This window comes from Helicoverpa zea, chromosome 31, assembly GCF_022581195.2.
Source record: "Helicoverpa zea isolate HzStark_Cry1AcR chromosome 31, ilHelZeax1.1, whole genome shotgun sequence".
NCBI lineage: Eukaryota > Metazoa > Arthropoda > Insecta > Lepidoptera > Noctuidae > Helicoverpa > Helicoverpa zea.
This window is the reverse complement of record NC_061482.1, coordinates 15,685,467-15,817,620: the sequence shown is the minus strand read 5'-3', so window position 1 is coordinate 15,817,620 and position 132,154 is coordinate 15,685,467. Positions and strand designations below refer to the sequence as shown.

At 37.6% G+C, this 132,154-nt stretch overlaps 8 protein-coding genes across 14 annotated transcripts; 5 read left to right on the top strand and 3 right to left on the bottom strand.

Moving 5' to 3' along the window:
* The first annotated feature begins 11,572 nt into the window (after window positions 1-11,572).
* On the top strand, window positions 11,573-13,957 carry LOC124645197 (KIF-binding protein-like). Its single transcript, XM_047184969.1, has one exon. The coding sequence runs from the start codon at window positions 11,742-11,744 to the stop codon at window positions 13,401-13,403; it is 1,662 nt and encodes a 553-aa protein (XP_047040925.1). The 5' UTR covers window positions 11,573-11,741; the 3' UTR covers window positions 13,404-13,957.
* A 2,156-nt stretch (window positions 13,958-16,113) lies between these two features.
* On the bottom strand, window positions 16,114-51,446 carry LOC124644927 (solute carrier family 35 member C2). The gene is made up of 6 exons (XM_047184614.1): window positions 51,079-51,446; window positions 46,940-47,227; window positions 26,263-26,515; window positions 22,086-22,252; window positions 20,729-21,050; window positions 16,114-19,059 (listed from the first exon to the last, which is right to left on the bottom strand). The coding sequence occupies exons 1-6, from the start codon at window positions 51,262-51,264 to the stop codon at window positions 18,977-18,979; spliced, it is 1,299 nt and encodes a 432-aa protein (XP_047040570.1). The 5' UTR covers window positions 51,265-51,446; the 3' UTR covers window positions 16,114-18,976.
* Window positions 51,447-52,335: 889 nt separating this feature from the next.
* On the top strand, window positions 52,336-54,396 carry LOC124645068. Its single transcript, XM_047184808.1, has one exon. It carries the CDS (start codon window positions 52,541-52,543, stop codon window positions 53,303-53,305), a length of 765 nt encoding a protein of 254 aa, XP_047040764.1. The 5' UTR covers window positions 52,336-52,540; the 3' UTR covers window positions 53,306-54,396.
* A 2,341-nt stretch (window positions 54,397-56,737) lies between these two features.
* LOC124645227 (pyruvate dehydrogenase phosphatase regulatory subunit, mitochondrial) lies at window positions 56,738-74,151 on the bottom strand. Of its 3 annotated transcripts, XM_047185016.1 has the most exons (17): window positions 73,778-74,151; window positions 73,090-73,302; window positions 72,658-72,821; window positions 72,120-72,253; window positions 69,038-69,140; window positions 68,438-68,539; window positions 67,731-67,903; window positions 65,004-65,196; window positions 64,504-64,653; window positions 63,937-64,097; window positions 63,207-63,355; window positions 61,481-61,778; window positions 60,849-61,028; window positions 59,894-60,094; window positions 58,665-58,771; window positions 58,199-58,333; window positions 56,738-57,273 (listed from the first exon to the last, which is right to left on the bottom strand). In XM_047185016.1, the coding sequence occupies exons 1-16, from the start codon at window positions 74,023-74,025 to the stop codon at window positions 58,201-58,203; spliced, it is 2,709 nt and encodes a 902-aa protein (XP_047040972.1). In that variant the 5' UTR covers window positions 74,026-74,151; the 3' UTR covers window positions 56,738-57,273; window positions 58,199-58,200. The 3 variants fall into 3 exon arrangements, with proteins under 3 accessions (XP_047040972.1, XP_047040971.1, XP_047040973.1); XM_047185015.1 differs by lacking the exon at window positions 56,738-57,273 and having other exon boundaries at window positions 57,562-58,333; XM_047185017.1 differs by lacking the exons at window positions 56,738-57,273; window positions 73,778-74,151 and adding an exon at window positions 73,609-73,668 and having other exon boundaries at window positions 57,562-58,333.
* A 171-nt stretch (window positions 74,152-74,322) lies between these two features.
* LOC124645066 (enkurin) lies at window positions 74,323-76,710 on the top strand. Its single transcript, XM_047184805.1, has 4 exons — window positions 74,323-74,877; window positions 75,049-75,339; window positions 75,486-75,702; window positions 75,860-76,710. The coding sequence occupies exons 1-4, from the start codon at window positions 74,792-74,794 to the stop codon at window positions 76,028-76,030; spliced, it is 765 nt and encodes a 254-aa protein (XP_047040761.1). The 5' UTR covers window positions 74,323-74,791; the 3' UTR covers window positions 76,031-76,710.
* Window positions 76,711-77,722: 1,012 nt separating this feature from the next.
* Window positions 77,723-93,080, bottom strand: LOC124645146. Of its 4 annotated transcripts, none has more exons than XM_047184901.1 (11): window positions 92,672-93,080; window positions 90,969-91,141; window positions 90,186-90,403; window positions 89,789-89,997; window positions 89,070-89,175; window positions 87,485-87,696; window positions 86,869-87,061; window positions 84,994-85,077; window positions 80,726-80,839; window positions 80,257-80,445; window positions 77,723-80,050 (listed from the first exon to the last, which is right to left on the bottom strand). In XM_047184901.1, the coding sequence occupies exons 2-11, from the start codon at window positions 90,999-91,001 to the stop codon at window positions 80,041-80,043; spliced, it is 1,368 nt and encodes a 455-aa protein (XP_047040857.1). In that variant the 5' UTR covers window positions 91,002-91,141; window positions 92,672-93,080; the 3' UTR covers window positions 77,723-80,040. The 4 variants fall into 4 exon arrangements, with proteins under 4 accessions (XP_047040857.1, XP_047040860.1, XP_047040859.1 ...); XM_047184904.1 differs by having other exon boundaries at window positions 90,969-91,094; XM_047184903.1 differs by lacking the exon at window positions 84,994-85,077 and having other exon boundaries at window positions 77,724-80,050.
* Window positions 93,081-93,783: 703 nt separating this feature from the next.
* Window positions 93,784-99,099, top strand: LOC124645406 (translation initiation factor IF-2-like). Its single transcript, XM_047185212.1, has 6 exons — window positions 93,784-94,153; window positions 95,751-96,957; window positions 97,054-97,238; window positions 97,337-97,511; window positions 97,757-97,868; window positions 97,944-99,099. Exons 2-4 carry the CDS (start codon window positions 95,772-95,774, stop codon window positions 97,502-97,504), a joined length of 1,539 nt encoding a protein of 512 aa, XP_047041168.1. The 5' UTR covers window positions 93,784-94,153; window positions 95,751-95,771; the 3' UTR covers window positions 97,505-97,511; window positions 97,757-97,868; window positions 97,944-99,099.
* Window positions 99,100-100,489: 1,390 nt separating this feature from the next.
* On the top strand, window positions 100,490-124,559 carry LOC124644933 (deformed epidermal autoregulatory factor 1-like). 2 transcript variants are annotated; one of them, XM_047184623.1, is made up of 5 exons: window positions 100,490-101,338; window positions 106,023-106,271; window positions 117,053-117,285; window positions 120,679-120,875; window positions 121,107-121,236. In XM_047184623.1, exons 1-4 carry the CDS (start codon window positions 100,633-100,635, stop codon window positions 120,868-120,870), a joined length of 1,380 nt encoding a protein of 459 aa, XP_047040579.1. In that variant the 5' UTR covers window positions 100,490-100,632; the 3' UTR covers window positions 120,871-120,875; window positions 121,107-121,236. The 2 variants fall into 2 exon arrangements, with proteins under 2 accessions (XP_047040579.1, XP_047040581.1); XM_047184625.1 differs by lacking the exon at window positions 120,679-120,875 and having other exon boundaries at window positions 121,107-124,559.
* The last annotated feature ends 7,595 nt before the right edge of the window (window positions 124,560-132,154 follow it).

The window sequence follows — 132,154 nt, the reverse complement described above, 5'->3', positions numbered from 1 at the left end:
ATAGTTTAGCACAGAACCGGGGATTGTCCTTGGGTACATTTTTATAGTGTATACAGGGATAATCGTCGGTTTTGTGTCACCATTTCATTAAAGTTGTCTCAAAAGGGTTTCAGCGTGTTGGCTTCGGCCCCACGTTCGCCTTCCAAAAGTCCAGGGGCCCGATTCTCCTAAGTTAATAATGTCAAAATCGAATAGAAATCGAATCGCAATATGATCGCAATAGCAGTTTTAACCATATCGGGCATTCTGCTACTAATAAAAGACCAATCGTATTCGATTGACATTTGATTGGTGTGCGATTGGTCTACTATTTCGGTGATTTTGGTCTATCTACAGTAGTTTGCTGTACAATCATTTTGCAATCGTAAATCATTTGCAGACAAAATTATTCATGATTGAATGACAGAATAGGATAAAAACGTTGATTTCAAAGAAAAAATAGCGGAATGCCACATACGCTTCAATCGTAATCGAGTCGGGATTGGATCTCAGTCGAATCAAGTCGAACGTGAATCGTATGTCGCTTAAGTAAAATTAGGAGAATCGGGCCCCGGGACTCTATAGTCCCGAGGGCATGGCAGAGACATACATAATAAATAAAGGGCATCTGAGGTGGATGACGGGGAGTAGCGACCCCGCGGGGCTATATATCCGAGTGCTCCGGGGAGAGTATACTGTCCCCCACCTCCGGCCGCCGGCCGGAGTCGGAGTGAAGCATGACGGGGAATAGGTCTCCCGCCTCTTGGCTTGCCTTCATTGGCCAACCAGAGTGGAGTCGCTAGAGCAGGGTTAGCAGCTCTGCTCGGAGGGTAGGTGCGTCGTGGTGAGTAGCAAGTGGCGAGTGGCAAGTTAAATAAAGTAACAATTCTTAAATTTTGGCAATAAAAGAAGAATAGGATCAGTACGGCGTTTAGTGGGCACCAAATCGACATGTAATGTCTTTTGTTCAGAAACACTTTCGTAGGGCAATACTAAAATTGTTATACTGCAAGTCAGTCATTCCCTTAGGCAGAGAATTATAAATCAATGATGCCATAAAAGCACAGTTTTTCCTAAAAAGTTCCAGCTAAGGTCCGTGCATTTTTAATGGAAGGCGATTAATTTTGCGTTTAAATGTGTTATCGTTAGTTACAAAGAGATAACTTCATAGATATATATGCAAGGTACGATTAATAGACTGTGTGCCTTGAAGATTGGTTTGCATGATTCTGACCAGCTCATATAGTATAGTAGCTCGTATAGTGTTCGAATTCACAGGGTTCAAGGTACCGGTGGTTAGGGTCAAAGGGACAAAAAACTCCTCATAATACGCGCCGTATCAAGGAGTACTGCCTTCTGAATCAATCCCTTGACCAGCCGCCTAACAAAAGCCTAATGAGGTGTTGGTCGAGGCTATTAGACAATTGGCCGTAACAATCAGCACAATAACAGCCGCTCGAATAAACTTCTGACAGCGATGCGGATGAGTATTTTGACGCATAGATTTTAATTTTCCTTTCTTTTATTATTTTTGTAACGATTATAATATAGACTAGATAATACATTTTAGACTAAACAATATTATTATTGATCGGATATATTAAAATGAAACAAAACGTTGAATGACAGTTGTTATCATCTGTGTCATGTCAGTGATAAAATGTCAATGGAATGGAACCACCTAAGTTAGTTTTAGCAAATTCATTAATTATAGTGTATGTATTTTGTTGCAGGCTCGATATCCTCCACCGGAAAAGTTGGAATGATTTTCTTACATTAATTTCTATATATTTTTCTGTTTCATATTTTCCCATGTGTCGTCACTAGCTACGCGAGTCTGGCAGAAATTGCCGTCAAATACGGCAGATTGCCATAAAAAAAAAAAAAAAAAAAAAAAAAAAAAAAAAAAAAAAAAAAAATAACCACATTATTTCGAAATTTCGAATTGTTTTGTGAAAATACAATTATAAGAGTGTACATTTTAATTCTGGCAAAAATAATATAATTAGCACAAAAGCAAATGCCATGCATAGGCAGTCTATGTTGGACGATACTGTCATTGTGTTGTTGTTTTGAGTTGCGTGCTGGATATCTATCTTAAGGCCCCAGTACACGTTGGCCTGTGTTGGGCCAAGCTGTGCAATGCACAAATGTAGGCCACGATCAAATGGTGTTTACACATTGGCGCATGGCTCATTCTTGCCTGGTAAACCACGTGCGATGGACGTCGAAGTAATTAAGGCTTCGGCTATTTATTTGTACACTACTATATATATTTATATTAAACTACACTACTATATATATTTATATTTTACTACACTACTATATTTACTACTATATTTATTTTTACACGCAACACAAAAGTGTACTTTATCCTCAGCGGTCGGTGACGAACTAAACATTGGCCGAATGTGTAAACACCACACGCCAAGCTGGGCCAAGATTCCTTTGATGTGTGCCCAAAAAACCGACAACTCGCCGAATGCGCGCCAACCTTGACAAATGTCCGCCAACCTGCACCAATACCCCGTGTACACATTGGTGATGGCGTGTATTGGCCGCACTTGGGCCAACGTGTACTGGGGCCTTTAGTCATACTCCTCGGGTCAAACAGTGCAATAGTCCTATAGTTACTTTAGTGATTAGTCATCCATCATGGCATTTCGAAAGTGTTGTGATGGTGATTGAGCAGCTACAAGTAACTCCCTTAAACTGTTTAACATGCATTGAGTTATAATGTTCGTACGTAGTACATTATAACTAGTTTCTCAGTTTGTATGTACTTTTTAAGTATATCTTAGACACAAATGACTGTGTTTCGGATGGCACGTTAAACTGTAGGTCTCGCTGTCATTAAAACATCCTTGGCAGTCGTTACGGGTTGTCAGAAGCCAGTAAGTCTGACACCAGTCTAACCAAGGGGTATTAGGTTGCCCGGGTAACTGGGTTGAGGAGGTCAGATAGGGCAGTCGCTCCTTGTAAAGCACTGGTACTCAGCTACATCCGGTTAGAGTGGAAGCTGACCCCAACATAGTTCTAAGTTCTAAGTTCTCAAAGGCTCAGAGGATGGTCTTAATAGGTCCGCCATAATAGGTCTATCGGGTGTGTCATATCTAATCGCATTAAATCCTATCACATACTTTATAATATTCTATGGCGAAATGTAAAAAAAATTACCTAATCCATTCAGTGGTTTAGCCACAGGAGTCATTTTTCATTTTCATAATTTACAACATAGTCCCCAGGCCGGCGAACAATTTTTTTTTTGATACATATACATTTAAGACTTTGTGAGTGCCTTCCTTACGATGAGTCCGACAAACTTATCGAATGCGCAAATTTTGGTGTCGCTGCGTTTTTTAATGCTTGACTCCTGAAATTGTCGATATGACGTCACTATGACTCTTCGTACATACCTGTTTCATTTTTTGAGATTCGTTTAATAAAGTTAACTAGAAAATGGTGGTCAACTTGTCCGATAAAGATTGTGCTGCATTTGGAGTGTCCACCATCCTGAATATGTCGATATGACGTCACTATGACTCTTCGTACATACCTGTTTCATTTTTTGAGATTTGTTTAATAAAGTTAACTAGAAAATTGTGGTCAACTTGTCCGATAAAGATCATGCTGCGTTTAGAGTGTCCACCATCCGAAAAATGTCGATATGACGTCACTGTGTCTCCCCATACATACATGTCGGACAAGAATAACAATGATAGATAACATTATTCTAAATGCAAATATGGACTTGTCCGACAAATACATTGAGTTAAATACTGACTATTTAACTCAATGTATTCGTCAAGAAAATGAGAAAAGAATATTACAATTGGAAGAAGTTTATTCTTTTTGTCAATTTCTGACTTAAATATTCACGTGCATTATTTAAGTATATTAAATTGGCATACTACTTACCAATTTTAATTACTATTTTAGAAAAAGTAGCCTGACTAAGATGTATTGTTGATAGTTTATATTATGTTAAGGAATAATATCCCACATCTTTTAATGGACTATATATCAATCAAAAGGGATTTTTAAGCGCAACATTTTGTCTCAACATACCACTTATCAATTCTTAGTATTTTAGAAGATATAGCCCAAATAAGGCGTATTATCGATAGGTTTTACTATGTTAGGGAATAATGTCCCACCTCTAGGTATGAACCATATGTCAATCGAAAGATCTTTTTAAGCGCTATATTCCGTCTTAACATACCACTTACCGATTCTTAGTATTTTGGAAGACATAACTGACCTAAGGCATATTATTGATACTTTACATTGTGTTAAGGAATAACATCTCACTTGAAGTTATGAGCCATATTTCAATCAAAAGATATTTTTAAGCGCAAGGTTGTATTAGCATAACTCCGACAAATTGTTAGTACTTTAAAAGCTTGAGCTTTTCTAAGATTATATTATCGGTAGGTTCTGTCAAGCTAATCCATTACTTCTTTAGTAACAAATTATATATTATTTGAAAAACCTTTCCAAATGAAACATTTCGTGTTAACATACTTCGGACAAATTGTTAGTAGTTTAGAAGCTAGAGCTTATTTAAATTATAATTATTGATAGATGTTTTCAATTAAATAAATCCCATCTCTAGTAATGAGTTATACATAATTCAAAAGACGTTTTTAAATGCAACATTTCATATTAAAAAAACTTCGGCGAATTGTTAGTATTTCAGAAGCTAGAGATTATATAAGATTATTTTATCGATAGGTGTTAATAAATCCCTCCTGTAGTAATGATACTATATCACTCGAAACGACTTTCTAAATGCAACATTTACTATTAACATACTTCACACCAATTGTCAGTACTTTATACCAAATCTTAAAATATATCTATATTTTCCGGACGGTGGACACTCCATATGCAGCATGATCTTTGTCGGACAAGCTTACCACAGTTTTCTAGTTAACTTTATTAGACAAATCTCAAAAAATGAAACAGGTATGTACGAAGAGTCATAGTGACGTCATATCGACATTTTCAGGATGGTGGACACTCCAAACGCAGCACGATCTTTATCGGACAAGTTGACCACCATTTTCTAGTTAACTTTATTAAACGAATCTCAAAAAATGAAACAGGTATGTACGAAGAGTCATAGTGACGTCATATCGACAATTCCAGGAGTCAAGCATTAAAAAACGCAGCGGCACCAAAATTTGCGCATTCGAAAAGTTTGTCGGACTCATCGTAAGGAAGGCACTCACAAAGTCTTAAATGTATATGTATCAAAAAAAAAATTTGTTCGCCGGCCTGGGGACTAACATCATTGTGTAAAGCAGAGATAAAGTTAGGAGTATTTATAGTTCGGCCATTCAGAGAATGCGTTCCTGACACGTCGCGATTGAACTGACGACGTAACTTTGCAATGGCGTTGCAGTTACGATAAAAATATTTTTGCTGGTTGTTTACCGTTTTAACAATTGAGGAGCATTAAAACAACATTATTATATCAATAATCAATGAATGTTATTACGTCGTCAGTTCAATCGCGACGTGTCAGGAACGCATTCTCTGAATGGCCGAACTATAATGTTTTGACCACTTTACAGCTGTCAGTTTTCAAGGGAGAATTTCAGTTGTTTGTAATGACTCTTATATGGTGTTCTAATTCTTGCACATTTATATTCTATTTAAGTACTTTGTTTGAAATTTTTTTATATTTTTCTGTGTGCTAATCAACATATGTATATTAACCAGTGTATTAACGTATTTAATTTAACGTGATTAGGTACAACACACCCTTTAAATAAGTATACTGACATAGACATTTAAACTTTTATGTTCTACGAGTTGTCTCTTGTTCGTCACTATAGTTCGGCCATTCAGAGAATGCGTTCCTGACACGTCGCGATTGAACTGACGACGTAACTTTGCAATGGCGTTGCAGTTACGATAAAAATATTTTTGCTGGTTGTTTACCGTTTTAACAATTGAGGAGCATTAAAACAACATTATTATATCAATAATCAATGAATGTAGTTACGTCGTCAGTTCAATCGCGACGTGTCAGGAACGCATTCTCTGAATGGCCGAACTATAATACTATATAAAAAAAATGTTTTGTCCTTTTTCTCAGCTCTACAAACACTGATAAGGTAAACGTACCAATACTCGTCGGATTTCGGAAATCACCGACTTTGAAGCGTTACTGTGTGTTAAATATTCAATATAAAATGAAAATTTTTGCATGACGTGATAGAGTATTTATTCGTTATTCTAAGTAATTAATGTTTTTTTAATCATTTTCATGGGTTTATGTACTTATTAAGGCAAAAGTAAAAAAAGGGCGATTTGTACCAATAGTCGTCTGATTTGTACGGATACTCGTCAAATATTCCCAGTACTCGTCAACTTTTAATGCTAATGTGAACTCTCTGCTCTTGAACATAAAGTTCAAGTTATGTACATTTTTGTTGTGCTTGATTTGTTAAGCATACTTGTGCCTTTGAAACATTAGGTAGATAGATAGAAAACCAAATCCCTAATTAGAATAGCAGGTCATAATCTGTTACAAGAGCAAGTATTCAATAAAATAGATTATATTATATTACATTTTAATTTATATTCCTATCTATCAAACGCTGGGAATCACAAAATAAGTCTATAAAATATATGTTATATTTCGTAATCAATCATATAACCATGCAGTCATGTGCATATGTAGCACGAGTAAAATTATTACTATTAAAATATTTAAATTGGAAAACCAATATTGTGTTTTCCCAAAATTTATATACAACCTTCGCTCCTCTCCCTTATGGAAGCAGCCACATCTTTTAGACAGAATTGACCAAATTATCCGTACTATCCTTCATCTCTTTTTAATTTGGCCTTGGACGACCGAGCGTGGCTTCAAGCCACCCTTTTTTTTTTTAACGACGTCAAAAATCATAAAATGACCCCTCCCGCTGTGGGTTAGCAGCGGTGAGGGAGTGTCAGACTCTTACTGACTAAAAACCGTCGTGTTCCGTCATAGGCATTTTATGTACCAGGGCCGCGGTATCTCTTTCGAACAACCCGCAGCCCTGGCAGGCCTTGGCCCTGCTGGGCCCCGCTGGGGTTGCTGACATCTCTTTGAGGAGCGCGTGGAACAACGCGCGCCGTCGACACGGGCGCGAAGCCACCCTTCCGATCAGATTCGGTGGCCTCGGCGTCCGCAAAATTTCCAGTTTAAGTCTACCGGCGTTCCTATCCTCGGTCTGCGGCACTAAGGAGTTGACCAGCAAAATTTTAGCCCCTTCACTGGTCGATTCTGAGGTGCATGGTATGAACGCCTGGAAAGTGGCTTACCCAAATACAGCCTTCCCTGACAACCCGGCTTCCCAGAGACAGTGGGACGAGCCGCTCTGCAGATTGACGAGACTAATTGAAACATCTGTCAATACTGCTGAGCGTGCTACTGGCTGTGGGAGAGTGGGAGTCAGGCTATGGCTTCACGCACTGCCGTCACCCAGCGTTGGGACCATGCTGAGTGACACAACATTCCGGCTCGCTACATGCCTACGCCTCGGCGCTCCCACTGGGGCTCCGCATCGCTGTCAGTGTGGCGAATCTGTGGACTGCCTTGGGCACCATGGTCTTTCCTGTGGCAAAAGTGCTGGTCACATGGCACGACACGCCAGCATAAATGACATGAAAATGTGGAGTCCACTCGTGACCAAAAGGCTGGCCTATACTTCGGCCAAAGGATATGCATTGCCATCCAGCGTGGCAATGCAGCCAGCCTTTTGGGCACGATCCCCGCTGACAGCGATGCGGATGAATTTTTTGATACTTAGTTTTAATATTTCCCCCTTTATTATTTTTGTAAATATGAAAGTCTGTGAGACCACCACGCTGGTCAATTTTGAGGTGCCATGTCTGACCGAGGCTTTAAATGCTTGGAAAGTCGTGCAGCCGCAGTGCCGGCCGCATACCACGACATGCTAACATCAACGACGTGATCCGTCACGCTCTTGTTGCCGTCGGCGTACCAGCCGTACTCGAACCAAATGGCTTGGTACGCGACAATGGCAAGAGACCAGACGGCATGTCGCTATTTCCGTGGAAGTTGGGTAGGACTTTAGTGTGGGACGCGACATGCATCGACACTCTTGCGCCATCTCCCGGAACTCTCCCATCCCGGAACTGCATGTTGTGCTGGCTCCGCCGCTGCACAAGCAGAGAACTTCAAGCGGCGCAAATATAGTAACCTTCATTCAAGTACATGTTCAAGCCGTTTGGGGTTGAAACTCTTGGGCCGTGGGGTCCAAGAGCCCGCCTTCTTGCCAAGGATATTTCCCAGCGCCTGGTTGACACTTCACGGGACCCAAAGGCTGGCTTTTATTTCGCACAGAGGTTGAGCATTGCCATCCAACGTGGCAATTCTGCCAGCCTTTTGGGTACATTACCCAGTGACAGCGATGAGGAACAATTTTTTGATGCACTGTATTAGTTTTCAGACAGACAGAGCTCAAGATTCGTGCCGATAACTATAAGATTACTCTTTACCCATTAATATCGAATACGACAAGCAAAGCAGTGACAGCGATGGAAGCTATGTCATCTTAGGTTTAAAACTGATTTTAATATTTTTTGCGTCAAAACTAGTTGAATGACATAATTTTTATACAGACGCTATTAAAGCAAGTTAGGGAGACGCGGTACAATACGCGTGACGACATGCAGCTATTTCAAACAAAAAGCATAGTGTAAGAACAGTCAATTTTTGCTTGCCACAAATTGTAATCCAAGCGTAGTAGAAACAAAGGCTAGTGGTAGTTGTACCCAAAGCGGTAGATATGTATCGTGTGTCCTTAATCGAATGGCGGAGGCCTACAGCGGCCAATATATACCTAAAAAAAACACTCGTAGAAAATGCATACTTATAGGAAACAGGGGATTTAACCATTAAGAAACATATTAATTGAATCGAATAACAGGACTGTGTACGTGCATCTAGAACCAGGAGAGTAAAATGTACCCCTAAGAAAAAGCTTTAAAGAAACGCAGTTTTATCAACAAATGTAGTCTAAACCTTAAATATGTTTGTTCTAGAGAGATAACAATTTTGTAAAAATCCCGATATTAGCTATTTATTCGCATTTTGTACTGTAAAACACAAAATATCCTCATTATGACGAGTTTAGGTGCAACTTTTGAGCACGTCCCAGTAGTCGTCATAATAATTCTAAAATTGACGGGTTTTGGGTCAAATAGGAGTTTTAAAGTACCAATAGATGTCACATTAAAAAAATACATCTTCTATGTTAAAAGTATTGAAAATTGCATATTACATCGTTAGCAAATAAACTTAACTATCTAATTAAACAAAGAAACATACCACAGACCCCACTGGAGTTATGTAAATCAAAGCACAAAACCACGTGCTGAGTTTCACTTTTGACAGCTGAACTTCATGAAAAAACTATTTTCTTAGGGCACACACTTTTCGAATAACATATCTCAGACGCCATGAATGTTAAAACCCCGTATTGTAATTTCAATTGTGCAATATATTATCAACAATATGTTGACATATAAACCGGGCCATTTTAAGTTCAGTAGAAATAATAAATAAAAGTTTTTAGATTAATTGACGACTATTGGGGCATGACGACTTCACCCGCGTTTACCTTAGTGGTCATGGGATATATTATTATTCATAAAAAAATAGAAATAATAAGTACCTAGCATTCTCTAAACAATAATGTTTAATAAAACATGTGTAATCAATGTATGTAATACATTATGCATAAGGTAGACTTTTTTCTCAATTGTTTTAAATAATTTTGAAATTACATATCTTTATTAATTGTAATAGTGGGATAAGGGCAGGAGGATGATGAGTACAAGTGCCATTTGGAAACTTCTCCATGTAACCATTACTGTCTCGAATGAAGCATATTATTGGAACGAAGAAGGAATAACTTTAATTCACATTCATATACTGTATAGTATACTGATCTAGTCTTACCCCCGCACTCAGGTACATTTAATGATTACGTAAATCACTTCTTAATGACAGGGCCCCGATTCTCCTAATTTTACTTAAGCGTCATACGATTCACGTTCGACTCGATTCGACTGAGATCCGATCCCGACTCGATTACGATTGAAGCGTATGTGGCATTCCGCTATTTTTTCTTTGAAATAAACATTTTAATCCTTTTCTGTCATTCAATAATGAATCATTTTGTCTGCAAATGATTTACGATTGCAAAATGATTGTACAGCAAACTACCGTATGGACCAAAATCACCAAAATAGCAGACCAATCGCACACCAATCAAATGTCAATCGAATACGATTGGTCTTTTATTAGTAGCAGAATGACCGATATGGTTAAAACTGCTATTGCGATCATATTGCGATTCGATTTCTACTCGATTTTGACATTATTAACTTAGGAGAATCGGGCCCCAGATTCTCATAGAAATTCTGCACTAAGGAACAGCTTAAGTAACCATTAAATATCTCTGAATTTATCCATAAGTCTTTAGTCAGTCACTATAGCTATTAAAATTTTGACATTCATAAGTGCTTGTAAAGGCCTAATTGAAATAAATGATTTGACTTTGACTTTAAATAATTACTACTTATGGTAGTTTATGGTTCTCGGAGAGCAATGCTCCACAGTCAAGTAACTAGACTCTAGTTAGTTATTTTACTTAGAATTAACTAGTCACTTGTATCTGTTCGTAGAAACATGAATAAACGATTATCAAATACTAAGCTCGTATTTCCACTGCTTTTGTGAGCCATGAAGTGATTCAACTTACTCCTCCGACAAAATTAAAATAACCTGGAGAATAATAAATAACTAGCTGTTCCTGGTATCTGCAATAGCGTTTGGAGATTGGAATACTTCTACTTCTTTCGTGCCGATGACATGTCTTATAGTGAGACTACACTTTGTCAGCCCAATATGCCGCCACAGCGAGAGCACGGCCGGATGCGCTCATTAGGTCCTGCCACGAGCAAGTTTCAGGGCACAGTGGACATGCGATGAGGTGGGAAATGGTCTGCATAGCAGCCCCGCACTCGCACCCAAGGTCCGCCCCGCCCGTGTGGACCGATTGAGAATTCAGAGAATTGGAATACTTAAGTAAGTAAGTTATGCTGTACATGGTGAGCAGTTGTATATTGGTACTAGCCGGTTTCACTCGCGTCCCATGGGAACTACCTATCTGATGAATCTTATTACGTCCTATAGCCTGCCTCGATAAATGGGTTATTTCACACTGAGATAAATTTTCTAATCGGGTCAGTAGGTCCTGAGTTTAGCGCGTTCAAGCAAACAAACAAACTCTTCAGCTTTATAACATTAGTATAGTTAAGTATACATACTTAGTTGCTTAATACTGCCCTCACGAGAGGTTTTAAGAACAATTTTTCTAGAAATCTAAATTTAATTTCTCGGGTCTCGGCTCGAACGGCTAGGCTAGGTGCCATCTGGCACTGTTTTTGGGAACTTTTGTTTATCATATTCAAAAAGAAGACTGATAGGGTTTTCAGTTTCAACAGGTATTTTTATACTTACAAAAAAAGATATCATTAGTCAATATTAAACTCTTTCTCTTTGCTTAAATTATTATCCGTACTGGCTGAAAAAGTTGGCGTTTGTTCGCTAAAATTCTGCAACAAAACAGAATGCAATCAAATCTGACAGTGCCAAGAATCCATGCAAAAATTTTACTCGTTCGATGTCATTTCGTATAAATGAAAAATTATAAGTGTTATAATAAAACAAGATGGAAACATTAAATCGGATCACGACCACATTCGAAAGCGTAAGATCCAGCATAAAGAGTAAAAACTCTTCAGAGCGCCTGCAAAACTTAAAGAAGGATATACAGACCCTCTCCAATGAGTTGGTAGTCTTAGGTAAGGAGAATCACGATCAGTATATAAGGTCCCTAGCGATGGAGGGCTACCTGGCCCTCCTGTCCGCCAAAACGATGCCCTTATCCCTTATCGAGAAGAGGAACATGCTGCAAGTGTCATTTGACAAATTGAAGGAGTTTGCACTGAGGGACGAGTGTCTCTTTATCTTGTTAAGAATACAGAATCTCCTATGTTACTACCTCATCCAACTCGATCAGATATCTGTAGCCCGCGAAATTCTGGAAAGTATGGAGGATCTATATGATCAGATCAGCAAGTCTCAGCCCGATAAGTTCCTTGATGCAGAAGACTTGTTCACAGCAGAGCCGGTGAACAATATCAAACGTGTTAATCCAGAAAAAATTGACAAAGTCATTACGAACAATGTGCAAATGCAGGCATTCTTGTACAATAAAATGAATCTACCTCACAAATACACTTTGTATAACCATACGGCGCTTCGAAGGCAACTAGAAATGAAGGAAGGCACACCGCAAGACTGGGCTCTGAGGACGGCGCGACTGGGCAACTATTTCACATATCTGAACCAAATCGGTAATGCTCGCCATCACCTGTGCGCTGCCTACCACGTGTTGAGGACCTGCCACGACAATTGCAAGCTCATGCCTGAAGAATTCGTGTTGCAGAAGGCTGATTTTGAAATTCATTTCCTGGAGTTGAGCCATCACTGGGTCAAATACGGTTTGACGCTCTTTAAAATGTCGAAGAAAAAAATTTTGAATAAATATTTTACGCAACCATCGACGGGAGCAGACCTATGGAAGACTGTGGACTTGCTCGAAGATAGGCTGGAGAGCACGGAGAAAGTAGAAGAGGAAAATATGAAAGATATGGGTGCAGAAAAGTCCGGAAAGGGAGATTGCACTCCAGAGAAGCTTTTCACCTTTCCGTCTCTGGATTTGAAAGAGATGGAGAGCAAGGTACCTTTAGATAGCGTTTGCAGTGTTGAGGAAGCACGGAAGCTCTTCGCATTCACATATAAATGGCTGATGCGCGCGAAGCACTACTACGACTTCGAGCATCATTCAGCCCAGTACATATCCTGCTCTTTGCAGCTGGCAGAGCTATACGAGCACTTGGCCTTCTTCGAGCGAAATATTGATAACCAGTACAGTATCCAGAAGAGACGAGCCAACGTTCTGGAGACGCTCAACTCTTTACTGAAGACGTGTGACAACGTGATGTCTGTGCAAATCGACGTGATCAGGGAGCTGTCGCAGGTTCAGCTGGAGTTGATGGCGCTCAACTTGCAGAAGCTGTGGCGCGAGGAGTCGCATACCAATATCTTTAATATGGACACGGATGCAGACTCGATAATCAATTCTCTGGACTCCGAATCCAATAAGACCTTGACGGAGAAAACTCTGAACACGTCCAGCAAGAATATGTTTTTGAGGAAAATGGAAGCAGCTACTTCGATCAACGGCAAGTTGTTCCGACTGAGTGGACAGCTGGTGGCTAGAACACCTTCCCAGCTCAGCTTCAGTACAGGAATCCTCAAGAACTAAGTTGAAAAGATCCTTCCATCAATCCCGTATAAATGCTACTGCAAATATTTGTCACGAGAAGTGTTTATATGGTGGTGTAATTTCGACCTTTACAAAATAACTTTTTTCAAATTATTTCTATCGTCGGATAATAAAATGCAATTGTTTTGTACGTGGTTGGTTTTATCCCACTGATTTGAGGTCTATGTCTGACATGTGTTCGATTCCTTTTGGGCAGAAAATTCAGGGCAGCTTTGATATTGTAATCAAACTACACCCTAAATTATTTCCACTACTGAAGAGACGGCCATTATCGCTGTGCTTTTGCGATCAAGAATTTGCGTCACATGTGATGAACAATAACTATACACGAGAGACATAAAGTAGTAAGAAGAAAGGGGAGATTAGATTAGAAGCGATTGGACATTTGTGATCGAAAAAAAAGGGAAAAAATAACTGACCAAAAAATACGGTTGCGTAAATGGTGCCAACTGCGTGCAAATGATTCGAGTCTAAATTAACAGTCACTTAAATATGTATTATTTATAATAAATAAAATATCTTCCATCAATGATTTTTTTTGTTCTACAGTCGCATTATTCTCCCAAACTCTGTTTTAAAATTTTGCCTTATGCTTATGCTTCAATCGCAATTGAGTCGTGATTGATTTTCAGTTGGATATCAATCGTATGTGGCTTTACTAAAATTAACAGAATCAAGCCTCAGGGTACCAAAAATTTTAGACATAGGTACTCAGTTTGTCAGTCAGCTTTAGCCAATGGCTTTAGCTCGTTGGTAGAAGGTTGCTTATGAAAACAAATTGAGATTTTTTTCTTCTTTATAAGTTCATAATAGGATAGGTGATCCAAGGAAAAAATAAAACAGTGAAAGTACTTAAATAATATATTTCTTACACAATAGATAGTATGACAAAAACAAACGACAGACGTAAACAGGCACAATAGGTACGTGTACCTACATAAAGTTATTCGGTGCAAACCACTATTTAATCACATTATTTAGTAGTTCGAGCCTGCGATGAGCCGATACAAGAAAACGTAGTTATTCAAGCGCCACATTTATAACACTACTTAAAACTCGTATAAAGTATAAAATGCGATGAGTAACATGTATAATATATACTATACAAAATACTTTGCAGTATAAAATCATGGTTTAGTGATTATGCTAATTGATTGGTTCATATTTTTTTATATGGCGATTGATAACTACGCTTGTAAATAAAGTGATATATTTTCATATTAAAAAGCTGTTTTAATGACCGCCAAAACGTTAGAGGCACATTGAGATCTGTGACAAACGTCGTCCTAGTATTACATAGTGAAAGTGAAATCTGCTATCTTAGTGGAAATGTTAATAAACACACATAATCAAGCAGTTTAGATTAATTGCGCAACCAACACACATACAGGATAATTATTACAGAAAAATCGTGTGCTGCCATCTAGCGACATTTATCCTAAAACTAGTGTGCAGTCACGGCGGATTTATAAATTATGCCTAACGTTTCAGCAGTTACCTTAAAAACGATTGCAATAAATTATTTTTAAATAGTAATTCTCACAAACGCCAACACAATTCATGTTTTTCATACTTTCAAGTTTGAGATGGAAAACGATAGACATAATTTCGAACTTGATGAACAACATTTGAGAATTGATGCCTTACTAATGAGCTGTGTTGACAGTAACAATACATACAAGACATTTCATTACTAAATGCTGAAACAGATAATATAGACCTACCTATGATTTTACGTATAAAATGGTCAAACAAATAATGTACTCCATTTATTAATTTCAAGAGTAGAAAGTCAACAACATGATACGTATACACGTATTAATGAATTTTCAGAGAATTCGAATGCTAGCGTATTTTTCGAGATTTTTTCAAAATCCTGATCAAAATAGTTTTCAAATAGCTTCATACAGCTGTTTCATGCATAATGACATACTTATATATTATGCACAACAAACATAGGTTTCATATTTTAAATACATTAGACAGGATCATGCTTTCAAAATTGTAGGATAGGTAAATGCACTTTATGCAAGAATCGTTGGTTTATACCACTATTTATGTAAAATGTACATTGTCGTCAAAATATTACGATATTTTGCATAGAAACAAAAACTTGGAACTTGCTTGTTTTCAAATAAAACGTCACGTAACTTGCGGTTTTTTCTTATTGTCAGTTTTCAATTAGTATTCAGAATATTATATTAAATCGAAAGGCACCTGAGAATCTCTTGTTTTTGTTTATCAGTTATAAAAATAATTGTGTTTCATTTGCTTGTTTTTAAATGCCTGACTTTTAATTGCATAAAGGTACGTTTCGAATTCTTGCTGCCGACTGCAACTACTGACCGCACATACCGCCGACAGCAAGTAGGCACGGCGGCAACGCGAAACCGGTTTAATGATGCGAGCGCTGCTCCAAGCGCGTAAGAATAGTTATAGTTCGGCCATTCAGAGAATGCGTTCCTGACACGTCGCGATTGAACTGACGACGTAACTTTGCAATGGCGTTGCAGTTACGATAAAAATATTTTTGCTGGTTGTTTACCGTTTTAACAATTGAGGAGCATTAAAACAACATTATTATATCAATAATCAATGAATGTAGTTACGTCGTCAGTTCAATCGCGACGTGTCAGGAACGCATTCTCTGAATGGCCGAACTATAGTATCCATATTTTGCTGATTTTAGGGCAGAAAAAAATGAAAAAAAAAAATACTGATGATGCAGATATGTTCTGTTAATGATTCTGGACCATCAGTTATTTTTTGCACTGCTTGAAACTCATTCCTGTATAAATTGGAGAAAATAATTGTAAACGCATGAAAAGTCTTGAGAAGTAAAGTTGATATAACGAACAACATTATTTATCTTTTTCCTTGAATTGTCGACTAATAGTAATAGCAGTTAGGAATATTAATAAGGGAATATTAGGCCATATTTTGAAAATTGAGTAGTGACAGAAAACTATACATAAAAATTATTTTTATAACAATTATCAAGAAATCATCTGACTAGCCTTTTCCCAACTTTGTTGGGGTCGGCTTCCAGTATAACTGGATGCAGCTGAGTACCAGTGTTTTACAAGGAGCGACTGCCTATCTGCCCTCCTCAACCCAGTTAAGCGAGCAACCCGATTCTCCCAGGTAAGACTGGTGTCAGACTTACTGGCTTCTGACTACCCGTAACGACTGCCAAAGATGTTCAAATGACAGCCGAACAAATACACAGACAGGCAGGACAGATGAACAAATATTGATAAAAAAGCCTTAAATAAGATATTTATCGATAGAAATGTTTCAAAACATTTTTAGGAATAAAGACATAATTCACACATAGTTAGGATTACAATTAACATTTAAAGCAATATTTTTAAGTTACACATATTATGAAACACCAAATAATTTCGAAAATACATTGGAATGTAAGTTACAATCACATACAAGTAAGTATATAGGATTACTCAATTTATTTACAAAAGGTCACTAAAATGTATATTATATCTTGTAAAATGTTAACTGATCAGAGTAATACATGTCAGAAGGAGTGAAAAACTGAAAACAGTTCCAGAGAGAGATATCTTCAACTTTTCATAGTACGTTTTGAATGCCAGCTGCCGACTGCAACTGCCGACCGCACATAACGCGACTGCATGAAAACAATACATAATTAAGAGCGACTGCACGTGCTGCTGCCGCTTCGATCCAAAACGGTTTCAAGTAAATACATACAAAGCAGTAGTGCAGCTGCAGCCGATTGACAAATGGCATTCAAAACGTACCTCAACGTTGTTACACAGTAGTCGTTTTTTCTTCTATTTCAATTTGTATAGTACATTACAAACTACGTCAGTTTTGAAGCTGTTATTCTAACCAAGTCAAATTTTAGTACATACAGGCATTTATTTTTAGATTGTAAGTGAATACATACTATCGAAAACGAATAAGCAAGCAGTATTCTTTGCAATAGTTACACAAATTCATTTTGTGATGCACGTTTTTAAGTAGATTAGGAAAGTATAAAATTAGAACCGCAATTTCTAATACCTAATAACTTTTGCTTTATGTAAAATAATTACAATTACAAATTAACGTTTTCGCTCGCCACACTATGGCAAAACAAAAAAAAAACTCAACAATAAAAATAATATGATACATTTTTAAAACTTATAATAGTGTTGCCTTATTCAGTATAAAAATATCGATATATTAAAAATACAATTTTCCATAAAACGTTTTTACGTCGTACGGAGTTCCGATTGTTTGCTTTGGTAAAATGTTTGGTTGGCGATCAGGAATCAGTATCGCAGCACTATGTCTAATCTATACTGAATACTCGATATAATTTGACTATGTTGCAGTCACTTCCCTAATAAAAAAGTGGTTCTATATTAGCATGGCAGTGCTATTTTGTGCATTTAATAATTTCGAATGCGTCGAAGCCCAGTTTTTACCCAAACTTTTACGTGTCTACCTATACCTAGCACTGAATCTATAAAAAAATCTCGAAATATTTTTCCTTTGATTGATTTATCTGGTTGAATAGAACTTAATGAAATTAATCTTCTAGCCTGTCTTAATATCATTTTAATTATTCTTTATCATTAATCTCACTTTAGTATCATTAAAACTATTAATTGTCTGATAATGTCGTCTGCTCGCAACACTATACGGTTGAATACAAAAAAGTATCGTTGATTAAAAAACTGCATTTTCTTATGAATTAAATGAAATAAATAAATTAATAATGTCGAGACTAATTTTCACAAACGGTGGGTAAGCCCCATGGTGAGTTTTTAATTAACTTGTGTTATGGGTGCTAACACAACTGATAAACTTCATATAGCTACACGAATGAGTTCTTTCAAAAGTTATCTTTGGAATTTCAAGCTTTTAACCAAATACTATTTGAACTCTACCAATAGTGTATATGCTAATCAAAAATGTAACAAGGGCTATATGTACACTTAACAATGCTAGCTGGATGTTTTTTAGGCGAAAACAGACAATTTTTATTATATTTTATATTTTTTCATTAAAAAGAGTTTTCTAAAACTTCTAGTTATGTAGAATCTAGATTGCTGTGACTACCTTATCATAGACAAAAATACTGTGCGTTTAATTAGTCTTCTTAGAAAGTAGGTCGGTTATCATTACTTCTTATTAGTTTTTTTCTTTTTCATTTGTTTAAATTGTAATGTTCAACGGTTAACAACAAAGTTTTTGATGATTTTTAATTATTTTCAACACTGTTCATTACATACTTACTTTATATTTTCATTACGTTATAAGGACATTCTACATTCCATTTTCAAAAATTCTTACAAAAAACCTCAAACATTTTTTTTATATTATGGTCTAACCGTTTTTTTTTTGGTGCAGTTGACAGTCCGGCAAATGACAGCTGTCAACAGCACAAAAGATTGGGTACCTCTTATTTACGACTACAGTTCTCACAATATGACAGGCACTTGTTGACACACACATTCACACACGTACTTCTAATTGTTTTAGCCTCAAATACATTGGTTTTCATCACAAAAGTCTATAAAGCTTCAATACATACGGTCGTGGTTTTTTTTCTTCGCGGTCCGTTCATTTCGACTCGCCCAGCGCGACCTCTTAGGATTTGCGGGAACTACAAACCAATAAAACATTTTTTAAGAATAATTTTGAGTGACTACGTGAATAGAACCTTTTTGAAATTGGAAATTTTTGAATTGTATTTAGAAATAAGCTATGCGATAGGTACTTCAAAAAGTTATATTTTATTGAGTTTCTGTGTTTATTTATATTTATGTGTGAAAGCGGGTTGTTTTATTATTTATTTAGACATAGTTAAAATAAAGTAATGCGTTTTTTTATAGGTACGCAATGTGGTTTTTATAACATGACTGTTCTCGTTAAAATTCGTTGACGATTTCATTTAAAAGCTGTTTTCGCCTCAAACAAAATGTCTTGCTATTGAAACACAGTGAGTATCCAACCGTACAGTGTATGAACATGTGACTTTTTAAAAACTACAATCTCGACTAAAATCAATTCCTTATTACAAATGTTAGGTGTACCGGTTTCTAAAAGGCTTGCTATCAGTCTATATTTTACTATGTGCTTGCTTCTTTTCCTAGTTCGCAAAAATTCTATTTAATTTTCAAAAGAGGATAAAACTGGTTACAACGTTTTAATCGTAACCAGTATTTTAACTAATGTCAACAGCTATGAATATTTTTAAATTGCCTATTTTTATTTTTTTAAATTGACTGATCATAAAGTCTAGAGCATTGTGTATTTTACATAAAGATTCATGCTACAGTTGGTACAAATAGATTGATTTGACAAACCCGCTACAATAAGTAGGTATTTTTTCTCTTTACTCAATTATGTCTATGAGTAACTAAAGCTTTATGATTATGTGAAACTACACGTATGACCTTGTTTCAAACGATGCAAGAATGTGTTAAAGTTACCGGCACGGATAATGAGCTTTCGGCCGAAGAGTGAGGATCGCTTTGCGCACTGTACACTTAAGGCAATAAACCAATAAATCGCTTCTGCGCAGGTGAAGGTCAGGGCTCAATATCCGTGCCGATAACTATACCAGATTATTTTGGTAAATACATACCAAAACTAAAGTCAGTTAGTCAAGTTAGTTCTTTAAGGTTTAGCATATTTTATATGTCAAAATTGTAATGATTTATTTAGATACATGAGAGTGAGTATTTTGATCGCATGTTATAATAAATTCGGCATTTGTTCAATTGTTTCATTCTTGAATACACTCTTATTTAAGTAGCCTTGAGAGTTCGTGTATCTCAATCCAATATTACACGAAGATACAAGTAACTGTGTATGATTTCGTACAAAAATATTTTTGGTACTTACTCTGCTATCAACTACCTACGATAATGGTCTTATGCATGTTCAAAAATTAAACAACGGGATGAAATGTTTCCCATTTTCATAGGATTAATAATATTTATATATTTTTGCAAAACTATCTTTGTAAAGATTATATTGATTATATTGATAGAACTAACTGATTGTAAAGATCGGTGCATATCTATTGAAATGTACTGTATACAAACTTGTATGTATATGTAATATGTATACCAATAAGCGGTAAAATTAGTGCCATTGGTTATATAACAATACAACAAAAGCCAACCCGCTGAAAGCGGTTGTCATTACATCTAATAAATGCGTTAAAAATGCTAATGAAAATCGACCTTAGCGTCCTATGAAAACCGTTCAAATTCCTTCGCCATATAGCCAAACCAATCGGAACTCTGTGCTGGTAATCTACCTACCGTCTCGTCGTTGCAGCACCTCAAATAGCACCACATTGCTATCAAAATCGCTTTCCTCACTTGCGGGCCACGTTTGTTCTTCTAGCAGCGGCGTGTCGTGTTCCCCTTTCGACTTCGAAGTCCGCCGCACGGTCTCGAAGTCTTTAATGGCGTCGAAGTCTTGGTCGATGGCGTGGACGGTGCCGGCGACGGACTTGATGAAGAGAACCTTGTGGATGATATGGCCGATGATGCCGAGTAGACAGACGGCGAGGCCTACCACGTTGATCGGCGATAATACGTCGCCGCTTACTTCTACTGCGAGGACTAGGATGCACATTTCCTGGAAAGGTTTTTTTATAAATGAATATTTAAAAAAAAAAAAAACTATTGCAAATGTAACAGTAAGTTTCGGGGCTGCCTCTTGTAAAATATGAAGGTCCGGTTTCACTGGTTACGATAATGACAGTTGGCTATATGATAGTTAAGTTGTCTGCCAGATCTGCAGGCTGCTTATAATTTCTGCCAGATTTTGCTGTCTTAGGCCAGTGAAAACAAAAGTTGTAGTTTATCTGTCAGCTAACTTTCTGATTGGCTATCAGACACTTCATCATCATATTCATAATGATATTATGTTATGCTATAAGAAATAATCAGTCAAAACGGTCACTGCTAGTTGAATAACTGGTTGTCTCATTCTAACTACTTGACCGATCCGAAAACTTTCTTTATAAAGCTACACTATACCTGAGTAATATAGGCTATATTTTATCCTGGTACGGGCAGTAATCCCCCCGGAACACGGGTGAAACCGTGGGAAAAGAGCTAGTATCTAATAAATAAAAAGTATCTTGAAGGAGGACATGAATAAGGGAGTGGATGTGACACAGAATATTATCAACATCATCCTCAGCCTCCGAGCCTCAACCCAGTTACCCGGGCAACCCAATACCCCTTGGTTAGACTGGTGTCAGACTTAATGGCTTCTGACTGCCAAGGATGTTCAATGACAGCCGGGACCTACAGTTTAACGTGCCATCTGAAACACAGTCATTGGTGTCCAAGATTTACTTAGAAAGTACATACAAACTTAGAAAAGTTGCATTGGTACTTGCCTGACCTGGAATCGAACCCACACCCACTCATACTCAAGAGGTTGGTTCTTTACCCACTAGGCCACCACGACTTTACACATGCTAGACTATTCCCCAGTAATATAGGCTATATTTTTCACCGGTACGGGCAGTAATTCCCCCGGAACCGTGGGAAAACAGCTAGTATCTAATACATAAAAAGTAACTTGAAGGAGGATGCGAGAAGGGAGTGGATGTGAAACAGAATATCATAAACAACAAGAACAAATTATAAAGGAACTCACCTTAAATATACCAGAGATGGATAGTGTGAGACTAGAGGTGTATGTGACTACTAAGAACTCGCTGATCTCCATCGCGAAAGCCAACGTGGCGCCGACAGACACCTTAAGTATCGTGGGCAGAAGCTTATCTGCCGTCAGCTTCTGTAAGTGCTCGTAGCAGGCGAACCCTGGAAACCGTCAATAGTATGCTGTTTTAAGTCTTTTTTTTAGGGACACCTATTCTTTACCGATTCTTCTTCCTAGCCACAACACTAGGAAGTGGTGAAAGGGGGTGCTGTCCTTTTGTAAATTTGACGTGAAAAAGTGCTAAAATCTAGCTTAGTTTCAATAAACATTTTTGACTTTAACTTTTCACACACCGTCGGCTAGACCCATGGGTAAGTCATGTCATGAATTAACTTGTGTTATGGGTGCTAGGACAATTGATAGACTACCCATAGCTAGATATACATATATGAATATTATAACACCAAGATCTCGGCCAACAAGAATGTCGAACGAACCGGAATTGGAACCCGTGACCTCAGGTTCGGCAGTACGGCATGGTGACCATTGCGCCATTTGGCAGAGCACTTTATCAAAAACCCTGTTTTAAGTGTGTGTTTGTTTGCTATAAAATATAAATATATGCTTCCACTGTGTAATGAATTTAAAAATTATTTTGTTGACTGTTGAGTCACATACTCAATACCATCGCACCGGGTGGAGCCACCGGCGACTGCACGAGCGACGAGCGCCGGCTGCCCCGCGCGCCCTTCACAGCAGTCAGCTGTTGCACCGCTCCGAGCACGGCTGCGCTTACGCATTTCTTATTTTCCGTCGCGTTTAATATTGTAACAGTCATTTATTTTATTATACCATTTATACAGTCCACCAAGTTTAATTTATCATCCGAATCATCGAATACAATCATCGCACTGAGCTATCGTCGAGTTCATTGACTCTAACCTGCACAGCCAACCACGGAATTAAATTAACACCTTTTATTAAAGCTTTAATTAAGTCTATCTCCCACAGCATCCAGGCTTCCGAACTTCGTTAAGGTAACATGATAACACAGTTTTTAATCTCGCTTTATAAATCCGAGTAACGGTGTCATGAAAGGTTGGAAGTACTTGGAAGCTAGAGCAATCTGCTTAAGGGAAATCTCGACCCCCTTTCTTAGAAACTGCAATGAGCTGCGATGTCAATAAACAGATTGTAAAAGGAAACGTTGAGGGATTCTATGAACTTGTGCCTTAAGTTTTTTCCATAAAACACGTATTTACTTTAAAAATTGAACGTAAACAATTCATAGTAAACAGTTGCTTTAATAAAACTGACTTTTACTGACTAACTAAGTCTTCGCTTGTAAATAAAACCATATAAAACTTCGATGCAACGTCGCATCGCTCAAATATTTGGAACCTCGTGCGACGTAAAGCGAGGTGTAAAATTCGCATAGCGCAAGTCTGCGGTGTTATTTCATACTTGTTGAAAATCTTCGATGTATTTTCCGTATTATCGTCTTTCCAAGAACATTGCTAAACAATTTGAAACTGTGCAAAAAAAAAAAATGTTCTGTACGATCGTTGAAGTAATGGTCACCATATGAAGGAAGGGAGACTCCTGCCACACGAATTGCAGATTTGAGATCAAGACTAGAATATAGCTGCAATGGCATCCAAAGTCGATTTCGGCCACGGCGGCTGTTCACGTATAAGGAGATCAGACAGCAGCGCAGGACATTTTACAGCGCACGAGGTGGACTTCACTCTTATAGCCCGAAGGTAAGTCCGAGTCGACAGGAGAGCGATCAGGCGCAGCGCCGATATTTACGAGATCGCCGATGCACGGGTGATCAGTGACCAACTTTAAGACAACGGGATGCTTTGTGAAAGTTTCTAAAACGCACAGAGCTATTTCGGCATAACCTCAGATTCGAACGGGAGACATCATGCACAGCGGTCGTGCTTGGGACTACTACACCAACGAGGCAGTCATTTATTGCTGTGCTAGCCTATCGAATTTTCGCAGTCCAATGATATATGTTCACACGTCATGTGGGAGGACACCCCTCGCGTAACGTTGGGAATATAACCCGTGCTGATAAATCATAAGAACATGACACGCTCGATAGTTGACGAAGGATTTTGATCAATGATAGAACCGAGTCTACTTTGGTCTAAAAGCGCATTGCTGACTTCATATGGACGAAGGAATACATTTTTTTAAGAGTAAGTATAGGAGGAACTTTAACAAAATGGCGTCTATTACAAGCTTATGGTATGGTAGAACGTCAAAAGAACTTTTGCTGTCCAGGTATCTATAATTTGAAATGGAACCAAAGAAAAACATGTCTAAGAATAGAATCTCACAAATTTAACACGTTTAAAACTAAAAATTCTACAGATGAATAAACAAATCGCTAATCCAATGATTTTTATTTTTTACGATTCGTGCAGGACCTACCGATTAGATTCGAAATAAAACTTTACTAAAAATATATATTTATTTCGCGAAAAATCTGAAAATCTTTATTATTATATTCTAAACAATTTTATTTTATTTATTAGTAGGTAAACTAAACACTGTTTGGTATAAATTATATGAATTATGGAAATTGGTTTGGTATGCCATATGTGATTCGAGTGACAAGACAGGAGCATTCAAGTGAATAAGTGTGTGACGTCACTGTTGTTAGGACGAGTGCCATTCAGTATAACTGTAGGACATATCATATTAATCAATGTAGGAACACCTTCTTCCACACACGGTCGGAAAGCCCCACAGTAAATTATTATAACAATCATGCTCATCACACAATTGTGGAATCGAACCCGGGCTTCAAAAACAGAAACCAAAGCGGCAGAAAATTAGTTTTGATAACTTTTTTATGAGTACGTGAATGAAAGATAATTTAGACAGCAGTGACACAATGCACAATGAAACAATACCTATTATATAAAATTCGGATGTAGATTTGTAATCAATGACTTTTGCCCGACTTCATTCAAATTGAATGAAGACGTCGTCGTAGCGTTTTTTCCATCAGAGATTAAAGGCCAAACGATTTTTTAACAAAAAAAACCAAACTTCTAAATATTTTTCGAAGGATTTTTTGAATATTTACAGAAACTATTGTAAATTACTCCCAAAAATGCTGGATGGATTTTGATGAAACTTGGCAGTGATAGAGCGTTTATATGAAAATAACATAAGGTTTACTTTTTACAAATATGTGCGTTAAGTTCTCTCGGGACGCGGTTGCAACAGCGGACGGAAGCTACTATCCATATAGTGCCAAAACTTAACTCAACTCAAATGTTCCAAAACGAACTTTACGTCAAGCAAAATGAGTGACTTCGAGCAGAAACTTCGTAAGAGTTATAGTTAGTTCAAGGAGAGAAGCTGTAGCCAGTATGAAGAGTAAAGTTGCCAGTTAAGAGGTTTACTCTGCACTCTGCTTGCTTGCATAAAGCTTCGACTTTCATAAGAGCAGGTCTAAGATAAGGAAAACCCGAGCGGAGAGGCCATACGAAACGTAGGTCAGGCGCCTTCTTATTGGTCAAATATGTAAGGAGCGTATGACCAAAACGATCTAGTGAACTAACGAGGTGTAGTGGTTCTTTGAGACATCTGTCAACGATTTTTGGTATTACGAAAAATTGGCGGGTTGCAATGAAGCTGTTTATGGTCGGAGACAGTAATGCTCCTCGTCTCCCGAACACCCACAATTTAGTTTCTTAACTTAGATTTTCCGTTATGACATCTCCGTTAGTAATTTTGTTCTCTATGGCTTGCTTGCATAAAGCTTGGGCTTGTGTAAAGTGCAGGTGCAATTCCGATCGATGTGGGTATTCCCGTAACGTTTATATTGCGGCCCCTTCTATGCTGCCAGTGGAGTGATTGGAGTTGTTTTAAAGGCTTTTTTCGTTCGACCTACTTTTGGGAAACGGAGTACGAAATCCGTTGCACCGTTTTGGATTTTTAGATTCGCATTTTGGTCCGCCTTTGATCGTGAAATTTTACACGTGTCTATCAATAGACGAGAATATAGCCTAGCTCTAACTGGCGATGAAATGTTTTCCTAAAGTCATGTACTCGGATGCAAATACCACAGCAAAGGTGAATTAAAGGTAAAACCATTCAAAGTACAATCATAAAGATAAAATAGTATTATTTATATACAACCAACCTTCAAACATGATGGTGAACGGCAGCAACGAGACAAACATCCAAGGTTGCACATGGAACACCATATCCACTGGGTTATGTAAGCCCAACTTGGACTTCTGCATCAGCAGTTGCGCGAAAGTCCACCTCAGGCCTGCCGCGAAGGATGCGATCAGCAAGAAGTTGAAGCCCAGCAGGTTGAACTGAGTCGCTTTGTACGTGAACATGATGAGGCCAGCCGCGATCATAAGCACGATGCCCACGAGAGACCAAGACTGTGGAAGGAAAAATCTGGAATTAATTTAATTTGTAGAATTTTGTTGGGACGTTGTGTACGGTAGAAGTCTCAAAGGATCGCTGGTAATGTCAACAAATGGAGCGAAACCGATGTAGTCAATATTTTCGAGATGTTAGAAGGTTAATAATGTAAACCTTTTTCGTTATTTTTCGTCAAAGAGTACACTACACCTAGAGTTATAATCATTCTATGCGATTGTCGGCTCATCACCTATCGCGACACTAGCCGTTAGAACACAGATTGTCAGTTTCGTATACACCTTGACATGTATGCTGTATACATAAATGAACACTGGTATATATACTGCTATCAAAAGCTTAATGGGCTTCCATCTGAATACACATATGTTCCTATATATCTAAAAGCAGCATGAATACATTGCGCATGGCTGACGTGAAAGGCAAATGTATATCAAAACAATATGAAGCAGTAACAACTCAGAAAGGAATATTGGCAATCAGAATGAACAAGGACTAAATTAAAGCAGAGGTTAGATATACGTAAAATGGGTGAAAAGCGAGTGAAAGCTTTAGGGATGCTAAGAAAGCAACGGACTCATATTTTCAAACCACATATTTCGGGATAGGTCTAACCGACGCAAATTAAACAACATACGAAAAAAAAAATGTCTTTTTATATATCAACATGAAGTCTCAGAAATAGCAAAAGCTCAAAATATTTTCCAGTTTTCCATTTTACCTACAAAATTACAAATTCAACCGCAAAGTTTCAAAGCAAGGAACAGTTTCAAAGCAAAATGCTGAAACTTCTCCAATCCTGTGCGAAGTATGAATCCTTAAAAATACAAGGTTTATTTCGTAATTACGTCTTCGCAAACATTCCTTATGTTGACACGGATCAATCTCATTAGTATTTCTAAGAACGATAAATAATAAAGTCCTTTATATTTGTTGAAAATCGGATGAAATGTTAGCATTCGCAGAAATAATTGTCGAATAATAAGGTATTGTGTTTCGATACGTTATGATATCATTGTGCTTCTTCTTGTATGGAGAAAATATATGAGGTACTGTTACCATCCATGTTTATTGTCGTCCTAGCCAAGATTGTCCAACTGCGCAGGCCATATCATAGTGCACGAGCAATTGTGCAAGCAGCGGTGCCTCACTATTCCTTCACACCCCGACCCCGACGGGACGGTAATCCGACACGACCGGAGAGAGATCAGGCGCAAGACCGACATTGGAGCAGGACCGGATTGCAGGGTAACAATTTGATCGTTAACGTGTCCGTGCTTTGTCAACCGCCCATGATGGTATAAATGGGATCCATAAAGTATTCAACGAAAAGTAATATGTTGAGAACTTCAGTCTATCTGGTTTCCACGGCAAATAGTGAGCAAATACGAAGCAACTACAGAATTACCACGACATATCTGTCATTGAACGCATGGTTCTTACATCATCAAGAAAAGTAACCGTAGGTAGTTTCAACAATTTTGTAAAACAGCTGAAAATCCATACTGACAGTAGCGTTTACACTTTCTAGTAGCCACCAACAAAGTTAGCTTTTGATAAATTATTCAAAAAGTTAAGTTCGTAGCAAGCTAATGTTTCACCAGCAAGAACACCAGCATATAACTAAAAAGGAAACCGAGGTATAGTGTCACAGACGTCATAGAGTCGTTAGGGGTTGTCAGAAGCCAATAAATCTGCACACCAGTCTTGCCTAGGGGTATTGGGTTGCCCAGGTAACTGGTTTGAGGAGGTCATATAGGCAGTCGCTCTTTGTATAACACTAGTGTAGGTACAAATGCATGCGTTGATCCCGGAAGCCGACCCCAACATAGTTGGGAAAGACGAGGCAGATGGTTAACCCCTTCTAACAAAAGCCCTTAATAAACCAACTTCAGTCCATTTCAAATATGATTGATATAATTTTGATAACAATGATCCAAGCTGAGAAAATAAAAAAAATACGAATATTATATTGTTACCTGGCTTGGACGAAGCGCTATCAATCGAAATTGTCGGTTATTACGTAATTACGTTTAAATAATTTTCAGTGCAGTGAACATAGCATAATTCAGGCCATCATTTTGTAAGTAAATTGTCCGATGAATGCCAACTTCCAACAACGCCAACAACCCTTAATAATACTTTAAAATGTTTCCATTTTATAATGATTTTGTATTGTACTACCTAGGAGTAGCATGTTATGAACACAGAGATGGAATACGTTACCTGAACTTCACAAGAGAGTTTACACTTTTGTGTGATGATAAAACATTATACAAGTTTTAACACAAGACCAAAAATACATGGATAGAAGTAATGACTTTAGTGCTAGAGTTAATTCAAAGTTTTTCGTGGTATTAAAGCCGGTACATAAAAACTCTATAAAATAAAGTGGAAATGATATTCAGAAAACCCAATGCATATAATAATGTAAACAAGAAACAAGTAGATACTGATTTTGTATAGGTTGGTTAGTTGCCTCTAAGTAGAGCTATTATCTTATTTCTTTTAACAAGCTATAACCTTGTGTAGTAACCATTAAGTAATCTGTGACGGAACTTGTTCAATTACATCATTTCATTTGCAATTACTGGTAGAAATTGCAGTAGCATTTTGCTGGGCTAACAGGATGACCAAATTACAAAATACTAGGTTTAGCCAGCGGTTGGGACTGGACGCCATAGATTCCCAGACCCCCTCCACTCAGGCGAGGTCGGAGTGCCGCTGGGCCTTTTTAGTGGGTGGACCGGTAACGTCTTTACCGGGAAGTCCCATATACCCCTCTTCCGTCCCCCGACGGGAAGGGGATGCGTAATAGCATTTTTAGCACAGCGACAACAAAAAAAAGTTTCAGCCAGCGGTTTCAACAGTCTTGTAGAGGAACTACTACCCGCACCTTTGTAACATGTAGCTTATATGTTATTCTGGTATATAATGTAGTTACTACCAAAGCTTCATCAATTCCTTTGCGTAAGTAACAAACAGACACACACACACACTCATACTCATCACACATTCATCGCCATTTCACTCTCAACCTATGTAAATTGTAAAATGATCTTCAATATTGTAAACTAGCACATTTAATATCAACAACAGAGCCACGACGACGTCCCTCTAATTATGTCACTCCATGCATATCATGGAAGGGACTACGGTGGTTAGGTAACACCATGGAGAACAAAATAACAAGCGGAGGCGCCATAACGGAAAATCGCCTAAGAAAGTAGCGCGCCACAATGCGAGGAAGCGCAGGACGAAGAATGTTACCGTTTCCGCCCTAATACGCCTTTGGACCCGACCATTTCTTGTAATACCAAAAATCGTTGACGACATATGCCTCAAAAACGCTAGGGCATGAAGGGCTTAAGAAGGATGGGTTTTTGTCCGTAAGAGCCTGACACTATCTCAAGCTGCTAACCCACATCGGGATGTGTAATTCAATGATTACCCCTAAAAAAAAGATGTCTCAAAGAATGCGAACGCCTCGTTAGTTCACTCGTAAGTGATTGTTTTGGTCATGCCTACCGTACGAATTTGACCTAGAAGGCGCCTGACCTACCTGGCATCATGGCATCTCCATATTTTCTTCCTCCGTGGGTAAGTAACACTATATCGATAACAATAGTTGTCTAGACTTCAGACGGACTGTGATTGGAACCGCCCACGTATGGCGGTATTAGCACCTTCGGGCTATAGAATAGGTTGTTGTTAAGTCTTTGTTTCTAGGTAATATAAACACATTAGTTTTTGTTGTGTTATCTTATCTAGACTAAACATGCCTTTTATATTAATTTAATTTGTCTTTTGTAACAACTGTTTACTAATAAACCTTTATAATAATGTTAATAACATGTAAACGGTCGCAGACATCAATGGTCAAGCAACTATCAAACCATCGCAACTTTGTAGTGTTATACATTGACTAAACGAAGGAAACCTCGATAAACTGTACTAGTAGTCAGAAGCCAGTAAGTCTGTATTACCTACGGATAATGGGTTGCCCAGGTAACTTGGCCTAGGAAGCAGATAGACTGTCGCACCTCATAAACTCAGCTGCATCCGTTTAGACTAGAAGCCGACCCCTACGTAGTTGGGAAAAGGCTGTGCATACGATGATACACTGACTAAACAATGCAATGGTTCCAATATTTGTATTCATCTTCCGAGCATTTTCTTACAATATTTGTATTATACAGCTAAAACAGGAGCAGTATAATCAAAAAATCGTATTGAGTATTTTCGAAACTCTGCTTTGAAATCTTTACAAGTACTTGGTCGTCAGTCGGGCAAATGGCCGAGTTGATTACCCGTGTTACACAAGGAGGTGACGTGCACTATAGAGGTACTACATGCTGAACCACTCAACAGATTAGACTAAGGCAAAGCCAGTTTCGGGGACTGAACTCGAACAAAGGAAATCGGGACTCTTCGCTAGAATATGTCAATTGAGTGTTTTAGATGCGTGGTAGCCCTTTAACGGATAATACATACTTTAATTGAATGGGCTCTTTAGTTTTGACTAAATACAGCTTTGATTAATTAAAACGTGGTAGAAAATTTTTGTGTGGCGAATAGACATGGACATAATAACACCCATGTTTTCAGATTTTATACTCATATTTCATTTGAACAAGCTTTTAATTTAATATTCAACGATGATCAGATAGTACGAACCCGGTTTCAATACGAGCAGATTCTGAAATACATTTACAAATAAACAGTTTCTAGCTCAGTAGCTTCGGAAGTACTTTTTACGACTAAATGATCGAATAGCAACAAAAACAAGTTAAACGTAATACCGATGTAATCGAGATTTCTGAAGCGTGAACTGAAGGCGAGAGATGCCTTGGCTGTTCGCGCTACTGAATCGCAAGGTGAATTGGACTCAAGGTCTTTGGAAGAAGATATAAAATTGCATTGAATGAAGTTCACTGAGATGGACAAAGGTATTGAATAGTGTAAAGACTTTTGATAAATATTAAATGTTGTGCATAGTTGTGAAATCCTTACTAACATTAAAGCATGGAAGTACCTGTCTGCATTTTAAGGTTATCAGCAATTAATTTATATGACAGATAGAAACTGAGAGAAGTAGTATAAAATATTTCAGTTTAGGGAAAAAGCTTCAAGGAAACGCAAAAAAACTGTGAGTGAATTATTAAAGACCCATACCTACATAAGATTCTATTTAGGTATTAATGAAACTATAGTTCGGCCATTCAGAGAATGCGTTCCTGACACGTCGCGATTGAACTGACGACGTAACTTTGCAATGGCGTTGCAGTTACGATAAAAATATTTTTGCTGGTTGTTTACCGTTTTAACAATTGAGGAGCATTAAAACAACATTATTATATCAATAATCAATGAATGTAGTTACGTCGTCAGTTCAATCGCGACGTGTCAGGAACGCATTCTCTGAATGGCCGAACTATAACCGTCAGTTGCACAAAGCTCCATTAAAGTTAAAGCTTCATTAAATCTATTGCTGTCACTTTTTATCTTGTTGACAAAGAAAGAGTCAGCAATAGATGTAAAGAAGTAAATAATAACCATAAAATGGATCTTGCACCTATGTATGTAGAACTGCACTATATAATTTAATGTTAACATTCTAAACAAAAACGCCGACTTTACAAAAGTCCAATGCTTCATCTTCATCATATTTGAGATTGGACATAAGCCCCCTCAAGTTTTGCATGTCAAACATCCTGGCAGCTCTTTCCGGTTAGATGCAGAATTTTGCAAAAGTATGCCAGCCCGATGCATATAGAGGTCACATTAACCTATTTCAGAAGTCTTACGTACCGTTTGATAGTTGGCCGTCAGTTTTGTTCAACGGACAGTTGTCTCAGTTTTGAGAAACCATTGAAAAGAAATGGAACAAGTTTCTCTTTCTCTATCAATATTATTTCAGTTAACAACGATATGTTTTAAAAAGAGCGCCCGAATTTGAAAGAAATAATGACGTATAATTTATTCATTATACAATAGGTATACAGCCGTCAAGCTACCAAGTTTTCGGAAACATAAGATTTTCACCAAAATACTCGAAAATACTGCAGCCAACGCAGAAACTTATGCTTATATAAAACAATAGGTCTGGGACTCAGGGATTTCATACCGTCTACTTATTTACGGAACACTGAAATAAGCTTTCCTTGAATTCTTCAAACAAAAGGAGCATTAGTGGGTACTCGAGTTTCAGTTACTTTTGAAACAAACACAAAGAATGCATTAGGTGCAAGCTTTCACAGTTTTCTATGAATGAAAAGAAGTATTACTTTAGGGTTTCAGTTTACAAGCTTTGTCCTGATGTCTAACAGCTTATAACAATGCCGTCTCGAGTGAAAATAACAACACCTACTACTTAATAAAAGGGCAAAATCATCAAAGGAATACGCGTCTCTGTAAACACCATGTTTTGAGTTATAGTCATATTCGCCATCGGTAAATAATGAAGAACCATTATAAAGGTACATAATTGTTCCGTAGCCAATGCAACGATAGAAACGATCAATGAATCTGTTCTACCTTTCAACAGTGCCGGACTAGGCGGGGCACCATACTTTCTATAAGTGGGGCCCCATGATAGCAAGATTATATCCATCTTTAAGAAGACCCAAAAAGAAAAAAGAAATGAAAAACTGAGTCCCAGACAGTTAAAAAATATGAAACAGCAATGTTGTTTTGTCGACTAGTAAGACTGGTGCACTCAGCCCGGTTCGGGTGACGGGAATTAAGGGAGCCCCCTAGCAATTTCTACTCGTGACATGGTCAATCCAGCCCTGTCTGAAACTACCCTATCGAAGCCCAGTAAATCCGATGCAATACATATTTGATTCTAATAGAGCTGCTGTCCATGTTCCTATCATTCCCTTATTATTATGCTGTCACTGCTGTCTCACAGTTGAATTCTTGAAAATTGCAGTAGCATAACTGATTTGAAAATTATAGCTTGGAAGTGCATTACTAAATCGGGGGTTTATGAAGAGCTCGTGTAATGAACGATTCCAATATTCTAACTATCTGATGGTTTGGTTACTAGAGATAGAATTTTGCATATTATTGGCCTACGGGGAAAGGAAAGATAGAGGTGATGCCATAAGTTAGGTACCTCAGGCTTTTTTTTTTCAGGTCAAGAGGGCGTGATCAGTAACTAGAACATTAGGATCATTTTCGAAGATTGGTTTAATTTGATTGTTTCTTTTTTTGTTTAAGCGAGTTCCATAGAAGGCGTGTACGTCTCTTGTCCTCCGAACACCCGCATTTTGGCGCGCTTCTTTCTTAGGATATTATGATATCTCTGAATTAAATGACTAGCATTTTGTACTTCGTGCATTAGCCTCATTCCTATCTCTAGTAAGCAAGATTATATAAGATAGATAGAATATTGAAAATGGACATAGGCTGAAAAGACGCGACCCACTAGCGCATTTCAGCTCTGTGCTATAATTATGTAGCTTATGGCTCGTTATTGTATTGAATTATAAATTGTAAGTGGTTCAATTGATCGGTGTAATTTACCCGTCGACGGTTGACTGCCCGATCGCAGGTAGGACATTATTAACCGTCTTAGTCGCTGAATGAGGAACGGAAAAATCATGGACCCTTATGCCGACTACTGACTTTCAATTTTGAATGAACAGTTGAATTGTTAGTTAAACTGTAGACATAAGGGAAGCCAGTTTCAACTTAACAATTTGAATGGTTAGTCAAAACTGTCGGTCAGTAGCCGGCATTAGGTAAACAAAGCAATGTATGAAAGAAAACAGTGTAGGTACTAGAACTACTCTTTAATATTTATAAATAAAAGAGAAGTCGTCTGAGGGTGAAAGCCTCGGAATTGCAATTAGTTTATTTTTTAATTGGATTTCTAGAAAATAACCTTCGCAAAGGATACAATTTTTACTCCCGATTGAAAAGTTAATATTTTTACACTCAAGAGGTTTTCATTATGAATCGAAATCCGTCCACGTGCAAGCACTCTTTATATTTATTTTTAAAGTAATTCGATTTGTTTGAAAATGTTCTACAAAGTAGTGGGTTGGTTCTGCTTATCACAAACAGCTAGAGCAAGGAAAATAGATTTCCTTATATTTAATGTAATATGTAAGTATACGTATGTACTAAAGCATTTTTCCTTGTAAATAAAAGAGGTAATAATATTTGTTTCTAATTAGTACGACTTACTGTGTGCACTGTTCAGATATCAGTTCTATTGGAACAAAAAATATAAAAAATCTCAACCAAACTTATTCTCATCGGAAGAAGGTGCGTGTGCTAAATGCAGTTTTAGACAGCTGTTTTCAAATTGTGATTAAACTAATGAGTATAAAAAAAGATTTTTGGAAAAGTTATTTGTAATCATAAGTGAAGACTCACGTGTTCAAGAATCGGTCACTCTTATTACCAGTCATCCTATACATATATGCACTTCAATATGCAGTGGATATGTTCAATAGATGTGATTCATAAGAACTATGATAGGCCTGCAAACATCTTTGGGAATTCCCCGGATGATATAACCTTTCACGCGTTATCATTTAAAATAATAATTTGTACTAGGTGATAACATAGTTCATATTCATTATCTATAATGACATCCAAGGCCGATTTCAGCCACGGCGGATTTTCTCATATAAGGAGATCAGCCAACTGCGCAGGGCATATGAGGCATCGTTCAGACCAAACGTATTGTCGGCCGCTGACTGTGAGCGCGCGTTACGCAGTTTATTGCTTTTTCATATATATTGAAATTGTCGTTCACACCGAACCGACTATACGCTGTTACGTCGTCTGTTGTAGCTGACTCTCAGTGGCCGATTATTTTAAAACGCAACTATGCACGGCGGACGCGGATTGGGTACGCGGACGCAATTGCCGAATAGCGCCGCTCCGCCGCGTACGCACCGCCCCGCGCCTCGGTACAGCACGTCGATAATTTGTGTCCCTTTTATATAAACTTAAACGTATTAAAGATAGTAACTCATCGAATGTTTTACTGTCATTCGAAAATATTTCTTGAACTTATTTGGATAAAGTCTATATTCGAAATATAAAGTATGAAATTGACCAAGAAAACATCTCTTCAAATTTAAGGGATGTACCCACAATCTCTTCTTTTTATTATTTTCGTCTTCCTCTAGATCTTCGCAAATGGCAACTATCTGAATGCGCATGATGTAATTGAAATATAAGTGAAACGTCTGATTTGAAAAAAATAAGTTTTATCGTTTATAAAATACTACGAGCAACTTCAAATACTGAGCCCTTTTATGTGTAGAATAGTCAGCCGCTCAGCGTACGCATCTAGTGTGAACCTACAAGAGCCTATTCTTTTGTTCACACATGTAGCGCATCGTACGCTATAGCCTATTGTCGGCTTGGTGGGTACGCGTACTGCAGATTGAGTCGACGTTCACACTGGGGCAGACAGTGAGTATACTCACAGTCAGCGGCGGACAATACGTTTGGTGTGAACAATCCCTTATAGTGCACAAGCATTTGCGCAAACACAAGTGCACTCACTATTCTCTCACTCTCATAGCCCGATGGGACGATAATCCGATATGAGCGGAGAGAGATACATTCTATAATGTATCTCTGCTAAATATTATCAATCTATGCTTATATTATATATAAACATGATGAGTTTGTTTGATGACGCTAATCTTAAAATCTACTGGTCCGATATAATAGGATAGGGTTTCATGTATGTAGGAAGACTGTAGGCTACTTTTACCCGGGTGTGCGAGTTCCCGGGACACGAAAAACCACTGGCAGAAGGTAATCAATCATAATTGTTAAGTTATTCGAATTGTTTTAATGGCCTTGACAATTAATGGAAACGTGGAATTTCTTATCAAAACGCTTTTGAACTGAGTCAGTTATCTGACGGTTGTTTTATTGTGCGATATTATCTGAATAAGATAATGTCTGCGATAGATATTTATATGAAAATAATTGTTTTAATGTGTTAACCTGAGGGGGTCTTGATCCTACGCGCTCCTCAAAGAGAATCAGCAAACCTTAGTGGGGCCTACCGGGATTGTTCGAAAGAGTTACTGCGGCCCTGGCACCTAAACCTAAGAAGGTTGACCTAACATGATGGGTTTTAGCTAGAAGGAGTCTGACACTCTATCACTCTGCTAACCCACAGCGAGTTAGCGGTATCTCAATGAGACGGCTTCATACCCCACAGGTCCTTACGGGCAGCCAGAACCCGTCTATGATCATCCAGACTAACAAAGGTTGTCATGATGATATGGAACGATTGCTTATTTGATGCTCGCAACCTAGCCACCCGATCAAATAAGCAATCGCTCCATATCTGACACTAGTTAAACACCATACGATTATGAGGCAGACCAAAACAGTTGGGAAAATGCAGACGGTGATATCGTTCGAAACGTGTTTTCTATCTCCATAGGAAATGTTATCAAAACCAGTTCAGAAGTTTATCAGTGAAAACGCTGTAACTCACATGCAGTTAAATTAATTAACCTCTTGTATGCGAGCAGTTACAGACTTACGGCCGTTACCAATATTATATCTATCTGTTGTTTTAGTTTCTTACTAGAGATAGAATAAGTGTAAGTAAAACAGCAAATATATGTATAGGGCATTGGGAATGGTCGTTTTCAGACAAAAGAAAACTCGATTGTGTCTGAGATCTTAAACTTGAATAACAGCATTAAGTATCAGCCGTTTTACTCGATCCGCTTCAAGGCTGCAGCCTCTTCTCATATCGAGAGGGAATGAGCGTAAACCACGCTTGCTCAAATCAGAATTTTCATATCGTGTCTGGAAATTCCATCAACTGCATATTTCTGTTGCATTTTGTTCTACACGAAGATGCGGGAAGATTGTGATATATTCGCAATATCTGAGCTATAAAACACTAACTCCTTTCCCACGGTTTTGCCCGCGTCTTGTGGGAACTACTTCCTGCTATAAAGTAACCTAATCGTTATTTCTATGGGCTACACTACAGCCAAATTTCAAGAAAATCCAAACAGTACTTTTGACGAGAATATAGAGAAAGAAACATACATACATAATGCACATCTAATCATATCTAGGTATCATATCATCTCATTTTATTGAATCTAAACATCTATATACATCCAAACATCAATAAATGCACAAAAAATCCATAAATACATACAAATTACAAACATTCTAAAATACATTCTCACACATCCAAAAATACATTGAAACATCCGTACATACAAACATTCGTTTCCAGAGGTAATATTAGTAGGGTACAATGTTTGGTGTTGAGAGCCAGTTTTTTCGCACAAAGTAAATAAAAGCGAGCAACAAAAGGATCGCTGATGCAGAGACAGTTTCGAGTATCAAATACGCTAGGACGAGTACGCGGCGCGGAAGCGATGTGGCTAGGGCTGGCACTTTATTTTTTCAATCAATCATCAATTTTTATCAAATCAAATCGAGAAATCATAAGGAGAACCAATGCTTGGCGCAGTCGGTCTGTGGATTGGTGACCAGTCATGACTAGTTTCTCCGTATTTCGGATGGCAAGAAGTCAATACAAGTAGTCTTACTAAGGAGGCAACTAGACCCATTGTTTTAAATGGAGTGACTTCCTATCTAACCTCCGGTTGCCCAGGTAAGAATTAAATGGAAGCCTGACCCCAACATAGTTATAGAAAGGCTGGGCAGATAATTTATTTTTAATATTTATGTGAAGCTATTTTTAAACAATATGTACTACTTGATATTCAATTGCACTAACAACACAACGAATGCAAATAAATAATAATCATAAAAAGACCAATTAAATAAATAACGCAAACTAAAGGAAATATACTTACTTCCGAGGATTTCCTCCTTCCGAAGGGTCAGTCCCACCACTAATTATAAAAAATATGATAGCAATGTCCTTCGTAATATTTACAGCATAACGATCATCATCATCTGCCTAGAATGTTCCCAACTATGTTCGGATAGGTTTCCAAGCTAATCGGATGCAGCGGAGTACCAGTGTTTAACAAAGAGCGACTGCCTAACTGAACTCCTCAACCCAGAAATCCAGGCTACCCATCACACCTAGGCAAGGTACAGTATGAAAAATATACAAAAATGCTGTTACACAGGAGACGGATGTAGGCTACCGTTTCATGGGAGTAGTTCCACTAGGATGCGGGTGAAACCGCGAGCGGAAACTATTAGACAACATCATTGACGTTTTATCTCACGAATGTCATTGGTCGTACAAAGACAATGTGCATTTACACACAAGTATGGCTCGCCCTATGAGATAAATAATAAGTGCAAGGCCGATTTCGACTTCGGTGGCTATTCTCATGTAAGAGGATCAGCCAGCTGCGCAGGACATACCAGAGGTATAGTGCACAAATTTTTACGCAGACACAGGTGCTCTCTCTATTCTTTCACTCCGGAAAATACGACACGACCGCAGTGAGAGATCAGGCGCAGGATCAACATTTACAGTGCTCTCCGATGCACGGGTATATCAATCACCGACTGCAGGCTACTTTGTGAAAGTTTCTTAAACCAAAGCGTTTTCGGCCAGACCCGTGCGTAGCAGTTGCAATCCCGACCGCTGGATCAACGAGGCAGTCTATCGTGATATAAAATGATAGGGTGATGGTGGGCGTTTTGGGGGCTGTGTTTTGTAATATTATTTTTTACTTTCGAAAAGTGCTGTTTTGCAGCCAAGTATGGATGATTGATATAAAACATGTCTAACAAATCGGCAGCCCTACCGGTCGTCAGCAAAGCAATTACATAGAGCTCGCCAGCCATATGACCGGCGGATGCAGGCCGGCTCGCGAGCGATGCATCGACAACGATTACTTACATCACAACGGTTCAGACACAATCAAGGTATATTTATATTATAAAACTGAATAAATTGTTTGTTTGAACGCGCTAATTGGACTGGAATAAAAAAATATTTCAGTTTTATGACGATTACATAGCCTATTTATCGAGGTTTAACCTGGTAAAACCGCTGACAGAAGTTTATTTTGTGGCCATACTCAATATTATATCTATCTGTGATTTTGCTTCCTAAAGATAGGATTTTGACATTACTTGTATCTATGGGGCTTATAATAAACTTCTATATCTAGTAAACAAATCAACAAATAAATAGGAAATTACATCAAATTGAAATCAAAGGCAAATCACACTGACATAATATTCGAGATTAGATACCATATTTTATTAGTAAAAAGGTAATTTAGCTATTTAGTGAACAAAAAAAGATTTAATTTGGCCATGTGTGTATTGCATCGAATGTCGGAAGGGAACCCTATATTGCGTCGCGTAGCCCGAAATCCGGATCCAATCCAGATCTTTTTTTTTCTGTCATATAGCTGGCCTGCTAGCTTTCTATTTTTGACAAATGTAATGAATCTGGTCGTGTACTGATAGAATTGAGAGACATTCGTGCAATAACACAAGCAGTATTATTTTATCTTGCTACATAAGTTCAAACGAATTTCTGCGACTAAAAGTCTAGGCAGATGATGATAATTATTTATTTATTTATCAATAATTACCAGCTAAGATTCATACAGATGATGATGTTTTAAATAAAATAACCAATGACCATAAATACAGGCCGAATGATTCTATTATGTTTTCGTTTAAAACTAACTGTTGAAGGCTGAAAATAACGCCATGGTTAGATAAACGAGCGCTGATAAGGAAATCATTTGCTACGCTAAGGAATTATAGCTATGAATTAATTTAACCATATCGCAGAATGAATGTAGAGTTATATAATAATCATCTGCCTAGCCTTTTCCCAACTAAGTTGAGATTGGCTTCCAGTCTTACCGTAAACTGTTGAGTTTCAAATCAAAAGAAATTTGATAATATCTCGATCAATATTTTTATGCGCTCGTTACAATGTGTTATATATTTACAACTTTATTTCAGGCAACTTTATGACATACATAACAATACATATAAACTAATACATAAAATTATACGAACGATATAATAATATCTAAATTTTTTTGGTTCACTTCTTCAATATATTTTTTACTGTTACCGAACATAAAATTAATTAGTTTTAATTATAAGAATAGCATAGATAATGAACGGTAATGTTTTAAATCATTAGTGCGCGCAGTCAAACACGTTATAGACTCTAAAATGATATTATGATTCTGACTTTTATTTATTTACTAGCTGATCCGGCGAACTTCGTACCGCCTAATTATTGGAGGCATATTTTACACAATATTTTTTTTATTTTTTCTTATTTGCTCACCGTTTAGACCTACCCTGGACTACGACAAACATTTTAAAACCAAAATCAGCTCAATCGGCCCAGCCGTTCTCGAGTTTTAATCAGACTAACGAACAACAATTCATTTTTATTTATATAGATAGAAGATAGATAGATTTCATTTACATACCGACTATCACACTTATATTACAAAGGCGAAAGTTGTAAGTTTCTAAGTAGATTCCTTCTTCACTTGCAAACGACATGGATTTTGATAAAACTTGACTGATGAAGAAAGAGACTAAATTCGATGGCGGAAGGTAGCCAATAATAACCAAAACATAATTTATCTTTTACGTGTTTCAGAAGAATAATAAGAATCCATTCTATGTATTTCAGCATGATAGTACCTCTTAGTTTGAAGAAACTGCAATAAAGTTTTACAGTTGACCCAGATATTCTGCACTGAAACTCACTCTGGCAACGTTGAAGGCAGCAAGTGCCGCCGTAACGACATTAATGTAGCCTGATCAAGTGCATAACGTAGTTTATTTACTTGTAACTAAGTTAGGCGCGCGGTTCCAATAACGTCCCATTAAAATACCCGGGCAAAGTTTAACCTAAGATATCCAGACAAGCTTGCTGGGGCTGCGGGATTCTTGCCTGCCGGGGCTGCGGGATTGTTCGAAGCAGTTACCGCGGCACTGGTACGTAAAGAGCTTAAGAAGGAACATGGCGGGTTTTAGTTATAGTTCGGCCATTCAGAGAATGCGTTCCTGACACGTCGCGATTGAACTGACGACGTAACTACATTCATTGATTATTGATATAATAATGTTGTTTTAATGCTCCTCAATTGTTAAAACGGTAAACAACCAGCAAAAATATTTTTATCGTAACTGCAACGCCATTGCAAAGTTACGTCGTCAGTTCAATCGCGACGTGTCAGGAACGCATTCTCTGAATGGCCGAACTATAGTAAGAGAGTAAAATTACCTTAGTCACTGTACTTTTCTTTGGTTAGTTTATGAACGCTGTTTCGAAAATATGGTTACATATAATTTTAGTATGCGTTTCAACCGATAAAATAAAGCCTATATGTTACAAGGAAACAGTGTTTCGAAATTTTCGATCAAATTCTGAGTAAAGAAATTCCCTACATTTTTATATTTAAACTAGCTTTCCGCCCGCGGCTTCGCCCGCGTGGAATAAAACAAATTGTACGTCATCCCTCGGGAATTCCTCATTTTCGAGGATCCATTATCGTATCATTTAGCTTCTAAATTTATATGTTCATATTCGTTTGCAATATATATGTAGATGTAAAAAAAAACAGTTTAGACGATTAAACAAATTGTACATCATTCCTCGGGAATTCCTCATTTTCGGGGATTCATTATCGTATCATTTAGCTTCTAAATTTACATGTTTATATTCGTTTGCAATATATTACCTTGTTTTAAACGACACACAGCGCCATCTACAATCCATCCATCAAGCAAACAATATTTTTGTTTTCCCTCGGGAATATCTATTTTTTCGGGATAAAAAGTACCCTATTATTTAATCCGGACTTCTAACTTTACGTCTGCAAAATTTCAAAGCAATCGGTTCAGTAGTTACGGCGTGAAAGCGGAACAAACAAACAAACAAACTCACTTTCCGATTTATAATATTATAGTAAGGATTGGTTATATTCAAAAAAAGTTCGTAAGTAATTGATATGAATAACACAGAATATTAGTTATTTATAAATAACTCAATATTTGCGGTAACTGAAGCGTGAAATGCAATAAACTCGTCAAAAATTTTAATAAATTTTTCAACTCACGTATTTCGGACAGATTTTTGACGAAAATATTTCACTGAACAAATACACAATCAATTTTCATCGTGTTCCTACATATTTGGACAACGAGGTATTCGGTTATACTCTCCATATTTACTGAATGCCCATTCTCAAAAAACAACATGAGCGTACGTTGTTCTTAAAACAACTGTTTGCTTTGAAAACTGGACGAGAAAATTGATAGTAAACAACTTTTTTAAAACCGACAATTGCTTCCGTTAATATATGGAAGTACCTTCCGTAAGTTACAAGTTCTTAAAATTACTATAAGCGACTTACAAAAGGGTTGTGCATAGGTAAATTAATCGGAAGTTAATTAAGTAGCCTTTCCGTGAGCAAAACTTACAATTATAAAAGCTTCCTAAGATAACTGCCGTAACTTTAAGCTGCCGATGAACTTAGGCTTAAATATTTGGTTAAGTTTGCATATTTCCTGAGTCTATCAGCGAAGATTATGGGTATTATGCAAAGTTCTGTGGGGTGGCGCCCCTACCGCCTACCCCCCTAATAAGCGAGCAGTCATAGTGCATCGAACATCAGCTTCGCTAGCTTTAACAACTTCATTGGTGCAACTTTCTAGTAACTTTATAACGAGCGTGCAAGATCTTCGTGCTTCAGTAAAGGTTTGTGTAACCAGTAGTTAAAAGTTAGAAACTCGCTGACTATGAAATATGTATCCCGTTCTAATGATCATCCTTATTTCACGGGTGGAAGGGTCATGTAATTTCGTACTGTAGTTTCTTTTTTTTTGTCAGAAGCTTCGTTAAAAGAAAAACTTGAGCTATATTTTCGTCAAATTAGCATAACAAGGAGTCTGTCTCTGCTGTTCTGAACGAGACTACGTCTTCTTACACCGATACTTCGTGTGCATTATTATGTAGTTTAGTTTTAATAATATTTATGTAACATATTTAGGACGAACTTTTTTTTTACATAAATATTGTATTGTATAAATAAATGAATATGATGAGATAAAATTTAGGTGATAAACTTATTCCAATCTGCTAGAATGAAAATTTTTGAACACACATAAATTCGTACACGTTCATCCCCTTTCATGGATTTATCCATTCAAATTGATAAAGTAAATAAATCAGTTGACAATTTTCAACGGTTATTTTCACAGTACCTGTGTGGTGTTAATTCGTTTACCGCTACAGTAAACCGACGCTCATTCGGACGTGTAATCGAATTGGACGGCACACAATAGATTTTACAATGAAATTCGTCAGCTCATCACGTAAACCCTAATATGAGATAACCGTATAATATATCTGTAGGCTTTATTTACAAAGGTTATCTATACTAACATAATAAATAATAAAATCTCCGAAACTAACTGAACCGATGTGAACAATACTTTCACTGTTGAAAAGCTACTTCCCTTGTAACATGGCTTATGTCTTACAGCCAGTTTCTTCATCAAAAGTTAAAGCCAAAGTAAAAGTCAAAGTAATGTCTAAAGTAAAAGTAACGGTCAAATTCAATTTTTGTATTAGTTTTGCTGTCACTTTAGCCTTAAAAAACGTATTTGACCGTTACTTTTATTTTAGACATTACTTTAACTTTTGATGAAGAAACTGGCCGTTAGACGGCATTAATGACAGCAGCATGCGCAGTCATTGTCAGAAATCTGACATCAATATTTGACGGTGACTGCACGAGCTGCGGCCGCTTCGATCCAAAACGCGGCATGTGCGGTCGGCAGTTGCAGTCGGCAGCTAGAATTCAATGCGTACCTTAAAGCAACATGTTACTATAACCATCTCAAGTACAAAAAAATTAGCAAGCAAAAGAAGTCATGTTTTATAAATATGATTATGATTAACAATGGATGTTACTAAGTTTCTTATACCTACAGCCAATTTACTTTTACCAACAACTTGCTATAATAATTGGTAGTTTATTTTCGTAATATGTAAATATGTTTGGATGATTTTTTAATAGCTATATTCTTGTACAACTAATTGTTCCCTGCGGTTACCCAGTATTGGGGGATGGGGGATCTTCATCCAGCAACCAGATAAAAGACTTTTGTAAGGTTCTAACTTCTGACTTCTGAGTACGTATTTCACTATCGGCTATTTCCAATATACCATCTTTACGATAAGCTTACTAGAGATGGAGTTTCGACAATAGACCCATGCAAGTAACGTCAAATTCATAGCTCTTGTTGCTCACTAGAGATAGGAAATAAACAACAGATACCTATATAGAATATTAGAAATGGCTGCAAGACAGGTTGACAGACAGTGATACTTTCGCATTTAAAGTAAGAATTCCTGTCAAAATTCACAACCGTACGTCTAGAACTTTGAAAAGGTCGACATAAATCAGCTTTAAGTTCTGAGAACGATTCGATTTATTATTAAAGTTTTGAAATGCATTGTCATGTTTAACTTCCTGCCAACCCTCGCTAAGGAATTTCTATACAGGATGTACATAATTTGTATATATGTAGTAGAAACATGGTGGTGCAGTGTTATTAGCAAGTAAGATGTATAATGCTAGGTAGAGTTGCCTGTTACCACAGAGGAAAGAAAGATGAACGGAGATGTCATAAGGCAGGTAGACCAGGCGCCTTTTTGTAGGTCAAGTAACGTACGAGAGGCGTAATCAGTTACTAGAACTAACGAGGCGTTCGGATTCCTTGGCAAATCACGATGAATCAAAAGTCAAATGGTCTTGATTGACTGGTGATTTCGTAAAAAAAAAATCAGGTTCTAAAGAAGGCATATGAGGGCGGAACTAGGTACGTTCCTCGTCCCCCGAACACCCGCATTTTGGCGCGCTACTTTCTTAGACAATTTTGCGATATGATATCTCCGCTATTCATTTCGTTTCCGTGCTTAAAACCCAGAACCGCGAATGCTCATCTAAGGATTAACTTGTAATATGACGTCAATTTTGCAGGACTTGATAGCAGGCTCTTAAAGCAAATAATTAAGCGGTCTTTCCGTATGGGCAAAGTTGAGTAGTTTCCGAGATATTTGATTTTAAGGATTTTCAATTTCCAATTTCAATTTCCGAGATATTGATCAAATGACTCCTCCCGCTGTGGGTTAGCAGCGGTGAGGGAGTGTCAGACTCTTACTGACTAAAAACCGTCGTGTTCCGTCGTAGGCCTTTTATGTACCAGGGCCGCGGTATCTCTTTCGAACAACCCGCAGCCCCGGCAGGCCCTGACCCTACTGGGCCCCGCTGGGGTTGCTGACATCTCTACATATAAAACACCCCAATTGAACTTTTGAATTACGGAATTCCAATATCATCATCGTCTACCTACGCTATTGCCAACTATGTTGGGGGGCCGGTTTCCAGTATAATCGGATGCAGCTAAGTACCAGTGCTTTTCAAGGACCGACTACCAGTCTGACCTCCTTGGTAAGACTGGTTGTCCAAAGAATTATGGAATGCTAATAATACGTTAATTAATATTCTTAATTAATGTTTTTGTACGCGATTCCCGCAGTTTTCAATAGCATTATGTACATTATAATAGAACACAGCGTAAACTTTATGCAAGTACAATGCAGTCGACGCAATCACGTTATGTTAATGCAATTTGGCGTCACAACCACGCGACATGATGGCAAATTCGGTGGTTCGGCGAATTTACTGCGTTATTCTAATATTTTATACTGAAATGTAGAAATATTTATGTAAATTTTGAGGGATTTATCAACATTACATACATGGATATGCGTAGTATGGAATATAGCAGCAGGGAGCAATCGAAATCCAATCATACATATAGAATTTAAGAAATGCTTTCTTAACTTTAATTTACCTAGTTGCAATTTTTACCTACATAAAAAGACCACTGTATAAAACAATATCAAGGGTTTCACTTCATGTTACGGACAATGATACGAAACAAGTATAAAAAAATATCCGAGAACAATATATATCGGGTGTGTCGTTCACAATCACATTAAATTCTATCGCATATACTTTATGATATTCTATGGCGAATTGTAAAAAAAATAACGTAATCCATTCAGTGGTTTAGCCACAGGAGTCATTTTTCGTTTTTATAATTTACAACATCATGTGTAAAACAGAGATAAAGTTAGGAGTATCGAATGTTTTGATCAGTTGACAGCTGTCAGTTTTCAAGGAAGAATTACAGTTGTTTGTAATGACTGACTTTTATATGGTGTTCTAATTTTCGCACATTTTTATTCTATTTACTTTGTTTGAAAAATTCATTTTTTTATTTTTACGTATTTTTCTTTTTTCTTTGTGTTAATGGACATATATTAACAAGTATATTAACGCATTTCATTCAATGTGATTATGAACGACACACCCGATATAGTAATAATAAAAACCTACCTTTTTCTCCAATCCCAGCAGTATAGCGAAACCAAGTATGAAAATAATGGTCGTAGACTTGGTCATGGTGTAGAGAGAGATGGTTACCAGCTCCAGGCCCCAATTAGAGAAGCCCACGTCGATGCCACTGGCCAGGCCCGTAGGACCCACAGACCGGAGGCAGGTCATGCACGGCAGCATCAGCTGAGGAGTTCCCGTGATGACATGGAGTACCAGCCTCACGAGGACTGAGAGTATCCACTTCACTATGAGGTGGTACATTACCACCGTGAGGGGGAACTTGAAGTCCTGCAAGGAGGATACTTGTTAGTTTGGGAGTTGGTCACATTAGTTGGTATAAAAAGTGTACCAACATTCAACTATGGGTATTATTATGGTGGGATCACACGATACACACTGTAAGTTTGTATAGCAATTTTTTAAAGTTACTTGTAGGAAATAAAGTGTTTGTTGTGTTTGTTCATCATGAGCATCTTCCTGCCCTGTTCTCAAGTCATTTGGGGCAGCGCAACATGTCTTTTTCTTCCATTCCTCTCTTTCAGACGTCATACCTACATCCACTCCCTTCTGCTTCATGTCCTCTTTTAGGCAATCAATCCATCTTTTACTCGCAGTAAACACATATCCGTACGAACTTAAAGTCCGTGTAAAAATCTGTAGTGAATATATGATGCATGTTTGTGCAGACTTATCATTGGCTTTTGTACGCACCGATCTGTTGCCCAGAACAATTCTATGAAAGTCTGAGAAGACCGACCATTAGATTGAAAATGCAATCTGTAATTAGATTGTCAGATAAAAACATGCTGCTTTGGAAACCAAGAAACCTGATAAGAACTTTTCAGCAACAAACATGGCTAGTGATTATATCTTTGAAAAGTTATTTTACATTTCTTCTTCAGTCTCGAACACTAATTTAATTACATTCCAGCCGTATTTAAAACTAGCTTCACTTTTACAACCCCGCAATTATTTATTACTCAAGACAGGCTTCATTAAAAGACAGCTTTCATTAAAAGAAATCAACCCGACCGAGGAAACTCTATCGAATTTCTGTAAAGTTAGCAGAAACAGTATTGAATCATATCGATTAAAATGCCGAGGGATATACGAAATTGACTCTTTCTCTTTTTACTTTAACGGTTAAACCACTGAACAGATTTGGATGAAATTCATGCTGGAGTTAAATATAAACATGAAATATTTTCCTTTGCTGTCACATCTCTATCACTTTAAGGTTTGATGTAAGAGAAGCCATACTGAGTTAAGCTCGCCTTTATCTTTCAAAAATGTTTATGAAAATATACGTTACCGTATGGTTGCAAGACCCATTGATTCATACGTTGTTTCTCGATTGGAGATCGAATTTTAGCAAAACAATGAATACATAGTTTATGGAAATCCTTAGCTATGTGATCACTGCTACTCTACTATATAGCAACTGTTACAGATTGAAATTCGCACAAATAAATGCATAACGCCAACAGGCTTAGCTTTGCAATGAACAATGTTTCTCCGAATTCAATCCGGCGTGAAAGCTGCGTTAATTAAAGCGAAACATTGCCATCGCAAATTCTGGTAGCGCTAATGAGACCGGTCTGCCTTGAGCGAGCGCAACGCGAATTATTTTGCACTCCCTAATGATGACTTAATAAATATAAGTAATGACGTATTTCTAAGGCGAGATTCCAACGGTGTGTGGCACTGTGACGCCCACATATGTCTACTAGTCTACTCGCTATATAAAAAAGTGAGAAACAACCTTCGAACACTTCTAAAATGTCAGAGAAATTGCATTTTTCTTTTGCGCAATACAGTTACAACTAGGTACTAGCAGTGGACTCGCGCCGAAAATTACACAATTTTGACCGCGAACAATTTTGGTGGAATCTCGGCATAGCAACACTTCAGTCAAGATTTTTGTAAGGAAAAAGTATTGAATGAAAAAATTGTATGGAAAATGCATTCATATGATGTAGGTAGCGTTTGGTACATCGCTCAGCTACGACGCACAGCTGTTAATAGTACTCTAGTGTAATAAATCAACCTCGCTAATGTAGCAATTTTTATCGTCAAATAACTTTGCCAGTCTGAAGTCAGCCATTAGACACCCATTGTGACGATCGTTAAGGGTCAATTCCCACTGAAAGAGCAGCGGCCGGCAGCGACCGTAAGAGCACGGAAAATGTAAGAGCGCGGCGCGGTGCGGCGCCGCGCGGCCCGCCGCACTCGCGCACAATCCCTTGCAATTACGGCCGCTGCCGGCCGCTGCCGGCCGCTGCTCTTTCAGTGGGAATTGACCCTAAGGGATTGGTGGTCGGTGTATCGGTAATTTGCAACAGAGCGACGAAGATATTTGACGATAAACGTGCAGATACTTTTCCGAAAGGGGTTCGTGATATCTTAATTACTAAAAAACGTTACCTAAGACGACCCACTGACCAAAAGGTAGTTGTGAAGTTTGAATATTTTAAGCGAAATTACGGCTGGACAGCTATTTTTTTTTTGTACACCTATGAATGTCTCTGGCTGAGATAAAATTTTGTAAATTGTAAATTCGAAATAAAAAAATCTAAATCTTTATTTCAGTAGTGTAATGTAAAAATGCTAAAATTAAGAAATAAATCGAAAAATGACACTGAAAAATACAGAATCGAGCCATTTCAAATCCTGACAAATTACTATCTTTTCCTAGTTATCTTGTTCATAATTTACCCTTTTAAATTATTTATTTTAATTGTTAATATTTATATTGCAAATAAGTATATTTGCAGTTAGCAATCAAAGAACTTTTCGTAAATAACCTGATGCATAAAATACATGGCTTATCTAAATAAATATATTTTCTTTAAAAAAAAACAATATATTAAAAAAAAAACCTTTTTTTGCAACTTATATGTGTTGCTTGGTAAATGGTAATGATAACTGAAATGAATATTGTACAGTAACTAACAAGGAAAAATGTTCAAAAATTGAGTAGCATTTGAGGAAAAATAATCAGCCTTCAGTTTTTTTGTATGCATGTAGATTATGTGTTTTACTTTAAGTTTAAGTTATACATATACAAATTATATTAATGGTGTCTTTTATGAGTGTAAGTTTACCTTTCATACTTAATAGTAAAGTTGGTTGTCACTTTAACTATAGTGCTAAACCCGGTGTATGGCATAGCACAGATACATGAGACACATGATTATGTTTTGTTTTATAATTTGCTGTATACAAGCAGTTGATGCCAGGTGAAACCATAGAGAAGAACTGGTGATTTGTAATTTGGGTGTTCATAGTAGATAACTAAAAATGCTGTTTTATATTTTTGTTCTTGCAAACTGGCAGGTTAAGATATACAAAAAGAAAAGATTAAGTGCCTTCTGTCATGATAAGATGTTGGATAGTATTTCAAACTCCAACTGTGTAAGATATTTGTTATTTTAACACATAATATAAATTATACATAGATTTATGTTGAATAGATAACAGCTTGTCCTATCATTGATTTAGTTAAATAAATAATATCTATAGCCAGTAAGTTTATTGACCAAGATAAGTTAGATTAAATGTATTGGAGTTAATGCAATAATTGATAAATTAATATTCTGTAGTACCAGAGAAAATTCAGTATTTTTCTTTTATTATTTACTTTTATACAATGTTTATTTGCAATTTTAAAATCAATAATTATTTTCATATGATTTCAACATGTGTTAAATACTTTTTATGTCCAAAATAATTCAAATTAAGTTTAATTTTACTCTACAAGGTGTATGCCAACCACATTATAAATAAACAGAAAAACTGACTTCAAAACATGACTAGTATACAAACCAGTTTTATAGAATACTTAATTACAACTTGACATTATAACTAAGCCAAAATGTGCAATTATTTTTGACAAAACATTTAGTGACGTAACTAACTTCGAGGTGGAAATGCGCGAGAATTTGCGAAGCAATACAATAAGCTTAATTTGATGAAAATAATATCGCAAACGCAAACTAAAGTAAACATTTGCTGTATAAGTAAAAAGTAAAGTACGCACAGCGGCAAACTCAAACATGGAACATTGCGAACAACTTACAAACACGTAGCAAAAAAACAAAACATGTTAAGCAAATAGTCACTGATAACAGAAGCCTTACCGTCAACAGCCATCTCTGGTAAAACGTGAGGCCGATGGACAGCGAGAAGTACAGGAGAATTAAACCCAAAGACAGCAGGCTCTTCTGCACGCACACTTCAGACCATTTCGGTTTCGGCTTCGTTGTAAACACATCCTCATCAGCATCCGACTTCAACGGCAGCTGTTCATATTTTGCGCCTGGCATGGTCGGCGCAGGACGACGAAACCGCTTTCAGAAACTCACTATGGCGCATATCAGCTAGGATTTTCGTGCAAATGAATTTTAAACAAGTTTAAAATACGACTTGCAATAAAGTTTCACGATTCCCGTTTCAGCTGGCGAAGCACTCCGTCCACCGTTTTACCACAGACTAACTATATTATTGTTACGTACGAATTTACTCGTGTACCTCATACCTATACTTGCTATGTTTGTATTTTGTATAAACACAACTTCGATGTTGTCGTTCAATAAAATCAAGTGCCAGCATGGAAGGAAAACTTTTAACATGTGGTCTGGATTTTACATAATTATTTTTAAAATGAGTAGAAATTGCACACATTAATTTTGTTTCGAATAACGCATGAATAACGTCAAATAGTTTATAAATACCTTCAAATAGAATAAAGTTGTCTATTCACAGGATCCTCGTGTGACCCAGGTTTAGTGTTAATTTATAAATAAGCTTACAAAATTATATTTAACACTGCTTTCTGGTGGTACTCTGGGACCTAAAAATCAAATAAAAATAAGGTACCACTTACAGTTACCTTTTAGTTACCTTTTTAGAATTCGTGAGTCCTCTTTAAACATTGCATCATTGATCATCATAATCATCTCAGCCGCACGACATCCATCACTAACTGAACTCCCTTCTTTCATAATAAATAGACCATTGAAGCTTGGAGTCCTGGTTAACCGTCAGCTTTATAATATTATTTTACAGCGAGCTTTATGTGAATGTCATGGTCCTGCTTAATTAAGGAAGTAAGTTGGCAACATTAAACAAACCTGTCAAGAAAATCATAAGAAAATAAATAGTCTATGGGACACATAGTCTATGAATATCAATATTGCCAATTTAAATGTAATGTGAAAAAAAAGTATTAAAATTTCTTTTTAATATCTCTAATTGAGAAGATATTATTACCATGTGCCGGTTTTTCTGTATCAATAATGTAAATTTTTATTATTGTAGCTCTTTTTTTCCAAAAGCTTAGCTCTATTCTAGCTCTTTTTTGAAGGCCATGATATAGCTATAGCTCTTTAAAGAAATTGAGTTGGCAACACTGGTGGAAAATTGATTGCAGTTCCCTGTTTCGTAAACAAAAAGAAAGATAACACAAAATACGTATTTATCATTCTACCAAGGAACCTATTAGAAATGACGCACTATATTATAAAATTAATTAAAATGGTATGATTCCTTAACTAAATTTCATGAGTGACTTTGAACAAAGGTGATTGTACAATATTCAAGATGACTGATTCAAGTTCTTTTACGTCTCTGTTTGCTTTGGTGGATAGTCATTTATCCAACTGCACTTTAAATGACAGCCCGAGCGATGGTCGTGTCGGTTCACTGCCAATGCCGATGCTAAACCTTCCTCGAGGATTGTCTGACACTCGGATCTCATCATCGTCGCAGAGATTGCCTATTCCAAGGTTCAGTTTGAGTGAGAGCCCCATCGCTAATGTTCTCTCGGAGCAGCTGTCGAATATGCTCAAAGCTAAGGAGCTTAAAAAGCAACAGGAAGAGGAACAAGAGAGACTGCAGGAAGAGATGCGAAGATTAGAAATAGAGGAAAAGAATTGTGTAATAGACTTGATGAAAGCAGTGCAGAAACCTGGGGAACTAAAACCAACGAAACCTCAAGAATCCGTCAGCATCAGCAGTTCCTTTGAATCACTGATTTTAGATGGCAAAGAGTTTGCTAACGACTCCTCGAAGGAGTCTGCATCGGAAGCTGTGCTGTCAGCTCCGGAGCCTGAACCATCATTACCAATTACCACAGACATGTCATACATACTCAAACAAAAAATTAAAAGTGGGAAATGCTCAGCATTTGGAAAAGTTCTTACTTCACGTTTACGGCCTGTAGCCGCTCCTTACTTGAGAGAAAAGGTGCCTTCAACCATTGTTCCATTTGACTTCAGCACCAAATCACCGTGTGACTTGATTAAAGAGAAGCTTAAGAGAAAGCCGGTGCACACAGTCAGTAATACGTACCATGACTTTTTCTGATTAATGGGGGTTGCTATTGATGACAGTGATTCTGATCAATAGTAACGTTAAAAACATGATGTTAGTATAGATTGGGGTCACTGCATCAATACCCCTTCTTGTTAGTGTAAAATAATGTATTTTTTATGACTTTTTAATTTAATATCTAGAAATTGGAATTACGTAATCATTGCATTAAATAATCTATAGTTTATTGAATTTGTGAATTTGAATTTAATCCTCTGGTTGTGTCTAGAGGGATTGAGAATATCCATGGAGTAAACTTACTTAACATGGAGTTACTTCACTTTTGTGTTTTAGATGACAACTTTCATACAGAAGACTATTTTCATAGTGTTATTGTATCACTTTAAGAGATTAGATAATAGAATTGACGAAACATGTATGCATACATGTGTATAAATATTATTAATGATTATTATGACATTGATTTGAATATTAATTATTGAATATATAGCGGTTTATGTCCCCATTAACAAGTGGTAGCAATTAGTTTTTTTTTTTTTCTATAATTAAAGATCAATAATTCAGCACAGAACCAAGAATGGTCCTTGGGTACATTTCTAGAACTATGTATTGAGTATATTCTTTAATTTTGTTAGAGCTCTGTAAGTAGCCTATTGTTGTTAATATTAGCATTAAAAAATCTTAGAAGTATGTTGTCCTCAACCAGAATCACATAGTTTGTAAAATTACTGTATTCTGTAACTGGTTAATTTACCTGATTAGTCTTAATGGCTTACAGCCAGTTTCTTCATCAAAAGTAAACGAATTTTACAGTTACTTTTACTATTACAACATTACTTTGGCTTTTACTTTTGATCAAGAAACTGGCTGTAAGTGATTAAAGCACTTACTTCAATTATAAGTGTGAGGGTTTGGTGTAGGTCAAGGTAACATTTCGAGGAAAGCCTGACTTTTAAAAAGTTGAAATCTATCAGAGAACATCCGTTTTGTGTGAAACAACTGTTTACCTTGACAATTAAAATTGAAAATTCATAATAAACAGTTGTTTTCCGAAAACCTAGAAGTTGATTTTGTGGGTAAACTTGGACCATAAATACTTGTAAATAAAACATTTGTAAATTCTTGCATTGATTTTTATTTCTTTATTTATCTAATACTATAGTATTTTCGCCGCAAAATGATATGCAAGACAAACTTATATTAAGTGCAACATAATATTTTAAACGCGCCACATAATGAGCAAAAAACTGTTGGGAAACTACAAACTATCTTTAATATATACATTATTCATTAGTTTTCAATTATTTTTACTGTACATTTATCTGTACAACTTTAATTTGTTTGTATTTATTAAGTCTAAAAGCGTAATTTCTATTGCCTACTCATTCGATATAAAACAATTGATTCGTAAGGTTGAGCATTCTATTACTTATGAACTGACAGACACATGATTACGGCGAAAATATTAGAAGTTCCTATCTACAAACAAAATAGCTCAAAACAATAATGGCAAGACATCATTTCTTATTCGCTAATAGCTATTTTACACGCCATTTATTTACTACACGCCTAAAACTTTTGACTATCTATAAAAAACAGAAAATATATGAAGTTGACAACAATTTTTCCTTATGCTAAGAAATTTGTGTTATGTTTCTAAAAATAGTTTATTATCATCCAAGCTTAATTTTAGCCTAGAGTGGGCTATAGTCCAAAATAGACCTTATGCTTACGCAGTTACGTACTTGTTTCCAACAACAAAAATATTGGTTTGCATTGGAAACACTTCTTCCTTGTTCTCTTTAAAAGAATTCTATAGGTGAAGATAGAATGAACATTCAGTAAGTTAATTTAATCACATCCTATTTCAAGAAAATTTAATTAAAAATAGAACAACAAATTTACAGTTTTTTCATTGCTTAAAGAAGTGATAAACAATGGACATATTTGTAAGTATTTGAGTAACTACTGTATTCTATATATTATTTTAGTGAATATTGACTATAGTAACTAGTCTATTGCAATACGCGGTTTTATGTATAAGCTATGGCGAGGTTCTATTTCCTTTTTATGAACAACCTAAACATGGTCTGTGTGTTACAGAAATAAAGAGAATTTTGTTGAAAACTCAGAACTGAAACGCTTATCTTAAGTCCTATACACGGAGTAAGGAAAAATGAGTGGAGATGCCATGATGTAGGTAGGCCAGGCGCCTTCTAAGTTAAATACGAACGGTGGACATTTTGGCGCGCTATTTTCTTAGATTTTCCGTTATGACATCTCCGCTAGTCATTTTGTTCTCCGTGGTGCTATATAGCTTACGGTGTATGTACAGTAAAATGTAATATTAGGTGCATTTACAGTTGCCAGATCTAGTCATGGTGATTCCCAATATTCTATCTATCTATTGTTCTAGTTACTAGAGATAGAAAAGCATTGCACATTTGGGGCTAATGTGAAAATTATATAGAAAGATTATTGGGTGCAGCCGTTAATAGATAATTAAAATATTGGACACATTTTAATTCTATGGTTTGAAATCTAATCACTGTATTTATACTGAAGTTCATCAGCGTGTATTGATCTTATAAAAAATTAGGTTTAAAGTGAGTCCAAGATGATCTGGCAACATGGCTAATTTACAATGGAGAGTAACATCCAAGTCTTCTTAACTACTTCGATACGTTAACGATACGTTTTGAGTGCCAACTGCCGACTGCACATTCCGCGTCTGCATGAAATCAGCCGCAGCTGCACTACTGGGTTGTATGTATTTACATGCAAACGTTTTGGATCGAAGCGGCAAATGCGATCGGCAGCTAGCGTTCAGAACGTACCTTTATAAGCTTATGTCAGGCTGCCAAAGACAGAACCAGATAAGCCTTTCAATATTAAATACCTAGTTCTACATATATGTATTACTTTACTGTTTACAAATTTAAATAATTTGGCTGTATCTATGTACATGCTTGATTTTACATTTATCTAATACAATTTGCTTACGATAAAATGTTCAAACTGCAACTGCAGGTGACTTTTATACAAAATCTTAACATAATAATCTCAAAAACAAATTTTATTTCGCAAGACAGCTTATAGAGAAGTCTTGAATATACAAATACCATAACTTTATAAAAAGAAAAATAAATAGAAATACAAAAGAATAAATCCACTTCTAAACTTATTTTGGCATATTTTTAACTTTTCAATTTGCAAATCTCCAATAAAATTGTACGTAATTTTAGTACGACCAATAGTTAATTTTATAACGTGGTTTCTCAAACCGAGTTCATAACATATTATTCCACAAATAAAGGCAAATTTTGGCCCGCTCCATTTCTAATAACTTTATTAAGACTTTAAGGGTCAATTCCCACTGAAAGAGCAGCGGCCGGCAGCGGCCGTATGCAAGTGATTGAGCGCGAGCGCGGCGGGCCGCGCCGCGCTCTTACATTGTCCGTGCTCTTACGGCCGCTGCCGGCCGCTGCTCTTTCAGTGGGAATTGACCCTAATAGAAGCCTGTCTAACTTGTTAATTATTTATTTAGTCTAATAATCTCGTAATGCTTATTATCTTTATTTATCCTTCATTTTCTTTGAGAAAGACTTTTTATGACTAATGTAACACTAGAAAGACCAAGGTAGTCAAATTGGCGGCAAAGCAATTTCATTGTTTAATATTGCACAAACTATATTTTTGTTTCTTTTCATATTTTATGACGTTTCCTAATTTGCAATTGTTAAGCTAACTCTATATATAAAAAAAACTTGCCTTGGTCTTTCTAGTTTTAAAATTGTATATTTTATACGAGTTTAGTATGGCATATCAATCACTTATTATTTTACATCTTATAAATTATCTGCCTAGCCTTTTCCCAACTAAGTTGGGGTCGGTTTCCAGTCTAACCGGGTGCAGCTGAGTCCCAGTGTTTTACGAGGAGCGAATGTCTATCTGACCTCCTCGACCCAGTTAGGTACCCAGGCAGCCTAATACCTCTGCCCCTGACAGCGAAAAGTATTTTCTATTCTTAGAATAAATATCATAATAACTGGACTTTATCTACAGTGATTTACGTACTTTGAGCGGTTTTTTACTTATTTTGGTATTTTTAATGAAAATGACTTCTTAAACAATAATGACAAATATTTTAGACAATAATGGAAGCAGCAATTTTTGGAAGATTATGAAGTATTTTTTCTGAACATATCAAAAATCATTATTAATAGTAGCCGCATACTGCAGACGAAACAGTCAGCCGACAGTAGAACCGATGGTTGTTTTTTTTTTTCAGTGAAAATCTTGATTCCAATGAAACTTTACAGTACATACAACCGGCCGACTAAAAGTTTGCAGTGTGTTTTATTTTCATAAAACTCTTGCGCATAATATGCCAATCTAATAACTATATAATTTAATAACAGAACTACTATAATACTCTAGGTTTATTTTTTGAGTGAGCCTGGTGCCCTATTTACTACAAAGAAAAATCGCGTAATCGGCCCATATAAGACCAGTGAAAACGTTGACGTGATTTTCAGAAAATTGATAATGCAGTTTCAATTAATGATTGATGTACCTTTCTGTTACATCAAAACGTTTTGAAAAACTATGCGTACTTGGCATATGCTGATGATTGATGGCAATATTAAGAGTTTCGGTATTTTTGTGTAAAGCGTCCTATTGTTTAGATATTGTACCCACGAGGCTTAAAACATCTTTTTCTCATAAATAAACACAACTTAGAAGAGTATCAGTACTTTGGGCTGCGACAAAACCAATTTAAAGTTGCCGTTTACAACTCGTCTCCTATCACACTTTGACATTTAAAAAATACCAAATTGTTTTGTCATAAATATTAAATTAACCATATGAAAAGTCAGTTTGCCTAAGATTTGGAAACAGTGCCTGGGGTCCTGAAAATCTTACATTTACGGTTGATAGTGACGTCCTAAGAACTGTTGTGGTTCGTGCAGCTTTCTCGTCGCTTGGTATACGTCGCGTTCCTTATCCGGGTATTTTGTCGGCAAGTTCGGAGAGTGCAAATTCAGTTTGGCAGCGTATCTGAAAAATATAGCATATTTTAAAAATTGATAGTGTGTTTCGAAGGGTACGCTAGACTGTAGGTCCCGGCTGTCATTGAACATCTTTGGCAGTCGTTACGGGTAGTCAGAAACCAGTAAGTCTGACAAGTATATTTGCTTGCCCGGGTAACTGAGTTGAGGAGATCAGATAGGCAGTTGTTCCTTGTAAAATACTGATACTCAGCTGCATCCGGTTAGACTGGAAGCCGACCCCAACATAGTTGGTAAAGGCAGGGCAGATGATGATAAGAAAGCAATGTAATATAATTAAAATACAATTAATTTATATAGTAAAGTGTGTATAATATTACCTGATACCGCCGATATCTATTTCGTAATGTCCGCTGAGCACGTAGTCGTTCGTGATACGTTGCGGGACTCCATTCTTATCTAGATTCTCTACGAAGCCGAGGCATACCTGAAATATTTTTAAATTAATTAGTGAACGTGGTTTCTCTACTAGCTTTTGTAAAGGGCTTTATTTCTTGTACCTGGATAAAAAGTAGCATACTTTTACCAAACTTCAAAACTACTCAACCGAGGTCAAAACCTCTTTCACTGTTTGAAACTACACAATTGCTGGCAACATTGGCTATATCTTATCCAAATACGGGAAGAAGATCCATTTGCAGACAAAGCTTAGTAGTTTTAAGATACAAAGTAGATCTTAGAAGTAGAAGTAGATCTAGGTGCGGGAACCTGAGTAAAGTATAGCCTAAGATCCACTATGTACTGTAGGACCGGGAGGCAATTATTTTGCTCAAAATGAAAAAAATGATTCAATATCACGACGTTTATCGTTTGGGCTCGAGAGGTGAAGTGACATACTTCAATATAAAAATTCTAATCTACTATTTCTCATAGAACACATTTAAATGATTGTCCGGACAGTATCAAAATAATGAATAAAACCTTACAAATGAAAAAGTTTCTAACTACGCTACAGTACCTTAAAGGCTCCGAAACTACATATCCGATTTATAAAACGCTTTTACGGTCGGAAAGCTACATTATCAAAATCAAATCAAAATCGAAAAAGATAGCCTCCAAAACGCCCACTGTTCCGGCTTCGACGTGACAGCGGGTCCGGGGCGGCCAACATCACAGCATCAGCACCGAGCGGGGGAGCGCATGCGCGCGGCGGAGAGGGGCGACCAACGCCATCGCGCCGCGCTCCGGCGCTCGCCTCGTCCATTTCGCCGTGCGCTCGACGGGAACGCACGCGCGCGCAACACAGACACAGACACAGACACTACAGTACAGACCACCAACGACAGAAAGATCTCACGTTCATTTTCATTTACATTCCACATTTGTGTTATAAACTTTGTAAATAAGTTTTTATACAACGATTAAACTAAACAAGTAAAACCACAGTCGTCGTGCGTCATTTCTCCTCTCCAGAGCATATCGAAGCAGAAACACCCCCTTCACCACTTCCTATATGTTTTTGCTGGTATCCCCAAGTAACATACATTTTATCCAGATGCAGAGAAAAGATTCAGATGTTTAATTTCAGTTAAAAACCTTAAAACCTCACCTGTTTTTTAAACGTAAACCCATAACTAGTAGTGGTAGTTTGTCCACAGTAATTCCCGTCTCTATATATCGGTTCTCCGCCCCAAGACCACATGTCCAGCTCATGGTCATGGTCGGTCAGCAAGAGTTGCACGTATTGCCTGCGAATACCTTCCTCCCGCTGTCGGAGAAGGGCGTCGCGACCGATGAACTTTATGTCTTTCTGGAAATTGAGAATTATTGTTGTTAATGAGCTAGTTTTGTATTTAGATGAAGGGAAATAAAAATGGATCCTTAATTTGTATGCTGGAGCGCAGATATACGTGAAACACAATTGATTTTCTATTGTTTTATAACTAGCTACATACAAGCAGTTAAATAACAGGTACGTTTAAAATTTCCAAAGATTACATTAAAGAAGAATTTACAAAACCACGCTTCCAATAGAAATAGATAAAAGATTTTACCTTTCCCTAGCAGTGGGACAATGTAGGATGATTTAATTGAAATAGACAGCTGTGTTGCTGGGAAGTTTGTTCATCATCATTCCTTCTTTCGAAAGAGAACGATTTGGTGGTGGTGTTCATTGTCTTATTTCAACAAACGCATTTGACTGTGACATGCAGTTTTGTCTGCCTTGCAGATCCTAACGTGTAGTCTCTTTGCCTTATTGAAAAGGAAAGAAGAGCAAACTGTGACTAAGGTAAACTGTGGCAAACTGTGACTAGTTTCACATCATGCCTATATTTCATTGAACATCCTTGGCAGTCGTTACGTATAGTCAGAAGTCTGACACCAGTCTAACTAAAGGGTGTTGGGTTGCCCGGGTAACTGGGCTGAGGGGGTCAGATAGGGCAGTCGCTCCTTGTAAAGCACTGGTACTCAGCTGAATCCGGTTAGACAGGAAGCCGAGCCCAACATAATTGGGAAAAATGCTCGGGAGATGATAATTTCAAAGGTCTGCTGTGTATACTTACATCGAACTTGACCCGCCAAGTACGGCCACACTCCAGCGGCGTAGTCATGGTGTCGAGGTCCTGACCCCAGAACGCGAAGAACTTTTCCACCCGAAGTGCCCTCGAAGCATAGTAGCCGACATGAGATATGCCGTACTTCTCGCCTATCGTCATCAGACGGTTGTACACGTGGAGGGCGAACTGGAAATGAGTAGATAGTAAGATCAAATATAAATTAATTTATCATATAACATCATAGACGGCTCTCATTGAACATCTTTGGCACTCGTTACAGGTAGTTAGAAGCCAGTAAGTCTGACACCAATCTAAAGGGCTTATTTATTGCACTTGACTAAATTCAGTAGCCTAATTAGGTTTCTAAATGATTTAATGAAACCTACTTTCCTAAATGTCAAGTGTGATAAGCTCTTAAGCTAAGCGTATTGGGTTGCCCGGGTAACTGGGTTGAGGAGGTCAGACAGGCAATCGCTCCTTGTAAAACACTAGTACTAAGCTGTATCCGGTTAAACCAGAAGCCGAACACAACATAATTGGGAAAAGGATAGACAGATCATGATGTATTATATTTGTGTAAAAAGTCCTATCACCATCACTTAACTACCTACTAAAATAGCACATAAAAAACAACATACCTCATTAGGAATATACAGCACATATCCCAACTCTCCCGTATGCGTCAAATTCATCGCTCTCACGCCATTTGCCAACGCCACATCGATTTCTTTAAAGGTAAAGAAAGGAAACTTTGACGGCGAAAGATCAGTGTCCGTCAGTTCAGAAAGCAGGTTTCTTGTAAAAGGTCCCATGATACAAATTGCTGTATACATGGATGTGACGTCAGAGAGAGTCACTGAACCATTTGCAGGAAGATGACGTTTTAGCCAGGCTTTGCAACGGGTCTGCTGTATTGTTGGTGCTATCATCATGTAGCTGGAATAGAATTTTTAAGGTTCATTTTTGAAGGTTAAGATATTTTAAAAGGTTGAATTCCAAAAAAGATACATCTTTTATACTAATATTATAAAGCTGAGGAGTTTGTTTGTTTGCAAATTGAACGCGCTAATCTTATAAGCTACTTTGTTTCTTATCTACATATTGTAAACTTTGGAGCTGTCATAGATCATACTCATATCTATACTAATATTATAAAGTTTGTTTGTTTGAACGTGCTAATCTCAGGAAATACTGGTCCGATTTTAAACATTATTTCAGTGTTAGATAGCCCATTTATCGGGGAAGGCTATAGGCTAATTTTATTTTACTTTCTGTCCGGGTTCGTGCAGCGGTTCCCAGGGGATGTGGGTAAAACTGCTGGCAGAATCTAGTATACTTCGGCCGTTCAGAGAATGCGTTCCTGACACCTATCAGTTAGTCACGACTAGTGATGGGCACAACATAACACTGAGTTCGTTACCGTTCCTTCAAAATGAACCGCCGCATTATTTTAAGATTATTTTCGTTTTAAATTGGCGGAATCATTTGTTTTATATTTTAGTTATTTAAGTGGAAACCAAAAAAAGGTAATATTCATATAATAAAATTGTTTTATTTATTCTTTGTTACAAGTACATTGAATTGAATGTGCGAACAGAATATTAATCAGACTCCGATTTGCTTGAGGAGGTGGTGTCTTCATCATCATCTTCGCCTACATGTATAATTATATTATTATCAATAACAGAATCAATCCTGATATCTCGGTCTAACAAAAGCCGGGTAATCAAATAAAAACAGATCGAAAACACTTGAAAAACGTGGTCTATGCGCACGAAACGACAACGGACGACTGTTTTAGCGTCACAAAATGGCGGCCCATAACGCCATTTGGGGTTACCATTTTTAATCTAAGTATAAAAATGCGGTTTGGTCATAGTTTTATTTTTATATTTCATAAAAGTTATAATTAAGTCTTATAGTCCATTATTTTCCAATTCTTAAAAAGAAAATCAAAACGTATTATTTTATATTATAACTGTATAAGAACAGATTACGATACTTGCCTGTTATTTTTAGCACAGCACTACAAAATATAAACCGCTGACATAACCTTGTAATAGCGCAGTATAGATTTAGAAAAATATTGTTTACCAAGTTATTTGACACTCAGTTTGGCACAAAATTATAACATTCATTGATTATTGATATAATAATGTTGTTTTAATGCTCCTCAATTGTTAAAACGGTAAACAACCAGCAAAAATATTTTTATCGTAACTGCAACGCCATTGCAAAGTTACGTCGTCAGTTCAATCGCGACGTGTCAGGAACGCATTCTCTGAATGGCCGAACTATAATAAATAAATCTCTCTTTACAACAATAGTATATTAAGTACCAAAGTAAAGGGCCAACATACTCACAGATTTTCAGAGACCCTGGCGAGACTGCAATCGTTTTCATAGCCGCCACGTTCGTTCTGCATGCCCGTATGTATGATACTGCCGACTGGCACATCCACATCGTTGGAGCATAGGTACTGGAGTAGGTCCACTACTTCGCGACCTTGGGACTGGAGAAAAAGAGATTTTAAATGTTTTTTTTTTTTTTTTTAAATGTTCACTGTTGTATAAAATACATATTAGAAAGGGGACAATAATTATTGTTCAGGAAACAAAATCTTTCTAATTAATATTACATGATAGCATTAGAACTTTAAAAAAATGGGATACAAAACGAATTCCAGTTAGATTTTGAAATGATTGGTACAAGGAGGAAGAAAAGCTAGCGGAGATGCCATAAGGTAGGCCAGGCGCCTTCTTGTAGGTCAAGCAACATATAGTAGGTCAGTTACTAGAACTAACGAGGCGTTCGGGTTCCTTGTCAAGTCAAAACCTATATGTTAAGATGAGGTCTTGATTGATTGATGAGTTTATTTTGAAAATAATGGACGGGTTTCGTCAGTCGTCCCCCAAACACCCGCATTTTGGCGCGCTAGTTTTTTAGGAGATTTTGCGTTATGACATTTCCGATAGTCGTTCTGTTCTCCATGTGCTATTTCTTCTACTACCGATCGAGTTTTTAATGTACACTGTTGTATTTAAAAATTATTTTTTTAAGGTATTAAAAAGGTTACAAGAATTTATTACACACCTGTATATCAATCTTAGTAAACGAGGAGTAATCTGCAAGTCCCACTCGTTCCCTACACGCCCAATACTCTCTCTGCACCGTGTCGAACCAATGTGGCTTGTTAAACGTCTTCGTGTACGCCACCTTAAATGGGCGGGGCTTGTCCGACGCCTCTTTTGGATCTGAAAAATTATAAAGTTAAATAATATTAAAAATCTATGATTTGTAAGTTTGTGTGTAGGGTAATTTTTGGAACCGCTGATCGGATTTCCAAACTTCTTTCACTGATAGATAGCTACAATGTTTCTGAGTGCCATAGGCTATATTTTATTCCGATACGGCCAGTAGTTTTCACGGGACGCGAGTAAAACCGCGGTAAAACGGCTAGTCTATGCTAATACATAAAGAAGAAAGATTTGTTTGCTTGTTTGTAATGGACAAACTCAAAAAATGCTAAGCCTATATAAAAATTCTTACACTGTTGGAAAGCTACTCTGTTCCCGCGTAGAGAGACTATATTTCATCCGAGTACGGACAGTAGTTACCACGGGGCACGACTTCTTAGCATATGATAAAAAGACTCCTTACCAACAGTTTCGAACCACGTAGGTCTTTCATAGCCCATGACTTGTCCGAACACGGCACCATTGTCGCGCAAAGTCGGGTAAATAGGTGACAGTCGGAGGTTACGACCCGTTTCGAACTCTTGAAACGGATACGGAAGACCGTAGTGGACACCTAGAATTATGAAACGGTTATATTTATTAATTCATTATCATCTTCCGAGCCTTTTCCTAAATATGTTGGCGTCGGCTATCTGTCTAACAAGATGCAGCTGAGTACCCGTGTTTTACAAGAAGCGACTGCCTATCTGACCTCCTCAACCCAGTTACCCGGGCAACTCAACACCCCTTGGTAGGACTAGTTGTCAGACTTACTGTCAACATAATGTAAAAGCTATGTATTTCAAACTTTGAACTTTGCTTGTTTTTTTTATTATTGTGATTAAACCAATGAGAATAAAAAAAAGTAAACAGCTGAAATAAATAAACAGCTGTATTATAAAAGGAGAAAAAAACAGTACTAACCAGGCACCTCTTTAACCCGATCTCTCAAGAACCTCTTATTGTTATGTAGCCCCAGAAACCGGTTAAGGCCGAGTTCATACATGTCGTATTTAGAGTAGCCGTCGACAATCTCATCGGCCGTCGCTTCAGCCACCCCGCCGGCGGCCGATATGCCTACAGTCTTCATACCAGCCGCCACGTGGTAGTTGAACATCTGGAAATAGTAAAAGAATGTCATTTAAACCATAGGTAATATCTTAACTTAAAAAAAAAACCGACTTCAATAACATGTCAAAAACCTTTTCTAAACTCACACTGGTCAAACTTAGAACCTCCTTTTTTAAATCTCGAAAAAGGCAAAGAGAGAACACAAGCATATTTGACTATGCTTCCCTATAATAAGGACAATTATAAACCAGTGGATTACACTCGCGAGCAAAAAAATGGAATCACCCCCTTGCGCTAACAAATTCAACGATTGCCAAAGATACAATATTTACAGTTAAATGTTTATGGTCTCGTTTGAATGCCTATACTGTATCATTAAAGAGTCATACTTGTACTATCATTATATGTAGAAATATCTTTAAAGAGTATACATACTATCAGATACTTTATTTTATTGTATTATCTACCCAACATAAACTTATTTCTCAGAGGCGTTTACGTGCAATATAATTTTCATGGTGATGACCGAACTTTTTTATATTTTTTTAAACTCATAAATTGCAGTCAAAGGTAGGTCTTATATTGATAGTACGTACACACACCGTAAAAACATATTACATTCTGTAAATACACAAAATAAATATGTTAATTACAAGTACAGAAGTAATTAAACAATCACAAAATTAAATTCTTCATAATTATTCTTCGAGTTTCTTCGCAGCTGCGATTCGGTCCGCCCTCAAAACGTCCGATTTCACGAATTTAGCTCTGTACGCTAGCATTCGTGGGATCGAACGAATTGAAGAGAGAAACCCTGACGTCGTCATCTTCATGTTATTCTTGCTTCTTCTTGCTGCTTCTTTATAGAACAAGATGCCGCGGATCCTAGATCCGCGTTCTTTTGCAAAAGCTGAAAGTTCATTAGCATCATCCTCCGAGCCTTTTCCCAATCATGTCGGGGTCAGCTTCCAGTCTAACCGGATTCAGCTGAGTACCAGTGCTTTACAAGAAGCGACTGCCTATCTGACCTCCTCAACCCAGTTACCCGGGCAACCCGATACCCCTTGGTTAGACTGGTGTCAGACTTACTGGCTTCTGACTACCCGTAACGACTGCCAAGGATGTTCAATGAAAGTTCATTAGCATAAGTCATTTACTATTGTCTGGCAAGGTTGGAACCATCAACTGTCTGGCTGGAAACAATATCTACTTATTACCCAAGTGCTATACCTTTGTAAAAATCTTTTTATACTTTTTACTGTACACACTTTTTAATGGGCTATTGTTCTAACCTGGTGGGCAAACCTGGTGGTCAAATATAATACGCTGACAAACTTTCAGCTTTTATAAAATAACATGGGTCTGGGGTCCGCGGGCTCTTAGACTATTAATAAGATCTTCTTCTTCCTCCTGCTTTTACTTGGGGCGCAATATGTCTTTCGATTCCATTCTGCCCTCTGACACTCACTTCCTTCTTATTCATATCATCTTTCAGGAAATCCATCCATATTTTCGACTATTAATAAGATATACTTACTATATCCTAATTTTTAAGTAAACTATTAAGAAATAAGTTTTTCAAACGCGGTAGCGCGACAAAATGAAAATGCATTTAGTCCCTAGCAACAATTTTCTAGGTTTGAAGAACATTCATGCATGAAGAATTTCGAAGTCTTATCTAGATATAAAATGTGCAAAAAAATACAAAAAATACGGTTGTTGTATGAAAGCGCCCTTAAAAACTTAAAAAATTGTAAAAATGTTGTTGTTAATTGTATAAATTGTCACCAATATACGTACCACAATCAAGTCTACAAACTTGCTACTTTAAAAATACTTCATCTATCTATAACAATTAATGTCACTTTTCATTAGTCATAACTCTAGATGCGCTCACCTAACCAAACCAAATGTTTAGGCTTTGTTCTGACTATTTATTAGATGGTTTATGTGAAGCTAGATAGAATGTGAAATTGGTCGAGTGATTCTTCATTTAGGGTGCGTCTACACGGCACATGTAGCTGGAGCAAGTTAACATGCGCAAGTGACAAGTGTCAAGTGCACGCGGGTGGGTATTTTGCTTTGGTACATGAGCGAGTCGCTAGACCCGCACGTTTTTAAAATGCATGTAACCCGCGCATTTGCCTCAACACACGCAAGCTACTTACACCGTGTAGATGCACCCTAAATATATAAAAAATATGTCAATTTTCGTTGTATATTCATAACTCTAGAAAGAGCTCGCCTAACCAAACCAACTGTTTAGGCTATTTATAATGGCCAGTTATTTCATCAAAAGTTAAAGTTAAAGTAATGTCTAAAGTTAAAGTAACGGCCAAATTCGTTTTTTCAAGGCTAAAGTGACAGCAAAATTCATAGAAAAATTGAATTAAACCGTTACTTTAACTTTAGTCATTACTTTGACTTTTACTTTGGCTTTAACTTTTGATGAAGAAACTGGCTGTTAGTTGGTTTATGTGAAGCTGAAAGAATGTGAAATCGGACGAGTGGTTCTTGATTTCTACGTAGCAAAGAATTTACCAGGCTGCAGTAACCTAGATCTGAACAAGTGTGACCAACCTCGGGTGCTTCTCCCACAATCCACTTGCAATCCGGGGAGAATGCTTCGAGGCCGTTGCAGAGTTTGTGCAGCACCGCCTGGGAGAGACTCGGCACTCGTTTCAGCAGCTGTTGTAGAAGTACGTGGAAGTGATCCCAGTCTTCAGGCACGCAACGCTGGGCCATTGATGTTACTGGGTAAGGAGGACCAAATTAATAGGAGTATATAGGGATTAAATTTCTATGTAAAATATGTATGTGTAAAGAGAAAAATGATGGATTGATTTTTACGATACTTTTGACTTTGACTGTCATCGGAAAGAAGTTCCCCCGGGACGCGGGTGAAACCGCGAGAAACAGCTTGTAAAGCTTATATATTATCAGAACAATACATAGGCTACTTTTTAACTGGTCGCGAGAAGTAGGTCCCTCGCTGGAAGCTAATATTCACACCAAGTCGCGGTGACTAGGGCAACAACTTCTCAAGTATGAGTGTGTGTTGGATTCCAGGTGACACAGGTACCAATGCCTATTCTCTGAATTACTTTCTAGTTATACTAACTGGGACACCGATGACTGAAATAAAGGTGGAGGAAAACATCTCGAGGAAACCTGAACTACAAGTCTAAAATCACCGACCCGCATTGCTGTATGAGAGGAGGCCGGTGCCAAGCAGTAAGACGATAAAAAGGCTGATAATGATGTGAAAAGCAATAAACAATACTTACTTTCTTCTTCGTACACGGGTTTGGCTATAGGTTCGAAGCCACCAGCTAGGATGCAACCATCTCTCTCACGCAGGTATATGTAGCCGTCCGGATCGCGGATAACTGTCATCATAATAAAAACCTTCAAAATTATGGCTATAAAGTCCGAAGACCAACAATTCACAATACGTAGAAAGCAGATTATCTGTCTATAGTAATATAATAAAGAGGAAAAAAAAAATGTTTGTTTATTTGTACCCTAGAGGTTCGGAAACTACTGCACCGATTTTTTAAATCCTTTCAGTGTTGGAAAGCTACACTCTTGTAACATAGGCTAAATTATATGCCGGTACGGGCAGAAGTTACCAAGGGTCGCGAGCAAAACCTCCGGAAAACGGCTGGTATGAAAATATGCAGGATGGATAGAAATAGTAGCGGATTTGCCAAAAGGCCAAGTAGGCAGGAACCTAGTGCGGCAAAGTCGGACTATGTATACTCTCTACATCTCGTTACTTTTCTTATAACAATTTTCTAAGCTCTCGTTCTCTATTTTTCTAAAAAAAATCTAGGGCAGGATGATTCCCACTTCACCGCTCAATGAATTTTTATAAGAGTAATTACCTGGAGTCATCGGATCTAGGTTGTCAATAGGCTTCGTATGAAGGTAGTAGTGCTCGCAGGGTAACAGCGGCACTTTTACTTGCGGTCTTGCCAACTGTCCAACCTGAAAACATACACCAAAACCTGAACGAGACACCGCGTACAAATATACAATACTTCATCTTTAAGGCTGGAAACAGTGCTCTGCCGACGGTCAGTGGTGACCCGTGACCGTACGTCCTGACCGAATCACATACCAAATCACGCGCGTACCGTCAGCGTAGCTGTGTGCGCGTTCATAGACTTGCACAGACATAGCTACGTCGACCAACGGTCAGCGCTGACCGTCGGTCGAGCACTGTTTCCAGCCTAAGCTTTAAATAATAACGGCCGTTCCTAATATATCTATCTAATTTGTTTACTTGAGACAGAATTGTAATATAAGCTCAATACAAGTAACGTACAATTCCTATCCGTCAGTTGCACAAAGCTCCATTAAAGTTAAAGCTTCTTTAATCTACTGCTGACTCTTTCATTGTCAAGAAGATAAAAAGTGTCAGCAAACAAAACTATAGATAGATAGAGTATAGGGAACGGCCAATAGAGTTTGAAGTGCCGCTGCTGTCGTGGCACTCTTCCAATATGAAGGCACCCAAATTCGTACGTTAATAAACTTTCTTACAAGAAAAATTTGGATAAAATACCGATTTTTGAGACAAAACTGTTTATTTCTGGTGCTAAACAATAATAACGGAGTATTGTAAACGAAGGTACTCCATTATTTATTTGACAAGTTCTCTTTAAGTTAAAGATTGTCACTTCTTCCAAAACATTAAAAAATTCGTTAAATAATCACCAAAATTCCGAACACTAACCAGAATTCATGACAACGCCAGCGCACATGAAAACGCCCACATAATTACTCGACTAAGAGAAGGTTCATATCTGACGGAACATACGTCGCGTATTATCGGTCGCATAACGGCAAAACAGACAAACATACGATAAAACATTCAATCAATCACACCTAACCGATGATGCGTTAGTGCGTCGAACATACATTTACGATACACTCGACGCATTTTCCTGATGAACCTTCTCTAACTTAAAATAGCTTTTGCATAGAACACCGTAACATGAATAGCTGCCAGCACTTTTATTAACATTAAAAAAAAAAAAAAACAATTGAATAGCTGCAGCACTTTCAAAGAAAATCAATCACTGCCAGCATTTTTACTTACATAACAAAATACATTTCAATAGCTGCAGCTGTTTCAAAGATACTAAATAAATCACATTCGCTATTCTAATTACCTACAATCGTGGTCAAAACGCATGCGCTCAGGACATAGTAACAGAAAGTACAAGTCATTTTTCTATCTATTTTTAGCTTTCTTATATAAAAATGAATCGATATTGCCCTCGGTCACTGTATCATATGTCCACGACTAGAAAGATTACGTTTATTTCTTTTTTGGTATCTATAATTTGCAGTCTAACCAAGGGGTATTGGGTTGCTTGGGTAACTTGGTTGAGGAGGTCAGACAGGCAGTTGCTCCTTGTAAAACACTGGTACTCAGCTGCATCCAGTTAGACTGGAAGCCGAACCCAAAATAATTGGGAAAATGCTCAGAAGATGATGAATTTGCAGAAGGTTGTTTTGGGACGAAATAATAAAAAATGGCGGAAAGATCGCTCGCTTGCAATAAGGTGTAAAAAATAAGTAGCAAAACACAAAAAAAAATCTCGCGATAATGATGCATATTTTATTGTCACTAGAATAATAAGCTATTACGTTATTTCGCTTTTGCTGTCTTCTACAACCGACTTCAAAAAAGAAAGTTGTCAGTTTGACCTGTATATACATATGCATGTTTGTCAGCGATTATCTCACGTTTGGCGACCGATTTTGATGCGGTTTTCAGCATAGTATTTGGACAGACATAGTAGAAGGCTCTGGTATATTGTAAGAGTCGGTTTTATTGTTTGTAACAAGTTTTTCTTTAGAAAGTGTTCCTTGGTGTAATATTAGTATAATTATGGAACACTGCCAATTTACGACTTATTATGTATATCTTCTTATAGGCAAGTAGTTGATCATAGGTTGCAAGTAGCCAGCATATGCCAAGTAGTTCGTCACAAATGATACATAAGTTCGCTAAGCAGACTAATTTAATCGAAATCTAGACGTTCAATTAAATATACCAAATCCGTGATAATCACAAGATTTTGTTCCGCTTTTATGTTAAAATTACTTGCCCGAATGAGATGAATTTTGGTATAAAAAGAGGTGATGTCCGTTAACAAAGAACAGTATAAAATATTATAGCCTATGTTACTCCGCAATAATGTAAGTTTCCGACAGTAAAATTTATTTTTTCAACTCGGTTCAGCAATCTCGGAGCTTTAAGAGTACAAAGAAACAAAATTCTCTTTCCTCTTCACTATATGTAGACTGTACAAAAGTATAAGTGAGTACATACATCAAAATTGCAGAGGAATTCTGATGTCTGATGATTCTGAAGTCATCATGTGATATCGTTCGCAAAAGTCTCAGTCAGCATACAGAGAAATAACTTTTGTTAGACAATACAACAAAATGATAAGCGCAATATGATACCTGCAAGATAATATTACATTCATTCATGAAGTTTTTTTAAAGATACGTTTTGAATTCTTGCTGACTGCACGTGTTGCTGCCATTTCGATCCAAAACGGTTTTATGTACATATAAACCAGTAGCGAAGCTTTTTTTTTAGCGATGGTAAACATCATCAAATGACTCCTCCCGCTGTGGGTTGGCAGCGTGATGGAGTGTTAGACTCTTACTGACTAAAACCCAACGTGTTGCTTCGTAGACCTTTTATGTACCAGGGCCGCGGTAACTCTTTCGATCAATCCCGCAGTCCCGGCAGGCCTTGGTCCTGCTGGGCACCGCTGGGACCAGTAGCACAGCTGCGGTCGGCAGTTTGCAGTCGGCAGCAAAAATTCAAAATGTCCCTTTATCCCAATTTTACTTGCAGCACAGCATCCTATCGTTCTATCCGCCGTAATCACAAGAGACCTGTGGAAACCTATTCTAGAGTAGATTCATTTATCTTACCTTTCTAGCCCAGAATCCAGCGCAGTTGACGAAATACTCGCACTCGATGGCACCGCGATTCGTTTCCACTCCGCAGACACGATCGTTCTTCGATAGCACTGCGGTAACGGCGCAATCTTCCATTACCCCCACACCTGGTCACAGAAATATGTAGTTTATAATCAAGATTTAAACAAAAAATCTATATTTATGGTAATGTTATAAAGATGAAGAGTTTGCTCACTTGAATGCACTAATCTTACTAAGTGGACCAATTTGTAAAATTATTTCATTGTTACACACAGTACGCATCTTGAGGCACATGCGCATGTTACATGCATTTTTAAAAACGTGAGCGTCCAGTGACTCGCGCATGTACCAAAGCACAATACCCACCCACAAGCTATTGTCTCTTGCGCATGTTAACTAGCACCAGCTACATGCACCGTGTAGATGCACTCTTAGATAGAAGGCTGCTTTTTTATCCAAGTGCTTTAAGCAATTCCCACCAGAACCAGATAAAACTGCAAGAGGAAGCTAGTATTGCATAAAACCTTACCGCTCTGCACACTTTCTCTCATCAGCGCCATGTTGAGTAAGTGTGGGTCTCCTACCCCATCTCCGGGTATCCAGAGACCGCCCAACACGTCGTCGACGTTCAGAAGAGGCCACAACTCCTGACATCGCTTTGGGGAGACCAGTTCGCATGGTATACCCCAAGATCTGTTTAAAAAAACAGTAATATTGGAACAATTGTATTATTATTTGGAATATAAAATGAATATCTTGCTATTATAAAAGGAAGCTATGGCCGTCATTAAAACATCTTCAGGTCAGATAGGCAGTTGTTCTTTCAGGATGCAGGTGAAATCTTAGCGAAATCATAGTGGTGTAGCAAAAGGCAAATTAAAAAAATATTGAAAAATGCTGCTCTACTTGTAAAGTTCACCTTGAATAATAACACTTGTGTCAACATCTCATTTTTACGTACACTGATTGACTCTTCATTCTTCTGTACACTGTCATGCGGTCACGGTTACGTGCCAGCAGTAGGGACCCGCATTGCTTCCAGCCAGTGGCTCTGCCTTTAGCCTCAAGTTCTTGCAGGAGCCTTATAGAAGACTGAGTCAGACGCACTTGAGCAAGGGTAGGCTTGAAGGCACCGACCAGTCCTGAGGAATGCCAGCGACTGCCGATGCCAACTCTGAAAATATAACAATTGTTCTGCAAACATATTGATGAAAAAACAATTTTTGTGGAGTTAAAATGGTTACTTTATTCAAAATTTATAATTTCTATTTTAATTTTATTAATTAAAATGATTAAATCACAAACAGAACTTTTTCCAATTTGTTGCTTAATTTTTTTTACAAACTATAAATTAAAAGATCAGAATAGCAAGTTGCACTGCAATAAAAATATTGTTTAAATTCCGAATCGCAAGTTGACAAAGGTTTCTAATGGCTGTCCACCATTGAATATGCAATCATTATTACAGAACATTTCATACTAAACAAGCCTAAATACTGTTCATTTTGTACTATTTCTCACTAAAACAAAACTATCATGTCGTATTGTACTCTACAATACGTACAACTCCGTTGAATTCACAAGTAATATGAAACAAAGAGCCGTACTGTACGTCTCTACATATAGTATAGGTATGGGTACGTACGTACTTTTCTTTCTCTACGACGATGGTTTGGTCGCCCCAGCCGCGGCGCGCGAGGTGGTACGCCACGGCTGCCCCCATCATCCCGCCCCCACATATTACCACTTTAGCCTTCGGAGGCAAAGCCGAAAGACAACCCTCTAACCGTTCTTCATGATCCAAAGCGTCTAATCGACTGGAAAATTCTCGCGATACTACACCTACACATTTATGGGCCCTGTACGTCCTAGCGCCCCGAAAACCTTTAACTAACATTATCTATCTGTTATTTAACACATTTGTACAAATAATACGCAAAATTATCTAAAAATAATCGCCGATTATGTGAGCGAGCCCAAGACATTTGTTTTGACGGATCGACCGGACGTAATAGTAGAGCCGTAGAGCGCTCTCTGGCTGGCTCTGGGTAAACATGACAGCTACTCAGTGTTGTCAGAGTAAACATTTAAAGAAAATTAGGGGAAAATCGTAAAAAATCCGGTCCCGCTTCCCCTTTACAACCAACAACGTATCCATTCTCATTGTCCATTTCATTTTGGGGTTGGTGTGTGTAGCATGTGTTCCTCTTCCATGTTTGCTTCTTTTCATATACATATTATCTTTCACATTCAATCCATCATTGTCTGCCTAACCGTTTTCCCAACTATGTTGGGGTAGGGTTCCAGTCTAACCGGATGCAGCTGAATTCCAGTGTTTCACACTCAATCAATTATACCGTAGTAAAAAGGCGGGAGAATTTAATAACACCATGAACCTGTACAAACCTTAAATAATAATTTTATCTCATTTGTATTATCCAGTAGCCATATTACGATTTCATATAAAGTATCCTTGATAAAATCACAATATAAAGAAGAGAATATATCTAAACTGTGGTAAAATGTTCATAGAGGTTCATTGATTCCGAAATAAATATTATTTATGTTTCTATAGCAACCTACACGGTGTAAAGCGATATACGATATTTTTAACTTTTTGTTATCCTTTTTTGTTCTTATTCGCTTTTGCTTGCTTCGATACAATGTCCGTCGTTGAAATAATCCATCACGATGAAGTCATTTATACAATTTTGGACAAACCGCCACCAGAACCACCTAAAACTCCCAGGTAGGTAAATCAAATGCTGTCAGGATCTAGGTAGGTATATTCCATCCTCAATACTAGTTGGCTCGATATAATAGGTACCTGACCAACTACATATGTTCCACTAATAGGTTGCGTTCATCTATTCCGGCTACTACGCCTGCTAAAAACGTTGTTTGCTATACATTTTCTCAGATACGAATCAAAACTAGAAAAGGAATTGAAAGAAGCAAAGAGGCCACAACTCCGTCGCACATTTGGTTACGCGGAAACACCTCTCAAACCGCCAACTCAGTTCCTGAAAAAAGGTGAAGGAATTGGTCAGCCTATTAAAGAAACTGATCATAAGTGTTATGTGTCTGGCAATCTACCACCAGTACCAAAACGTCCGCCTCCGGGAAAGAAACAGGAAAAGCCCACAACTAACTTCAGACTTATTAATATTAAGAAAGCTACAAAGACAAAAGGGAAGCCTGTGGAACCAAGGTAATTTTTCATGTACCTACCTATGATGTATAAAGTAGTTTAGCCAGCATTGCAACCAACCTAATAAATATTTGCTGTGAGTAACTCCAATACGCATTTCACACTAAGTTTTCCTAAATCTAAGAGCCATGCATTTCTTCTTTTAGGCTTGTAGATACTAGGGATGGCCATATAAAGAAGATCAAAGGTTCTGGAGAGGTTCCCGAATACTGTCTTAGACCAGACTTTGGTCAGATGCCAGCTTACCTCACAAAGAGAAATAGAAGAATCCAGAAAGCTATAGAAAAAATGAAGTACGCTGAGGACAATAAGGAAAGCTTGTGCAAGCTTATCAGTGCTGAAGATCGCCAAAAACTCCTTGACGTAAGTGCTAAATATTCGAATATGTAGTAGGTAGGTAGTAGTAAACTAGCTCCCCTTTGTAGTTTCGCCGGCGTCTCAAGGAAACTCCTTCCCGCAGATGGATATTAGCAACCTTTAATATGTTATTTAATAAGGACGTTTTTTAATCCTTTCACAGGATCTGAAGCACAATTGGTCGTTAATGCAGAAGGCCTTCCTTCAACTGCCAATGCTTACGGATACAATACCGAAAATACTCCGCAAGACAAAGTTAGAAGCAGAACTCAGGCAGCTAGAAAAAGATATAGCTTTGGTCGAAAGCAATCCTTACATCTACATTTACGAATAAAATAGTTGGGGTCTTTAGACTCTCCGCAATTCGTAATATGTGTAGTGGAATAAGGTTTCGTGGATGGTAGGGTACAACTTTTATCGGATCCATTTTAGATTTTCATAGTTACTTATTTGTGTTACAACTTACAAGTGAGCAAAGTGTCAAACAGAGCAAAGTTTTTGAATCCCTCGACACGTTCAAGATTCTCATTTAAAATCACTCGCTACGCTAATGATACAAACATAGAGTCCTTGGTTTGCTCGCGACCCCATTATTTCTCTTCCACGCTCGGGACTCGATAACTTTGCTCACTTTAACACAAATAACTATTTATGGATAAAATAATAAATATGGAATCCTGTGTGGAGTTGACTGTTGATTCATAAAGCAAAATGCTACGGGAATTTTATATGGAGTTTAAATCAAACCTATCTTAATTATCTTAGATATATAGCTGAGTGGAGATGTGTTGTCCTTACTTCTCTGCCTTACGGTACGTAAATAGATAACATTAGGTAATTTATTAACTTTATCTCGGTAACCTTAATTAGGAAGTAAAATTCTCGTAGATAAGGCGTGAATGTGGCTTTTAAAGGATTGAACACTGTGAGTATAAAAATTGGCGCAAAATTGTTTCTAATCAAACTTTACTTAATATCTATTTAAACTTTACTTAATAAATTGGTGTGAATCAATTCTTATTTTTATTGATTACCAGCCATTTCCCATTTTTTTTTGTTATGCGATCATTTCATCAATAGCAATACCAGGTTGCGATTTTAGAAAGGTTTAGGGCAAAATAACACACTAGTTGGACATAATCAACAATTTTATTGAGACAATATTCACAAAAATAATATGTGATCGCTACAATATATTATCCTAATTGACTAGATTCAGAACTAGACTAGGAAGAGACTGAGCCTCAAAAGATATGTCATTATGGCCAAAGTCTAAATTTGATTTAACACTTAACACTAAAGTTTTATAAGAATAAAACACTCTGAAGACGTTAGTATTCTCAAGAGTTGTCCGATTGTTACCTAGGTTCAGCAGATTTCGGTTAGCTGGTTCTATATTTAGGCTAGATTTAGAGTGACTTAATACTAAATACCTATTTGGAATGTCTAGTCATTTGCTCTGTAACTAGTACCTACAGTTGTCAACAAATTAATTTGCAGCTCAGAAATTAGCGCATGCGTCTTTTGTTCACACATTTTGACTGTAATTAAGTCACTCGTAGCCAACATCTGAGAGGAAAACTTATTTGATGAGAACTGTCTAACGAATGGACCACGGCTAGCAGCCATTCTACCACAATCATTTACAGTTCTAATTCAAATCTGACAACGAAATTGTATAAAAACAACATGGAAGAATGTTTGATGAAGATTTCAATTGCAGGTACATTATTAATACTTAATACAAATAATGAATTGTAAAATTGGCACAATTCTGTAATACTTTCAATACCATGAAGGTTATTGGATACTCTAAAATGTATAGAAAATTTAAGCTACAAAATTCTGAAAGCTAGTGGTATGCACTCATATATATTTAGAATGGCTTCCTATAAAACAATTCAACATATTACAAAGCCCTTAAAGATCTCTGCACACAGCGGGCGCGGCGCGACGGGACGAGACGGTGACGCGACACAATGTACTAGATCGTCGCGTCGCGTCGCGCCGAGCGGGACGGCTCTGTGTGGCGGCCTTCGTAATATCTAGTACATTACAACTGCTCAGTGTCACGTCGCCGTCCCGTCCCGCCGCGCCGCGCCCGCTGTGTGCAGAGACCTTAAGACTTCTAAAGGTTGAATATTATGCCCTAATATTTTTTTATCGGCAACTAAACATCAGACCTTTTTGGTGATACTCTTAGAAAGAAAATTAAAAATAAGTTTCAAATTACGCATGCAATATACATGAATAAGAACCTTAAATAACATTTTTGAAGGATGGAATGTTCGTATAAGAGTTTAAACTATATAAGGAGGGAGAAATACTTTACCTATCCTTCGCTAAAGTTACCTACAATGGTTGAACTAATAGCTACAGTCTAAACGGCCATAACTACGGTTGTTTCTTTCTAACTCTCCCTTGGCTGTCTCTCTCTTAAGAAAATAGATGTCTAATCTATCATTATCTAAGACAATTGCTTAAATCTTGCGTTATAAAGCCACCGAGGCTGTTCATGACAGAGCTACTAGTTTTGATTCGGTGTTGCCATTTTAAAAAATTCACCAATAAAAACGGGATTTTAAAGATTTCAAAAAGTTATTCAATAGTTGATTTTTAAATATTAAACCGCATTCTTTGAATATGGGTGAACTGAATTTCCTGAATGTGGCAGATACTTACTCGGTGGCTCTATAAGTCTATAATAATAACTAAAATGATTTTACGAAACTGAAGCGTTCGTGTCATTGACCTTAGATATTGGAAATCTTGTATTAAATGATACTTAAGCTACATTTACCAAGAGTTCATAAGCCAACAGGCAGAAATATTGCACATACATTGTTATAATAATATTAACCACACTTAATTAACGCGTCTATGTACAAAAATAATTTATTATGCTAATTAGCGCTAAGAATCGTAGTCACTAAACAGAACCTTGAGAACATCACGAAATCAATGATTTTTAGCTACGAAAACAGTTACAATTAAATAATATTTCAAAAAAATCTTCAAGAATACACTCAAAAACAAAATGGGTTTATTTTTACATTTTAATTACGACATTTTTGGAGAAAACAATGTTTTCCCAAATCACTTAGCATTAACAAAGCCTTAGTTTTCGTTCATTATTTAAAAAAATACATTTTTCGACATACACACTTTTTCCATACAAATTTTTGGCCGGATATAGACTCCCTGACGTAGTAATTATAATTACTTTTATTACTTAGATTAATGCAAGGGTCGGAAGAACTGGGCACAACGCAAGTCTATAGAATTATATTGTTGGTTTATTAATTTTATTTTGGGAAAAGTTATGGTTTACTCCCAATAAATTAACGAATAAATAGTAAATTATATAAAACTTCCTAATTTACATAAAACTAATAAACAACAATAAAGTAAATGTTTTGGCATTGAACAGTGTATACTTCTAAGTTTTACTAATTACTTCTAAACGGTGAGCATGTCTTATGACAAGACACAAAAACTAATAGTAAAGTATCTGTTATAATGGAACACTATTATTTTTACCCCCAGTTTCATCAGTTACGTTAAGCAAAGTCTCTGATAGTCTATCAGTAACTTATAAATTATAACTTCTGGTTTCGCAGCCTTTATCTGACAGATAGCATTAACTATCAGACAACTGACAATTTACCAATAACCACTGAAACCGGGCCTAAGTACGACCTTCGATAAAACTACAATATTGTAAAACATGAAATAACAACGGGTTGAACATGTGAAGTATAATATTAAAAATGAATATTTGTATCAATTCTTAGGTTTAGGCAAGATTTCATATTACTTATACAGCGCTCTTATTCAAATACCGATATATTTTTGTCTTGAGCAAGTTTTTTACGAAGATTTTTATAATAATGAGATAATTTTATACCTTGATTGTTTAATGAGTTAGGGCTTATTTTAGCAGCTGACTTGAATATAGGAGGGGCCTTTGGCTATATAACAGCCCCACGCGTCTGCCAACCAGTCTTCTTGGTTTGCCAGGGTAACTGAGCTGAGAAGGTCAGATAAGCAGCCTCTCCGTGTAAAACACTAGTACTCTGCTGCATCAGGTTAGACTGGAAGCCGACTCCAACAAAGTTAGGAAGAGGTTAATGCAGTAAATTAATTATTAATTAAACACTTGAGATTTGCCGTTACTTTTAAATTGGACGATGCCTACGTTAAACAGGCCTAGGGCTGACTTCACATTACTTCTAGAACACACACCTTAAACCCTTTATCCAAGCTGCTACTGAAATGTTATCGGTTTCTCCATTCATTGAAGGATTTTCTGCGAAGACAGTCGGTGTTGCAATCTCGGTTCGTTTAGCCGATACTGAAACATGTGAACAGTTCTCAATTAATTTTGGACTATATTTAAATCGGAAATAGATTGGATTGATACTGAGAAATTATTATTTTTGCTTAAACATTCGTGTACCAGATATATAGATGGTTAATTCATGGAGGGTCACATTAGTAGTCAATTTTAATACTGTCCGTAATCCGTCGTCACTATCAATAATACAATAGGAAACTTACATCTTAGCGGACTTTTTGCTTAATTTCTGATAGAGGGAGCCTTTAGCGATTCCGGCGGGGCCCTTTGCTAGTCCTGAAGGGCCTCGGGCGAGGTTGAACGGCCTATCGCGAGGTTCTGGTCCTTCGGTCTTGACGGATTGCCCGCTGCGTAACTCTGGGTCAGGCCCAGTCCACGGCATGTAGTCTTCTCTGTAGACATGTATTTTGTGTGTGAAAAGAAAAAGAATATGTGTGAAAACACATAATGGTTTGAAGGCTGTGATAAAAGTTGTTTTAACTACTTCCTACAAATATAAGGTTTTGGCCTGAAACCCACGAGGAATTTAAAATGAATAGTTGGTGTGCAACTATAGTAAAGTTTAGCTAGATGTTATGTTTAAACACTAAATAACACATAAGCAAATAACAAACATAGACAAAGGTACATTGAAGTATCAATTCGGTAAGGTAATGAGTACTAAATACATACAATAGCAAACTGTCCTTCGGTCCTTGTCGTAGCGAAGGGTTAGGACCTTTCGTGGGTGAACAATACTGAGACTTGAACTTGGCCTCCACACTGCTACTCGTCTTCAGAATAGGCCTGCAACACCATTCCCCAAACGTTTGAACCAATATTTGTACAAAACAAAACCAATCCAAGACCAACACGGCATGCAATACTCTTAAAAGAACTAAATAAACTTTTTAGTTATTTTATCTAAGAAAGTTTTGGAAACTATAGTGCTTCTGAAGTAATTGGTGATAGAGAGTGACTCTGAGAAAGCTAAATAATAATAAAATGATCATGAATGTGATGACTAACTAGCGAAGTTTATGTATGATGTTCTAAATCTAATCACTAACATTATGTAACAAAATAACGTCATTATCGTTCCTAAGAACTATTGTGATCATTTTGAAATTTTGAGTATAAATATCTAAATCTAAGATATATTTTTTTGTGAGACTATAGTGACATTTATAAAAATTTACAATGATTGATCAGCTAAAACTTTTGATCCTTTGAAGAAGAAAATTTATTTCAAACATGAAACAAATAAATTATGACTAAACAAACAAACGAAACTATGTATACAATTCACGACGACATCACACAATAATAAAAAAATCCTACCTTTTCTCAAGCGACTCACTTCTACATACTCAAAAATAAAATTATTTTTACAAACTTACATTTAACAGCATGCCTATTTGTTCTAATAGATTAAGAAAACCTAAATTTTAATGTATAAAATTAGAAGTATACATAAAAATATCAATTATAGTTCTTAATCTAAGCAACATAAACATTTAGACAAGAGAACTCAACAGAAGCCTTCGACTAGACCAACCACACCATGCGATACATAACTCTTAGAAATCACACATTTCACACAACTAACTAATTTCAACACAGTGACAAAAGACATTCACGATACATTCGCGGTACATTAGTACACTTTGTACCTAACACACACATTTTATTTTGTACCATCTCATATGGTGTTCTGCAAGGGTCGATGCTGGGTCTTGTTTGATATTTTTATAGAAATCTCTACTAACATTACATGTAGCAAAATCTTTTAATGAAATGTTTTAAAATTATTTGTTTCAAGTTACTTTCTATAACTGATATAATGACAAGATTTTTTAAACATGATTCCCAAAAGTCTTTATTTTCGTTTAAGATTAAGGTAAAAGAGTTTCTTCGTGAAATATAATATTGAAAACCGTGTTGTTCCTTTATTGATTTGATACTAAAAGGAAAACATGATTAAATAGTTTTGATCAATTGTAATGATTTCGAGTGCTCATTATCAACAGGTGCACAATAGTATAGATAGTTCAACTCAGATTTGCGCGCGGCCCTATGTGTGCGTCGGCTTGTAAATATACAACTTTCATTCGTGTGACAGTGACGTCGTCCGAGCATGACGTGTTCTTATCGCTTTTTGTTATGGGTACAGTCGTTTACGAAAATGTCTAGTTCTTCACGGAGAAAATGTTTAAGGAGTCAGGTAGCGTTTCAAAAAATGAAACAACATTCAAAGCTTTTTATTATTACATTTTACAGTTTTTCATTATTTTCTCATAAGTTTTTTCAAATTGACGTTGACAGAATCTAAGAAATAAATGAGGTGAAATATCTAAGATGAATTAAATACTCCTTACATATTTTCTAGATCTCGGGGTACGCGGACAATAAATAAAAGTGTGGACTAAGAATGTAAAAAGACGTATAATCTAGTATAATAATGTAAACAAAATGTGTGGGGAATTTTAAAAAATAATATTGCTTCGCATAATGTCGACCAAAATAAGACGGAAATAATGAAACTCATAAATGAACGTTTAAGTCATATTGATGAAGGGATGTTGGGTAATACTTGTCGACATGTACAAAAGAAAAAAGAAAAATACTATAGACATTTTGACATGGAGTCAAAATTTATAATTTACCTCGGTGAGAGTAGCGAATCCGAAAATTCATCATTTGATTTTTTAAGTAGCGATTCAGAATCATTATAAATAAATAAACATTAAATTACGTAATAACTGTTTTTCTTTAAACAGCCGTAACCCCTAAATAACTGTATTTGTACCCGACTGTACCTCTTGTCATGCACACAAAGTCACTGTGTATGTATAAGGGTTACCCACACATAAGGCCGCGCGCAAGACTGAGTTGAACTTACTATAACATATCATAATAAACACTTATATTAATTAGTCACATAATTTCTATTATTATTCGTATTTTTACTATCCTGACAGCTAATTCTCTTGCGACATGTAATATTATTGGAGATCTTTCTCCTAGCACTAATGTTATTTATTTTAAAACCACATTATTTCATTTATGCGACCACAACGCCCGTTTTCATAGACATCCATATACTCTTTGTAATTCCTTGGCCATAATAAGGCATTTTAGAGAAAGGACAATGCCAGGGTGTGGGCTCAAAGTTTGCCCAGCAGTGGGAGTAGTTTCAGCTGGTTCCATAGTGCACTCTGAACACGAAATCCAAATATTTTTGAAATCGGTCCCAGAGGTCCCGAGAAAAACCGGTTCAAATGGTCTCCATAGATAGTCACTTAACAAAGCCTGAGCCATTTGCCCAGTAGTGAAAGTGGTGGAAATTCGTTCTTTACTGCACTGTTAACACGAAATCCAAATATTTTTGAAATCGGTCCCAGAGGTCCCGAGAAAAACCGGTTCAAATGTTAAACTTGATCAGTCACTTTATAAAGTCCAAGCCATTTGCCCAGTAGTGGGAATGGTTAGAATAGGTTCTTTACTTCACTCTTAAGACGGAATCCAAATATTTTTGAAATCAGTCCCAGAGGTCCCGAGAAAACCCGGTTCTAACGTCCAACTTGAACAGTCAGTTTATGAAGCCCAAGCCATTTGCCCAGTAGTGGGAATGATTAAAATAGGTTTTTTACTTCACTCTTAAGACGGAATCCAAATATTTTTGAAATCGGTCCCAGAGGTCCCGAGAAAAACCAGTTCTAATGTTAGCCAGCCATTGTTAGCAAGCCATTTTAAGCAGCCACAAACCTAACAACCTCTTTTCTTGATAGATAGAGATATATATATCAGATAGATAGTGGTTTCACTGTTAACAGGATAAAAAAAAAAAACAGAAATAGACGTTTAAAGGTAATTGTTGTTTCTCTTGCTTTTCAGTCTCTATCTACCACAATCAGTCCTAAGTTCGAGTAGCGTCATGCAATTAATATCCTTAATGGCAATGGAAAAATCTTATCAAGACGAATAAAATAAGCTCAAACACGAGGTAGTAAATAGATACCGTTGAGGAGTTCCCTCGTCTCACTGTCGTCTCCATCGTCAGGTCAGGTCTTAACCTCCACAGTTTTGTGGTGTCGGAGACATATACCCGATTGACAAGTTTTTATTCGATATGTGCTTACAATTTCCGAGAGTTCCATAATGTTTTAAGGTTTCTATCACCAGACCCTGGACCCTGGAACTATTTGGAAAGTAAATCCTTTTAAACAATAAAATGATTGTTTAAATCGGTTGGTAAACGACGGAGTTATGCACGTACTTACGTAAAAAGAATACAAACGAACTGAGAAACTCCTCCATTTTTTGAAGTCGGTAAAAAAAAATCTCGTTCAATACCTCGTATTTGTCGATTAATATTATAATGCATTTCAATTAAGGTAATAAAAGTGGAATAGTTAAGAATTCGTAAGCATATTTTTCGTAGTATTGAATAAGAGTCAAACCAGTTTTTCTCAGCACTCCTGGGATAGCTTTCGAAATATTTCGGTCTGGGACCTATTATAAGCCTCTGGAACATAATACACTATGCAGTTACTGTGGGCAACTCTTGAGCCCAACTTCCATACAAAGAATAGCATTGTCCTTTACAAAATATTAGTGTTCTATCTGATTTGAGAGCTAATTTAGCTGCATTTTCAACTTCAGCATACCATTTAAAAGATACCAAAATATATGTTTATGAAAACGGACTCCTAAGGGATCTATCAAGCAAGGAGCGGTCACGCGGTCAAGCGTTCAAGCGGTCAGATTTGCGTTCTTTGTGTTACATAGATATGCTCACACAGGAGGCATTCTGACCGCGTCGGTCAAGTAGTAGTAGTAGTAGAGCTCGAACGCGAACGCAGGACGTTCGATCGCGTGATCGCTCTCTGTCTGATAGATCCCTAAAAACGTGACTTGAAACAAACAAGAGCCATCATCGATAAGCAACAATAACATACTTCAAGTGCTCGGTCCACGTCTTGATGCGGCGGGAGGCGGGTGGAGCTGGCGCCGGGCTCGGGGACCGCACCTCCGCGTGAAAACTGGCGCACGATTTGTATGAGTGGCGATGGGCGGAGACGATGAGTATTGTCACGTACTTTATAAATATCTACTGTATACTCCGCAATGGAATAACAATAAGAATCTTAATTTGCAGAGACACGGTGTCATAGCTGCTTTGGTGCGTTCAATCGGTATGCAAATTTTAATATGACACTGGTACACAAACGAGGAAGGGACCAAATCTATGTAATTCTTTTTTATATATGCCTTCAAACGGGCTTGAACGCTGTTGTAAATCAAGTACTATTTGCACTGAATTAGAGTATATATTTAGGTATTTTACTTCCAAGTTGTAACTTGATATAGTTCCATTGTGAGCAAGATATACTTATCATTGTTGTAACGAACGAATTTTGGAGATCATTACAGGTGACATTTTAAATATTAACTGAATTTAATATGAATGTATACTCATCAACTCCGCTGAATTAAAATAATTATCTCATGTATGTTGAAGTGTTGCAAAAATATCATCGAATAAGCAATGTAATGTGACATTATATTAATCGATGACATACTGATAGAACGAAAACTTTGTACAGTGCTAGAATTGGATGTCATGTTTTTGCTTGTTATATAAAAAAAAAATAGAAATTAAAATTAGTTTGAACTTACCAACAAATTTTAACATATTTTTCTTGTTTTAATATTGTTTAATTTAAGCAGATATTTAGGCAACACTGTAGTGTGAGAAGCTAAAAAGCATTGGATTTAGGTTGGAATCAGAAAGTGTCGCATAGATTACTTACTATAGAAAGGAAATCTTTCGTGAAATAACAGTAAACTGGAGCAATGGAATTGTCAAACCTCATCTTTCAGTTTAAAAATTATGTAAGCAGGACCTTAAATTATGCAAAGTATGTATAGGTACTGCAAACGGGACGTTCTTTTGGTTATTAAAATATAATGAACCAGCTCATAATATTGTGAATGGGACACATTAAGATGTATTACAAAATAATACTTTTTCTGTATACAACAAATTTTATTTTTGAGTGGCCGATTTGTTTGCAGTTTGATTTATTCTCTCTATTTTTTTTATTATGTGAGCAAGTAATCTATGCTTACATTATAGATAGTAGGGGCACAAAATATCTACGGTAACGTAGAAACGAGCTATATGTCAGTTGTAAAAGAACAGTAGTCAAAGTAGATATATTATTGATGGAAGAGTATGAAATCTGAGCGATACTCATTTTTATATTTCTTTTATTTTATTTTCTGGTATTTTCTATTACGGGGGTAATATACAAAGCTTTACATTGCTCAAATTTCGTTTTCAAGCAGTGGTTATTTACGTAATTTTTTGTAGAGGGAAAGTTATAAATAATCACTCCTTGGATCTTAAACTTTATGATTATGAAGGCAAGCTAGGATAGTAATGTATATGAACTAGTGGAATTAAATTATACCGTGGTTTGACGAAGCTTACACTCTCGATTCAACAGTTCATTTCAATTAGTATTAGGTATATTTTACTGTGTGTGTTTTTTGGTGATTATAATTATTGACCATCAATATCTCTAAATAGTAATTTGCAGCTAAGAACAGCTAACTGTATCTTGCAAGGTAATCAATGTTTCATTTGACCAAAAATCAGGCAGCTACTTTCCCAAATTAATGGAACAAGCAAAAATATTTTAACATCCTCCTCCCTTTATTCCGATTTACTTGGATTCATAAAATCCGCTCTAAGTATCTCATATACCTGACTATCCCAACAAACCTTCATGGTCATCACCTAACATCAAACAGCTCATGCATCTTACCCCTTCTTCGGTTCCAAGGTCACCGTCCTCGTGTCCTTGACCTCGACCTTCGTGACCTTGGGCGCCGCCTCCTCTTGTAGCACGGCGTTGAGCATCTGTTCAGCTCTTTCCTCATTGTAGTCTACGCTCTCTAGTGCTAAAGATATCACGCGTTCCGCTATACCGCTATATTTCTTTTGCAGATTTTCTTTTACTGAAACAAAATTATTTTGATCACCATTTGTTATTTTTACCAACGAGGATGCTGTTATTAATTAAGATCTTTGAAAGAAATGAATGTGCTATATTTGTGTTTGCGCATTAATGTATCTAGCTTATCAAAGAATTAAACTATCCAACACTACTGATATAAACTTATTTTATGTGTAGTCATCATCAAGACCTCTCCCGCTAACGTGATAGTGTCAGTCTCATACTGACATATTTCTTCCGAATTCCTTAATGTACCAGACTTGCAGCTCTTTCGAACAATCGCGCAGCCCTGGCAGGATTTGGCCATGGTGGACCACGCTGGGATTGATATAGACCTGATCTCTTTTTTTTTAATAGATCATTTCTTCTTCTAGGAAAATAACACCATACCCCGTACCTATATAAATATCAACTCAACACTTACATTCTTCTTTCTCAGCCATCGTCTTCATGATTGTGACGACTTTCTTCTGCGGCAACGGCGTGGCTTCTTTCTTCTGCTGCACGATAGTTTCCTTCTTATTGAACCCCATACCTATAAGCTCTTCGCTGGCCTTCTGAACATTATTATCTTTGTTCGCTAGAACGTCTAGGATCAACGTCTCTTCTGCTTTTGGGAATATGCTTTTGAGGTACCTGTAAACGGGGGTTGAATATTAAGAATTGGTTTTATATTTTTCTCTTAAAATATTTACAAGATAAGAAAAAACCTAACTGCCTGCTTTACTGGCCTAACTGGGTCCCTAAAGCGAACCGAAACCGAAGGATACTCTTCGTGTTTTCAGAAACAAACTAATGTATGGCAAGTAAAAAATACGGTGTACGATTTTCACAGAAGAAAAAACAGTGTAGTATAGAATACAGACCTTTTTAAAAAACCAGTGATATCAAACTCTGGGTAAGGTTCTTTTAAAGAGTCTTTATCATCACTTCCCTTAACACATGATGGCATTAACTTCAACATCTTTGGCCCTCGACAAGCCAAGAACAGGTTTAGCCATAGTTTCCTCTTTTTCAAATCAAACATATTTAAATACAAACTCTTTACTATTTCACTCAATAACCTCACGTTTCTTCGTGGGTTAGATAGTAAATAAATCTGACAGAATGATATTTTGGTGATAATTTTAAAGATTACATTGATAAAGTCAGATTGACTCATGATTCATCGAAGATTACCTTTGGATGGCATTACTTCATTCATTGCTTTCTAACATAGATTTAATAAACATATCGCGCAATGGATAGCGTTTTTCCGTTGATATGTGACCTATATCCAGTATTTCAGAGCAACAGGTCTAAGGCACAATTGCGGAATAAACTTTGAATTAAAAGAATGAGTAGGTACCACGGGCTCAGCTTAGATGAAATTTTTATATAGCAATGGATTGAACCTTGAATAAAGTTTTATTTTAGCGGTTCCAATCACATTTGAGAGTAAAACTACTTCCTTACTTCTCGCGGTGAAACTAAACTCAATTCTGATGTTCAGACTAAAGTCAAATATGTTTCTTCTTCTCATTATATTTTACTAGTGGCTCCTTCGTTCAAATATGTATGAGTATTGTAATTTTCATATCAAATAAAAATTGCCCCCTTTTACAACTTCCTAGAGTTATGGCTAGGAATAAAAACGGCGATGAACAAACTTCCTAGCAACACATCTGTCTATCAAAAAATGATTTAATTTTTATTATTTTCTAATCAAACAATTTAACAAATTTTGAAATATTTAAATTTTTATTGTTAACCTTTTTTATATAAAACTACCGACCCGCGACTCGCGGCGGGCTCGCGACCCGCTCCGGCTTCGCACGGGATAACAGTATTTTCCCAGTATTTTACTATACATATAAACCTTCCTCTTTTATTACTCTAACTATTTAAAAAAACCGCATCAAATCCGTTGTTTAGTTTTGAAGATTTAAGCGTACAAAGGGGACGGACAAAGGGACAGATAAAGCGACTTTTTTTATACTATATAGTGATTAAACACCGATTCTACTTACTTGAGTTTCATCTTCGGCGACTGGTGTCTCGCCGGCTGGCCATCCACGGACCTGGCACCGTAGTAGCTGGAAGCACCTGACGCTGGCCGCAGTAATGATGGAGATCCTACGCAATTAATTCATAATCATTTGTTGCTTTCCTTTGTGTTATTATGAGATCATCATCATCATTTCAGCCATAGGACGTGCACTTTTGAACATAGGCCTCCCCCTTAGATCTCCACAGATACCTGTTGGAGACGACCTGCATCCAGCGTCATCCGGCGACCTTCATAAGGTCGTCTGTCCACCTTGCTGGTGGACGTCCTACGCTGCGCTTACTAGTCCGTGGTCTCTACGGTCTATTATGAGATGCCCAACGTTAATTCAAGGCTTGTTTTGTTACTCTTTTTTGGATTGAAACTGTATACCCATAAAAAGGCAAAGCGATCAATGTGCGAGCAGTCGCTGTTTAATTAATTCCTTAATCTATATTAAAATTATAAAGCTGAAGAGTTTGTTTGTTTGAACGCGCTAATCTCAGGAAGTACTGGTACGATTTGAAAAAATATTTCAGTGTTAGATAGCAAAATCGAGAAAGGCTATAGGCTACTTTTATCCGGGTTCGTGCAGAGCTTCCCACGGGATGCAGGTAAACCCGCTGGTACAAGTTAGTAATATTATAACAGCAAATTAAGTGACTCAGGGCTATGTTTAGTTTAGGTATTTTAAAAACTCACCATGAGGCGTGCCCGTCAAGGGCGAATAATGGCTAGACCCCGCCATAGACCCCGACATGCCTTTAGCGAGTTGCAAAGCAGAATGAAGTCCCGGAGCCCCTTTTTGGAGTCGCACAGCTGATGGGGACATCGTGAGAGGCCCCGGCGTCGTTATGGGGTGCTTTTCAACTTGTAACGCCGATATAACTACCGCTTCTCTGTTGTAGTACCTGTGATGGGGTTGTGGAAGAACTGTATCATGATGCCATTGCAGTTTGGAGTAATAAGTAGCAGAATAGATGTCGCATGAAGCTTAAATCTAATTTAACTTAATGAAGCTTAAGTCTCTTTTTGCCAAGCTTATAACGAGGACACAACTGGCATAAATATAAAACAGAATAACACAATACCAACTTACTTCTTCAACAATATCTTGATGTGCGTTTCGCTGACGGTAGGAAACATGGCACTGATCTTGGCTACCAAGGCATCAGTATCAGAGGTCAAAGTCAAGGAATCTTGGAACTTCTCGTTGAGATGAGAGACCCGTCCGGGTACTGGACTGCCTCGGGGCGTGAGGCATAGCGCCCGGCCCAGGATAGGGCTATCATTCGGTGTTCCGTATGCCCGGGGATCCTACAAACAGCGGTGAAAAGCTATAGAAGCCTTTTTATTATATAAAAGAAGTTATACTTATTGTAGTGTCTAGCTTATTTGTATTTTTTACAGAAAAGCAAGTGTTGTTTGTGCATTGTTGCGGCACACAAGCATTTTAAGTTTTTTAACCAATAAAAAATAAGTGATGATAATACACTATATAGTGTTTTGTGCTCCAAGTCTGTATATTATTACAAGTCCATCATACCTATTATTCGGTTAAAAGCTGCGCCCTTTACGGTGTTGACTGGTTAAAATTAATTGCAACATAATTGAGACAAACATGAACACTTACTCATAATATCAACTGAGTGATTTTGGAATTATAAAATGGAAAATAATAGCTTTATTTTTTTTGAATTAAGAAATCATCCCCTGCCACTTTGTCAATCAGTCACTTTGAGTGACAAAAGACTGCATGTAAAAAACGAATTGCTCTTAAAGTAAATTCAACTGATATTTAAACTCCATACAACCAATAAAAAATCACATACATTAATATGACTATTCACACTAGGCTCCAAAGCATCAAGCGTGTACTTACAAGGTGTGGTTTGAGTCCCTTCGGATGAAACATCTTGGGGCTGTGCTGGGTATTCTGGAACGCATGCTGGAGCCGTACGGGGGAAGGGTACGGGTGAACGTGGTACGGTGACCCGTGAGTCGACTGCTAGTTCCAATGCACAGACATGGGCGGACAAATACCACTGTGAACAACTGTGCAGAGTTGGCATAGCTTAGCTTTTTGTACTCTTGTTTCTTTATGCATGGTACTTTATGCAGTGATTGTATGTGTGTGTATAGTGTCAGTCTGTTGGTTATTTTAACTGAAGTTATATGATTGCACCACTAGCCTTTTGTGAGATGTGATTTCATGATAAAACTTTAAATTATCTTATGCATGAGATGTGAACAAATATATTTCTATGTAATACATAATTTTTTTCATATGTTCAATAAATTATTAATTCATTTGAATCTGTAAAATATTTAGCTATGCCAACATGGTGATCTCACACTGTGAAATTCAAAGAGACAAATTTTATATTTACAATCGTTCTGAAGTCAAAATCATCAACAGGTCTAAATGAAAAACAGTCATCATATTATCAAAAATGTTATGTTATTATACTTTTTTGGTAACATAGAGAACACCCGATGCATATCTGATAAAGTAAATATAATTTTGACTTCTGATACAAAAGTGCTGATTAACTACATATTGGCTCATTCAGGGGAGCAGGATACAAAATGTGGTAGAGCACACAAAAAGCTTTTATATTGAAGGTTTCTAAACTTCATTGTTATGGAGTGACAGTCATAAGCAAAATTAAGTTATGTAACTTTTAATCACAACACAATTTATGTTTTACTTTATATTGCCTTGTGCAAGAGCGCAGCTGAAAACGTATGACTGAAGCTTTCCTGTAATAAAGAATCATGCTCCCCTGAATTTAAGTTAGCTCCATCAACAGTGGTGTTAAAATGTATGTACACAATAACAGCAGTGACAAAATCTAAAACAATAGCATATACATTGCACACTCAAAGTGCGGTTCATTAAATTGTAGTACTTTGCGGTAATCTGTCTGATAGCCATTATAAGTCATGTCCCACCGGATCCGGCTCTTCATGTTTTCTGAAAATTCTGTTACCAATGCTAAATCACATCTGAAATTCGACAAAGTGTATATTAATTTGGGATTAAAGTCTTGTAATATTGGCAATGTCTTTGTGAACTTTATTTTTTTTTGGTGGAGAACTTGTGAACAGTTTTTTTTTGCTTTGGGTATAGCTGGTAGAGACCAATATTGACTTAAATCCATTTACACATATTCTGTGGGTGTGTTTTAGGCGCATAGTTACGGTAATCATTTTCCAAACAACGCTGAAACTCCATTAAGTAGTTTTGCCCAGAAGCTCATCTTAGGGGCGGATAATATGTGAATAAATCAGAAGAGTTCCACAGACTTTGTGATTACATCAAGTTTTCTGGCAGTCAAAAGTTATGCAGGAATATCCATATAAAAAATAATCAAAGAAGGACTTCTTAAGATTGTTTATATTTATTATTGTAGGTGTCCCTCATACTTACTATTTTTTACCACATATTTGGTGAAGCATTTCAAAATATTATGTAAATAGTTTTACTAGAACAGAACCACACTTACTAAGGATAATTTAATTAAAATTGTAAGTGTAACTGATTAACTTTTGATGATATAATAAGCACAAGTGGTTACGTACCTGAGGATGGATGCATTCCAGGGCAATGTGGTGAGCAGCACTCTGCAGTGATTTGTGTTTGGACCTCAACTCCTCCATGTCTTTCAGTAGTTTACTAAATACACAAGTTTTCCACTCTTAATTTGATTAAACTAACGATTCTATCAAAACACAGAAGAACTAATTCGCGTTTCAACTAAAATTGAATGTTGTTACACATTTCAATTCACATTGTCGATAAAAATAAGATGTTTGATAGAAATGCCATTTTAATTTCAATATTTCCCTCCTCGTATTTTGTTTTCGTACAAACGGGAAGCGACTATGGATAATACTGCTGTGAATAAAAGTAGATTCTCTAGTAGGAGAAATGAATTGCATGTGGGCTTCCTAACTTGGCTGGCTTATATTGCGTAAAAATGGCGTTCGACCAATCGATACTTTTACGCAAGTGCGTTGCGCATTCGGATTTGATGGTATTTGGTCAGCCCGCGAAATTGAATACTTTGGCATTTATTATTTCGTTCATGAATTTACAAGGAACGCAATTCAATTACGTATTTAACACATTACATTTATACTATAATGTTCATTCCTAAAGTTTATAAAATTCGTTGTAATGTAGTTTTTGTCAAAATTAACTTTCTTGTATTTATTAAAACGAAAGATATAAGGGTTAGTGTGGCCCTTATCTTTTTATTTTGCTAAAATAATGTCGGGACACCTTTTTCACACACGGTCGGTTAGCCCCATGGTAAGTTATTTATTAACTTGTGTTATGGGTGCTAACACAACTGATAAACTACATATAGCTATATATATACATATTTATAAATACATATCATAACACCCAGACCACGGCCAACAAGCATGCTCATCACACAAATGTCGACCGAACCGGGAATCGAACCCGGGACCTCAGGTTCGGCGGTCCGGCATGATGACCATTGCGCCATCGAGGTCGCTAAACATACCTACATTTCTTTAAATATCAGCTGATCACTCATTTTCTTCAGTTTTGTTCTATCGAAAAAAACAATTATAATTCGATTAAGGCTGATTAAACCATTTTTAGTTTTTTCACAGGAGTCAGGAAGTAGGAACATCACTACAAACGTCAAATAATATGAGTTGAGTTGCATTCAAAATCGTATTGTTTACACTATTTTTCGTAGTTTTTATTTTCGAATTTTGAATAAACAAACAGTGCTAGTTGAATTAGCTTTAGCTCGCTATTATCTTCTTTCTACTCGATTCACAGTGCGTGCATATTTCTCTCCATAGGGTCCAAAATCTCAATTTTGATCTGGTATTACCAGGCTCAGGCTCCCCTTGTTCCCAGTCGTTTGGATCAATACTTTTCATTGTCACTGTAAATTTACCATTCCGCGACCGGTGTCGGTGGCGAAAAGGCCGGTGTCTTTCCCGAGTTAATTCAATATTTGTATTAGTTATTTATTGTTTGTTGTTGAGTTCACTGCCCCGAGTCTTCTGTTAAATTAGGTGAGGAATTTTAAGTTTACTTTTAATTTTTTAAGTTTACTGATTTTTTTATACAAGGTTCTTTCTATTGAAAAGATGTTTTTATCAATGATTCTGTCTTAATAGGATAATACAGGTCTTGTCTGTGTGTTATTGAACTATTGTTGGTTGGGATACTTACAATACTTATTATTTTTTATGGTAGCTGTTTCTTTATTTGAATATCAAGGTACCTAATACTTGAACACTTGCATACCTCAACTCTTTTAAACTCAGTGATTAAGTGGTTTTGAGCTTACAGATAAAAAAGTAATTATTTACTAAACATAATAATATATAAATAAACATAACATAAATAGGATATTATCCTAATCAGTTAAAAAAGTTATTAGATATATTTTGTTAATGTTCTGATGGCCAAGTTGGTACCAAGAGTAAGATGCGCTCACTAGGTTCGGTCAATGGATGACTGCCCAAATTGTTAGGTTCCTTTGTCATTACATACCAGTATCTAGCCACCCCGCTCTCACTTAGATGGTTCATGTAAATAAAAGTTATGATTTCTTTACCATTTGTATAAAACATGGGTAAATCAAGGGTTATCAAGTCTTAGTTATATTTGTAAAAAGTCGATCAAAAATAATGTATTTTACAATAAAATATACAGGAGTCGTCGTCTCCCTAGCCTTTTCCCAACTATGTTTAGGTCGGCTTCCAGTCCAATCCAGATGCAGCTGAGTACCAATCTACAAGGAGCGACTGCCTATCTGACCTCAACCCAATACCCCTTGGTTAGACTGGTTTTCAGACTTACGAGCTTCTGACTACGTGTAATGACTGCCAAAGATCTTCAATGACAGCAATGGCAACACAACATAAATATTCCAGGGTATCGGGAGCATAAATATTATAGTGCAGCGGTTTTCTTTCTTTATTTATTTAATATATTTTTTATTTCAATAAATGTTTTATGGTGTCACTGATTTCTTTCCCCACTCCACTCAAAAAATCATAGATAGGCAGTCTCAGTCCTTAAAGTCAAGATATTTAGAAAATCAATTTTAAAAGGTTAAAAGTAATATCTATAATTCTCACAATTTCAAAAAAATGCTACATATTAATTATAGACCACAGCTACGATTTCTAAGTTTCAATGTAAACAGTTGTTTTATGATAAAAGGACCTTTAATATGTTTTTGGGAAACCGGGCCTTTTTTTTTTTTAGCAATAATGGAACATTAATGTCCTTTAAACATAGGTAATTAATAGCCAAGCTTTTCTAAATTATTTGCTTTGGGTGGGTTGGCTGTTATAAATTATTGTTAAAACATAATTTAAATAATATAAAAATAATTTCCACATTATCAAGTCCTGTCCAGTAAAAATATAGTAGAGTAAGCAAAAGGTATGCCTAAAACATATGTATTACAATAATTTTTAGACAAACTAATTAAAAGACAGAAAAAGGGAAGTGTGGTGAGTGTAGGTAAGTAGGTATATAACGCTAGCTAAAAATCCTCTATGAAGTTTGTTCAGTTTATAAAAACGATTAATTCTAGGATTTAGGAATATAAATAACTTTTAAGGTACTTAATTAATTTTGATTATTTTCCTTTAGTTGGTGAAGTTGAACAACAAGATGTCTGGGGAACAGCGGAAAAGAAAATGTCCCTCTAAAAGAGGCCAAAAAGACCTGGAAAATCCTGGGAATAGCAGACCTCAGGCCGAGAGCTCTGCTACGGCAGATCTTAGCACTGATTCCGATGGGAACTCTAACCCATCATATAACACCATCCATTCGCGCAACATTGCTGCTCTATATAATCGGCTGAATGCTAATCGACAGATGGTTGTAGAAAATCGCCTTCAGAATCTCGCCGATCGTCAACAGATGGCCGCAGCGGCTATACCGAATATCGCTGAATACCGTAGGCGACAAGCCGCCCAAGCCCTTCGCAATAATGCTGCCGAACAGCCCCGTCGCCTTAATGCTGCCGAACAGGTCCGTCTTGCGGCTGGTGTACAGAACAGACGTGCAGCTGCGGAACAGCCCCAGCATGCGGTTGCGGAACAGCCCCAGCATGCGGCTGCGGAACAGCCTCGGCATGCGGCTGCCGAACAGCCCCGGCATGCGGCTGCCGAACAGCCCCGGCAGGCGGCTGCCGAACAGCCCCGGCAGGCGGCTGCCGAACAGCCCCAGCAGGCGGCTGCCGAACAGCCCCGACCTATGGCTGCTGAACAGCCCAGACGTGCAGCTGCCGAACAGCCCCGTCGTCCAGCTACTGAACAGCCCCAGCATGCGGCTGCCGAACAGCCTCGGCGAGCAGCTGCCGAACAGCCCCGTCGTCAAGCTGCTGAACAACCCCGTCGTGCATCTGCCGAAATCCGACGGCCATCTGCATCTGGTAATCGACGGCCTATTCCGGTCGAAAATCGACGGTCTTCTGCATCCGAAAACCGCCCCCCAGCTGCGTCGGAAAACCGTCCTCCAGCTGCGTTGGAAAACCGCCCACCAGCAGCTGCGTCGGAAAATCGACGTCCTCCCCAGTTAGAGAGTAGAAACCGCCAAACTGCTTCCAACAGTGGACTTCCGTCTTCTTCCGGCCATCAGTCCGGCTCTGATAATGGACGCTCAAATTATCCGGAGACTCGACGTCCAACTCGTCCTAATCTCGCTGATATGCAAAACATTGCTCCCAATATGATACGACAGCCTATCGCTGTGCAAGCTCCAGTGCCAGTCCGGGTTCCTCTGCAACCACGGGGACAGATCCCGCAGGCACCGCGCCCGCCTCCCGCAGCTGCTCCCATCTCGGATTATCAAGGTATGTTTAAGTCATTTTCTTAAGAATACCTATTATAAATTTTCTAATATTTAGTAGGCAAAATTAAACTAAATTGATATTGATATTTTGTTCCAGCTCTAATGAACATATTTCAAGGGCTTTCACTGCTAGACAGTACTGTCCGCAAAGTTCGAAACAACACTGGAGAATTTCTGAACTTGCTGTCGTCTCACGTTACTGTGGATTCCACGGGGAATTTTAGACGCATCGAGCCTGCAGCGATTGCACTCTATGTAGTGGGTGCAGAGGAAACTGGCAAAGTAAGAGTATAAAACTGTCCATATCATTGATGTAACGATGTTCTATCATTTAGTTCTTCTAAACAATTACCATTAATTAATACTTTATACATTACCAGTGCTGCAACTGCAACAGAGAGGCAAATACAGTATGCGGAAAATGCCGCGCCGCGTGCTATTGCTCAAGCTTTTGCCTCCAGCGCGACTGGGGAAATCATGAAGATCAGTGCAATCTGGAAACTTTGACCATGGTGCAGACATCGGCTCAGCAGAAACTGCGCATCTAGTATGACGGTAATCACGAGACACAGTTCATTTTTACTTTTCTAAACAAATTCTTAACTATTTTAAATTATTTGATGCATTTGAGTATTCCTACAGCTCGCTCATTTTACTTCAGACTTGGCTGGTATTGACATAGACTTGCGCCTGCGCAGCCGATATTAAGAAAAGCTGCAAAGACTTGATATAGATGTATTTTTACTTTTATAACTCCTTGATAAACTGTTCCTAAACAATAAAACCTTTTTATGTGACAGATATCATCAAGATCCAGAGGGTTCTTGGTAAGATGTATGCTAATTGGGTGCGCCTGATTCTTGGCTTTCGTAGACAGCGCCCGATGTAAGAAGGTGGCGTCAACATGGATTGGTAAGTTACGCCTTACCTTGACGAATTATAAGAGTAAGGAAATACCTATTCATGCTTTGATATATTTTGTTACAGGTAATCAGGTGTGAAAATTGAGGAGGATGTGAGTAGTTGTTGTGCTGGTACGGCCATACGTAACTGAAGGACTGCTTTTACTTATAAACATTTTGTGTCTATTTGTGTATTATCAACATAATTGTGTGTCTCTCCGTCAAATAGTGTGCGCATTTATCCAGATGTTGGAGGAAATAATTAATTTATTGTGTGTTCCTGCTTCAATATGTCTCCGAGATTCCTGACGCTGTAAGTCAGCAGTGGTCAGTCCCACGTTGGTTTTCTGCTGGACGTTAGCCACAATTACTGTGCACTATGACGAGCTTAATGTTTATTCGTACATTAAATGTAATGGATGTCTATCGCCGCAATGGTGTATAATGTTATTAAGTAGTCCTGTAGTCACACGTGAGCCCACTGCCCATCAATATATTGAAGATGCAGCATTCTACGGACACGTGTGACGATGTGTGTACGGCTTTTCGTCCGATTGATTATTATAATAAGTCTTATAAGGCCTACGGTTTCAATGGTAATAATTATGATCAATATGATACGACTAAGATTTAAGATTTTTGAATGTTTTAACGAAATAGTATGTAAGTAACTTTTCGGTTCTTGAATACAAAATTTATGATATAAGAAATACCCAATTTGGCCACTGGTGATTCTGATGGACCGCACATTAATGATTCATCATTGTGTGGAAAATAAGAATCACCCATAAAATCACGAATTAGTCTACAGTACGATACATTTTAATTCTTATGTGTGTAGTTAACAATGATATATTTAATCAAATGAATTCTCAGTGTCTCAGTGTCTTATATAGCCATAGTTTATAAGAATACCAAAAGGCTCTGTCCTTCTGTGACTTCTGCACTCTGTGCACATTGTGTATCAATTATTGTCTTTTAACATATTAAGCAACTCTGAGTGAAGTAATTAATTCTGTATTTGATTGGCGTATACATTTTAAGCCACCGATTATAATATGTGTACCTAACTGTAAGGTTTTAAAATAAGATATGTGAACTCATCTATATCATTTTAATCAAGATATTCTGTGAGAAACGATATGTCATATTCATCTATTTAGCCCGACGTCACCCATTATGGGTATCAATATATCATGTAGTAGTTAGTGATGGGTAATAATAAAATAAAACGTCCTTAATTTTTTGGTTCTTTTTTTAAGTATACTTTTTATGTTTCTGTTTTATTTTACCTTCTCGTTGTGCCATGATTTTCGTAAGTTTTATCTTGTATGTGTCTTTATTTTGCCCACCTTGTGTTCTCCCTTATAATTTTAGAAGCTTTCACTATGGTTAAAATTAACTACTATTAGGCAAAAATACTATTTGGAAAGATAAAACATGTGGAGAAAATATAATAAAATCATTTAAAATATCATAGAATCACAGAACTGGTGATCAGAAGGGTAGGGGGGTAAAATTTACAGAGGATCCTGGATAAAACGAGCCTTTACTAAGCTGATCTCGTGCCCGGTGCAAGAGAAATCATACCAGGCTTTCAACTGCTTCACTGCAGGACTTGGGGGCGCGAGCGCACGATGCGTGCGCCGCTGCGACACAACGTTGCGGCACCGCAACGCTCGTGCCCGTCGATACGGTGAAACTTTGCGGTGCGGTGTTGTTGCGCATTGTGTGCCGGAGCTCTGAGGTCTCTTTCAAAGAATGACCAGTAATCTCTACTGTTGCTAAATGATTACTGACGATTCTAGTCAATAGTTCAAAACAAATTTCATATTTATAATATTACAGAACTCCAAAATTAATTATTCATTTTAATGTGTTAATTTTTGTTCGATTTAACACCATTACTAAAAAATTGTGCTCTGTGTTAAATCTTGAACAATTCAACACATTACAATGAATTTCGTAACTGAAAAATACAGATTTTAAAATTGGCGCGAGTTCAGGACCTAAAGATAAATACTCTACCAACGCAACGCTAGCTCGCTACGCGTAATATGTTCTAAGCGCCAGGAAAATCAATAATTTCCACAATAGCGTTGTTTGTGCTCTAAACTATACTTAAACAAGAGTATAATAAAATAACTTGCAAAAATTAAATAGATTTAGCAAACTGTCACATACATCTTTGAAAATCTTCGTGTTCCCTACTGTTTTAAAATTTTTACACTTTGAATTAATACTAGTTTAATATATTTGAGACTAGCAAATCTACTGTGCTTTAGAAAGATCTAATCATAGATCGAAATCAAGAAGAATAGCAAAATGTTTCATGAAGTTTTTGCACTGTTCTGCTGGATGATGGATTTCGAACTTTGGCAACACCAACCTATACTGCCAAAAACAATATGAATAAAAACTCTTTATTGATATAAACATTAAAACTAAAACGCTTATTGTTTTAATACGGCTAAATAGAGCTAAATTAAAGAGCTTTCCTAAATATAACATGTTAAGATAGTGCTTGTCGTTTCGTCGGAATGTAATATTTATATTTATGTAGGTCCAGATCAGTTTTAAAATTCCCGCCTTAACCTAAGCAGCGTACGTGAAATGTTTTTTTCATTTTTCGATTTAATGGCGGATCGTGGATCAGTGATTGAAGTTGATAATCGCTTAGTGTGAGTGAATATTAGTAGTTTAACGTTCATGTGTTAGTTTAAAAAATCATCAGCACCGCAAGGGTGTATGCCACGGGTGGGCGGAAACAAGATATGGCGGAGAATAGAGGTTCGGACAACGTCGTTATGCCGGACATTACCGAAGTATCCGAAGCCGATCCCCTGTCGGCGGGGGCCGATCACGATGCCGACCGATCTGATGGCGGAGCTGTTTTGTCGACTGGAATCAAAAACACAAGATTGTCTAGTGATTCTAATGGCGTGGTTACTGTACCAGTGTCTCTGCCGGTCGGCACACTCATTACTGGGACGACATTTAACGTGATAACGTCAGATCAGCTGCCGCATTTCAAGCCTATGATATGTGTTGATAGTGGTTTTATATCAGGCGGGCCAGTATCAGATGAAATTAAGCCTACGCATATAGTGATACAGAATCCGCCTTCGCCGGCACGACAGGAGGAGAGCAGCTCGAGTACGCCCAACGCGCGACACACGAGCGCTTGCTCCTGGGATGAGACTGCTAACATGCCTATCCTGCCGATCAGGTGCAAGAACACGCCCGCCGAGCTGCACAAACTGAGGTTTGGCTCTGGTGGTAGAGGCAGGTGCATTAAATATGGAATGGAATGGTACACGCCTAGTGAATTCGAGGCCTTATGCGGAAGGGCCTCTAGCAAGGACTGGAAAAGGTCTATTAGGTTTGGTGGGCGAAGTATCCAGGCCCTGATAGATGAGGGCATTCTGACCCCTCATGCCACCAGTTGCACCTGTGGGGCATGCTGTGATGATCAGTCAGGTGGGGTGTGACAGTACTTTATTGGGATACAGTAAGTCAGTAATTAGCCAGGCATGATAGGTCAACACATACACTAACCTAACAATACTGTACGAATGTAGTGACAACAAACAGGCTCTATGCTTGTAGTATGAATAGTATTTCCTTATTGAAGGGATGCAAAATCATTAGCATTCAGCTTTCATTTAGATTTAGTTCCAATCCTGAGTACTGTAAGGTAACTATAGAGCTATAGTGCTATTATGGTGGAGATCATAGGTAGAGGTAAGTATGCTTCATGCTTTTGACAATCAGTGATGCCACATACAAGTCAATAGGCCGGCTTCTGCTTGTAATACACTGCTTGTGGCAAATGACCACATTGATGATAACAACACAGATATAATTAAATAATAGTATCTATGTTCACTGGAATGTAATGAGTAGGCATGTATGCACAAGATTATGCAGCAAATAACATAAAGTAGTTATTGTAGGATAGTTAGCATTATTTTAGGTATCTTGTAAAAGGTAAAGGTTTTCAAAATAACAATTATACATAAATTTGCATTAATTAAATTTGCATTTTTGGAAATATGTAATTTAATCAGGGATTTTAAGCCATGTATTTTCATTTAAAGGCACACAACTTATAAAAGACAACAGACAGGCAAATGTGAACAAGGTCATCCATTGACGTTACATCCTTTGTAAAGCTAAAACGGTGCACTATCTTTATATGGGGTTTATGTAAGGGAAAATACAAGGCATGCTCACACAGAAAGAAGCTTTATATTTGCAGCTGCCTACAATGCAGATATCATCATCATTCTTTTGAAAATCATCATTATCTTTCAGTCATTATAATATTACCCAGACTTCAAGGAAAATCTTGCCTTCATTCACCGACCTAAAGCTGGTTATTTTCTAATACCGAGTAATAGTGGGCAAGCCTTTTGCTGTAATGATACCGTACTTATTGGTGTTTTATTATCAATTTGTCTGTGGTTTGCAACTGATAGCTGTAGGCTTCCTACATTTACTTGGAACTTCTCCGTATTGATTCAACATTGATTCAACAGCGTTGGTATGTTTATTTAGTGCAAGAGGACTATTGATATTTTTAATGGTTCTGGGAATAGTTCTGTGGTCTCTGTGGGTGTTAGTTTGTAATGCAATTTAAAAATATCTAGTGCTGAGCGATTGAAATAATTTGAAATAGGATTAGTTATTAAAGAAATACTTTTCTAATGCCACATGCGAATGTGTGTTTGCTTTTGTCTTATTGGAGGTCAAAACGGCTACACCTTACTAGATGACATTTTGTATAGATAGTTTGCACCTTACATGCCTTTGTATGCCGTGTTTTTATACCAAAGCAATAAGTAAACATGAAACTATCATATCACACCAGTTCAATATTTTGGCAAGCAGAGGTAGGCAGAGTTTTTAAGTTTAATGAAATTAAGCCAATCAAATCATCACTTATCTTTTACCTAGGATAGCACCCACAACAATAGCCCTTTTTACCACTTCCTAGTGTTGTTGCTAGAAAAAAAAACTTGGATCAACAAAAATTTTATCAACACCTATCTACTAAGCGCATTGAATGCGGATTGCAATAACCAATCCATGCATTGTTTTTCAATTAGAGATTGATATTTGACATACATAATTAATTTATATTAAGCAAGTCGTGGTGGCCTAGTGGGTAAAGAACCAACCTCTCGAGTATGAAGGTGTGGGTTGGATTCCAGGTCAGACAAGTACCAATGCAACTTTTCTAAGTTTGTATGTACTTTCTAAGTATATCTTGGACGCCAATGGCTGATAAAAAGGTGAAGGAAAACATCTTGAGGAAATCTGGACTATAAAGTCTGAAATCACCAACCCGCACTGAGCAAGCGTGGTGATTAATGCTCAATCCTTCTCCGTGTGAGAGGAGGCCTGTGCCCAGCAGTGGGACGATAAAAAGGCTGTAACAGTAACAGTATATGAAGCAAATGTCACCTTTCAGTCTCTAATCAAGACACAGCATATGGATTGGTTATTGTTATCCACAGTAAATCATTCCATTATTATTGCTACTGATTGCAACGTTTGCATATCACTTATTTTTCCATTGAGTTTCATGTTTTAGGCCAAATGAATCTTCAACTACTACTTAGTATATTATACTAGTATTTGCGCAGCTTAGGTCTCTTTCTTTGCATAGAAGCATAATTACTCGAGATGTACTGCACTGCAAGCCTCGTCTGAGGGTCCGTTCAGACAGACCGGGTCGGAGAGGAGAGCAAATTCTTAACACGTTTTAACCGACGAAAAAGGAGGACGTTCTCAATTTGTCGATATTTTTTTTATTAAACTCTTTTATTCATGTTCATCGATTACTTAAAGACGCCTGGACTGATTTTCAAAATTGTTTTTTGTTTGATATGGTATACTTCCCAAGTGGTCCCATAGTCATCAGGTCAGGATCTGATGATAGAAACGCTGATAAATCGAGGGAAACTTTCGAAAGTTGCAGACATGCATAGGGTAAAGACTTGACCCTGATAACACTGTACCTACAACAGTGAAGGTTTGTAGCTGACCTGATGATGGAGACCAGAGAAGGTCGAGGGAACTCGGCAACGGCGTATATTAACTTCCTCGCTGGGCGTATACTATTCATATTGACGAAATCTTTCCACTAATGCGGACAGTGACAGACAACTATGCTTATCGCTGAAAAGTTAAAATAAAAAATAAAAAATTAACAATAAAAATTTAACTATACTTATCGCTGAAAAGTTAAAATTAAAAAAAAAAATAGGTGCGCCGGCCTTGAAGTCAGTGGCGAAATAAACTTAGGTACATATATTATATAGACACTGACTTCTACACCGAAGCACCTAAATTTTTTTTTTAAATTTTAACTTTTCAGCGATAAGTATAGTTGTCGCTGTCCGCATTAGTGGAGAGGCTGTAACTGTAAGTTCTTGAAATTAATGAGAGTTCAGCGCTTTTAGATCAGTTAGTCAAAGAAGTTAAAAAGTATATTGGTGTTTGCCTCCTTAGGGTGATACTTATTACATAGAATTTCACGGTTTTGCGACTATCCTTTATCATCATCAGCCTTTTTATCGTCCCACTGCTGGGCACAGGCCTCCTCTCACACAGAGAAGGATTAAACGTTAATCACCATGCTTGCTTAATGCTTGTTAATGATTTCAGAAGTTTTAGACAAGGTTTTTCGACATGTTTTCCTTCACATTTAATCACTCGTTAGTGTCCCAAGATTTACTTAGATAATACGACTATCCTTGTGATAAGGAATTAACATTGCGAAAAGTAATTGATTAGAACCTCCTTTAGCTTATATCAGACGTAACCAGTTTCAAAAAAATATTACTAAAAACAAAAGTAAGTATAAATATAAGTTTAGCACTAGGCGCAGAAATTGCGTTTTATGAAAGTTTTCTTGACGTTCCGATGGAACCACCTCCCTCAGCCGGGTGAAAACCTATGTGGGTACTACACAGTGTATGTCCTTTCTCAGGCTCTAGACTACCTGTGTACCAAATTTTATTTAAATCAGTGTCATACACGACACGCCATGACACATAAGTATGTATCCACCTTTATTCTTATAAATGACTTAATTTCTAAAGTAATCAATTACTCCCCGCTTCCAGCGTTTTGGTTATAAAATAAAAGGAACATAGATTACATAGACTACCTTTTAATAGCGCTTGAATATTTATGATTTTGTAACTAAAACCGTCATTAATTGTTCTACTGGTTGTTGAACCAAGCTGCTTAGTAGCATAACTACCAGTGTCTTATTTAATCAACAACTTTAGGCGCTACCTAGACGGTCAGTTAAATGCGCTACATTACATATAGCCGATTCCCTGCGGTTTCCTGCGTCCCGCACCAACGGTGATGATATTTTTTTAAATCGGTTTAGTATCGGATCCCTTAGGGATACAAATAAGCTTTCCTCTTTATTATATTAGTGTAAAAGTGTAGATAGTTATTTAAAGATTACGAATGTTTTTTCTTGTAATAATTGCTGTGTTAGGTCACTCGCCGCAGGTTTAATAGCAGTTGAAATAGATGCTTCTTTATAAATTTGAATGAAGATTACCGCTCTCGAAAGTCAGTAGTTACTGCTTAACACTAGCGGATTACTTGGAAATAAGTACAAATTATTATAAAATAATATCTTGTTCCTTGATTTGCACTTCAAGCCACGGACGCAGCACTTGTATACGGATATATTTATATGTTTTTATTTATTTTTATATAAAGCATAAACTAACTCACACACATATCACCTGCAACTAAAGACACTTTACAAGTACATGGGTATTGAGTGCTGATTCCGAGTTTTGTAAGTTTACTCGCTCGATACGTAATTATAACTTGGCTGAAGTAAAGAGTCGTATGCTACATCATATGATTTCATTATAGCACCATCATTCATCTTGCCGGATAATGACGTTTACTATTTTGCAAGTGAGCGCGTTTAGAATACAAGCAAGTGCCGATGACAGCCTTTATTAAATAAACAGTTCTAAAATTAATGCTACGTACTTAAGTTGTAATGTAGTATGATGAAGTGAAGTATGATAATTTACGCATCGAGAATGTTAACTTGCAAAACTCGCACTAGGCACTCTGATCGATTTGATAAATAATGCTAGTCTTGAATTTCCAGCTATGGGCCCCGTGCGGTGGTTCACTCCTTATAAGAGACGAAGACGCCATAACCAAGATAGCGAGGAAAAGAAGACGAAAGTGAGGAGAGGAACCAATTTGGCAGAAGGCGAGGTTGATAACATACATCAGAGCAGTAACAATAGCAATAATTCAAAGGAGGCCTGGCAGACGATTGCTGAGGGATTGGACACTAACGCTGATTACCATATATTAGAGAATCCTGATACAAACGCGGAATCCATACCAGGTAAGCTCTATATGCTAAGTCATTATTACCTACAGCGCTTTCACACTAGGATTTTCGTTCGGTTCTTCCGCGCAACAAAACGTTTGGATCAAGTAATCCTGACAGACATTTTCTGCTCTTGGTGCGTCACGCGTATTCCTACATTAAAAATGCTAGTGTGAAAACGCTGTTAGAATTTAGTCTCTGTTTTAAAACTTTTTGTGTGTGAGTACTTAATTTTATGTCCCAATATTTCTTACATGTGTATTACATACTTATAATGCGGGCGTCCATTTTAATTTAACTTAATATTGCGTCTGGTTGCCCACAATATAACGCAGTGAGAGGTTACGCTATGCCTAATTAATTTCATAATATGCGTTAGCGAATAAAATGTATACTTACTATTTCTTGTCTGCGCTATCAGTGATATTATTTTCTGATGCTGAGCTCGAAAAAATAATAATATTAAAATTCCAATTAGCCGGGAGTTCTGTTGCATATAGGCTAAAGCGAGCAAATGCAAATGTTTATCGTACGCGAATTCAATTTTCATAGACAAGAATTTGCTGTGCACCATGTATCAATCTGAAATTAGTATTACAGAGCTCTATCAAAACTAGTCTGTGGATTCAAACAGTAGTGGTCTGCGCAATAAGGCTACGATCAAAACAATATCTATGCTTGATCATTCTTTCGTAATATATACGGCCTTTTATTAAAGCATACAGTTTGTAACAAAATAATTAGATCGTTTAATAAATCCAGCAGTTTTTAACATCACAAATTTTGCTTTGTTCAATTTGTTGCTCTTTGCGAGGTTTGTCCTACTATAAGGTGTGATGCTTTGCAGCTTACCTACATTACCACTCTTCGGCGATGTTATTTAAAGTAAATGCAATTTTAAAATAACAATCTTATGAGGCACTTAATTAGTTAAGGACAATATTTTATAAGCATCCTAAATCGAAGTGATTACAATAATAACAATTGGGAATTTCATGTCCCTTAAGATTACGATACTTCTAGACGCTGTGCCCGGCGATTTTTTCAATATTTTTGAACATTTATACAAATAAAAACGAGCACAGCAAATGTTATAATGCGCAAGTCATAAACTCATCTATTTATAGGTGCCTTGCAAAGGTCCAGACGCGATCGATACAGCAGAACTGCAGCAAAGCAAATTGTATTTCTACATATTAACTATGAGCTCTATCGAATACGCATAATTTTTTACATATTCTGCTTTGCGTTTTGACTTTAATTAATGTATGTAAATGTTATATTTAGTGGGTAACCAGGCAATTTGTATTGTGATTTGATCTTACTTCCGCGAATATCTACTTACTATGTAAAGGCTAGCGTTAGCTTTTCTCTGCGATTGTTCTGAATGGACCCTGCAGTACTGACTTCTAACCTTTATCACATAATTATGGAATATTGGCGCACATACGTAATTGCATTGTTCGAGTATGAGTAATATTCGCTGGCATTTATGGTTTATTGAAAATCTTCGATATGAGTTACGGAAATGATACGCAAACTCGGCTCCCGAGTATTAAAAACAATTTACGTTAACTTTTTTTACTTTCATATTATTTCTGTTATCTTGATTTTTCCTTAAAGTAATAGTCACTAATACATCAATTCAAACATCATTCAAGGGAACATAATAGGTCTCCGTCTTTTCAAATGCTCTGTCTTTAATATGGCACAAACATGACGCTCCTTTTCAAGAGTTCTATTTAAAATATTCATAGACAGATCTGAAAACTCGATACTAAGCCCTAGGTATAGCTAGAGGCTAAGTCAAAGCTGCGTGGATCGCTCGATCATAAGGTTAAGCAACTCTTGACGCGGTCGGTCCCTACAGGGTGAGCATCTTGTCATGACGCGTACTTCTGTGTTTTGGAAGGCACGATAAACTGTAGGTGCCGGCTGTCATTTGTACATCTTTGGCAGTCGTTACGGGTAGCCATTAGCCATTAAGCCTGACAACCGGTCTAAGCAATGGGTATCAGATTGCCCATATACCTGGGTTGAGGAGTTCAGATAGGTAGTCGATACTTATAAAACTCTGGTACTCAGCAGCATCCGGTCAGACTGGAGGCCACCCCAATTGACCCCAACATAATTAGGAGAAGGCTAGGCAGATGTTAATAGACAGTTCTGAGAACAAAACGCTTGAGCCTGTAATGAGATGGCTTTCTTTTTGAAAATCGAAGAAAATCGACCTTTAAAAGTATTCTTGTATAGTGTACAATTTTGTCGTTTAGAATCCTACTTCCTACTTATATTATAATCCTACTTATATCCTACTTCCTACTTATATTATAAATATGAAAGTTTGTGAGAATGTATGGATGTATGTTTGTTATTCAATCACGCAATAACGGCTGGACCGATTTGATTGAATTTTGGTATGTAGATAGGTGATACCCTGGATTAACACATAGGCTACTTTTTATCAACACACCACGCGGGCAAAGCCGCTGGCGGAAGCTAGTTTTTTATATAGGTATTTCACTATACTTCAGTTTATCTTGCAGCTAGGTGATTTGCCACAAAATATGATAGTAACCAATAACACAGTTCTTATGGGTAGTCGCATAGTATTTTGGCTGAGTTTTTCGCAAAGACAGTCACTTCGCCTCACTTTACAGATTATTGTGTCTTCAATCTTAAAAAAAGCGATAAGTACAAAACCTAATTTCTACTTCAAATACAACTCATGACTAGGACGTCCACAGGCCTCCCATTTATTTTACATCGGTCGAATCGGCCTGCGTCCAAAATTCAAAATTGCGTTTGTTTGCACTGTTACAACTCTACATATGTTTATGTCAGCAGGGGGAGGCTGTGGAAATTAATACCTGTCTGCGTTCCTTCCGCCCCTCATGTACTATGTGTCTAGACCATGTACATTATTATTTACTTTAACCTTTCAATTCGAAGGGTACTCATCATTTAGAAGGGATTACTCACGGAGTAAGGAAAGATGAGTGGATATGCCACTATGCGGATAGATCAGGCGCCGTCTTCTAGGTCAAATTCGTAAGGTTGCCATGAACAAAACGATCAGTTACGAGTGAAATAACGAGGCGTCCGGGTTCTTTGAGACATCTGTCAACGATTTTTGCTGTTATTAAAAAATTGCGAGACCAAGGAAGGTGTATTATTGCGAAAACAGTAAGGTTTCTCGTCTCCCGCTCATCCTCATTTCTTAGGCGACTTTCCTTTATGGCACCTCCGCTTGTCATTTTCTTCTCCATGGGATTACTCAAAGCTCATACGATATCTATACACGATATTTCAGTCGGCTTCCAGTCTAACTGGATGCAGTAGATTATTAGTGTTTCACATGTACCGATTATATAATTATTTTATTCTGGTATCCCCCGGTAAGACTGGTCGTCAGACCTTAGGTGACAGATTTATACTGCCAAAGACGTTGAAATGACACCAACGTGTCTTCCGAATCACAGTGGTACTCGATATGACTTAGCAAGATCGTCACCAATCCGTAGACCGACCACGCCAGGTTTGACTCCTACGGTGGTTACCTACTATAAGTTCGGCCATTCAGAGAATGCGTTCCTGACACGTCGCGATTGAACTGACGACGTAATAACATTCATTGATTATTGATATAATAATGTTGTTTTAATGCTCCTCAATTGTTAAAACGGTAAACAACCAGCAAAAATATTTTTATCGTAACTGCAACGCCATTGCAAAGTTACGTCGTCAGTTCAATCGCGACGTGTCAGGAACGCATTCTCTGAATGGCCGAACTATACCTGGGTACCTATGTATACGATACGTAAGGATCTCAATGAAACAGGCCAGTGTCGCCTTTGTTAAAGTAATTCCTAATGCAGTGATGAATGGAAAAATAGATAAATATGGCATTACTACAAACAAGACTTAAACATCTGTTTTACACTTGTCTAAAAAAATTGTGGCTGCAAAATGAACCATATGTCAACGTCATATAATCTGTCATTTTTTTAGACAAGTCTCAAACTGACGTTTAAAAGTTTATGTGGTAAGACGGTTATGGCCTTACTCCAAAAACTTAAACGCCTGCCAGCCACAATTTTTTTAGACAAGTGTAAAACAGGCGTTTAAGTTTTTGTAGTAAGGCCATATTTATCTATCTATTTTTCCATTCATCACTGCATTAGGAATTATGCGTATGCATGCGTATGCCGTAGGCTTTTCTTCATAAGTACTCGACAGCTTAACCGAGGGTAGGGCTATCTGGTGTCGTGGTATAGTCTGCTCTATGGTCTTTGAATACCTTGGCATACTTGCTCTTTTATGATTTTACCTAGACTTACTAAGTATTAAATTGCCGTACCAATCAAATAACTTTAGATCTTATTACTTTTTTATCAACATCCTTTGTTTCCGTGTGCAAGATGCAAATACAATTTCATAACGTAATATTGAAGTACTCATCGGGTAGCCGGGAGTGCTAGATCGATCGAGCTGGACTCGACAACGCCCTCCCGGGGGGTCGAGGTGCGGGGTTGATTAAATCTAGACTCACCAATCAAACGCACCGTTGCACCACCCTGTTGCGTCGCGAATTTTCGCTACCATATATGGTAGCGGATGCGGGCAACGCGCTTCTCCCTGCTTCTGGTGGCCCACCGCCTCCAATAAATGCAGTGGGATGATGAAACTACGCAATAGGGGGTATGACGAATTGCGCCGTATTATTTTGGCCGGTATCTCGAAATGTGCTAGTTGAAATTGGCTTTATTATGACTTTAGTACGAGGTTCTGGGTCTTAGGAAGATTAGGTCGTTGAACCCAACAATGTTGTGTTTGGCCGATCTTTATGACTTCAGCTGTTGATGCATTGTCGAAGTAAAAGAAAAGACAACATTCTTTTTTTTTGTAAAATGGAGATGAGAATAAGGTGGTGTCCAAGTAATAGCTTGCTTATCTTTCTGTCGATTAAAATGTTGTGTTGTACAAATAGTTACGTATTTAGGATATCTGTAGATAGAGTGGGTGACTATCTATGTGTGCAGCTAGTTCTTCGATGACTGGGAAAGCATATCATTTCGTTGGTCCAGAAGTTGTTTGTTCAGACATCAATAAAACATAAATAGCAATAAAATAAAAATAAGAGCAAAAAATAAAATCTCAAATGTAAAAACTAAGTCCATTAATTGTGTTTGTCGAGGTTTATTTTGTTCTGTAGTCGACAGAGAAACTTATGGGAGATTTTACGTTCTTTTTTTTTAAATTTGAATGTCTTAATGAACTTTTGTTGCCGCTGAGCCTGCTCCCACAAAATTGAGAAAGGCCTTTTACAAATCTTACTCTCAATACTATTGTTACCGAACTTTGATCATACGAATAAAGATTTTGAATCAGTAAAGTAATGTAGGTATACTTATTCAAATACTGAATTAAAATTAATGATGATATGAACCTGTGTACAATTTCAGTTGGCCTTAGAATAATTGCAACAGTACCCAGTACCTTACAAAATCAATGAAGCTACCCGTGAGGTATATACTTAGGTCGGTATGTAGGAAGCGCCGGGACGCAGGTCTAGAATGTTCGGTGGTGCACCCCTCTGCACCCACTCCCTGCACCCAAATGCATTGCGCAGTCGCGTCCGCATTGCAGATATTTGAGTTACACCCTGTCCTAGATTTTGCGAACTTTAACCTTTGTTCGAGAACAAAGACATGTATTAAATTTTATAAAATTTACAATTATAAATCTTGATTTTAAAATTGTTATCAACGTATTTTGGCATATATGCAGCAAAGAAAGTCCGGATATAATGATAATTCAGATGAATTGATCAGCTAATTACCGTTTTAATATGCATAATTAGCCTTGGAGTGTAGTTTTAGGCTCATCTGCCGATAAATCAATAGTATCAGTGCAATAACTATCCGAAAACACTAATTTCTTTGTGTTTAATTTATTTATCCTACGTATGCACCGGTTTATACCTCTGCTTACGTACGTGGTGGTTTTGGGTAGGGGTTGGGTGGCTACAGCATCCCGTGTCCTATTCCTGGTTGCCCCCACCCCTTGGCTCACCCGTTTGGCCACCCTGCGAATCTAGACAACCTACAGATTGCTGCAGGTCAGCCCACAAATCAATATATCCGGGCTATGCGCCCCTTGCTCCCCACATGCATCACCCTTGCAAATTATACCGATACAGAGTACCTCTTTCGTCCAGAGAAGTCAATTAAAAATATATTTAACTCATTAGATGATAATTTAAATAAATAAAAGACATTTCCAAAGTCATAAGGGATACATGGTTCTTTATAAAATAAAGACATAATTATGTGGTGCAAATTCCTTTTTCGTCTCAAGAAGCTACGTCTTCCCTCTGTGACTTTACACTCGTACTCGTATTTTACTGACCTACCCCTATAAAATACCTGTTGCCTGTAAGTTCAAGGCTCTATGGTCTATGAACTTGCGGGTAGTCGGGCGTCCAAACGTGGTATCGATTATGCTAAGCACTCCCCACGTGGTCGAGAACTTGGCGCAGTTGGCACCTTGCCAACAACGCCAAGCGATGGAATTCGCTTTCACTTTAAAATGGATGAAAATTGCTTTCACTGATCCCAATGTAGCTACTAATACGTCAGAAACCGTTCTTTTATTGTATTTTTTTTTCTTAAACTGGTGAATATATTATTCAAAGCAGTTGCAATAGGGTAAACCTTAAGATTTAGTACGTTTCTGAATACAAAAATATAATTCGTTCATCGAGTTCTCTCTGAAAGCTATTAATCTGTGCAGTTTACGTAGGACTATGTAACGATGAATTTAATCACAAGCATCTTTAAAGATTATCTAATTCACCTAGAATACTAGTTTATACTAATAGAATACCTACAATCCTGGTGGTATCACCAAGATTGTATATTCAAAGGATAAAAAGTAATTTATCAAAAGGAAAACATTGTTCTTGAAGGGCAATTTTACAAAAGACCACCTTAAAAAAATCGAGCCCTTCACCACTTCACGTGTTTTTGCTGTGATAAAGAAATGGTGGAACAAACTCCCCAGCAACATTATTCAGCTGATTACCTTTACAAAGCCCAAAAGCGCGATTACCACAGAGTATCGCATCCACCTTCCTACCTAAGCCTTCAGGAAAAAGGTCTTATCGGATACGATGATTAAATAATCTAAAATACATCTTTTTTTATTAAATATAGTTGTTCTTTGTTCTATGTGGTCCCGGCCAAAGCTAAATCTAGAACATGCAAGGGCTGGCAAGTTATTGATCCATCCCCACTACCTGCGTGCAATGCGCAACGCGGAAATAAAGAAACGCAGTACGCAATTCAATTAATGTTTTATATTTAATTTTTATGTCTACACAGAAATTTATTTTTTTCTTACGAAAATACGAACGAACAGCTCTCGTTAGGCAAAATATAGCCGAGCATGATTAAATAGATCATAAATCAAGTGATAAAAAAAATGTGTTGTCAATACTTTGCTACGTAGTTTCACGCTGTAGTTTCATGACTCGTAAAACGTTAAGTTACACTAAGATTTTTCATAGGTAACCACGAAGTAAAACTTTCGGACACGGATCGGTCAACGCTTATTGGTAGGACAACCTAAGCGTTTGGTCTAGGTAGCTTGTAGCTGTTGGAAACACCAGCCGTTTTAGAGAACAAAGTGGAATGATCCGTCATGACGATGCGTGCACCCATAATGATCAGAAAGGTGTTAAAAGTCGTGAATGAACGCATAGCTAAGCCTGCGCATCGCCATTACGCATTAACCCTACACCCATGAATGAAATGGCCTCCCAGCGCGGTTTGTTGTGGCTGAAAAAACGATGACGTCACCGTTTCCCCTAGACACGAACCCTGACCTACCTAGGGTGACGTCATGAGCACCGCAGTTGACTCGGCACTTGTTGCCACAAGGTCAAGTTCTTATCCCCCTGGGTAGCAAGGGACCCAGCTTTGTGGGAGGATTCGATACTGGTTTACATGCCTATTGGTATCACATGCGGCACATGACGGCTTAACGATAGCTCTGATGCGGAAAACTGTTTCTATTGGTATTAGTAACATCAAGCATGATAAAAGTTGTCCAGTGAAATGGGTTCTGATGAAAATGGTAGATACAGCTGTAGTAGATATCATTATGTATTGATTCTGATCATTTAGAACAAAGGATATCAAACAAAAAAAAATAGTGAGTCGAATTTTGGTCGTGCATATTAATGAGGCATATCTAGATAAACTAGGGCGTGGATGTTGATTCCCGTTCCCCTCCCGCCCCACGCGTCATAGTTGAGGGCCTTAAAAATATTTAATTTACCTAACTGTTTTTGGAGTTTTATAAAATCTTTACTCATTAAATTGTTGATTTATGTATTGAATCGAAATCTTAGTAGTTTGGAAGTTTTATTGAGACAATGAAATAAGAAATAAAGATTTCGGGGATTCATCTTAAAAAGTTATAAGCCGTAGAGGTAATTATGTGACTGCATGCGGATTAGTTATATTAATCAATAAATCAAGGTATCAAATTGAAAACTTCTGCCAGGTTTTCAAATACATAGTCAATTAAAATGGCATATTTGTCTTGCAATGTTTAATATTATTTAAAGTGGCATTTGTACGCTGACATAATGCTAATCGCATTACTAAACCGGGTTATTTAGTGTAATTTTACACAAAACCTAATTTCTTTGTTTTGGAGCTAAATAGCTGAAGTGCCCGGATGCCCGGGCCGAATCGATAATGCACCCCCCACGGCAGGAGGAATGCATTCGGGAGTATGGTGCGAAACTACCTCCCCCATCCCAGATTCTCCAGACTCCTAGTTGTGGTGCACCTCCCTACCCTTCCTAACACAATCCTGCACCCGAGGGGGCATGCATTTAGGGGAGGAGATGGTTCCCCCCTCTCTTTTCCATAGAATGCATCTAGAATGTTCCATTTTGCGGGATAAAATTCTCCCATCCCAAGCCTCCCTTGTACTGCCCACGCAGGTAGTTCTTTGTTCTCTGAGCTGTATCTAGGCAACTTGGTGTACCTTCCTCATCCGATCAATAAATGCAACCCACACTCCGTTTATATCGGGTGTAAAGGGGGTTTTCATCTACACTGCGACCACCCTCAAACTGCAAGCTATGCAACATCTAGGATGAGTAGAGATCTAAGATTATAATTTTTAAAAAATTAAAAATGCTTCAGAAAAAGTTTAATAAACAGATTTGCATCAGAAACTACAACGACTCAACGACCTACCCTAAGCTCGGTCACGGAGCACGGTCGTGTAAAGTTCAATGACTAGGATAAGGTAAACTACAATGTTACCCCAAACCTGTAAACTTTCTTCAAAATAATCATTTGCTTATTGTTTTTTTTTCATCAAAGCTGTTTTATCCCTAACCTTGACCTATTTAAGGATAATGTTTGTAAACACGAAGGGACTTTAGGGTGATCAGCTGTCTTAAAAGTTTAGGGTCTTTGTTCTTTGTTTCGGAACTGCGTAGCTAGCGACGGCCCGGGAATTATTGATTTTCCCCTCAGACGTATCCTACGCAAAATAAACGAGCTCGGTATAGTATGGAAAAGACCGAAGCTAGCTATCCTAGGGTCCCTTTTTGCTTGATACAAGACCTAACAGGGCAACAGCGCATGCGTCAGATTCGAGCCCCGGCTACAATTTCTGGAAAGCCTGAGCCCTAGTAATTGCCTTAGTTCGGTTCGTTCGGTTGTTCAGTTAGGTCGTCCGCGTTGAACTTAGTTCCTGCTCATGCTTTGGTGTTCCATCTGAGCACCATTTAGTTACATTTCCGCGTGTGAAAAGTGTTTAAATCCGGGGTCCTAACGTTTTCCAAACTGATATCTTTTACTTTTAAATTCTGAAATTGAAAAAAGATTCGATGGGTCACATAGCAAACAAACAAAACTTTAAGATACTTAAATTATCTCAACCGTTGTGCTTAATACGAATAAGATTCTATCGTTGTCGTGTTTACACTATCGAGGATGCATTTGATTCACCTAAGAAGTCTAAGTAAGTATGAAACTCCCCACTTCGTCTATATGTTCCTCTTATGTCTTTGTCAAATACTATTTCGTTCTTTGATTTGGATAAGTTATTTTTAATTACTCTATTTTATTAAGCTTTCTGTCATCGTAAGTTTAACAATTTTAGTCCTCTATTTTTCTTACTTTATTTTGTTCATTAGCCTTCGTCTTTTCCATCTCATTTTCCAAAAACCGCCCTCCGTCCGCCCACTTCCTTGTATACCCACCACTTTTACCCACCTTGTTATACCTTAACCCACCTTCTCACACCACCGCCCCACCCGTCACCCTCCATACCCTTAACACCCACCACCCTCCACCGTCCACCCACCACCCACCACCCACCACCCTCCACCTACCACCCACCACCCTCCACCTCCTTACACCACCACTTCCCCCCTACACCCCATTCCCCCCCCTTGCACCGGTTAGGCATCCTAGGTCCTGCGGGTTGCATTCATTTCCGTTCGTGACGTCGCCGCGATAAGTCGTGTTGAGTGACGGCCATCTGCGGCCCTAGCTGGCCGTGGGTGGCCATGTCCTCCGGTATTTAGGGACTATCATCAACGGGCAATAATCAATTTATCGAACAATGCAATTAATTCGGATAATCAGTAAATACTCTACGGCGCGAACAAAGCTGAACGTTCTTAAGTTCGTTTCGTCCAAAGTTCGTTTTAGTGGAGTCGTTTCGGTTGTAGTCTCTAAAGGCGATTAAAAATGTTTTAGGACTTCCCGATATGAGTGGCGTACTCAAAAGATTGGACGACATCGGTCAATCGTTAGTGAGACTAGCATCGGAATTAAAACAGTGCGTGGAGGACGTTCGCGTCGTGAATGCTCGGCAGCTAGAGCGCCTCGAGCAGGAGCGAGCTACCGCGCTGCTTGCCGCGAGCGTCGACGCGCACGTAGACGCCGAACAGGTGTCGCTGCACAACGTGGACGACACTGAAGCTAAAAAGGTCAGTCTAGACTTTAAGGTGTGACTGCTAAGTTTTTACCATTGCATTAACCTTACTAACAACGGGCATTAGAGGGTGAAACGTTTGGCTTGTCATGTACTTTATAGCATTTTAACACCGAGCTGCTGCAGTTTTGGATTTGGAGTATCGTGTCTACGTTTGAGCTTTTTTAGACTTGGATCATCCACTTGCCATATAAATCGCTAGTTGGCTAGGCAAAAGTTGTCAAATTTTGATATGTTGCGCCATTTTAGTCGAAATCCGCCATTTTGGGTCGAGATCTGCCATTTTAAATCAAGATCCGCCATTTTGATTCAAGTTTCGCCATTTTATATCGAAACATTTGGCGCCATTTTGTTTTACCGTGAGGTACGCTGTTTAAGGCATTGCACAAACGCATGCGCGGCACCTGATGGGAGAGGGGGGGGGGAAGGGGGAATCCATTTTGAAATTCAAACTTGTGCCGCCATATTGAATGCAGCTACGTTTGGCGGCCATGTTGTTCTGACGCCATTTTGCTTCCGCAATTTCACACTTATACACAAAAGCTTATCGGAAACTGGACATATCATCCATGATGGCTTTCATTTTCAAAGCCTGCTGCCCTATGGACTCCATTGTTATTACTGCTTGCGGAATTGTGGGTGCAATGCTTTCGAGTTTTGGTTGTTTGATAAATCAAAGGACTTGTGGATACATTCAAACACAGCATCTATCTACACACATAGGCATACATGCATGCAGGTGCACATGCCTCCTGATACCAATGCACATGCGTGCATATACACAGGTACAGATATACATGTACAGCCATACCTACTACCCACAAATATGCTTGTATAAACGAAGGTACAAGTATACATGTATACCTATAGCTACACACAGGCACACATTAGCACTTATTCTTACACACATACGGTTACATGCACGCATATACACACATGCGCATGAAAACGAGCATGCAATGCCTATACAAATGCATACACGCATCCATGCGTACGCGCATACTTATGCATACGTACGCATATCTAAACGACGAACATACATACATTGGTACAGAGGTAAACATGCACACTCTTATCTATAAACATGCATACATGCATGCATAAACATGGGTACAGGCACAAATTTACACTCTTCTCTACAGGGATTCATGCATATACATAAGCACAGGTATACAGGCACACCCATATTTACATACAAGCGTACGCATGCATATTCACACAGGTGTACATTCATGAATTTGCATTATGATTCATGCATATTCATAACAGGAAATGAATGCATATAGCAACATAAGAATAATAAGAATATGCATATACATATACCTAAATACAAACTTGCACATATAGTTACAAACATACGTGCACATATAACACGCATGCATACACATATAGCTACATACATACATACACACATAACACGCATGCATACACATATAGCTACATACATACACACATAACACGCATGCATACACATATAGCTACATACATACACACAACACGCATGCATACACATAGCTACATACATACATACACACATAACACGCATGCATACACATATAACTACATACATACACACATAACACGCATGCATACACATATAGCTACATACATACATACACACATAACACGCATACATACACACATAACACGCATGTATACACATATAGCTACATACATACACACATAACACGCATGCATACACATATAGCTACATACATACATACACACATAACACGCATGCATACACATATAGCTACATACATACACACATAACACGCATGCATACACATATAGCTACATACATACATACACACATAACACACATGCATACACATATAACTACATACATACATAGCTATATACATACATACACAAATAACACGCATGCATAGACGTATAGCTACATACATACGTGCACACATAGCACGCATGCATATATGTATAGCTACATGCATACGTGCACACATAGCACGCATGTACAGATGTATAGCTACTTGCATACGTGCACACATAGCACGCATGCACAGACGTATAGTAGCATACATACGTGCACACATAACACGCATGCATACACATATAGCTACATATACACAACACGCATGCATACACATATAGCTACATACATACACACATAACACGCATGCATACACATACAACTACATACATACATACATACATACACACATAAAACACGCATGCATAGACGTATAGCTACATACATACATTCACACATAACACACATGCATACACATAGCTACATTACACAACACGCATGCATACACATATAGCTACATACATACACACATAACACGCATGCATACACCTACAACTACATACATACATACACACATAAAACACGCATGCATAGACGTATAGCTACATGCATACGTGCACACATCACGCATGCATAGATGTATAGCTACATGCATACGTGCACACATAGCACTCATGCATAGATGTATAGCTACATGTATACGTGCACACATAGCACTCATGCATAGATGTATAGCTACATGTATACGTGCACACATAGCACTCATGCATAGATGTATAGCTACATGCATACGTGCACACATAGCACTCATGCATAGATGTATAGCTACATGTATACGTGCACACATAGCACTCATGCATAGATGTATAGCTACATGCATACGTGCACACATAGCACTCATGCATAGATGTATAGCTACATGTATACGTGCACACATAGCACTCATGCATAGATGTATAGCTACATGTATACGTGCACACATAGCACTCATGCATAGATGTATAGCTACATGTATACGTGCACACATAGCACTCATGCATAGATGTATAGCTACATGCATACGTGCACACATAGCTCGCATGCACAGACGTATTGCTGCATACATACTGCACACATAATACGCATGGTTGTGGCAACCAAGGATGGTGTATTATGGCATTCTGTACTGAAGCACAATGTGAAAAAGATTTTAAATACAAAGCACATTTTCACAGTGCAATTTGATATGATGTAACTTTAGGACCGCAGCATTACTTTACATTCACTATTGTCTGCAATATGAAATGCATAACATATTAACTACGTAGTAAATAATGACTAAAATCTTAATAATTATACCTAATAATATAAGGTCTAATAAAAACTGCGTAAGCTATTTTGGATGCAAATATTTTATTTCTAAATATGTACTTGTTAAACAGTTTAATAGGCTATCGGAATAAATACGGGGGTACAAACCTAATAAAATTATGGATCAAATGATTGCCTCTAAAATATATTACCCCAGTTTTTGTGGATCTTATATTTAGAAAGAGTTGGAAGAAGGCGACTTTGCAGGGAAGGTCGTATCAATTTTTGAGTACCCATTCCTTATAACACAGTTTGTCCATATAGTGTGCAAATTGCAACCGCGAGGCATCGGCTGAGTGCTCTCTCTGTCGCCGCACCCCCTATTGCTCTACGTACTGCCAGAAGAAAGACTGGGCAGCTCACCAGATCGAGTGTTTGCGCTCTGTGCCTACCATCCACGCCGACGCTCAGCAGCACCAATCTATCATGCTCATTGTCGAGAGCCAGCATCAGTAGAACGGGTTAGTACATCTCTTTTGCTAAAGTCATATCAATCAATTATATTATTTGCCAATTGCATTTGCGACCAGTATTCTTTATAGCGACTCGCTAATTTTTACAATTATTATTCTTTCATAATTGTTTTGTGACAGTCGAGCTTAGCGTGTTACACGACGGCATTGCTAATGAAGTATTTCTGATTACCATTATTAGGCAAATTTTACATGTATATGTATCTTCTTATTTTTCAGGAATACAACATCTTTCAACACCATACATCAAGCCTTAGCTTTCTTTCTATACGCGGAAGACACTCTCAATACCTCCTTGTTGCAATATTTTGTTTAGTAATGTATAATTTATTTAGTCATAATGTATTGTACAGATAGGTAGGTCACGGCTGTCATTGAACATCCTTGGCAGTCGTTACGGGTAGTCAGAAGCCAGTAAGTCTGACACCAGTTCACACCAGTCTAACCAAAGGGTTATTGGATTGCCCGGGTAACTGGGTTGAGGGGGTCAGTTAGGGTAGTCGCTCCTTGTAAAGCACTGGTACTCAGCTACATCCGTTAGACTGGAAGCCGACCCCAACATAGTTGGGAAAAAGGCTCGGAGGATGTATTGTACAAATATGTTTCATGTTATTTTAATCGGTATAAATTTTAATGGATTGTACATTTTATTGTTTCTATGTTAACTAAAGTTATCGACGAATAATGACAACTCTGCCTGCCTATAATCGTATAATGCGTTTTTTTTTTAATTTCAATGTATGTTTTCATCATCGGTTTCATCTGCGTCCAGCGGGAATTATTTCATGCATCCGACAAATTGGATATCTTACACTCAAATAATTTTTAAAGCAAGCAATGAAATAAACTTTTTAGCTTGAAAGTCACGACACACTGCAACGGCAAAGCACGTTGTTTCATAGTACATTGTTATGGTTCATTCATTACTGCCATAACCTATTTTGTGATACGTCTCGGACTGTTTTACTGGATTATGGGTACCTATAATTATCAAAAATACAACCCCAGTTTTCAGAATTTAATATTCTTGGTGAATTACCTAAGCTCTCCCAACACTCAGAAGTGTTAATGTAGAGAGATGGTTGTTTGAGGAATTAGGAATTATGTTTTCGCATTTTTTTACCCTATGTCTATATTTTTTTGCATGCTTATTGTTTATATTTTCCTTATTTATACAACAACAATTTTTATGTGGTGTTCATGGCGAGAAATGATGTTTTTTGCATTTTTCCATAGCGTTCTTATATTTTGGCGATTCCGTCACCTCTGAAGACGGGATAGCTTACTTTTTCCATTCTTTCAGTGTTGAGTGCGTCTGGTGACGGTGGTGATGCCGTTTTGACCTTAGGTGTGTTAATTGCCAGTTTTTAAATTTTCGTCAAAATTTACTTTCGCCGAATTTAGGTGACCGTGAATATGGACTTTTCTGACTATGTCGCATCTATTTTAGGTGACCATGGATATGGGTTTCCGACTATGTCGCATCTTACTTAATCTCCCAATGGTGCTGATCGCGAGAAATGCGTTTTTTTGCCAACATCTAATTATTTGTGATTCCGTCACCCCTGAAGACGAGATTGCTTACTTTTTCTGTTTTTCCAGTGTTCACTACGTCTTGTGAAGAAAAATTTGTTAACTTTTGTCATAATGAAACGTTGAAGTATCTGAAGCTTTTCTTTTGCCTTTTTCCATAATATTCTCATATTCTGGCGATTTCGTCACCTCTGAAGATGGGATAGCTTACTTTTTCCATTTTTCTAGTGTTGAGTGTGTCTGGTGACGGTGGCGATGCTGTTTTGACTTTAGGTGTGTTAATTGCCAGTTTTTCAACTTCAAAATAAAAAGGTTGAAGTTTACCTACGCCGAATTTAGGTGACAGTGGATATGAGTTTACGACTATGTCGCATGTAACTTCATTCCCAATAGTGTTGGTGCGAGAAACGTTTGTTCTCTCATTTGTTTCACAACACCTGTTTTTGGGTGATTCCGTCGCCTCCCAAGACTAGATTGCTTACTTTTTCTGTTTTTCCAGTGTTCACTACGTCTTGTGAAGAAAAATTTGTTAACTTTTGTCATAATCAAACGTTGAAGTATCTGAAGCTTTTCTTTTGCCTTTTTCCATAATATTCTCATATTCTGGCGATTTCGTCACCTCTGAAGATGGGATAGCTTACTTTTTCCATTTTTTCAGTGTTGAGTGTGTGGTGACGGTGGTGATGCTGTTTTGACTGGAGGTGTGTTGATTGCCAGTTTTTCAATTTCAAACTATAAAGGTTGAAGTTTACCTACGCCGAATTTAGGTGACCGTGGATATGGGTTTACGACTATCGCATGTAACTTCATTCCCAATGGTGTTGGTGCGAGAAACGTTTGTTCTCTCATTTATTTCACAACACCTGTTTTTGGGTGATTCCGTCACCTCTGAAGACGAGATTGCTTACTTTTTCTGTTTTTCCAGTGTTCACTGCGTCTTGTGAAGAAGAATTTCGTAAGTTTTGCCATAATCAAACGTTGAAATATCCTTCGGTTGAATTTAGATGGCGAGAACTGATTTGCTTCACTTTCTCATCGTGAACAGTGGATATCGCAGATTTTCAAATCTTCGTAATTCCCCAAACAAGTTAATCTGCCCTTCAAGGCGTTCTGCTGCTGACAGTTTGGCGTACGAGTAATACTCCTAAATGTAGCCGATAGGATGTGCTCTGCGGTAATAATCTTGGAGGTCTTCTCCAACTTCACGTGCTGGGACACATAGATCGGACATCTTGTTGCTGACAAATGACGAAACTTTTCCTGTACTCTTGAAGTCAATAGTGCCGTCAACCATTTTGGGAACATGTTTCTGAAGTTTGTTAATATATGGTCCCAGCAATGTAATGTCGTCGCGGAGATCTTCCGTGGTATGGTTCTCGGGAATGATCTCATCTGCGTTGATGATGAGATGGTTGTTCCATATCGCTCCTGGGAATACATTCTTCATTGATTCATTATATTTTTTGTATTTCCCTTGTTTATACAACACAAATTTTTGGTGGTGTTGATGGCGATTGCCAGTTTTTCAATTTTCGTCAAAATTAACATTCGCCCAATTTAGGTGATCGTGAATATGGACTTTTCCGACTATGTCGCATCTATTTTAGGTGACCATGGATATGGGTTTCCGACTATGTCGCATCTTACTTAATCTCCCAATGGTGCTGATCGCGAGAAATGCGTTTTTTTGCCAACACCTGATTATTTGTGATTCCGTCACCCCTGAAGACGAGATTGCTTACTTTTTCTGTCTTTCCAGTGTTCACTACGTCTTGTGAAGAAAAATTTGTTAACTTTTGTCATAATCAAACGTTGAAGTATCTGAAGCTTTTCTTTTGCCTTTTTCCATAATATTCTCATATTCTGGCGATTTCGTCACCTCTGAAGATGGGATAGCTTACTTTTTCCATTTTTTCAGTGTTGAGTGTGTGGTGACGGTGGTGATGCTGTTTTGACTGGAGGTGTGTTGATTGCCAGTTTTTCAATTTCAAACTATAAAGGTTGAAGTTTACCTACGCCGAATTTAGGTGACCGTGGATATGGGTTTACGACTATCGCATGTAACTTCATTCCCAATGGTGTTGGTGCGAGAAACGTTTGTTCTCTCATTTATTTCACAACACCTGTTTTTGGGTGATTCCGTCAGCTCTGAAGACGAGATTGCTTACTTTTTCTGTTTTTCCAGTGTTCACTGCGTCTTGTGAAGAAGAATTTCGTAAGTTTTGCCATAATCAAACGTTGAAATATCCTTCGGTTGAATTTAGATGGCGAGAACTGATTTGCTTCACTTTCTCATCGTGAACAGTGGATATCGCAGATTTTCAAATCTTCGTAATTCCCCAAACAAGTTAATCTGCCCTTCAAGGCGTTCTGCTGCTGACAGTTTGGCGTACGAGTAATACTCCTAAATGTATCCGATAGGATGTGCTCTGCGGTAATAATCTTGGAGGTCTTCTCCAACTTCACGTGCTGGGACACATAGATCGGACATCTTGTTGCTGACAAATGACGAAACTTTTCCTGTACTCTTGAAGTCAATGGTGCCGTCAACCATTTTGGGAACATGTTTCTGAAGTTTGTTAATATATGGTCCCAGCAATGTAATGTCGTCGCGGAGATCTTCCGTGGTATGGTTCTCGGGAATGATCTCATCTGCGTTGATGATGAGATGGTTGTTCCATATCGCTCCTGGGAATACATTCTTCATTGATTCTTTATATTTTTTGTATTTCCCTTGTTTATACAACACTAATTTTTGGTGGTGTTGATGGCGATTGCCAGTTTTTCAATTTTCGTCAAAATTAACATTCGCCCAATTTAGGTCACCGTGAATATGGACATTTCCGACTATGTCGCATCTATTTTAGGTGACCATGTATATGGGTTTCCGACTATGTCGCATCTTACTTAATCTCCCAATGGTGCTGATCGCGAGAAATGCGTTTTTTTGCCAACACCTTATTATTTGTGATTCCGTCACCCCTGAAGACGAGATTGCTTACTTTTTCTGTTTTTCCAGTGTTCACTGCGTCTTGTGAAGAATTTTTTAACCTTTGTCATAATCAAACGTTGGAGTATCTATTGCTTTTTTTTGCATTTTTGGGATGGGATAGCTTACTGTTTCCATTTTCCAGTGTTGAGTGCGTCTTGTGACGGCGGTGATGCTGTTTTTGGAGGCTTGAGTTAATTGCCAGTTTTTCCACTACAAAGTAAAAAGGTTGAAGTTTACCTACGCCGAATTTAGGTGACTCTCATTTATTTCACAACACCTATTTTTGGGTAATTCCGTCTCCTCTGAAGGGGATTGTGTACTTTTTCTATTTTTTCAGTGGTGACTGCGTTTTACGATGGTGGTGATGCGGTTCTGATGGGAGGTTGATTGCTAGTTTTTCAACTTTCGCCGAATTTTGGTGACCGTAAATATAGACTTTTCCGACTATGTCGCATCTATTTTAGGTGACCATGGATATAGGTTTCCGACTATGTCGTATCTTACCTTATTTCCCAATGGTGCTGATGGCGAGAAATGCGTTTTTTTGCATTTTTTTCCGGAAACCTAGTTATTTGTTATTCCGTCACCCCTGAAGACGAGACTGCTTACTTACGTCTTCTGAAGAAGAATTTTTTAACTTTTACCATAGTCAATCGTTGAAATATCCTTCGTTCGAATTTAGGTGACTATAAATATAGGCTTTTCTGACTATGTCGCATCTAACTTAGGTGACCACGGATGTGGATTTCCGACTATGTCGCATCTAACTTAGATTTGAAACGAGAAACTTAGAGTTGAACGAAAAATGGTTTTCCGCTAGCTTTTTGGGTGATTTCGTTATATGTAAAGACGAGATGGCTAACTATTTCAATTTTTCAAATGCTCGGTACATCTTAAAATGAGGTTTAAGATAACATTATTCTCATAAGAACTTGGAAAAACAATGCAAGATTCTTCACTCTTACATTTACAATGAGACTATGAAATAACGTGTTTTTTCACTAATCCGTGCGAAAAAAGTGATCTACTGTTTTGTCTAGTAAATTACCACGAAATATAGAGGTACAAATTTCAATAACGTTCAACATTAATATTGTAATAAAATCTTTCAAAATAGTAGGCGGAGCAGGGAGAGTATACATATTTGTATTGTGAAACTGTCGAAATATAGAACATCACCGAAATGTACAAAAGAGTTGTAAACCTATGAAGTATCGTCCTGACACATACGTTTAACCTTTGTTAGATTACACATATTATGTACACATTGCAAATATGAAGGGTCCGTAGTCCCTCAGATCGTGTATTATTATACATTTAATGTACAACTACATTTTTGACTCCATGATGGCCTTTCACGCCTTACTACTTGTGTACATAATAATGGTTTCACCATCCTTAATCTAAATTCTGAAAGTAAAGCTTCTGGATCTAACTTGTATGTTATCTGGTGTGATTTACAGTATCGGCGTTTCCTTACAATAGAGTTGTAACATCAAACTGTTATAAACATGCTACTGTACCCTAGAATAAATATCTAGAAAATTGTACCTTGAATACGGTCACTCGTAACTCAATTACTGGTAAATCGTAATATAAAATAAAATAAATACTGTACAATTGTTTAGCGTATTTTAAAAGTTGATATAATCTGTCGATAAATGTTGTTTGAGTGTTATTGATGTTACTTATTAGTTTTATGGTTACCAATATAACGAGTGAAAAGCGTTTTTCTGTGTTACCAAATATTATTGTATCATTTAATTTTAAGTGTGTGTGTATGATTCTGTAAATTAATTTGTTGTTTTAATTATGAATGAATTGATTTGTTTTTTTTTTATTAATTATGGAAAATAGTCTGCGTGACACATTTTAGACCTGGGTGTATATATTTTAAATTTTTAAGGACTTTCAAATGAGACTTAAGAGAATTTTTGCAAAAATTGTTTAATAATGTGATGTTCTAATATGGATGCCTATAAATGTATATAGATGATGTTTTTAATCCGCTGACTGAGTGAATGTATTATATTCTACATGATTGTTCTGGTATTGTTATAATTGTATATATATGTACGTTTTAGTGCCGCTTTTTTTAAATAGTAAACTCAAAACTCCAACATCATAACTGCAATAACGGCTAATGCCAACTGTGTGATCTCTCGTATAATTGTTGCACTTTTATACTCGCGTCTTATCGGTGTATGTACACATTTTATTTGTCTCTTCGCATTACTGGTAGCATACAAAAATACCGTGGACCTTCTACGCTAAAGGCTTCAGAAGAAATATGGGATCAGTATTCTGAGACCCTTTCATACCACCCACAGCACTTTCACAGCCTCCAGAGTCAGCTGTAGTTGGTCTTTTTACATTTTCTTTACTGACTTTATATAGTGAATATAACTTAGAGACAAATAGATGTGTAATACTATTATAAGTTCAGGAAATGCCTGTGGTGGAAGGTAATTCAATGCTTTGCGCAGTCGGTCCGCGCAATTGGTGACTTTCTATGTCCGAACGAGTTACTCCGTGTTCCGGATGGCACGTTAAATTATAGGTTTCGGCTGTCCATTTGGCATTCCTGTGTATTTGGCAGTGGTGGAGTCGTGTTTGGCAGAAAGTGAGTCTTAACGGGAGCTATCGTTTGTACCGTTGAAGGCGTTAGGAAGACAGTCGTTCCATCTAAAGACTAGAATAACTACATCCAGTAAGACTGGAAGTCCATCCCAACTTAGACGGGAAAAGGCCAGGCGGATGAAATGATAATGTATATGTACTTTCTTTTTTTCTAGGACTACCTTTCATTTACCATGCTTTATATGTTTATTTTTAATCCTGCTAGAACATTGACTGCCTAAACCGTGCAGCTCCCGGTTTCGAATAGGGCTGACCCATATCATCCTGTGGGTGTCGTAAGAGACGACTAAGGGAACTATGGACCCCGTGCATAATATTCAGCACCATGGGTCGACCCTCAGGCAAAGTGAAAACCGCCAACAATAGCATTCCCAAGGAGGGTTGACGTCAGACAGGCGGCCGGTCATAAAAATAAAGCCAAATCCATTAGCAATACGTCCAGTATAATAGATATGAGCGATAGGGCTAGAGCGTACCCCCCAGGCGACGCGCAGGGGCAGCACCCGGCCTCTGTGGGAAGAGGATGGATCAGAGTGTTGAGCATTGAAAAAGAAGGATGAGAACAGAGTGCATGTAGCAGGGATGAGAATGTTCAGATGGATGTGTGGGGTTACCAGAATGGAGAAAGTGAGAAATTAGTATATCAGAGGAAGCCTGAGGGTAGTGCCAGTGACAGAAAAAATGAGAGGTCAGCGTTTGTCGTGGTATGGTCATGTGATGAGACGGTGTGAAACGCATGCTACAAAGAGTGTGCTAAGTATAAATGTGGAAGGGTGGAGAGGCAGAAGTAGACCGAAGAAAAGATGGTTTGATTGATGGTGAAGGGTGGGCGTTTTGGGGGCTGTCTTTTGTAAATATGACGTTCAAAAAGTGCTGATTTTCAGCCTACTTTGAATAAATGACTTTTGATTTTGATTTTTGCCTGTAAGAGGACATGAAGCAGAAGGGAGTGGATGTAAGAATTATATCTGACAGAGAGGAATGGAAGAAAAAGACATATTGCTCCGACCCGAAATGACTTGGGAACAGGGCAGGAAGATGATTTGAGCATTGACTGCCTAGTTGGTCTAGTGGTCGCAACCGCGGCTGCTATGACTGAGGTCTCGGGTTCGATTTTCGGGTCGGGCCGAAATCGTGGGATTATAAACTCTTTACAAAGCAGCCCGTAACCTGGACGTAGGTGATGTATTCACCCGTGCGGTGAGCACGTTAATGTCGGTCGTGCGCCTGATCTCTCTCCGGTCGTGTCGGATTACCGTCCCGTCGGGCTATGAGAGAGAAGGAATAGTTACTATAATATGTCCTGCGCAGTTGGCTGATCTCCTTATAGGAAAAACGCCGTCGTTGCCGATGTCGGCCTCGGACGTATTATTACTAGAGCATAAGACGACGAGTGCGTTATGGTGCCACACCGCAAAGTTCTTGGAAGAGTGGAGGCACAGGATGCGTCGCACATTCAATTCTCATCTGAACGGTTGCAAATCCGATGTGGCACCGCAGCGCATCGTGCGACATGTCCGTGAAAATTGTATGTGAGACGACACAGCAGCACTGATGCCACAACGCATCAACGCGTGGGTGAAACACCAATATTCACCACAAGCACCGTGTCCGTATGCTCTAAGACACTGGTGGGAGAACTCTCGTGCCAGAGTTCGACTAGGTAGGTACCACCGCAGTGTCAGATATTCCGCCGTAAAGCAGTAGCGTAATGCTCTGCTGTGTTTCGGAGGAAGGGCACTGTAGCTAGTTTTACTGGGCACGCCGAGACGTAACACCTAATGTCTCGAACGCGGCGCCGTGGCACGCAGGCCTCCTGTCCTGGGCACTGCGAGGCACTGCGCCGCCTGGGCAGGCAGTCCGCTTGGTGTGAATCTCCATCGAGCGGACTGCACTGCCGGCTCCTACCTCTGCTCACAGCCGAATTCACTACGATACTTATTTGCACTTTAGCTAATGATCTCTATTTCCATTTAATAAACGCACGTCTGCCGCCTGACGCAGGGGCGGCATGCTTGATTAACTGGAATTAGAGCTCATTTTGCGATAAAGTGCAAATATATATCGTGGTGCTAAAATTCGACTGTGAGCCGATGTACGGGGCCTTTTTTTTTTGTTGACCCCCCCCTTTAATTTTCTCCCCCATAGGATAAGTTAGTTAAGTATAAGTAGGTTTTGATGTAAGGTAGTCCTAGGGTTATTTAGATTAACTTCCCCGTTCAGAGACATTTAATGATTACTTAAGTCATTCCTTAGGGACGGAATGCCATACAAATCCTTCACTAAGGAATGGCTTAAGTAACCATTAAATGTCTCTGAGTGGGGAGGTAAGTTTAATGTTAAGTATAGGTAGGTAGGTTTAGGTAGGTTAAGATAGGTTAGAAAGTGGGTTTGAGACAAAATACTAACTGTCAACTATAAAACAGAACTGAGATGCCTTTAGTTTAACTACTTATAAGTCATAAATAATATTAATGAGATTAATTATAACTGGATGCCAAGCGTTGCCCAATGCCTAATGATGCCGAACTTAAAGCCGAAGTAATTTTAAGGACATGCAAATATTATGTTTCAAGCTCTTCGATTTTCAGTTAATAAGGGCTCGTTATAAAAAATGCCGTATTTTTTTTCGTTTTGTTATTCTTGGGTTTATAATTTTTGGAAAAGAGCCCTTTGATTAAATTTATTTTATTTTTGTATTCTCAGGAGCTTGATACATTATATTTGATTTTAGTTTTAATTATTCGACACTATTTATAGAAATTCAATCTGAATCATTCAACCTATCAAGCAATCATCGCAAGCGTCGCAGACTTTGCCCGTCAAATCGTTCCAAATAGGTTGAATTACTAAAATAGGTTTTATAATTATTTTATTTTATTGTGCTATTAAGGGCCTGTTCCTGATCACCTCTTCGCTGATGGGGGTGCTCAGAAACCGGCCTCCATAATCGCCTTACTATTGGCCATTTTAATTTCAATTATTTTACACTATTTATAGAAATTCAATTGGAATTATATGACGGGCAAGGTCTGCACCGTTTGTCCGTTAAATTGTTCCAAATAGGTTGAATTACTAAAAATTGGTTTTATAATTATTTAATTTTATTGTGCGATTAAGGGCCCGTTCCTAATCACCTCTCCGCTGATGGGGGTGCTCAGAAACCGGCCTTCATAATCGCCTTACAAAATGACCATTTTAATTTAAATTATTTTACACTATTTATAGAAATTCAATCGGAATTATGTGACGGGCAAGGTCTGTAGCGCTTGACCGTCAATTTGTTCCAAATAGGTTGAATTACTAAAAATAGGTTTTGTAATTATTTTATTTTATTGTGCGATTAAGGGCCCGTTCCTGATCACCTCTTCGCTGATGGGGGTGCTCAGAAACCGGCCTCATAGTCGCCTTACAAATGGTCATTTTAATTTTAATTATTTTACACTATTTATAGAAATTCAATCGGAATTATATGACGGGCAAGGTCTGCACCGCTTGCCCGTCAAAATTTTTGCAAATAGGTTGAATGACTAAAAATAGGTTTTATAATTATTTTATTTTATACGGAGTTTGTGCGATTAAGGGCCCGTTCCTAATCACCTCTTCGCCGGTTGGGGTGCTCAGAAACCGGCCTTCATAATCGCCTTAAAATTACGACCACGCACTAAAACGTACATATTTATACAGCGGACAAACTTATTACTTATTATAATTTAATTATATTACCTTAATTAATTGAATTATTATCACAATTTACGGCATAATGAAATTTGAAAATACTTAATATATGTTTTAAATGTATTCAATGTTGTTTGTTTTTTTTTTCAATTTATGTAACCAGTGAAGGTTTTTTTTTAGGGCTATATGAGCCAGTATTATTGCACCCATGCCTTTACCAATAACGATGTATTATTTTTACAAGAACCATTAGCTGTTGACTTAAAGACTAGTATGAAATAAAGAGAAAAAGTACTGGAATATATTGCAAATAAACTAAATTTTATGCAGTCTATGCAGCAGCCAAAAGTAGTCATCGCTCAGGCTTTTTCAAACATAGACAGTAACTTTCTCTAGGGTCATATCTGCTCTCGTAGAAAAAATC

Coding starts and splice junctions, on each gene's coding strand:
- LOC124645197 (XM_047184969.1), top strand. CDS start 11,742: ATGGAAACATTAAATCGGATCACGACCACATTCGAAAGCGTAAGATCC.
- LOC124644927 (XM_047184614.1), bottom strand. CDS start 51,264: ATGCCAGGCGCAAAATATGAACAGCTGCCGTTGAAGTCGGATGCTGAT. Junction 47,228..51,078: donor ACCAGAGATGGCTGTTGACG/GTAAGGCTTCTG, acceptor TCCTCCTTGCAG/GACTTCAAGTTCCCCCTCAC. Junction 26,516..46,939: donor TGCTGGGATTGGAGAAAAAG/GTAGGTTTTTAT, acceptor TTCCTTCCACAG/TCTTGGTCTCTCGTGGGCAT.
- LOC124645068 (XM_047184808.1), top strand. CDS start 52,541: ATGACTGATTCAAGTTCTTTTACGTCTCTGTTTGCTTTGGTGGATAGT.
- LOC124645227 (XM_047185016.1), bottom strand. CDS start 74,025: ATGTTAGTTAAAGGTTTTCGGGGCGCTAGGACGTACAGGGCCCATAAA. Junction 69,141..72,119: donor CTGGATTCTGGGCTAGAAAG/GTAAGATAAATG, acceptor GTATGTTTTCAG/GTTGGACAGTTGGCAAGACC. Junction 64,654..65,003: donor TCGGGTTAAAGAGGTGCCTG/GTTAGTACTGTT, acceptor TCATAATTCTAG/GTGTCCACTACGGTCTTCCG.
- LOC124645066 (XM_047184805.1), top strand. CDS start 74,792: ATGTCCGTCGTTGAAATAATCCATCACGATGAAGTCATTTATACAATT. Junction 74,878..75,048: donor GAACCACCTAAAACTCCCAG/GTAGGTAAATCA, acceptor ACATTTTCTCAG/ATACGAATCAAAACTAGAAA. Junction 75,340..75,485: donor GGGAAGCCTGTGGAACCAAG/GTAATTTTTCAT, acceptor TTCTTCTTTTAG/GCTTGTAGATACTAGGGATG.
- LOC124645146 (XM_047184904.1), bottom strand. CDS start 92,749: ATGGAGGAGTTGAGGTCCAAACACAAATCACTGCAGAGTGCTGCTCAC. Junction 87,697..89,069: donor TCGCCGAAGATGAAACTCAA/GTAAGTAGAATC, acceptor CCCCGTTTACAG/GTACCTCAAAAGCATATTCC. Junction 80,840..84,993: donor ACGTGGACCGAGCACTTGAA/GTATGTTATTGT, acceptor ATGGTGTTGCAG/GCCTATTCTGAAGACGAGTA.
- LOC124645406 (XM_047185212.1), top strand. CDS start 95,772: ATGTCTGGGGAACAGCGGAAAAGAAAATGTCCCTCTAAAAGAGGCCAA. Junction 96,958..97,053: donor TCCCATCTCGGATTATCAAG/GTATGTTTAAGT, acceptor ATTTTGTTCCAG/CTCTAATGAACATATTTCAA. Junction 97,239..97,336: donor GTGCAGAGGAAACTGGCAAA/GTAAGAGTATAA, acceptor ATACATTACCAG/TGCTGCAACTGCAACAGAGA.
- LOC124644933 (XM_047184623.1), top strand. CDS start 100,633: ATGGCGGAGAATAGAGGTTCGGACAACGTCGTTATGCCGGACATTACC. Junction 106,272..117,052: donor AAACGCGGAATCCATACCAG/GTAAGCTCTATA, acceptor AAAATGTTTTAG/GACTTCCCGATATGAGTGGC. Junction 117,286..120,678: donor ACGACACTGAAGCTAAAAAG/GTCAGTCTAGAC, acceptor TTGTCCATATAG/TGTGCAAATTGCAACCGCGA.